This window comes from Vicia villosa, unplaced genomic scaffold (assembly GCF_029867415.1).
Source record: "Vicia villosa cultivar HV-30 ecotype Madison, WI unplaced genomic scaffold, Vvil1.0 ctg.000048F_1_1, whole genome shotgun sequence".
Lineage (NCBI taxonomy): Eukaryota > Viridiplantae > Streptophyta > Magnoliopsida > Fabales > Fabaceae > Vicia > Vicia villosa.
In genome coordinates this window covers 182,829-309,023 of record NW_026704980.1, presented here as the reverse complement: position 1 = coordinate 309,023, position 126,195 = coordinate 182,829, and the positions used below count along the sequence as shown (strand labels likewise).

General features: G+C 33.6%; 10 protein-coding genes across 16 annotated transcripts; 6 read left to right on the top strand and 4 right to left on the bottom strand.

Moving 5' to 3' along the window:
• The first annotated feature begins 24,847 nt into the window (after nucleotides 1-24,847).
• On the top strand, nucleotides 24,848-27,255 carry LOC131623024 (uncharacterized). The gene is made up of 4 exons (XM_058894024.1): nucleotides 24,848-25,006; nucleotides 25,092-25,564; nucleotides 26,537-26,781; nucleotides 26,910-27,255. Exons 2-4 carry the CDS (start codon nucleotides 25,116-25,118, stop codon nucleotides 27,146-27,148), a joined length of 933 nt encoding a protein of 310 aa, XP_058750007.1. The 5' UTR covers nucleotides 24,848-25,006; nucleotides 25,092-25,115; the 3' UTR covers nucleotides 27,149-27,255.
• A 69-nt stretch (nucleotides 27,256-27,324) lies between these two features.
• Nucleotides 27,325-30,245, bottom strand: LOC131623023 (uncharacterized). Its single transcript, XM_058894023.1, has 6 exons — nucleotides 29,951-30,245; nucleotides 29,633-29,859; nucleotides 29,344-29,454; nucleotides 29,103-29,258; nucleotides 28,727-28,968; nucleotides 27,325-27,745 (listed from the first exon to the last, which is right to left on the bottom strand). Exons 1-6 carry the CDS (start codon nucleotides 30,241-30,243, stop codon nucleotides 27,422-27,424), a joined length of 1,353 nt encoding a protein of 450 aa, XP_058750006.1. The 5' UTR covers nucleotides 30,244-30,245; the 3' UTR covers nucleotides 27,325-27,421.
• Nucleotides 30,246-35,273: 5,028 nt separating this feature from the next.
• Nucleotides 35,274-37,533, bottom strand: LOC131623022 (uncharacterized). Of its 6 annotated transcripts, XM_058894018.1 has the most exons (6): nucleotides 37,340-37,533; nucleotides 37,128-37,185; nucleotides 36,935-36,998; nucleotides 36,504-36,577; nucleotides 35,814-35,940; nucleotides 35,274-35,732 (listed from the first exon to the last, which is right to left on the bottom strand). In XM_058894018.1, the coding sequence occupies exons 3-6, from the start codon at nucleotides 36,935-36,937 to the stop codon at nucleotides 35,463-35,465; spliced, it is 474 nt and encodes a 157-aa protein (XP_058750001.1). In that variant the 5' UTR covers nucleotides 36,938-36,998; nucleotides 37,128-37,185; nucleotides 37,340-37,533; the 3' UTR covers nucleotides 35,274-35,462. The 6 variants fall into 6 exon arrangements, with proteins under 6 accessions (XP_058750001.1, XP_058750002.1, XP_058750000.1 ...); XM_058894019.1 differs by lacking the exon at nucleotides 37,128-37,185 and having other exon boundaries at nucleotides 36,454-36,577; XM_058894017.1 differs by lacking the exon at nucleotides 37,128-37,185.
• An 8,436-nt stretch (nucleotides 37,534-45,969) lies between these two features.
• LOC131623021 (probable receptor-like protein kinase At5g24010) lies at nucleotides 45,970-48,821 on the top strand. The gene has a single exon (XM_058894016.1). It carries the CDS (start codon nucleotides 46,119-46,121, stop codon nucleotides 48,642-48,644), a length of 2,526 nt encoding a protein of 841 aa, XP_058749999.1. The 5' UTR covers nucleotides 45,970-46,118; the 3' UTR covers nucleotides 48,645-48,821.
• An 8,430-nt stretch (nucleotides 48,822-57,251) lies between these two features.
• On the top strand, nucleotides 57,252-62,246 carry LOC131623019 (uncharacterized). The gene is made up of 4 exons (XM_058894015.1): nucleotides 57,252-57,751; nucleotides 58,850-59,111; nucleotides 60,685-60,752; nucleotides 61,720-62,246. The coding sequence occupies exons 1-4, from the start codon at nucleotides 57,617-57,619 to the stop codon at nucleotides 62,044-62,046; spliced, it is 792 nt and encodes a 263-aa protein (XP_058749998.1). The 5' UTR covers nucleotides 57,252-57,616; the 3' UTR covers nucleotides 62,047-62,246.
• A 3,555-nt stretch (nucleotides 62,247-65,801) lies between these two features.
• LOC131623018 (septum site-determining protein minD homolog, chloroplastic-like) lies at nucleotides 65,802-71,653 on the top strand. Of its 2 annotated transcripts, XR_009290071.1 has the most exons (3): nucleotides 65,802-66,990; nucleotides 67,202-67,325; nucleotides 69,626-71,653. XR_009290071.1 is itself a non-coding variant. In XM_058894014.1 (1 exon), the coding sequence occupies exon 1, from the start codon at nucleotides 65,868-65,870 to the stop codon at nucleotides 66,897-66,899; it is 1,032 nt and encodes a 343-aa protein (XP_058749997.1). In that variant the 5' UTR covers nucleotides 65,802-65,867; the 3' UTR covers nucleotides 66,900-67,180. The 2 variants fall into 2 exon arrangements, 1 of the variants encoding a protein (XP_058749997.1); XM_058894014.1 differs by lacking the exons at nucleotides 67,202-67,325; nucleotides 69,626-71,653 and having other exon boundaries at nucleotides 65,802-67,180.
• Nucleotides 71,654-77,415: 5,762 nt separating this feature from the next.
• Nucleotides 77,416-81,869, bottom strand: LOC131623017 (beta-carotene hydroxylase 2, chloroplastic-like). The gene is made up of 7 exons (XM_058894013.1): nucleotides 81,320-81,869; nucleotides 81,135-81,197; nucleotides 80,418-80,489; nucleotides 79,998-80,132; nucleotides 79,774-79,899; nucleotides 79,585-79,641; nucleotides 77,416-79,388 (listed from the first exon to the last, which is right to left on the bottom strand). Exons 1-7 carry the CDS (start codon nucleotides 81,689-81,691, stop codon nucleotides 79,311-79,313), a joined length of 903 nt encoding a protein of 300 aa, XP_058749996.1. The 5' UTR covers nucleotides 81,692-81,869; the 3' UTR covers nucleotides 77,416-79,310.
• An 8,710-nt stretch (nucleotides 81,870-90,579) lies between these two features.
• LOC131623070 (uncharacterized) lies at nucleotides 90,580-93,079 on the top strand. Its single transcript, XM_058894097.1, has 10 exons — nucleotides 90,580-90,720; nucleotides 90,861-91,066; nucleotides 91,173-91,474; nucleotides 91,561-91,687; nucleotides 91,787-91,925; nucleotides 92,025-92,140; nucleotides 92,227-92,347; nucleotides 92,435-92,605; nucleotides 92,707-92,769; nucleotides 92,864-93,079. Exons 1-10 carry the CDS (start codon nucleotides 90,580-90,582, stop codon nucleotides 93,077-93,079), a joined length of 1,602 nt encoding a protein of 533 aa, XP_058750080.1.
• Nucleotides 93,080-96,506: 3,427 nt separating this feature from the next.
• LOC131623069 (uncharacterized) lies at nucleotides 96,507-103,995 on the top strand. The gene is made up of 13 exons (XM_058894096.1): nucleotides 96,507-96,970; nucleotides 97,080-97,235; nucleotides 97,325-97,468; nucleotides 97,547-97,639; nucleotides 97,718-97,810; nucleotides 97,889-98,043; nucleotides 98,231-98,320; nucleotides 98,416-98,857; nucleotides 99,255-100,168; nucleotides 100,254-101,456; nucleotides 102,133-102,351; nucleotides 102,440-103,300; nucleotides 103,418-103,995. The coding sequence occupies exons 1-13, from the start codon at nucleotides 96,507-96,509 to the stop codon at nucleotides 103,993-103,995; spliced, it is 5,412 nt and encodes a 1,803-aa protein (XP_058750079.1).
• A 2,915-nt stretch (nucleotides 103,996-106,910) lies between these two features.
• Nucleotides 106,911-108,429, bottom strand: LOC131623068 (uncharacterized). Its single transcript, XM_058894095.1, has 2 exons — nucleotides 108,008-108,429; nucleotides 106,911-107,898 (listed from the first exon to the last, which is right to left on the bottom strand). Exons 1-2 carry the CDS (start codon nucleotides 108,427-108,429, stop codon nucleotides 106,911-106,913), a joined length of 1,410 nt encoding a protein of 469 aa, XP_058750078.1.
• Nucleotides 108,430-126,195: the final 17,766 nt, after the last annotated feature.

Below are 126,195 nucleotides of genomic sequence, written 5' to 3'. Positions count from 1 at the left end.
AAACGGAAACAAATGAAATTTATTTATATTGTTCAACACATTGTATCATATAATCAATATTATGATTGTAGAGATAAAATAATAAAGACTAGATAAAATAATAAAGACTATGATTCATGCCAAATGAGACATTTCACTATTATCATCTGTTCTCTTGTCCAAAAAGAATGAGTTCAGATTATTTCTTCACCTAAAATTTACTATGTCTTCTTCTCCATTCAACATATCACATTAGGAACTTTTTCTTAGAACAATCTCATAAAACACAACACGATCATCAATAAGCCTCAACTAGTTATCACCAAATCGTTCACTCAAGCATTGAATAATACATGTAATATACCAATGAGTCAACTTCCTCCATGTATTAAAGGGAATCAACTTCCTCCATGTCATTATAATATTTTTTGTTAGGTAACCCGAACAGGGACCGGGATTATGCACATACAATTAATGGACGACACAATGACAGTATCATAACCTAGGTGTTGCGTTATATTTTAGAAAAATAGTAAGACGAGGTCGATATCCGTTACGATGTTCAAAAATTATTTATTCGTTATGACCATCGTTAATGAATGTGACGATTACGTCTATTATGACCATGAATGGCTATTAAGCCTATTAAGTCGTGCCTATTCAGTATCCAGCGAAAGAGGAGGGGTTGTACTATAAATTGGGCCTTCAGCAACTTAAAATATTATCCTTTAATTATCTAAAAAAAAGTCAGATAAATAGAAAAAATACACAAAACACATGTAAAAACCTTGAACCACCAACATTGTTGGTCATTCATCCCTCCCAAAAATACATTAGATATCAAATTTCTTACGCTTTTATGATCCCTCCTGACCAGCTTCAAGAATAATGAGTATCTTACTAGTATTGAAGCCTTCAAGAACATGGACGTATTCTCTAGTCTAAAGGGGTTACTTTGCTTAAAATAAATGCTTTGCACGCTAACTTTTTGATTTTTTTGGAAGTCTTTTGGAAAACAGGGTGGTACTTCACTAGGCAAAGGTCTATTCAAGCACTGAGCTCTTTGAATCTAGCTTATGATACGCTTAAGCTGTTCACGTGGACTATAAATTTCAACCCCAACTTATAAAAACAATTAACCTCTTAAATTTGGATCAAAATTTTTGGGTAGGCCCAAGAATATTCGAGGCCTAAGATTTTATTGCAATTTCTAGTAGTATTGGTACATCTATTTCTATAGATGTTGTTGCAAATAGACCAAAATTTGATAGGGATTATGGCCATTTTGTCAAATTTTTGGTTGATGTAGATTTAAAGCATGTCTTTGTGTACAAGGTGCTTGTTGAAAGAACTGGATTTGCCTTCTTTGTTGATATAGATTATGAAAACTTACCAGCCTACTGTTGTTTTTGCAAATGCATTTGACACGATGTGGTATCTTGCAAGAGAATCAAGAACCAACAAGCACATGATGATGGGGGAAATAAGAAAGCGGCTAAGGTGGAGAAAAAATTGTCTTTTTAAAAAAAATCCCTATATTATAAAAGAAAAAATATTTACAAAAGTGGGGTAAACAAGACCCATGCAAAGGAAATGAAAAAAAATAACAAAAGAAAAAGAAAAAACAATTAAGATGAAAGTCTTCTTTCGGCCCTAAGAAGACTGAACAACTTCTTGTCTACATATTTGATGAAGAAAGAAACGTGGAACTTAGACAATGGCAAACTCCTCTCTCAAGCGAACCTCGAACGTCAATGATCTATGGTACCCTTCAAATGAGTGTTATATAGTTGAACCACATTTCTAGTATGTCTATTATGTCTTTTTTTTTTTGGATTTGGGCTAATGGGTGTTATATCTTTGTCATGTCTGCATAAACTTGTCTAATCATTATGGTACCATTTTTTAACGGTCTCCTTCAAATCATTATCCTTACGGTCATTATTTCCAACAGTTTTCAATATGTTATGCTCTACCTTCGGTACATTTTCTTGCATTAATGGAAACTCATTCAATGTATGCTCCAGTTAAGTAACAATTGATTCATTTTCCTCTGAGTCCGACTTAACATAAACTTTTGTTAGTGGATTTTATATTTCCATATTCATACTAGAGGTTTTCATTTGTGTCTGATATTTCATAAATCATTTGATTCTCACTCTCTATTTCACCATCTTCTAGCAAATAAGATTCAGTGTTCCTAAAGTTTGGTCTATTATCCATATCCATATATTTAAGAATTCTTACATTTAATTTCTTTATTGGAGAGATAATATTCTTAGAAGTAAAAATATCGGCATGCTCCAATAGATTTTGTCTAGTAATCATATTTTCTTTTCTCAAGGAATTGATAATATTCAACTTTTTTTCTTTCCCCCAACAATGTTCAGCCCATCCTATATTCCTTTTGAATGGACACAACTATCCAAAAAATACATAAATGTGTAAGATAAGGAAACAGAAAAAAAAAAACTCAGAAGAAATTGAATAATGATGGAGAAAATGCGGTAAACACCAACAAAATCAATGATAATCCCACTATAACTTTGAGCATATATACCAATTTTTTCCTCATTCTCTTGATTTTAGTTGACTTAGATGAGGATCAAATGTTTGGAGACCCTGAATTTGTAAAAGAAATACAATTGGAAGACTAAAAAACAATTGAATATGATGGTTTAGATATCACAAAAAATATTCAAACCTCAAAATTCCTCAAGAGGGATAGAGCTAATATGGCTGAACAAATTGGTCAATCCGAAGAAGAAACTATTGGATCTCACATAGACTCTGATGAATAACTATTTTAACATATAAAAAAAATAAAGAAATAATCCTTTTCTAAAAATAAATATCATGTCACTAAATCCAAGGTTGGAAAATCTAACATTTTCTCATGAAGAGCATATATTGGAATGTCACTGGTTTTGCTAACACTTTCACTAGGTTGACTAGTGATAATAAACATGATTTTAGCTTCATTTTAGAACCATGGATGTACCATAACGCTCTCCCTATGGCACGATTGAATAGAGTTAATATGAAGGTTTTTGCTGTTAACCTTAGGAATAACTTGATGCCTAACATTTGGTATCTTTGTATTAATTAATTAACTCATATATTAGTATTCATTGATGATTAACATATATTTTTTCTATTGATTCTGATGGATTTTTTTTTTTTGGAATCTCAATGGTTTATGCTTTAACTAATCACGTGTGCAGAAGATCCGTTAAGCTATATGTCTCCTCTATACACTCCTTGCATCCCATTCCTTAGGATATTATTGGAGACGTCAATGATATAATTAACACACATGAGCAAAGAGGATCTCATACACTTTTCAAGCTTCCAACATGTGTGTGGGTACTGGTTTGGGTTATGAGACACAACATTTTAAAAAAATAAAGGTACGCGTATGTCACTAGAAAATAAGAATTTCTCTGGAAAATGTATCTATAGAGAACTAAATTGTTTAATTTTTAACAAAACATCAAAGATAAAAGTTTAAAAACTAAAAAATTGTGTTATATTATCATAACAAAGAAACTAAAATACATAAATATATTGTATTAAAATGTGAGAAAAATCACAACTTTCCCTCGAAGCAAAAAATGATTAAAAAAATAAGTACCAGGAATAGGGTACGTGTACCCGGTACATGTTCATACCAAGTATATGTACCTTACTATTTTAGAAGTACTCGTACTTTAGAGATTATATTAAATTGAATATTGATTGAAGAGGTTGCATTGATGATCTGATTGACTAAGAAAAGAAAGCTAAGATTAATTTGAAGAGGACCATATGTATTAAAGAATACTTTTTGGAAAAGAAGGCTAGATCTACTTAACATTGTGACTGTGATGAGAATATTGCCTATTTTCATAGATTAGCAAAAATCAAACAAGCCACTAAGAAAATCTATGTACTCAAAATTAGTTAGACTATTATCACTGACCATGTTGTTATTGTTCAACATGATGTTAACCATTTTATTTCTCCCTTTTCATTTGTCAATTTTGTGCAAGACAACCATATCATTGAAAAAACTATCCATCACATCATCATTAACCATGTGAATGCTATTGCTATCCTCATTCTGATTACTTCACTTGAGGAGATTACCTCTATGGTATTTTCTATGAATAAGCATGATGCTTTAGGTTTTGATGGGAATAATGTTTACTTTTTCCAAACATACAAAGACATTATGTGTAAAGGTGTAAGAGATGTAGTTACTGAATTATTCATCCACAATTGGATCTTTCCCAATATTAATGCAAGCACATTGGTGTTAATTCCAAAAACTAAAAATGTTGATTCATTTACTCAGTACATACTTATTGCAATGGGAAATTTCAAATTCAAAATCATTTCTAATATCCTATCAGACATATTAGAAATTATCCACCCAAGCATTATTTCTAAAGAGCAAAGGGAGTTTCAGCAAAGGCTAACAAATCATAGACTGCATATGTCTAACTTCAAACATCACAAACTCGTTGCACAATAAATATTTTGGTGGTAGTGTTGCTATCAAGGTAGACATCTTCTAGGCCTTTGATACCATTGATTGGTCATTCCTTCTCAAAGTCCTAAATATCTTTGGTTTCCATAACATCATTTGAAATTGGAACTAGGTCATCTTGGAATCTTCCAAGCTTTTCATCTAAACCAACAGGAAGCTAGAGGGATTATTCTCTTGTACTAATGGAGTTAGACTTACTTTTCTACCTTACTGAAGAAGTTTTGAGTAGAGAAATAACAAACCTAGTTAATGTAGGTCATCTCAAGTTAATAAATGTTTTAAGAGATATTAATATGTCTTCTAATTGTTTATATGCATATGGTGTTATGTTCTTCGGAAAAAGATCATCCTCTAATATTTAGATGTTGAATACCCTATTTTACAGATATGCTAATATCTCTAGTTAACACATAAATCATTAAAAATATACTATTTATTATGCCTTCATTCCTTACTCTAGGGTTAGCTACATCTTTAACCATCTTGAATTCATAATTGACACACTTCCATTCAAATACCTTGGTGCACCCATTTTTAAAGGCAAACCTAGGTCTGTTTATCTGCAACCTATGGTAGATATGATCAAATAAAAGTTGGGAGCTTGGAAATCTTCTTTGCTATCTATTAAAGGTAGAATGCAATTGGTTAAAAATGTGTTACATTGTATGCTCATCTACACTATCATTATTTATTCATGGCCTATTTCTCTTCTCCAAGAGCTTTAAAAGCTTCTCAGAAACTTCTTATTGAGTGGTGATTAAGATATTATAAATATAGAGACATTTTTTTTGTTCAAAGTTTTCAACCTTATCAAAGACGGTGGGCTTGACATTAGATCCCCCATTGCCTTAAATTATGGATCTAGCTTGAAGTTATGCATGGATATGCTAACATCTAAAGACTAATACACCAACTTTCTTAGGCACATGGAAGTTAAAAAGGGGTGCACAGTAAATTATCACTTTCCTTAAAGCAATTTCTAAGTAATGGTAATCGTGTCAAGTTTTGGGATCATGTCTAGTGTGGCATAACCTTAAAGCACTTTCTAAATATAAACCCTATCAGACTTCATTCTATGCCACACATGGTTATGGATTTCATTGTGGACCATCAATGAGTCATTCCTTAAAATATCCAAATTTAATTCCCCATAGTGGCCCTTCTTGCAAACTATCATAATCCTTAACTCTTACAAAGATGATAATCTATAATGGAAGTTGTATACTAGGCCATCTCACTATGAAATGTGCATATCATTTCTATAGATTTGCTAATGAGCCTATGGAATGGTCTAATCTCGTTTGATATAATTTAGTCCCTCCATCGAAGTCCTTGATGGTTCAGAGGCTTCTCCATAATATACTACCCACTGATGAGAACCTCATGCTAAGAGGTTGTAACATTCTATCAATGTTTCACTTATGTTGCAAGAGTGATGATACATCAAACCATTTTTTCATGCAATGCCTTTTTTATTTATAACTTTGAAACTGCATATCAATATCAATTTAACCTCCTTCCCTAATGCTCTCTTAAAACTCACAATAGAGGATAGATCCCTCAATGTAATTTGTTTATCTCTCTGCTATCATAAACATCGTCAACATCATTTGGCCAAGCGGAAACAACCTTAAGTTCAATAATGTTAAACCTAATTGTAGTTCAATTGTTTCCTGGATTGTGGCTAGTGCTAATCTCTCTAGCAATCAAACACCTCACTCATATGACCCATTTATGGATGATTTCATGGTATTAAAAGCTTTAAAAGTTCAAATTCACCATCCAAAGGCTCCAAGAATTACCGAGGTCTTTTAGCATCCAAAGGCTCCAAAAATTCATGGTATTAGAAGCATGAATTTTCTTATCACTCATGTCTTTAGAGAAGGGAATCGATGTTCCAAAAATATTTCCAATCTACGCATTTCCATTCATAGTTTCAAGTATGGGTGTCAAAACGGGCACAACTCGTAGGGCATGCCCATTTTGCCTGCACTTTTTCACGGGGATGGCTAAGGTTTTATACCCTTACCCTCTAATATGTCCGCCCTCCTATCCTATATTTTTGCGGGCTTTTGCAGGTGTGGGCACTAATATAAGTTTTTACAATGTTAGGCTAAAATTGTATAGTGCCAGCGGGCTCGCTCTGTCCCGCCCTATTTTTTGCATGGAGAGTCAAAGTTATAAGTCCATACCCTAAGCAATATCCAACCCACTCTATTTTTTGCGGGCTTTTGTGGGGTCGGTCTAAACAATATGGGTATGCCCGTTTGCCACCCCTAGTTTCAAGTGGTGGAATGACATACCTTTAGTTGTTAGAGAGGTCTTCACTAGGGATATAATTAGGTTCCCTTGTTACCATTTTTCTTGAGTGAGGAATTTGGATTGACCCTCTTCGTTTATTTTGTTCCCTTTCTTTTTATATATGGCTCTTTTTGCTTAGAAAAAGATATATAAGTTTATGGATATGATTCACTTGTTTATTTCCATGCAAAATATATTAACAGTATGATGAAAATGGTCTCTTTTACTTCATCACAATATTTTTAGTTTGAATTCAGTTCTTGAAATGCAAATGAATCTGATTAAAAATTTGATTTCATTTCGTGAAACTTATTAGAATTAGAATTTGACCTAACTAATCCCTGTAGGAACCAACTTATAGGGTGAGAGGATTCACTTTATATAATTTCTATTTAAGCTCTATCGATAACCAAAGTGAGACTAGAGATTTTCCCAATATACCCCCTCACACTCCATGCCACTGGGCTTGGTGCATGGATATGAATAGTGGGTAGTACGTGGCCTGATCGATACACTTTGATACCATATTATAAACCATGTGACATTATATATACACCATTTATTTGTATTGTTGATGTATGGAACATAATTTTTTTAAAATACATTCCCAACACCCCATATTATAGGGCTTGGTGTGTGAATAAAAATAGTGAGTGGCTACTGGCCTGATTGATAGACTTTAATACCATATTATAAACCAGATGCCACTATATATAAACCATTTATCCGAATTAGCAATAGGAGGAAAATGAGTTTTTTTTCCCAATACGCTATTGGGCTTGGTGTATGGATATAACGTTGGGTGGATCATGACCCGCTTGATAGGCTACGAGACCATATTATAAACCATGATCCATTCTATATAAATTATTTATCCAAATTGAGGATATGTGGAACATGGGTTTTTTCCAAATACGCCATTTACGCCTCATGCTATAAGGCTTGGTATGTGGAAATAAATGGAGGGTGTCTCGTTGCCTAATAAATATGCTTTGATACCATATTATAAGCCTTGTGTCACTCCATTTAAACCATTTATCTGAATTTTCCATATGTGGAACATGATATTTTTTCTAATACACACCTTCATTCCTCACGCTATTGGGATTAGTCTGTGGATATAAATAGCAAATGACCCGTGGCCCATTCGATAGATTTGGTACCATATTATAAACCCTGTTCCACTATATATAAACCATTTATCTAAAATTTTGATATGTAGAACATGATTTTTTTTCAATTCACCCCTCACACCCCATGCTAATGGGATTGGTGCATAAATATAAACGTCGGGTGACCTATGGCCCGATCGATAAGGTCTGATACCATATTCTAAATCATGTGCCACTTTATATAAACCATTTTTCCAAATCATTAATATGTATAATATGGTTTTTTTTCAATACACCCTTCACGCCCAATACTATTGGGCTTGATGTGCATATATAAATGGTGGTGACTCGAAACAATGGTGCCCATATATAAATGGTGGGTAAGCCGAATTTATAAGTTTTGATACTTTATTAGAATTTGAGTTTAGCCTAAATCATCTCTGAAAAACTCACTTTGAAGGTAAGAGGTGTTACTCTATATAAACTCTATATAAGCTCTACCTGTAACTAATGTGGGACTAGGGATTCTCAATACAACTTATCCTTAATTTTTTAATGAGGGTACTAATGGAGCCCTACTAGGAGGCCACATGAGTTTGAGGGAATAACTGTCAGTTTCTAGATCAATATCTATTTTTTTTCGAGATGAGATTAATAGAAAGTCCATGGACTTTATTTTATGGTTCATGGACTTTGATTTGCGCACACCATTTTCAAATAGGGTATGTAATGCAGATCCTTTATGCTTACTTGTTATCTTTCAAAATCATCTCCTTTATTGAAAATCCTCATGCCCCGCTGAAGAACACCTTTCTATTGCCCATCATCCACTCACAAAAGCGATCATTTACAATCCTTCCGCTTTTTAAGGAGCTTAAAATATCTAAGTCTATTTTGTTTGGAGCCACCATCTTCTTCATGTTACTTATTGACTCAAAATCATATATAAGGTTCACTTTATAACTAAATTTCAAAGAACGGATACCATAGGATGCACTAGGCTATCACAAGAGTTTGGGGGACCAACTTTCACTTTATGGTTCAACATCTAATCCACCAGACTACCATAAGAGTTTGAGAGAACAACTCTCACTTTATGGTTCAGTGATTGCCATTTTGTTGTTGAGATGAGATCAAAAGTAAGTTCATTGAACTATATTCTAACGTTTAGATACTTAAATTTGAGCATTGTCAAATTTGAGTGAGAGTTTTAATACCTATTGAGATCCTCCCTAATATAAGGGTTCTGTAGTGCGAGGAGATGATATATGATTTATAAAAAATAATATAAAATGATGTTAAGCATATATTTTTAAATTTTAAAAAAGTGGTATCATAAGTTTCTTTTATAAGCAAGAAACTTGTATTGAACTCGGTACAAGGAATATTCAAACCGTAAACAAAGTCAGATTACATTCTATGAATACAAGCAAGGGGATAATTGAACGAATCATTGAAGGAATATTTATTCTCCTTCCCGCCTAAAAAATACACCCACAACCAAGTATGTTTGATGTTGTCAACGATTTGTGACGAATTTCCTGTCTTCCCATTAAAGAGAATAGTATTCCTCTCAAGCCATATATTTCAGCAAGTAAATAGTCAAAACACATGAGAGAATTATGGTATTTAAAGCCCCCGAAGATGATGTTGAATGTAGTAAAGTTTCGAACATCTTCATCCTCACAAGATTCTGGGAACCAATTCAACCAAGTAAAAATTGCATTCCAAACATTTTTGTCAAAGCGGCAAGAGAAGACTAAATTATCATGTGTTTCAAATTGATTGAAAGAAAACACACAACAAATTTGATGATTGCTTCTAATAATACCTCTATATCATTCAACCGAGTCGGAAGTCTATTCTACCATAAACGATTTATTTGACTACAATACAAGCATGCAAAACTTTACACTTTGTTAAATACAAATTAAACCCAAAAACAAAAACATTTTATTGATTTGATATTACCATTATTATTACGATTATTAATAATGTTTAGTTAATCATATATTCTTGAACCAATATAATCAAGATTATCGATAATGTAAAAACTCCTTATATAAATTAATTTCTTTATAACTAAAGTAGATATTTACAAGATTTGAATTTATCTTTGACTCATACAGAATTAGAACATAGAAACTATATTTAATATTAGTTTTGCAGCAGTAAGTGCGATTTGAATTTGACAAACACTTTGTGAGAGTCTCATTGGACCAAATGTATTAGCCCTCTAGTGATTCAAATGTCTTGGAAATAAACACTTTAGAATGTAAAAGCATAACTTATATTTTACATTAGTATAAACTAAAATTCACTTTCTGTTTTATGATTGATTGGTAAGAAATTCTAAAAGATGTGAAACAGATGCAAAATGTGAGTTACTATTTATGGGACATTGTTTATTGCATTTGAAGGTGAACTCAACATTGTCTCAACTTGTTTGTGTTCAGTGTTCTTCACGAGTCATGTTGGTTCTTCCTTTTGGCCGTATTATTAGGGAGCCAACACTTATATAACTTGTCATATTTTATTTTATTCAAAAAATTGCTGCAATCCTATGGAATGTAGTACATTCTTTTTTAAAAAAGTTTAATTTGTTTGCACAATTAAAAAACATATATATCCTATTAGATATCATAGTTTAAATATATTTTCTTTTGAATAGATATTTCACAAATATTTAAATATAAATTAAATTAGATTTTGATGTACGGTAGATAAACAGACAGTTAGACAAATAGATAAATTGATAAATTGATAGATAAATGAATAATCAGAATTACTATCAATTAAGTTAATAAATTGGCAGATTTCTATAAAGATATTAAAGTCAATAAATGAATTGATTTTTTTTTCTAGTGAAGTATACATAAAATATTAAAAGTTTATAAAGACAATTAAATTTTTCCACTTGTTCTTAGGGGTGTTCATTGGTTCGGGTAAATCCGAACCAAACTAGAATCCAAACCAAACCATAGTGTTCAGGTTGGATATTTTTTCAGTTCGGGCAAGAATCGAACCAAACCAATGAAATCCAATGACAATCGGTTCGGGCATCGGATTTTCAATTTTCTACCCGCAAGCCCAACCCAAACCAACCATAATTAATTATCATGAAACTTACTACCAAACATTCAACTTCAATAAGAAAAAAATAAAATGTTGTGTGTGGACAAGTTATGCTATTTTAATTTGTTATTAGAAAATTGATAGTGTAATATGATAAATAAACATAAAGTTATGAAACACATTGATTATTATATTAATTCAAGTGACTAGTTATAGATTCAAAAGTCTTAATCTTAGATTTTTTTGTTAGATGTTTTTGAATCTATTAGAGAAAAAATTTTAGTATAATATTTAAATTTGAACACTATTAATTATATATTTTTTATAATATTATGAAAAATAATTTTTGTAAATAAGTTATTTTTTAAAAATATTTTTGCATTTTTTATCTACCCGATCAATCCAACCCAAACCAATCCGTTGTTTCTCGGATCGGTTCGGTTTGGGCTTTATCGCAAAAATTTGTAAATCCAATCCAAACCAATCCATTTAATTTTAATCGGTTTGAGTATCGGATTCTCTCAAAACCGAACCAAACCGGCCCGCGAACACCCCTACTTGTTCTAAGTATTTAGTGTATGTATGTCATGATGCTAAGATATTTGAAGAAAATTAAAAGGTTTAATTGTTTTGTACTACTTTATACAATTTCTGTACTCTTATTTAATTGTGCAAATTGAGTCCCTCAAAGTCTACCTACTTTGTCTAATTTTTAATGTCATGTTTTATGTGGCCAATTTGAGCATTTAGTTGATTCTCATTTAAGTTATAACTTGACAAGTTTCTTTAGCTACATGAACTTGTCAAATTGGCATTAAGTCAGTGTCAACCAAGATTCACCTTTGTCATGTGATGCAAGCTATTGAAATTAACTATTAGAACTTAATTTACACGATTAAAACCTTTTATTTTAAAAAAAAAAACTTTTTCCTAAGGGACACAATAAAAAAACATTAAAAAATTATTAAGATGTAGTTAGAGTTAAAGATCAGTCATAAAATCGAACTAATTCAAACTATAATTAAATGTCACTCGAATCGAACTGCTTTAATTTAGTCAAAATCAAACCGAATCAAAATTATTTGGTTGCAATTCTAATTATGAATTTCAACTATATTAAACGGTTAGAAAATTGTTTTTTCCAAATCTAACTATTTATTAAGAATCAAATCGTTAAACTTAATTTTAGCATTTTAATTTTCATTTTCAATTCTATTTCGTTTCAATTTCGATTTTGATTCGATTTACTTACCCTTTTATCAATTTTAAAACCGTTTATGCAATACTGATTCAAAATTTAATTAATTAATAAAACATAATTTAATTATTTTAACTTCAATTTAATTTGTTTCGATAGTATTAAGTTTGATTAGCCTTTTTTTTTTTAAGAATCCTAAATATAGTAGATGGGATAGAATGTCACAAGCACATGTTAGTTGATAGTACCATTTAATGTTGACACATTAATTTTGTTGCCTTAGATTTCGTCTAGAGGTCATTTCAGGCAGTAAAGTTCCAAGTTGTAAAGTGTCTACAAATGATATGGATACCTTATTATTTATTTCTTTTCAATCTGCAAATAGATGATTTTTTTCACCCTTCCAAATGAAATAAATGTCAATATGATTCAATGATACTTCATCTTTTTATGGTCTGGCCCCCCTCTCCCTTGTTTCCCCTAGAATATACCTAGATAATGTTATAGGGATAAACAATGCCTACAAACAAAAATATATCTTGTACACGTTAAAAGTTTGTCCAAGATTCGGTTAATAGTTCTTATTGCATTTTTTTTACTTCAAACTTATATAGGTAAAATGTATGTCAAATTGGTTTATTGGTTGAGTAAAATAGAATGTACAAGTTCAGAGCTGAAACCATATTTGTCATGTACATGGTGTCCTATATTTTGTGCTCTATTCTAGTACCTCATCCATATATCATTATCTCTATGATCATGCTTCCTAGGTACAATTGAAGTTGGTAACTCTTAGCTACTATAGTTAACGAGATCTTTGTGAATGTATAGTTTTAGATTAGGTTTGTTTTGATTGATTTTAATTTAGAGTTGATTTAAAATTGATGTAACTTGCATTCCTTAATAATTCTCTCACGTCTAAATTTTAAAGTACAGTTTTTCAAACATTTTACATGCTTCAGGTGTGTGTGATCAGAATCATATTTATGTGTGATTCGAATCACTATTGTTGTTAAAACGATATTGGAATAACAAAGTTGATAATACAAAAATATATCGTGTATTAGGATTGATTTACATGAATTAATTTATCGTTTTTATTAATTATATTGCTTTACATTGTTATTTTTAGCATGTTTCAGGTAACTACACTCACATAAGCCTATGTGAGAGCATAGAAAAAAAAAGAAGAAAAATGGTTTGAAGAATACACTTCTGCTAAAGTAGCAGAAGTAGCAGAAAAATATATAAGACAGAAGACTGTGTCGTCTCGCAAAACAAAAGCAAAGTGTGTCCCTTGGCACACATCACACCCTGATCAACAAAGTTGTCTAATTCATTAAACCAGACGTGGTTTTCACATGTCCGAAAGAGCAACCCACTTCCCCTATATTTTCTAAAGACCAATTCTCAGCTACTGACGTTATGCTTCCTACATTCTAGGGAGAGTAGGTCATGGTCAGGCATTATATAAAAAAAGCAGTTATCAACATTGAAGCTCTCTCGTCAGAATTTCAAGTTTTAGTTTTTTCTGTAATTTATTTTCTCTACAACTTCCTTTTCTTTTCTGTTCTTAGTTCTAAGCAATTAAATTACTTTCAAAAGCAATAGTTTCCTTCATTGGGAATCTATTGCAACCATAGATTTAGGATTTTATTTTCGGTATTCAATTTGTAATCGGAAGAAGAATTTGTACGCTTCATTGAAGGATTATTTTGGCACTTGAAGAATTTCTTATTCCAGCTTTAATTAGTTCAATTTCAAGTTTCAATTTATATGCTTTTATCGTTTTTATGTTCAATTACCATGTTTACATTTATGTATGTATGTTGTTATTGTATGTTCATATTTGAAAGCATGTCTGGCTAAAATCCCAATACATGTATGTAAGGTCATAGAACCGAAGGGTTCGATAATAACTTGGCATAAAAATTAACTAAATGGTTTTCTGGTTCTGGTTTCCTAAATTAATATTGAATTGTTTTGTTACGAGAGTAAATTACATACTAAGGTTAAAATCAACACAACGAGAGTTTGAGGCTTTAACCGGATAGCGGTAACCAAACATTAACTCTAAATACAGTGAGAGCGCTTTAGGGTTAATTATATTCCATTTGTTTTTTAAAAAGTACTTTTAGTTTTTAAATGATACATCAAGAGAAAACTTTAGATCTGATAGTATAATCCAAACCAATAAACACGAGAGTGTGAGATAAAGGTTTTTTAATTCAAATAATTTATGCTGAAAAGTGTTTTTATACTTAAAATAATGCCAACGACTTATCGAATCCCTGAATTTTGACTACGACATACCGACATCTAATTCTCTGATTATTTAATTCAAACTCTGTTTAAATTCCCGTTTCCCCCTGAAACCAAAGAAATCATAGCATTAGCTAAACTTAGTAACATAGATTGTACTAGAACTGACCCTCAGTCCTTGTGGGTTTGATATCTTTTTAAAACTACTCGATTAGACTGCGCATTTGCAGTTAGTATCCCGATAGACTCATAAAGTCACGATCAAAAGTATAATCGATTTTTTATCGACAAGAAACCCACAAGGATAGAAAATAGAGAAGCAAGAAAAACACAATAAATTGATTATAAAATGTTATTCTTTACTTTATCTTTGAAACAAGATTATAAGTGTTAGAGAATAACAAACAACCTCTCTCACTCTAATAAAGATTTGCATTATGCAATGATGAGAGATTATTATACTGTTTATAATAAAACTAACACACTCAACTAATGGGCTTTTACACACAGACCCATTACACAAGCTAACCTAGAGAGCAAGCTAACTTAAACAATTAGGCATAACAAACAGACCCAATTCGATATGCTAACAATCCTAGCATACTTCGACTACAACATGAACAGACTTCGACGACATGCTATGAAGTTATCGAATTTTCGAACCAAGAAGCTACCATTCGATCAAATAGATAAGTAATTGAAATTTCATTTTTTTTTCAATAAATAAGTGAGATGTTGCAAATTTAAACCTAAATAAGTGAGATGTTGCAAATTTGACGCTACGCCATCATATTTGCATGTTGGAACTCTGTTATCAAATTAAATACTAAGTTGAAGGTTAATTTAAAATTTTGATAAAAATGAAGATTGTCTTAAAGCAAATGTTAGAGAACAGGATTGTATATTATTGAATTAATTTTATACTAAATTTTAAAAATGACTAAATAAGACACAAATTTTGTACAAAAATTACCAGGAATGGAGGGAAATATATATGTTTAATTGGGGGAGAAAATATTACGTTTTTTTTTCCTATTCATGAATAAGAATGATTGAAATCGGAATATAGTATTCCTTTTTCTTGTGTTGCCAATACTTGAATGGTAGTTTCTCTTAGTTTTAAAACCTTAAACTATTTATATTTATGCACATGAAAAGAAAAATATTTATTGATTTTTTAAATCCTTAATAGGAATCAAAAAAAAAAAACTTGGATGTATCTTTTTAAAGGATTTTCTATCTAGCATTATTGGTGTGGTTCTAAAGTTTAAACTTGAAAATTTAGAACATATATCTTTCTGACATGGGCCCTAACTCTTCAAACATAGTTACTAGAAGAATATCATTTTTCTTCTCCCATATGCTGGTCAGTTACTTTACTCGATTTATAGTAATAAAACAACAAGATTCCAATAGAATTTGGTAGTATGTTACTTTTCAAAGTTAATTTATTTATACTTTTTTTAATATTATTATTCTCAGAAGAACGTAGGATAACTTGTACTATAATAACTTAAACATCCACTGGCAGATTATTTTTTTGATCAGCACAGGACCACAAAGTTTTACATTGGTTAGTGACCAAAACAATGGCTAAAGGGTAAATTGGTAAATAGCCAGTCATGTTTCTCCATATTAATCATAAGTTTCTTTCTAAGAATAACCTTCAATTGATTTATATTATTTTGGAACAATTGATTAATATTAATTGTTAATACTATATATTATATAATATATTTTTCAACAAATTGATCAATGTCGTATTCAATCAAATCAATTGTAAATTTTGAGTTATTACAATTAATTTGATTGAATACCACATTGATCAATTTGTTGAAAAATATATCATATAATATAGTATTAATAATTAATATTAATCAATTATTCCAAATATAAAATGTTTAATATTAAGCAAATATATCATATAATATAGTATTAACGATTAATATTAAGTATTTGCTTCAGATATAAAATGTTTAATATTAAGTATTTTATATTTGAAACACACATTTATGTAGGGGTGTGCAAAATATCCGGTTGTGATGTCCAAATCCATAACCAAATCTAAACCACTTTTAAATATCCGGATATAATTGAATGGTTATTAACCGGTTTAGTTATTAATGGTTTGGTTATCCATTTATATAATTGAGATATAATTAAATGGTTATTAACCGGTTAAATTATTTTGGATTCGGTTATAATCCAGTTATTATCCAAATCCAAATATTTTAATTGTCAAAATAAAATTATTTTTAAAAAAAAATCGAAAAAAATAATTTTTAAAACTAGGTTTTTTTTAAAAAACCGGTTATATAATCATAACCAAATTTATAACCGGTTATATAACCAATTTTGATTAAAATGTGGTTATGGTTATAAATTCAAACCATTTAAATGGTTTTAAAATGGTTATGGTTTGGTTTTTTAAATTAACCAACCATGCACACCCCTACATTTATGAGAAACACCATATAGTCATCCAAATCTTAAAATGATAGGCGTGTGAGTTCTCTTACTTATAAAATGTTTAATCTTTCATTTTCTAATCAGAGACTTCTTTCTCACACATGATTCTTAACACTCTCCCTCAAGTGTGATATTCTCTTTAAGTGAAAGTTTTTCTTCTACATACAAACGTTAACACTCTTTAACGGGACATGTTATGTTTGAAAATGAAACAAACTGAATTATAATTTCTTTTGTAATCTTATTTTAAATCTTACTAATGTAGGAATTGGATTTTTGATTTTGTGTTTTTTATGTTTCAGCGTTGTTGTTTTCTTTCATTGAATTCTGGTTTGTATTCTTTATGTACTGTTTGTAAAAAACTGTGCAATCAAAGATAATTAGTGCTTCACAATCATAATCAATCTCTAATTTGGTGGTGTTCCGGATCATATGCAAAATAAGATGTGTTTAGTTATTTTCGATTTTGAGAGGATTTCAAAATGTTCTCAAAATTCAAGATTGCTTTGATTTGATGCAGTCAAACTGGTCCCCACAGACAAAGGTGGTTGTTATGTCGTGTGTAGCCTGTTTTATCAGGTGTGGAGATCTAGAAATATCAAAAGATGTGATGGCAAAAATGAACACAGGAAAACTTGCATTGCTAATATAATCGCTTGTGCAAAGCTGGTTGGTGACACCATGGTTTGTTGCTCCAACAACTCCATATCTAGCTTCTCCCTTTTGAAAGGCTTTAATATTAAAATTCATCCTAGAAGGCCTCTTTCAACGTTTGAGGTTTTGTGGTCTCCTCCTCCAAAGTGGTGGACTAAGGCTAACGTAGATGGGCTGGCTAGAGGTGATCCATCTTTGATGGCGTGTGGTGGAATCTACAGAAATGAAGGTGCTTGTCATTTGGGTAGTTTTTATGATTTCTTGGGTGAGGAGAATTATGAATTGGCAGAGTAATGGGTTGCAATGTTGGCTATTGAGAAAGCTATATCCTTAGGTTGGAAGAAGCTTTGGATCGAAACGGACTGTATGCTTGTGGTTAAAGCCTTCTCAGTCTCCGCTCTTGTTCCTTGGAGAAGTAGATCTCGTTGGCTTTGTTGTCATGCGTATACTCGTACTATTGATTTCACGATATCTTAGGTTTATAGGGAAGCCAATTTTTTGTGCTGATTTTCTGGTGAATATTGAATTATCTTGTACGTCCTATTCTTGGTTTTATTTTGTTCCTTCCGTGTTAGTTAAGGATTACCTTTTAGACAAGGAAGATACCCATAGGCTTAGGCTCCGCACTTAAGGGGTTTTGGTTTAGTCCCCTTATGTATTTTGTTCTTTTTTTTTTGTTTTAATGATATTTTCAGTTTTAAAAAAAATGTTCTCAGCTTTATGGAAAATAATGAAGATGTTAAAAATTCAGAATATATATTTTAGTGACCATTTTTTTCATAGTTAAATCAATTACAAAAGTAATAATATACTGACATTTTGGTGAAAATGACTAATGTGTTAGTTTTTGAAAATTTGAAAAACAAAAGAGTCTTTTTAAAAGTTAAAAGTTCAAATTTATATAAAAAAAATTAAAATATTTAATTAAACCTGACTAAAAAAAGGAATGAAAAATGATATTTAACTGGATATTTACCTGCATTAATTGAAATGGTTTTTATTTACATTTTACATATATATGGATCAATAATAACTCCTACTATATCACTATGTAATAGGTCATTTAGCCTTTCTCATATCAACTCACCTAACTCGCCAACTTGTACGTACTCTCACTTTGTTGAAATGAATAGAGAGCTCAAAAACAAAATAAATTTCGTTTAAAATAAAATAAAATTGTATTGAGTTTTCTTTGTTCACACACTTTTATAAAAAAATTATTATCTCAATATTTTTTTCTTGTGTTGCTGCAAGCAACAAAAATGCAACTTTGTTCTTTTTGTATAGGTAGAGGGAGAAGAAATAAGCGTGGAAGTGAGACTGATGTTGGATGGATATATGAAGTAGATATTGATCATAATGGTAGAAGAGTTCAATGTAGCTTTTGTCCAAAAATTATAGGCATATAGAAAATATTAAATTCAAATATTGCAAGGTCTAGTAATGATGTTTGGCTTTCTTCACAAGTGTTTAAAGATGTGATATTAAAAATAACGTATTTATAACTCAATTAAATTTTATGTATTTATGGTAATGTGGTAGCGTTTAGCGATTTGGAATTATGTATATCGTTTTATCAAGTTAGTTGATAATGTGTTTGAGAGTTCTTAGCAAGATACTGTGAATCATGAGAGAGTCAATTTTGAGGAGAATAATAAATAGAAAAATTGAGGTCTAATGTCAGGAAATGAAGGTTGAGACCATATGGAGTGACTCCCTATAATAGACATACAACTAAGATTTTTTAGGCTAAGCACTCCTATGGACCACCTCACTACATATCGACCACATTGTTCTTCGAAACTCCTTTAGCAATTAAAGTTGATATTATCTTCATGTGCATTAAATCATTTTTGAAAGGGACATCGTGTGGTAGAGATGGTTTTCTTGCATAACATATATTAGACGCATTGTGTGGAGAAGTTTTTGTTGTGGCAATATGATCTTTTATATGCAATCACTCTAGTTGTTAACTTATAGGTTGAAGGAAGATGATGAGTTTAGTAGAGTTTGTTTCCTCTGCATCCATGATGCCATTATTAAATTCAGGTGGTGGGATACGATCAATTGATATGGGTTATATTAGGAGTTAGTTGCTATCCAAGGTTACTATGAAAGATGTCAGTAAAAAGGTGGCAAGATATCTCCATGACTTCCAATTTGGGGTCGAGGTATTAGGTGGTGATGAAGCCATTTTGCACAGTGCCAACAGAGTGTTAAGAAAGTGGCATGGAGATGGTTCTTTGGCTATGCTCACGGTAGATTTCTTGAATGATTTTAACATGGTAGATCGATTAGCTTTTCTGCATGATGCGAGGGTCAGATGTCCATTTATTTCTTTGTGGGTTGATTTTCTTTAAGGTGAGGCAACAAGATTGTACCTTGGGGTTGACGTGTAGTATATCAGCCACTAGAGTGTAACAAGATGACTCGTTTCGGTCATTCTTTTTCTCTTGTGTTCATTTATTCATCGGATTAGAGAAATTTGTAAGTTTCTTATTTAAGCCTGGTATCTTGATGACTAGACCATCATAGGGTATTCATAGATGGTGGCTAGAGCCCTTGACATTATTTCAGAGACGAGATTAGGGTAAGGTATTGAATTGAATATTCGTAAGACTCAGATATTTTAGCCTTCATGTGATGGTAGTAAACTTCATGGAGGGTTGCTCCTTTTGGACATTGGGAGACTGATGTTGGGGATGAAGTTTCTTGGAGAGACTAGTAGTCGAGATGAAGACTTTATCGAGGGGTTATCCATGAAGAGGTTTGTTAGGGTTGTTGAATTAATACATCTTAGGACCCAACTAAGGGTTCCTCAGAGTGAGCTTCTTCTACTTCTCTCATGTATGGATATCGCCAAACTATTTTTTGGCCTAAGAACGTGGCAACCTAATCATATGGAGGAAAAACCTTGATAAAGATTTATGGAGGGCGGTTGAAGACAATGTGGTTAGTGGAGGTCCTTTCTTTGGGGACCTTTATTGGAGGATGACCTCTTTTCCCATTAGATTGAGGGGTTGAGTTAGTACTTAACGGTAGAGGCGGGCTCATACGCTTTTGTGGGTTCTAGGGTCAATCTTAGGTGTTACAAGATAATATATTGAGAGATAATGGAATATATGTTATGGATGGTCTTAGTGTTGTGATTCTAAATTTTGATCGTAGTAGTTTAAATAGCAAGGACATTGTTGCTCCTAAAGCAGAACATGTTTTGATGAGTGCCTTTTTAGTAAAAGTTTTAAGGACATGGATGTAAATTTGATATGACCACAAGACATAGAGAAGTTTTTGATTGTTTGCAAGCAACATATGCTCAAGATTTTTTCCATGTTATTCCTATTGATGAGTTAGGCCAACACATGTCATCGGTGAAGTATCGTACTATCCTTAGATATCTCCTTATGATTCTCTTATTTCCTATTGATGAGGTTTGACTTATTTTTTGCAAGACGCGCTTTAATACATTTAAAGAACATGTGATTCATTGTAAGGAGCTCCCAAGCTTCAAATACTGACATGAATTTGTTATGAATGTTCTATTTGACATATTTTGGTGGGCCGGAGTATCTGTGAAGAAAGGGGCTCGTGTGAATTTCTTGAATTACTCATGCATATATAGATTTCACTAGGGTTTCCCCATTGATGCCACCGAGGTCTGGAGGTTTTATTGTGAGACAGGAAGTTCTCAAAGCCACTTCAAGTAAAGTGGTCAAACATGAGAAAATTTGTTTAGACAAAGGACATGTTTTCATACTATTTGTTTTTGACACTTTTGGTTTTCTAGTATTGTAGGCAGTGGATCTTTTACTTAGAGTCGAAAGGCTCGTGCCTAACAATGTTGTGTCTCCTAGGTCAATGTATATAGTTTTTAAGAGAGATAATTTTTGCATTCAAAAAAAGATAGCATCGCAACTTGTTTCTCATTTGCATTCAATTTACGAATAATCTCTGCTATAGTAGTAAGTTGTAAAACTAATTTGGATATATGAGGTCAATTCATTCGAAATTATGTAGACAAAACAAGCCAAGGTGATAAATCAAGATTGACAACCTTATATGTTGGAATTTGCAATATATCTTACAATAATCATCGTAATCAGTGAGTCATTTATCCTAATTCATTTGTGTTTCTCCATAACAGTTTTTTTTAGACTTATCCGAAAGTACACTTGGAGACAAAGCCAATGGACAAATGCATGCGGAAAAAACATGTCAACATCTAAGGAAAAATTTATTGAAGATAGTCAATCTTATATTAGTATAAATAGGAGTTCTTGTGTTAGGATTCGGGGTGTCAAAATCATTACTAAAATTCACAAACTCAAAGTATCCAAGTGTCAAGCGAGAAACGAGCCCGTTGAGCGAAATGTATGATCTTGAACACCATGTTATTTACACTTTAAGTAATTTTCCTTTATTTTAACTTTCCTTTTTTGCATTTTATATTTACCTTTTCGCCTTACTTTTTACGAAGATTCCGGCCAAGTCAAAATTCTTCATTTTCAGCAAAACTTTTCAATCAAACTTAGTAGAAATCAGAATAGATTTTACTTCACACTAAACACTCAAACAAAGTCACACGTATTTATGAATATATGTCCTAGGATCAACTAGTCAATCTTGTAAGTAAGCCTTTTTGAAAGACTAACGCTTGTTTATTAAATTTCACGGTAAACAAATTGGCATACCCAGTAGGACATATTTGTGCATTAGATTAATAAATAGATTCTTTACAAAAAGTATGTCTTTGTTACAAAATATTGTCGGTTCTTAATTTGTGAAATGTTGTTGGTTGTATGCATTTAAGGAATGGTAAAAAAATTGTTAGAAATGGAACGTCCACCATCAAGAAATACCCCAACTCCCAAAAATGACCACCAAAACACATAAGGACAAGCGAACGTACCATCACATGATGTAGTGGGAACATCAAATGTTGGAGGAGAGAATCCCTCTAACACTATTCAGATAAATAATCCAACTTTCCCACAAGGGACAATAGTTATGCCACCACGAGTGTTGAGCGTTTTACTACTCCCAACTCCCCCCCCCCCCCCAAAGTGTGGTAGTAGACGAAAGGCCTTTCTTTCTAGTGAATTTTTAAATGCCCTTAAATAATCGAGAAAAGCCTTATGGTATGTCAACATTAGTAATGGTAAGCCTTCAACCTAGCGCGTTCACGTTTGCAAACAACGCAGTGGCATCTATATCCCTTAGGGATCCGTATTTAGCCCCAGGGACAGTAGTAACTTATCCTAGTTGAATGACGCAGCCAGTTGGTGGATCTAGTCACCCTCTTTCTAGAATGCCAACTATGACCAACCATACTTTCCAATTGTTTAGACAACAAGTCGACAAGAGTAACCATGAAATGGTTAATTTGCTTACATAATAAATGGGTACAGTGTTTAATCCATTGATTCAGAACACCACGCATAGTTACCAGCAATTGGCACAATATATGGGACAAATTGCTAATTTCTTTTGCGCTCTTGAAGTGTCGGCCTAACTGTTGCCATACGCACAACCTCAACAGCAAGTGGCAACGATCAAAACACTCGCACCTAGGGAAGTCTAAAGCACCATAACCCAAGAAGCAACGATATTTATCATGGTGCTACAAAACCAAGACACTGACTAGGTTCTGGGAAATGTTCGACGGAATAACCTGGTAGGGTATAATCACATAAATAATGTAGTAGAGCAAATATTAACCCAAAATGCTTTGAACATAGGCCTTCATAGGCCAAATTTTGTGTCGTCTTTCTTTGAATATCTATTGCAAACTCAATTACCCAGGGGTTGGAAAATCCCAAAGTTTACTAAATTTGCAAGGGACACGACAAATTCGACTATCGATCACATTTCTCAATATCAGTCAGAGGCTGGAGATCTAGCTAACAACGAGAATTTGATAATAAGATTCTTCCCTGAATCTTTAACAAAAAATGATTTTACTTGGTTCACTATCCTTAGCCCGCATTTAATCCATAGTTGGGGGGGATTGGAAAGAGTTTTCCATGAACAATTCTTCACAGGTCAATAAAAAAATAAGCATTAAAGAGTAATTAGTGTTAGGAGAAAGAGGGCTAAATCTATGGATGAGGGTCGTGAATTTAAGATGTTTTACGCAAGTACCTAAACACGAGTTGGTCGACCCAGCGGCTAGGGGTCTAGATTAATCGATTAGAAAGAAACGGGACACCTAATACTTGATAGACACGGCTCACTTGACAGACAGAGTTCAAAAAATTCGAACATTTAGGATCTGAAAAAATCAGGTTGAACAAATTCCACCAAAAAGAAAAGGTTTCTTACTTAGACGTAGATTAGGGAGACCAATAGTATGACATAAGGTACGAGGAAATCGAGGGAGATGATGTAAACGTGGCAGAATTAAAAAAGAAAATGTCTCTTACTTAGGGAAATTGGAAGTGAGTTTAAGAGTATAAGAGGGTTAGAGAGTTTGAGAGAGCAAGAGAGAAATGGGGAAGGAGAAAAGTCTGACGCTTTTTTTTATTAAAATCTCGTTTGAATGTGCATTTCCATATGTGATACGGAGATGAATTTCGTATTAATTTTTGACATAAAATTAGGGTATGACTCATTAAAAAATGAATTATGTGTGAAATAGGTATGTTTGCAAATATATTTACGTATCCAAAAGTAAGTTTTAATTTTTTCACTAGAGTGTGAAAAAAACTTAAAGTGAGAAAAGTAACCCCAAATTCTAGTTCGAAGCCTAAGTCAATCCATTTTTTCTAATGAAACCAACAAGGATTTAACCTGCCACCCCCACATATTACATGTTTTTATCGTTATACACTTGTCTAAAGTTGTTGATTTCATAAATATGAATAAATATCAGAAATTTTAATACTATATCGAAAATTTTGAAAAAATATCAGAAATTTCAAAATTTCAGGTAAAAAAACATAAATTTTATGAGTTTATACTGGAAATTTTGAAATTTCCGATAAAAACTCTTGTATTTTTACTAAAAAATTCAAAATCTATGAATTTTTTATCAGAAATGTCAAAATTTTCGATAAAATTCAATTTTAGCAATTTAAAAATTAACAGCAAAATATTAATCTATTATCAATTTTTTTTAATAAACTATCGAAAATTTCGTTTATACTTTTTAACTCAAATTTATCCTAGACACTATGAGAATTATGAAAAAATGGGAGGCTAAGTTTAATTGGGGGTTGGCATGTTAAATAGGAGAAACCAACCCACTTGCTTTTAAAGAAGCCCGCACGCATCATACAAAAACAAACACTTTTTGTTTTCAACAAAACCCTTAAACCGCAAAAACTCAGTAACTATATCAAATCTGCCGCTGCATCTTTGATCTCAACTAACCGTCCGCTAATCTCAGGCGAAGGTAACCGTCCGACGCAAGAGAAACCTAACCAGGTTCGACTCTTTTTTCGTTTACATTTTCTTTCCCTCTCCTATAACATGTTTCATGATTTTTTTTTCTTCTATTTTTGGATTGCAGATACTGATTTTGAAGACTTGTAAGATGCTGGCTATTGATGCTACACGAAAGATATCATTTAATCGATCGATTAATTACGGAGATTTGGTAATCGTCTACGAAAGACATGACAACATGAAGGCGATAACAGTAACTGAGAGATCAGTTTTGCAGAATAAGTTTGGTGTTTTTAAACATTCAGACTGGATAGGAAAGTCATTTGGGTCCAAAGTATTCAGCAACACGGGTGGTTTTGTTTACTTGTTAGCTCCTACGCCTGAATTATGGACTTTAGTTTTAAGTCACAGGACGCAGATTCTGTATATTGCGGATATTAGTTTTGTTGTAATGTATTTGGAGATTGTTCCCGGTTGCGTTGTTCTGGAGTCTGGTACTGGGAGTGGTTCTCTATCTACTTCACTTGCTAGGGCAGTTGCTCCTAAAGGACATGTTTATACATTTGATTTTCATGAACAGAGGGCTGTATCTGCTAGGTAATACTGCACCTGACTTTGGTACATGTGTGTTTATCTTTAGCCGATGCTTATGTGGTATTTTCATGGCTTTGTATTATGGTTATCAGTATCTTGTGATACATGTAAGTTTGTTTCGATTCGATAATAAACTGTACCTGCCTTTTCTCATGTTTCATATGTGTGTTTATATTTAGCCGGTGCTTTTTATGTTATTTTCCATGATGTACAATAGCAGCATTATAGCATAGCGGAAACTGCGTCGCTATCCTAGTTTTGCTATTAAGACAATAGTGGCTGCTATTCTAGTTTATGCTAGCTGATGTAGTGACATTAGCAGAAAAATGAGAACTGTAGGGCTTTTCTAAAGTACAAATCTGAAGAATCTGCATGTGTGCTGAGCATAACTTATTTTTATAATAGAAAAAATGAAGAGTTAGTGAGTTTCAGTGTTGTTGATGGTGGATAGCAGTCCATGGCAGAGAGCCCAAATCCCGCAATAATGGCCGTTTTGTGGTGCCGTTATAGAGTAAAACCCCACAATACCGGCAGATACTTACCATTGTGGCGAGTATATAAACTGCCACATATATCTGCTATAATGGCTATGACCGATATTTGATAACACCGGTGATATTACTTAAAAAATTTCAGTATATAAGCGCCATGCTCTGCCTCCATTCCTTTTTTTTTATCTGTATGTGGCTTGTCTTGTTATATATTTATTTAATTGACTTTCAAGTTTCAATTGCTATGCATCTTCCGTCACTTGCCTGCAACGCCTTCTATTATTTCACATAGTGGATTTTAGGTGTTCCTCAATATGCTATTGATGAAACTGTTATTTTCATGGCTTTGCATCATATTTTGTTGTTTGCTTGTTCTAGGAATATTAAGTAATATTTTTTTATAAACTAATATTTTGTGGCGAATAACTTGAGATGGTTAGTGACAAGGTAAATTACATGTGTATACTTGTTTTCCTCCTTGTAGGGCTGATTTTGAGAGGATTGGTATAAGCAGCTTAGTTACTGTGGGAGTGAGGGACATTCAAGGTGAGGGATTTCCTGAAGAATTTGTTGGCTTGGCTGATGCAGTTTTTTTGGATCTACCTCAGCCTTGGCTAGCTATTCCTTCAGCTGCAAAAATGTTAAGACCCGATGGAACACTGTGTTCTTTCTCCCCGTGTATCGAACAAGTTCAACGATCATGTGAAACACTTCAATCCAACTTCACTGGTACTTCCCAATTTTCTCCTTCAAGTCTTTATCAACATGTTCCTCTTTTAGTATTTATTTTTACGACTAATGATGATTAATTTAGCCACTGACAAAAGTCCTTTTGTAAATGTGTGCTCATGTTAAAGATATAAGGACTTTTGAGGTACTCCTACGCACGTACGAAGTTCGAGAAGTGAAAACAGAAAGCTCCGAGATTAATGGTAATGGCAGCTCAAATGTTTCGCTTCCTTGCAAGAGGAGACAGGGTTCAGATGGAGCTAATGTTGTTAGCTATACTAATTCTTCTGTTATGGCTAGACCTTGTGGTGAAGCTAGAGGTCACACAGGTTATTTGACATTTGCAAGACTTCAATGTCTGCCATGAAGATTGTTCTTGTAATTTTATGATCTATTCAATTGTAACCTTATACAACAGTTATTTTGTGCTTCATTTATAATTTAGAATCTTGGTTTGGCTTGAGGCTTTTAGAATTTTGGAGACATTTCATTCTTCATCTAACTCTTTCATTTATACAAATATAACTAAAATATGAAAAATATTGTTTCAAAAATTTTAAACAATCGAGCTTTAAAGTGTGTTACCAACATAACATTCAATTAATTGTAAGAATGAATCAAACATTAAAAATAACAATTTCTACAAGTGTTTTAGAACCATTACTCCAAAACCAATACCTAAAAAAGTTGCAATTGAAACACCAAAAATTCCTGTAAGAATTCCAGGAACAACTAAGGATTCCCAGCCTTTAGCCTTAGCCATTCCACAAGCTGTTGTAGGTCCTCCAATATTGGCATTTGATGCTATAAGTAATACCTTCAAATCAAGCTTAAACACCTTCCCTAATCCAAGAACAATAAGAAGATGGATAGTTACTTGAACTAGTGCAAACATGAATATACTTGGAGCAGTTTTGATCACATTCAGTATACTTCCACTAGCTCCAACCACCACAAAAAATACCTAAAAATACATCTCATGTTAGATATCATATAGGTCATACGAACTTTAAAATAAAACAATTTTTATAAGGTGTATCATATCAATTAGAAGGTGCAATAGCTTAGAAAGAATTTCAAATTTTGAGAGTTTTTATTTGACATTATGAAGACTTGCATAAAATGTCTTTCCTTGTCTCGTTAAACCAACTAAGTTGATAGTTGTGCAAGAACATCCGATCCGACTGCAGAGCACACATTCGAATCTATGACATCTCAATTATTCACCTTTAAGGGATGTAATTTCGGCCTTTAAACTACTAGACCAAAAAAGAGTATCTTTTGTTGTCTTGTTAAGTCAATTCAATTGGTAGTTATGCAGAGACATCCGACTGTAGGGACGCAAATTCAAATCCGTGACGTCCCATTTATTCACATTTAAGAAGTGTAATTCCAGCCATTAAACTACTATATCAAAAAAGAGTGTTCGTCAAGTCAATTCAGTTGATAGTTGTACAGAAACATTCGACTGCAGAAGTTCAGATTTGAACTCGTGACATTCCATTTATTTACCTTTAAGAGGTGAAATTTCAGCCATTACACTACTAGACGAAAAAGAGAGTCTTTGGTTGTCTCGTTAAACCAACTCAGTTGATAGCTGTGCAGGGATATGCGACTGCAGAAACGCATATTCGAATTCGCGACATCTCATTTATTCACCTTTAATAGGTAAAATTTCATTCATTAAACTACAAGACCAAAAAAAGAATCTTTAGTTGTCTCATTAAGCCAACTCAACTTAATAGTTGTACGGGAATATCTGGCTGCATGAACGCGGTTTCAAATCGGGGACATCTCATTTATTCACCTTTAAGAAAGCTATTAAACTACTAGATAGAAAAATGTCTTTTGTTTGACAATATGGTTCATAATATTACTAACGAAAGACACACTTCGGGACCAAAATGGAAACTTACACAACAGAAATAACAAAGTTTTGTGTTACCTGCATCAGAACTAAGGCAACAGTATGTCCCACAGGTACAAGAGGGCTAATGAACTTTGGTAAAAAAGTAGCTAAAATGACAATGATTGCAGTTACTCCTGGAAGAGTTCCTCCTTGGATACCATATAGTTTTGTCATGTATGTTGCAGCTCTACATATTAAAAATGATGCAGCAACTGCAGTAGCTGTCTGCAACACTGGCATGTCGCCCTGATTTTCGGACTTCATTTGCATTGCATTATCTGCCAACGTTACTCATAAATATTTTAGAATTCTCCGTAACTGTACCCGCATTTGCGCGCATCTTGGCGCAATATCAAAATTCGGAGCATAACAGAAAATGCGATTAATAATAGTGATAGAGTAAAAATTGTACCATCGGTTGGTGGTGCGGTTTCTGCAGGTATTTTAGAAGCCAGTGCAAACAAAACCATAAAATAAACAGCACAAATGACATTATCTGCTGCCACTCCTGCAGCTAAAACTGAAGGAGACAAACCAAGAGCCTCTGAAATCGCAACGTAATTAACAGCTACAACAATCAACATGGAAGAGTCAAAAGAAATTCATCCAAGTTTAATTTACAGTTGTAAAAATCAAGATGTTGAAGCACTTACATCCGCCAATATAGCTACCCATTAGAGCTGCTGCTATTTTCCAGTTGTCAGGACCAAGAGATCTCATAGGCACTAAAAGAAACGCCACTAGAGTGCCCATGACAGTGGCAACTGCAATCCTCAACTTCATAATCAGTTTCACAAGACAAACTAATAAGTTTCAAAAGTGCATTTACGAACTATGAAACACTCATACAGACACAAACACTGAAGAACACATACTCATTGATACCGTATTGGACACCAAACACCAGACACAATATATAGGTAGATAGATAGATCAATAAACCTGAGCCAAGTAAGAAAGCTACAAGAAGTGTCCCGGTTGAACGCACGACTTGACGCAAATTTGCTCCAAACAAAAGCAATGGAATAGTGAGCGGTAGAATAAACTCCATGACAATAGAATAAGCTGGTGCATCATGTGGAAGAATTCCAAGATTACTTGCTGCAAGTCCGACTAATGTGCTCACTAAAGCAGCACTCACCATGCTCCCAATTTTAGTCTTCTCCGACCTAGTATTTCACAATGTTGATATTGAGTCTGGTGTCAGTGTCCGTACTCGATAGAAATGGAGTTAGAAAAATTGAAGCAAATTATAATTACCATAGACCAAAGGCTCCAATGCTGAAGATAGTGGACCAAACACCCCAATGATCATCAGGGGATATGATAGGGTATCTCAGCTGTGACCTCACCACAACAACACTTCGACTTATACGAGGTAGTTCCTTCGACAGATACGAGGTAATTGGCGCGGTTGTAGTACTTTCTTGTAAAATGAGTTTGGGACATGAATTGAGGTTGTTGAAGATTCTACTGCGGAGTGATTTGTGGGGTGAATGTATTGGTTTTGACGGAGAGAGAACAAAGACAGGTGGTGGTTTGAGTGTAGCCATTCTAAAATGATTGGGAGGTCAATGACATCTCATCGTCTCTGTTTATATGACTGTGTTTTCTCAAGAGAACCAAGCACGTGATTCCCGTAAGAAAGGAAACTCTTTTGTTTTTTTATTTGGTTTTTTTTACTTCCCATTAAAGTTAGTTAAGTATCATTATTAAAATAAAATTTACTATAATATATTTGATGAATTAATTATTAACATTAAATGCTCTTGAATTAAATTAACGGTATAATAATAATATAAGCATTAATTAGTTTAAAATTGAATAAATTTTACTTATAATAATGACAAGTGTCCAAGATTTTAAGATCAATTTTTTGTTTGTACTAGTGACCGGAGAAAGTATTTGTTTATTTTGGTTTTATTACCATAGCCATCTCTTCACATTGTATACCTCATTGACTCTCCATTAAAAACCTCGTCTATGAGTGCAAAACATTGAGTTGGTCTCATTTGTAACGTGTAGGCCTAACTATAATATTTATAGTCTATAATTCAAAACATGAGGTTTGTAAGGGAGCAATGATTTAAGAGAGATAGAATAATCCAAAGTTTAATTTATTGATGGATATTTAAGTAGAGCAGAAGATCGATTTTTAACATATGAGCTAAATGATGGAGACTTATATTGCAAAGTGTGTTGTTAGATGAAGGTGACCAGAAGTTGGCGAAGATAATTTGAAGTCTATAGAGACCAAGTATTCTAAAGACTAGTTCACCCAAGAAAAGTGAGAGGAAGAGAAGAAGAAGAAGAAGAAGAAGAAGAAGAAGAAGAAGAAGAAGAAGAAGAAGAAGAAGAAGGACGTCATGATCAAATATCAAAGGGATCAAATAAAAAGATTATAGGAGGTGGCCAAATCATTTATCATTATCATAAACAACTTAAAGGATGAGTTGGAAGAAGCGAGAATGAAGGTTTCCCTTGCTATGGAGAAAGGGTTCGACAAGGTCAAAGCCCTAGTGGAATTTATGTACACTAAACTTGCATTAGATGATCTTGAGCTTTTCAAAGCAGTGGTTGATGCAAAGCTAGTGAAAGAAGTAACCTCGCCTGACGCGTGCGTCAAGAGCGACTGAGGGATCGCCTTATTTATCCTATATTTTTTATGGAATTTTCGCTTTCTTTGGTCATGTAAGGTTTTGTATATCGTTTGTAAAATGTGCCTCTTGTGGGGTAATATTGAATGAATTTACGTTTTACCCCCTTATTCCTGTCTTGTTTCCCTTTTAAGCATTTCTTTTAATAAATTGCGATAGTTAGTACTTGTACCCTTGTATTTTGTTAAGCACAAATAAGTTTGGTGAAGGGGAAATTTTCCTTATGTAATGTCAATGTATTTGTTGCTTGCTTTAAATGTTTGCGAATAATTTGTTGATGTATGCAAGAATAATGTTAGGTGTTACTTGAAAACGTGTGGTGTCACTACAAGTGTACATGTTCTTTTAAAGTAGCAAGTGATATAATAGTATGAATGTTGAACTCACAAGAAGAGGAAATAACTTAGATTGAGTTGTAAAACTATATTTTGTAAATGGATGAACAAAAATAATAATAGTTGACGGTTGTCACAGGTTTAGTTTGTAAAGTAAACAGTGACAAAAATATTTTGGTAAGAGTAAATGAGATCAATAATGGAGGATATGTTGGGCAGTGATTCGTTAATATAACTTGTCTATTGTGTGTACATGATGTGGTATGTCGTGCCAGATGAGGTCAGAATGTGATCTTGTGGTGTATTTCTACAACATCATAAACATATACAATAAAGCAAGGAGACAAATTTCTAAGCCTCACTTTTAAATTTAATATATGTCTGGTTTCATTCCAAATGTCTTCTATGATTATAGCTCTTTAATCCTAAAGTAGCTAATCTAGTGAATATTCCTATCATACTATTTCCAACCACATTTATCATGAGTTCCACTTGTTGCTGGATTCCATACCACAACAAGCTCTCATATTTTCCTTAGTTGATCAATTAAAGAATCAAATTTATAACATTATAATGCACGATAAAATAAAGTACTAACAACACATCAATTAACACAAAAGTCTATTTCATATTAACTTCACATTGCTCAACATAAAGGAGTTTAGCTCATGATAAGCTTAGTTCATACATCAACACTAGATTCTAAGCTAAAAAATCTAAAACACGTAATGGAAAAGAAATGAAAACCTGAGAGTAATTTCTTCATCTTCTTGCAATCTTCAATTAGTAAGATATGAGTTCTGTTATGCCAGATACTTGTAGCTTATACTTGAGATGAAGAGATAAGAAGCTTTCCGCTTTGATTCAGCTTACTTTCTCACCAACCTCTACCAATTATTTCTCTTTGATTCTTTGAGTTTTTGAACCCCTTTGCATTTTTTCCAAAATGTCCTTTTATAGTCCACTTCATCTAGAGTTTTTGCAGTGTCTTGGATCACTGATTTTTGAATATTCATTATTTAGCCTAAAAGAATTAGCAAGTTTTCCTTCAATTCTCCATAGAGAATGCTAGGTGCCGCCCCTTATTGTTATCATTGTTTTTTTTTTCTCTTAATGATTTAGAATTAGGGTTTAGTGGGTCTAAGTTTTCGACGTAATACATTTGAGTCTCAATTCTTTTAGTTGTTTTTTTATTTGCACACTATCTTTTCTTTCCTAGACTAATTAGGATATCTATTTTAAGTTAGATAATTATTTTTTAGTAATATTAAAAAATATATATATATATATATATCAAAATGCCAAAAATAATTAAAAAATCAGTAAAAAAAAGATACACTTTAATTTTATTAGGTTATTTTTTTAGCTTTAATTCACTTATTAAAAAAATAATACAAAAAATATAAATAATTATTTCTTGTAAATAATTAAATTAACTTGTACATTTAAGTTTTTCGACAAAGTTTCTCTCTTCATCAATTTATAAATACTTCAATTCACATGTACATAGCCAAGTAATCAAATCATTTTTCACAATCAAGTTTAACCTAACATTTTTTTAAAAAATAATTAGGACATGGTGGATGTAGATCCACACTTTCCTCGAATTAATTGATTGGTTGGTGCACGCCACATCGATCAGTTGTCTGATTCAAACGCACTGAAATTCATCCTAACACATTAAATCAATTTTTCTTGAGCACTAATTTAATTCAAGACAAACATTTTTCATAAAAGAAAATCAACAAACAAACTTTTAGCCGAAGTACAATGACTCTGACTTCTTCATCCCTTGATGGAGATTCGTAGGCACACAGTTGCGAAACCAAGGCGATTCCACTAATTTCTTTTTTCCAATTTTAAATCTTTGTAAATAAATAAAGCAAGAAATACTTCCCCAAGCAAACACACTTACCCTAGACTACAGGAGATTCTCGTTGAGTACAACGGAGGTGAGGGGTGCCTAACACCTTCCTCTCACTTAATCGAATCTCAAACCCATTATTCGGTTGTGATGATCGTATTATCCCTTTTTTTAGGGTTTATCGTTATTTCTCATGTTCCTTAGGATTGGAATTCTGATTATGGAATTAAAAAGCTTTAAATGAGTTATGACATCGACGAAGAAATTCCAGTTAACACTCCTGTCGAAGTGGAAGTTGAAGCAGTGGCTGACATTTCTGACAAAATCAAAGTCGAAGAGAGTATGGCTAGCACAAACTAAAGAACTAGAGTTCCTCTAACAAGGGTTCAAGACTATGAAGTGACTGGTGATTATAAAGTAATACCAGATTAAGAATTAGTTCATTTTTCTTTATTTGCAGGTGTTGAACCAATCAACTATAACGAGGATTTAAAGAATAGACAATTGAAGTCAACTATGGTCGATGAGTTACAAGCAATGGAAAGAAACAACATGAGTCAACCAAGGGTGTCACACATGAAGGCTGGAAGAGGAATCCTAAGATACTTAAAAGGATCAATAAAATGTGGAATTTTGTTTCCACGAAGTTATGAAGGCAACAAAGTTGTGATTAATTGTTATTCAGATGCTTATTGGTGTGGAGATAAGATCGAAGAAGGTCAACTGGTTATTTCTTTCAAGTATTAGGTGCCCCAATCTCACGGTGCTTGAGAAAGCAACCTGTGGTTGCATTATCATCATGTGAGGCCGAATATATAGCAGTATCATATGTTGCATGTTAAGCAATTTGGATCAGATATGTGCTAGAAGAGATGGAGGTCGAAGTAAAGAAAAACCTCAGGTGTTGCAGACCAACAACAAGTCAGCCATAAATCTTGCCAAGGATCCAATTCTACATGGAAGGAGTAAGCACATTGAGACCAGGACTGAAGATCGACACATTTCTAAATTTGAGAAAGAAATTAGAAATAATTCAGATCGACTATGATTAATTTGTTTTCGACAACTTGGATTATAAGGGCGTATGTTGTGATATAATTCAAGTTGTGTAGCCCAAATCCCGTGTTAGTTAGGAATAGAGTTTGTTACTTTATATGCAAGTTAGTTAGTTGTATATAAATAGACATGTTGTAATTCAGTTTTATAAATAGATATATTGTAATTCAGTTTTATAAGAACTTTTCAATATAATAGTTTCTCCTATTATTCTTCTCATTCTCTCTCTCTCTTTCTCTCCCTTGTCATTTTCTCCCTCTTTCTCTCCTCTTTCTCCTATTATTCTTCTCATTCTCTCTCTCTCTCTTTCTCTCCCTTGTCATTTTCTCCCTCTTTCTCTCCTCTTTCTCCTATTATTCTTCTCATTCTCTCTCTCTCTCTTTCTCTCCCTTGTCATTTTCTCCCTCTTTCTCTCCTCACAAAAATGTCTCACGCACTAACACTAACCCCACCCACCCATACAAAACATTAGTTGATAAATTGGTCTTTGAAACTAATTTGTTTATTAAAAATTAAACTTCTCCGAAAATAATTAGATTGTGTTTCATATTCATATCAATTTTTATTAGGATTAGTCAAAACTCAATCAATTTCTTACTTTTACCAGATCCAAAATAAAAACCATTACTCTGATTTCTAAGCTCAACTAAACACTTTCTACATGTGCACACTAAGAAAAACAACACTCCATTCCATTTAGAATTAAGATTCCAGTTTCCACCACAAATTACTACAATTTTGGCTTCATATCTAAATTGGAACAAAAAATTTAAATGAAAGATATTGTAATAGTGTTACAAACAACTGCATCATATTCAGTTTTCCTTTGACTCTACAGATTGTGATATAAAATTTTTTAATCAAGATATATTATCACTCTGCTTTTGTTTCTTGTTCCTAGAATTATCTTCCTCTAAAGACTTCAACTTGTTCTTTATTGCAGCAATTTTCGCATCACGGCTTGATTGTCCCATGCCGCCACCAGTGAGATGCAACTTGTGCCCTTCGCCTACTGGTTTTGTAGAGCTATCTGCTACTTCCATAGCATACCTCTCACTTGCTAGGCGGACCACTAATGGCCGGCCGCAAGCTAACCGTCCGTGCATTTTCTCCTTGGCCAATATTGCTTCCTGCATTCTCACTTTAATAATAGAAATCAGAAATTGCTCCGGGATGTGAAAGTAACAGAAGTATGCCATCATTCAACATACCTCTTTTGTGCTATATTGTAGAAAAGCGAAACCGCGTGGTTCCCCACGTTTTGGACCTCGAGTGTGCCACAAGAAGTCCTCCGACACAATCTTTCCGTAAGGAGAAAACATTTTGAGTAGAGCAGCTCTGGAAAATAATGGAAACGTAAAATAAAGATAACAATATGCACAAAAACAAATGGAAACGGGAGGAGGTTCCTGCCAAGTTTATAACAACGATCAGGGCCATACGATCAAGATTTTTCTATGTTTTCACAACCACGATTGAGGCGGAACCAGCCGCATTTTATTGCAATTCTTACAATAACAAGGATCGCGACGCAGCTGAATTGTTGCTGTGATTAAAAACTTGATCCTACAACCTATTACAAAGGCAATGGATAAAACATGTTTGGATTTCAATTCTTAGGAAATCAAGCCTATAACTCTTGGTTGATTGACTCAAACGTTATGTCTGAGCATTTGATCTCTTGCAGTTGAAATCCAAACACACTTGAAATAATCGAAGAGTCAAAAGTGTTCATTAAAAAAAGTGCAGTATTCAATACATTGGTAACTCAATAAAACCTATACTTTTCAATGCTTAATATTAATATATCCATCTTTTATCCCTTAATCAAGCCTTCATAAGAAACGTTACCATTTTCCAAAAAAACAATGAATCCACGTTGGAGGGTTAGCGAGTCTCACTCTGTAATTCTGAGATCAAGATTGCCAATGTAGAGTCTATTGTCACCGTTATCTTTAATTGAAGCTTTAGGATCCTGCATTCAGTATTAGATAAAAATAAGTTTCAGAATACAATGAGATGGGAAAGATCAAAATGCACCCGATCAATTTTGAAATTCCTACAACAACAACAACAACATCAAGAACCAAGTCTTATCCCACTAAGTGGGATCTGCTACATGGATCAATTTCCGCCATAATATTCTATCCATGACCATTCTTCTATTCAAATCGTTAATCTCGAGATCTTTTTTAATAACTTCTCTGATAATTTTTCTAATTCTTCCTCAACCTCTAGTTGTTTGACTCCTCTCCATTCCTGACCACAAATTCTACAAGTCTTCTTTCTATAAAACTAAAAAATTTACACCAAACATTGAACACAAACATACCATGGCAGCAAATAAGGCGATTAAAACTTCAATCAAAACACCCAAGCATCAAACGTGCACCGCCCTGCAAATGAAATATCAAGCATAAAAATCAAGTCTTTACATCTTATTCGAAACAGCATCTGCACAAAACTTATTCAATTTGAATAACTTCAGTGTACAATGATCACTTAGCCAACAAAAGAGGCATTACTCAATTTTGAATTACAAGCCCTCAAGATGCAAGAACTTGACAATAACTTCAGATTTTCCTACAACACAATACACCTCTGAAAAATTCCCATTTCATTTCAAACCTAATGCTTCGAATCAAAACGAACAGCAGTACAAAGAAATCTATCTAATCAATTTTCAAAATTGAGGTGCTAAGAGAGATGATTGTTAAAGCCGGGAAATTGAGGTTACCTTATTGAACAATTGAAGTGCTGATTGTAGGCAAACGATGCAAATCAAACTATTTAGGGTTTTGTTTTGGTTTCTTTCTCTCTCTTTTCTCTTCTGTGTGTGTATCTGGTGCAAAAGAAAGGAAGAAGAAACAAGTTTACATGGAATTGGGCTTCATGAAATGGTTAAGAAAAATATAACGGGAGAATTCTTCATCGCACCCCTAAGTTATACCACACCACCGCACAAACTTTCATATTATACCAGGCACCCCACAAATTGACAAATATTATAACATTATTTTACCATTAAGAATTTAACTTTCCAATAAAAATTTCTCTTTGTAAAAATCGGGTAGAATCAAAATATTCAGTAGTTCATTCAAAAATTCGGCAAAATATATTTTTTATTTGTTTTTATAGAACTTTTAAAATTTTGATACGTTGTTTTACCGGATTTTTTCGAAATATCTAGAAACTACTTTGTTTTTACCTGATTTTATTGAAATAACTAGTATTTCCTTGCAGTTAAAAATCACTTGAAAATTCATTGGATTTGTTTTAAAAGTCCAAAATATTTTGAAGTTTTACCAGTTTTTTATAAAAGTTTAGAAATACCTTTGTCTTAAGAGTAATTATTACCGGAGATTTTGAAATATCTGAAATATTGCTTAATATCGTATATTTTGAAAAATCTGGTAGTTCAAAATGCTTCAATTATGCGGTCCTGTTTCTGATCGTTCCGATGTTGACTTTACTTAGTTTTTTATCACTAATGCAGTATGTTTTATATAAATATTTACTTTGTACATAATTGTGCATTCCTTATTTATGATATCTCATACATTGATAAAAATTTGGGTATATGTTAGATATTCCCCTCTCGGACTGACATTTTGGCATGGGCGCAATTTGTTGGTAAGCAACATGGTATTGTTGTTACTATTCATTTTGATATCGCGAATAGGATGAGAGGGGGGAAGATAAATTGATTATAGGTTGTAAAAGAGGAGGAAATTATAAGAAGGTTGTGGGTGCATGTACATTTACTATGAAAGTGAAATGCTCATTTATGCAGAGATTTGTGTCAAGTGGAAGCACCTAGAAGGTCACAATCAGGTGTGGGTTTCACAATCATATGCTAGCTAAGGACTTAAATTCTTCTGAATGACATGACCAAATACAACTTGGATCATAGATACATAGTTGCTGCTTTGAAAGATAGAGATCCAGAAAATCTACCGAGCGTTACCCATGTCTACAAGGCTAGGTCTACATACAATGCGAGCAAGAGAAGTCTGTTGAGTGAAATACAACATCTGATGAGTTTAATCCGTGAAGATAAATACATGTATTGGACAAGAACCATATATTCTTCCGATGTTATTGCTGATATATTTTGGACGCACCCTGATCTAGTGAAGTTGTTAAACATGTTTCATCTTGTGTTGATTTTTGATTGCACATACAAAAAAAAACAGGTACTTATTATGCCAATTTTTTTATATAATTTATTTGTTTCAGAAGTTATTGAGGGATGTTGACAATTTAATGTACATACAAAACAAACAGGTACCGGTTACATCTACTTGAGATTGTTGGTGTTACATCCTCGAAATTGACATTTTTGGTTGGTTTTATATATTTGGAACAAGAAAGAGAGGAAAACTTCACGTGGGCACTTGAATAGCTAAAAGTGTTATTCGCTTCTGAGAAGCTTCTACCAAATGTTTTGGTTACTGAATGTGATCTGGCTTTGATAAATGTTGTGGAATTTGTGTTTCTAAACTCAACTCATTTGATGTGTTTGTTCCATATTTTAAAAATGTTAGTATGAGGTGTAAGGAGTATGTCGAATCACATAGGCATGAGCATGTTATGGATATGTGGAACAACATCATATATTCGAATACGGAGACTGATTTTGAGGTACACCTGAAACATTTCAATGTTGTATGTGTTGATATTCCCAAACTTGTTCAACATGTGCATGAAACTTAGTTATCACTCTATAAAGAAAGATTTGTTACTATTTGGACTAATAGTCCCTCACATAGGGAACATAATAACCAACATATATGTACATTGATGTTAATATGAATATATTTACATCAATAATTAGTTGTGGAGATTTATGTTCTGACATTCTATTTTGTTTATGTGTTTTAGGGTTGAGTCTGCTCATTGGAGACTAAAAATATGTTTTCAAGTAGCAGGGGAGATTTATGTAGAAGTTGGGATGCTGTTAACACAATGTTGAAGTTGTAATTAGGTTTTATTAGAGTGTCATTTCAGAAAAGTGTATACAACATTGAACATCAATATAACACTCCATTCTTCTCCAAATTACACAACTTCGTTTCAAGACAATGTATACAACATATTGGAAAAGAGCTGGAAAGGATAAAATTCTTTGGTTGTGACAAAGCAGCATGTGGTTTCTTCATTAGAACAACACATGAGTTACATTGTGCGTGTGAGCTTGTAGGTTATCAAATACAAGGAGATCCTATTCCGTTAGATTCGGTACATGTATTTTGGAAGAAATTATTCATCGAAGAGCATGAGGTCACTAAAGAATAAAGTGGGACATAGTTGGATTTAAAATGAGAGTATGAAGAGTTGAATAAGTATTTTGATACACTGGATATTGTAGGCTAAAGGGTGATGAAGAATTTTTTTTGAGAACTAACACAAACATTCACAACTTCCATGTGTCCATCACCAGTGAAGTACAAGTCAAACAAGGGAGTATTTTGAGGGTTCGTAAGGTAGTCAGAGTACGAAGAGATCATGTATAAAACCACCTGAGAATCAATTGCGTAACGTGTCTTCAAAATTAGAATATTTGTCTTAGTTTCCAAGTTTTTTACATCAGGACATTGATGACATTGTTGATGTTGGTGACAATTGCGGTTTTTGGGCTATTGCAGCTTTGCTTGGATGAGGAAGAGTCTTGGTCTTTGACTCAGACGTAGTTAGATACTAAAGTTTATCAGCACCATCAACTGTATTCCAGTTTGTTCTATGACACGGTACCAGAAGTTAGGAGTGTATTGCAGATTTATGGCTTTAGTGTGCAAGGTCGTGACTCGTGATAAGTGGATGACTATTCCCGGTATGGGTTACCATTTTGCTTTTAGATACAATGTTATATTAGTCTCGTTGTCCATGAACCTTAACATCACATTCTTCCCATTAGTGATAGCTTTATGCATATCATCAAATAGACACAAAATAATTGCAATTGGTTTTGTTAGATATGTTTTCTCTAATCAGGAGTTTATCTTGAAAAAACTACCAAAAGAAGACCAAGATCTTAGAATGAGCTAAACTAAATGAGATAAGGGGAAGGATTTGACTTTCCATCGGAAGAGGAGAAGAAGAAAAATAGTTCAAACTAACCATCCGAACAAGGTAAGTAGATGTCACTGAGAAATTACCATCTCTACCATGCTTCCAAATCTATTTATCTCTATCTGTGGAACTTAGTTCAAGAACAAGCCAGGGAACTTTTTTAGAGGTATGGACCCTAGCCAAGGATCCTTCCAAAAGGAAGTTTATGTACCTGGCCCTACTTTCCTAAATCCTAATGACACCATCAACAAACCAATATGAAATTTCATCTTCTTTAGACCTAAGAAGAAACACCCATTTCCACTAGGAAGAAGTATAACACAAACCCACAGTCCTACCTCCACAAAGAGGGGAAATCATGTGGGTTCCATATCAATCAACAAGAATGTCCTTCCATAGTATTATGTTCCATGTAAGCAGTTTTCATCGCCACTTTTCCATAAGGGCAAGATTAACCAACCATAAGCCCTTGACTCCCACCCCTCCCTCATTTTTCCTTTGGTTTATAAACATCTTTTCACTTAATCTAGGGAAATATTTGAAGCACTCTTCAACCCCTCCCCCCCAAAGGAACCTTCTTTGTAACTTGATAATCTTCTTCCAAATCTTTATAGGCATCTTTAAAAATGACAAGAAGAAGATGGAGATAACATTAAACACAAAATTAGGGAGAACCACTCTACCACCCAAATTGACACATTTATGCTTCCAATAATTGATTCTCTTTCCCAACGAGTTAACTAAAGGATCGCAAATGGTTTCAAGTTAAGGATTAGCCCCCATTAGCAACCCAAGATACTTAAAAGGAATAGAGTTAATTTCATAGTGAAGAAGTATCTGATAGAGGATAGAAAGGCAAGATCCACATTAATTCCTATAAGGCTACTATTGAAGAAATTCACTCGAAGCCCCGAAGCCCGCTAAAAATCTCTATGAATAGCCTTAATACTCCATGGATTCTCTAGAGTATGATCAACTACTAGAAGACTATCATCAACATACTCAAGATGAGGCACCGCCAACCCAGATATTTCCACCCTGAACCCAAAGTAAAGATCAATCTCCTTAGACTTTACGAGTAGATCACTATGAGGAAAGAGAAAGGGCTAGATGATCCCCTTGTTTCAAGCCTTTTTTGATGTTGATCTCTTGAGTATGACACCTATTAATAAACACCGCAAGATTACCAGCAAAAACACAAGCTCTTATTCAAGACCTCCACTTCTCACTAAACTAGGATTTGATACGCATATAATCCAGAAAGTTTCAACTAATTAAATCGTATGATTTTTCAAAATCAACCTTAAGAATGAGGTAAACTCTTTTAGATTTCTTGGACAAATCAACCAGCTCATTGACGACCACCATGTTGTCCACCAAGATTCTCCCCTTGAGAAATGTCGATTGATTAAGGAAAATGAGTTTACACATCACTGATCCAAGTCTAATGGCCAAAACTTTACCCATCAATTTATATACGAATCTCATTGAAGAGAGACCTAAACTCTAAAAAAAAAAAAGGGAGATTTAACCTTGAGAGTCAGAGTCACAAATAAAATACAAAATTACGAGTAGAGATGCAAACCAATAGAATTGATAAAACCTAACCTCATATATACTATAAACAACACTTCAAATTTTTTAGTTTAAAAAATACTCTTGTTTTTATATACATATATATTAATTTAAACATGATTTTAAAAATTTGATGTAATTGATTATTTTATATTTAGGTTTGGAATTTAAGGTTTAGTGAACAATTTGTTTGATAGCTAGAAATCTATATGCTATCTTATTATCAAATGTTTTGAAGTTAATGGATGAATGTTTGTTGTAGTATAAAAAATAAATATGTTTTTGGTTCAGTGCTTTAAAGGGCTTCATCAAAAACGTAAAAGCATCATTATTAAATATCAATAAAACAAAAACCTCTACTTCACCCCGTACACACAATTTTTTTTTTTAATAAGCTGAAAATATCAATAAAACAAAAAAAATTACAAAAACACAATAGTTTTGAATAGAAATAAGAAAATAAAAATACATTTAAGTTAAAACAAATTAAATGATTTATTTATAAAAATGATCAAATAGTAAAGGTGTATTGCATTTTGTTTTTGGAGTACAAAATTCAATGTAGTAATTCTTTTTTAAAGTCGGACATTCTAATTTCTAAAAAATTAACTTTTTTAACAATAAATTCAAATTTTAAAATTTATATTTTCAAGACATATATTATCGACATCCTTCATCTTTTAAGAGGTTGTTTATTCCCATTTTTATTATAAGATTGAGAAAAAGTATTCTTAAGAATAAAAGGTCTTTCAATTGAAATATAATTCTCATGGTTTTATTTTTAAGATTAGGTAAAAATATTTATATCCATAAAATATTTATAAATTTGAATTTGTGTTTGGAAGGTTCTTTTAGTGTGTAATACTCCCTCCGTTGTGTCTTTTTTTAATAATGATAAGTTAGTGAAACAATAAATATCAAATTGATATTTCAAATAGACAAATAATTTAAAACAAATAAAAAAAATGACACTTATTGTGAAACAAAAAATAATTGTTTTAATTGCGTATTTTTTGTTTTTCATTAGTGACAACTTCTCTACCCATCACAAAAAGTTGGGTAATGTACATTTAATCAATCATATAACACCATTTAATTTTATCATCTTGAATTATTTAATAAATGATACACTTTTTAGCTATTTTCATTGCATTTTACTCTAGAGGTAACTCTACCCAACTTTTTGTGTTGGGTAGATGAGAATTCACCTTTTTTTTTTTATTTAATGTATAATTCAGATTGAATATTCATTGTGTTCTTCTAATTCTCCTTTGCCTATAAAAGAAATTGGGCGAGTTAAATGCCACTAATAAGTGAAATTTCAACCACTTAAAGGAAATATGCCAACCAAACTAGATTCTTATGCGCCATTAATGATTGCTAAATAGACTCAAATGCAAATAAGCACCATTTCCACTTCCGGAATTGAATGGAAATTATGGTTGGAGTCTTTAGCAACCTTTGACAGTCATTGATGAACATTCTCTAGAAGATTTGGCATGTGTTTGAGTGCGTATTTAACAATCACAAGTTTTTAATATGATTATTACTTTTGTAATGTTGATTAGTATGGCTACAACTAAATCTATCATATTATTTTAATTTTAGAATAATTAATAAAATTGAAAAATGTTAGTCAAGTCAATCTTTCTTTTTAAATATGGTATGAATATATTAATCTTTAATAAGTAGTTACCTTCAAAGAACTATTATGTGTTATAGGTGGGGTGGAAATAATCCAGGCCAGTTTACAGGAGCCTATAGTCTAACCTACTTAAGGTCAGGCCAGACCTATTTGATAAAAAGGTCAGACTTGGACTTTTTTAAAAGCCTATTTAATAAAATAGGTCAGACCTAGGCTATTAAAAAAATCTATAAAACCTTGTAGGCCGGCCTATATATATATATATATATATATATATATATATATATATATATATATATATATATATATATATATATATATATATATATATATATATTAAAATTAGTCTATATAGATTGGCCTATATATGCATATATATTATTAGAAAAAGTGTTAAATAGATTGGTCTATATATGCATATATATTAGGAAAAAAATGCTAAATAGGTCTGTCTAAATGTTCATATATATGCAACCTATAAGGCTTCTTAAGTAATATAAATTAATTGAAAACATTAATAAGAATGAGGCTTTTAAATAGGCTTTCAGGCTAAGCCAGACTTATAAAAAGGCTAGGACAGGCTAAAAAAACGAGTCTATAGTAGGCCAGGCCCAAACCTTATAAAGCTTAACCTAGCCTATTGCCACCCCGAGATTATGATTAAATGATATATACATCACCACGTCTTACTTATGCAATTATGCATTAATAGTAACAAATAAAGCTAACTTGTATGACATCTCTACTCTATTATGAAGTGGAATGATGTTGTTTATCTTATATTTATTGTTACATAGCTTAATTAAGATCTCTTAACAAATTCTAAAAAATTTGTATAGTAAAACTTATAATAAATGTTACAAAGAGGTAAGGTACTTTTATCTAATTTTTAAATCGGTTAAGACTTGTTTTGTTTTTTTTAATAAATAATTTTGTAGTATTATATAATTTTATGTAAAAAAAATTGGAAAGAAATTTTTTTAAAAAAAAATTTAAATCAAAACTTAATTTGAATAGTTATTGTTAAAATACTATTTTAGATATTTTATCATTTTATTAAAAAAATAGATATTAATATTTTAAAAAATTACTTAATTTTAAAATTATTTTAAATAATTTTTCATAAAAATTATTTTTGAGAAGAGAATCATTTTAAATAGTCGAAATTATAATTTTTTTAAAAATTATATCTCAATCTTCTTAAATTTCTCCTAGCAGTATATCACATTCTTCTTCAAATACATCTTGGCTTTTCTTCTCTAATCTTCACTCTCTTATATTCTTTCTTTTTCACCTTCTCATTTTTATGCTATTATTCCCTCTTTCAATTTCGTTTTTATAGCACATGTTCTTCTCTAATCTCTCATCTCTTTTATTTTTTTTATTTTTCATTTTCACTAATCTCACATCTCTTTCTATTTTTTTATTTTATTTTCACTAATCTCACATCTCTTTTATTTTTTATTTCATTATAATGTTTTTAATATTGTTTTATGTTTATTATTTCACTTTTGTTTAATATAATTTTTACATATTAAATAGAAAGTTATGGTCCAAACATGATGAGTTTTATTGTTATTTGATAGTATATGAAGAATAATTAAATACAAAGTTATGTTGTCATCTATATTGCATGTATGGTTCAATAATTTTTTTTTAAAAAATCGAAGCAATCGAACCGAATCAAACTGCATTGGTGTAGTTTGAGTTGGTTCAATTTTATTTTTAAAAGTTAAACAAATCAAACTAAATCGCACATTTCTCTTGTCATTCGAATCATTTTTTTGTCAAAACCGCTCAAACCTCATCTCAAACATCCCTAATCAAAACAGTATTCAAAATACTTTTTCATTTTTTAATAAAAAATTACTAAACATTACTTTTAATTTCACATATTTTTATCTTTCCCAAAATAACTAAGTCCACCTAACTAACAGCAACATTAATACCAGCCAGAATCAACATACATAAAAACAAAAGACACGTTTCATGTCAACAATCAAAAGGGTAATTTTCAAACATTACAACTAAAAAAATCAAGTAATGTCAACAATCCCTTTGAATTTTAACACCATCAAACCAAATTCATGTTCTTGTACTGTTTCTTTTCATCTCTCTTTATTACTCTTCACTTCAAAAAAATCTTCAGTTTCCATCTTTTCACAACCAAAAAAGTAACTTCATCTGAGTTCTAAACTCTCCAAAAACCTCACCTTTTTCTTCCATGGACACTCAAAATCTGATCATACATTTCATTCTTGTGATGTTCATTCCCTTTTCATTCTCTTCTTTCATTCCTGTAGACAACTATCTTCTCAACTGTGGATCAAATTCCAATGCAACCCTTTTCAACAGGCTTTTCATAGGTGATGTTTTCACCAACAAAGGTTCAATTTTGATCTCTGTAGACAACTCAATTTCCTTAACCAACCAAAACCCTCCTCCAAATTTGTCTACTTTGTATCATACTGCAAGAGTTTTCACCAAAATGGGAAGTTACAGGTTCATCTTGAAGCAAAATGGTACCTTGTTTGTTCGTTTTCATTTCTCATCTTTTAAGGCTCAAGGTTTTGATCTAAAAGATGCAAACTTTAGTGTCTTGGTTGGTGGAAAATTGATTTTGAATAGTTTCAATCCTAAGGCTAGTAGTACTAATGATGCAATTGTTAAAGAGTTTATTTTGAAAGTGGAATTGAATTTGCTTGAAATTGTGTTTATGCCTGTTGGTGATTCTGGTTTTGGCTTTGTTAATGGTGTTGAAGTGTTTTCTGCTCCTGAAGATTTTGTTCTAGATTATGGAGCTAAATTTGTTGATTCTTTTGGTGTTAGGGAATACAAGAATCTTTCTTACGATGTTTTAGAAACGGTTCATAGGATTAATGTTGGAGGTGTGAAACTAACTCCTTTTAATGATACCCTTTGGAGGACATGGATTCCTGATAGTGATTTTCTGGTTTTTAAGGAAGCTGCTAAGGCTGTAGTGAGCACTCACACACCGAATTATCAGAAAGGAGGTGCGACTCGTGAGATCGCGCCTGATAATGTTTATATGACTGCTCAGGAAATGAATAGGGATAATCAATCCATTTTAGCTTCACAATTCAACATAACATGGAATTTTCAGGTGGCTTCTGTTGGTGTTCGACACTTGGTTCGGTTGCATTTTTGCGATATTGTTAGTCCTTCTCTTAATTTGCTATACTTTGATGTGTATATTAATAGTTATTCTGCGTATAAGGATGTTGATTTGTCATCGCTTACTTTCCATATGCTCGCGTCTCCGGTTTATGTGGATTTCGTTGTTGATTCTGATGATTCGGGCGTTATTCAAATAAGTGTTGGCCCTTCTGCTCTTAGTAGTTCAATGAGGACAAATGCGATACTTAATGGTGCCGAGATTATGAAGGTTGTGAGTGTTATGGATTCAAGTTCACATGTTGCTTCTAGGAAGAAAAGGTTGTTGGAGGTGTTGGTTGGTTTAATTGTTGGAGGAGTTATTGTTTTTCTTTTAGTTATAGCTGTTTTTCTAGTTTGCCGCAGACGCAGGAAGAAGAAACCGAAACTAAGGACAGTTGAAAGCGTTGGATGGACGCCTTTACGCATGTTTGGAGGGAGTTCACTTAGCAGAATGTCGGACGGGACAGCTTATCATTCGCCCGGTTCATATGGACATTTCGGCTTGAAAATTGCCTTTGCTGATATACAATTAGCAACTAACAATTTCGACGAAAGTCTAGTTATAGGATCGGGCGGATTTGGTATGGTTTACAAAGGTGTTCTAAGAGACAATTTGAAGGTTGCTGTCAAAAGAGGCATGCCTGGATCAAGACAAGGTCTACCTGAATTCCAAAGCGAAATAACGATTTTATCCAATATTCGACATCGCCATCTTGTTTCTCTGGTTGGATTCTGCGAAGAGAATTCGGAAATGATACTTGTCTATGAGTATGTCGAAAGAGGGCCACTCAAAGATCATCTATATGGTTCAGAAGGACTTCTTCAACCTTTGTCATGGAAGAAGCGTCTCGAGATATGCATCGGTGCGGCTCGAGGTCTACACTATCTTCACACCGGTTTCACACAAGGAATCATCCACCGTGACATTAAATCGACCAACATTTTACTCGACGAAAACTATGTTGCTAAGGTTGCTGATTTCGGTCTGTCAAGATCAGGACCTTGCATCGATGAAACACACGTGAGTACTAATGTGAAAGGTAGTTTCGGTTACCTTGATCCGGAGTATTTTCGAAGGCAACAACTTACGGATAAATCAGATGTTTATTCGTTCGGCGTTGTTCTCTTCGAGGTTCTTTGTGTTAGACCCGCTGTTGATCCACAACTTGACAGGGAACAAGTGAACTTAGCAGAATGGGCTCTTAAATGGCAGAAGAAGGGTATGTTGGAGCATATTATTGATCCTTATCTTGTTGGTAAGATCAAAGAAAGCTCGTTGAAGAAATTTTCTGAAACCGCGGAGAAATGTTTAGCCGAATACGGCGTTGATAGGCCGTCTATGGGCGATGTGTTATGGAATTTGGAATATGCACTTCAGCTTCAAGAAAGTGATCAAGAAGTGAATGTCACATATGCTAGCAGCATTGGTGATTCAGAAGTGAATGTTGCATCTTCTATAAGTCCTAGGAATCCTCCTAGCAGCATAAGATTAGAGGGAGATTATGATAACAATTATTCTGATGTAAGTACTACTAAAGTTTTTTCTCAACTAATGACTAGGGAAGCTAGATAAAAATAGAAACTCGTCGAGGTTATGTTTGGATATTTTAAAACTTGCAAAGTGAAATGGAATTGAGCGTGATGAAATAGAGTTATCATTCCATTGTTTGAGTATTTTATGATCGTAACCGAATGTACTTATGAAATGTATTGAATAGGCAAGGACATTGATATTTTCTTCTATAAATGTTTGGATAAGTTTATTTTTTTTTTGTTGTGACATTCAAGAGATATTCTATAACTACCATAGTGTAACTATTCTGTATGGACATAGAAATCAACTTTGAACTTTTTAAAAGAATTTTCTATTGTATAGTAAAGATACTTGAAAAAACTATTAAAAAGTAAATTCTCTTAAAGACAAACCAAAAATAAAAATCATCTAATAGCAAAAACTAAAACTGTTTGCAAAATAATTTTGTAACAGTTAAAAGGAATGATTTTTAATAGGGTAAAATATAATCTTCATAATTTTATAGAAACAAAAAACATATTTAGCGTATCTCTTTATTCATTCATGATCACAAGTTTATCGATATTTTGTGCATCTAAGACTCATTAAAGGTCATCAAAACCATTGTTTCTTTGATTGAGCGAGAGCAATTAATAGTTACTAAATGCATGGTTCCCTTGCCTGAATCCAATCCATAGTGTTTATTAATTTGTCTTGAATGCATTGTTTATGCATTAAGTCTCTTTATTTGGTTGTCTCGTTTATGTTGGTTTTGGGTCGGATGGGTTGACCTGATCTTCTAACTCGACTAACTGGCTTTATTATCTTAGGGAGGACCTTTGTTAGTCTTGGAGAGAGCTCTTGTTAATCTGGGTCAGGCTTTTCCAACAACCTGACCCACTCCTAAGGTGTGTGCTCTCCACCGTGCTATCAAGTTCATCTGCACCAAATAGTCCTAAAGGTACACAGTCCCCAAATAATGAGTCACGTAAGGGGGAAATGATTTTCTTAGATTGATTAAGAGGTCGGACATTTACATAGTCCCCTTATCATGAGTCGCGTAAGGGTCAAATGCTTTGGGAATGACATTCTTCTCTGGCGAATTTCTTCTAACTCTGTAGATTTGATGAACTATGGTCACAATTGGCCACCGCTAGTTGGTTACCTAAAGTTAATTTTTGACTTTTCCACTTATCGTAGCTATAATGATTACTTGATACTTTGGGAACTGTAGAATAATAATGGGATGCTCCCATTCTATGCATTCTTAGGAGAGTAGATTTTAATGATGTTGTTTTCTTGTCTGCCACTTCTACCTTTATGTAGGCTCACGATATCACTTCATTTCCCATTTCCTCGTTCTATCACATCAACTTTTACTTTGCTTTGAACCTCCTACATTTTCTATCATATCTTATCCTACAATTTTTTCTCCCGTTCGTAACATCATGTAACAGTCTGTTCCTTTTGTGATTTTCCTTTTTTTTACTTTGTGTCTCTTCTTTTTACTCGTGATTTTTTATTCGGGAGTGACCCATTTATGAGGGTCATAAAACCCCCAACAATTTTGAGAGATGTGTGTTGTAGACAAAATGTTACAGGAGCTCAAAACAAGGTACGAAGGAGGCATATTAGAAGTTTAGCGAGATGGAGATATTTATAGTTATGATGTTTATATAGGGATATTTTAGAGATCAGATCGCCTAGTGATAGCGACACTGACTTAGTGTCTTCTTCCCAAGGTTTGGCTAGGTCTGTCATGGCGCTCCCAACTTCCAATCGCGACTCTTTTTCCAGAGAGGTCAATAATATTAAATCCATATGTCTTGAAGATGACTGAGTGCTAGCCTATCAGGAAGGTTTGGAATTATCTCACACTAGAAACTAGCCGACTTGAATTGAAAAATGTTTAGTTGCGCCGACCTCTAGGGGTGGAGGATGAACATATTTATTTCTATATTGGGTGTTATTTTGACTTTAGGGTTGGCATTCCATTTACCATCTTTCAAGCTAGTATTTTAAGGATCATCAATATTTCTCCTTCCCAACTGCATCTGAACAGTTAGGCCTTTGTTTTAGGATTTGAAAGTCTCTATCGGAGCCTTAATATTATGCATGTGATAGGTATATTTTCCATATTGTTTGAGATGGAATGCATACAATGGGGTGGATGGGTTTCTGTGAGTTCCATCTATGGGCGAGCTCTTTTTTCTCCCTATAGTTCTAAATATAGGCATTGGAAAGATAAATTTGTCTGGGTTTTGGGTAGTGTTCACTACCCGGAGGTCGCGTATGAGAAGGACGATACATATAGGTTTCCTCTTTAAAAAATTGGATAGCCCATTTCTATCATTGGCTATGACTCAAATAAAGTTAGTGAGATAAACAATGAAACACCTTACCCCTTGGAGCAATTCTATATAATGGGGGTGAAAGATCTACTAAGAATGTGTTTTTGGCGCTGTCGCCCATATTAACATGCTCACTGGCAGGCGTGTCCCTCTATCTCTATCTATTTTTACTGACCAATTGATGAGCTTTGTATGGATATATGTGCTTGCTGGTAGTGAAAAAACAACATCTAGAGTTTTGATGATGACAACACATGACGTTAGTCTACTACAAGCACTAAATAAATCATCTTAGAAGGACTCAAGACCAAATTACTTTTACATTTAGACAATATTCAGCAAAAGCCTTGAAGCTTCCCTGATGCAAAGTTTGAAAGCTCGGCGAGTCATGTCAGTCAGAGTAAAATGAGTATTGTAAAGATAAAGGTAGTATCTTAAGAGTACTAAGACAACTCTATCTCCCTCTCTCACTCACACACACACACACCAAAAAACCTTTTTCATCAAAAGAAAACATTTAAAAAATGCCTTGAAATTATGCTAGATAACTTAGAAGCTGTGAAAATGGCTAGAGGGAAATTTTGTATTATCTAATCGATTAGAATTTTGATCTAATCCATTAGATCTTCTCAAACTTACTCCCCAAGTCATTCAAACAACGTCTTAAAGATATGTAACATCTCTATATCAAAAATTTCCTTTTTGGGCATCTCAATGGTCATATTTGGAGTATTTAACCGATTAGACTAATTGATTAGATAATTAATTCGACCCATGGATCTTTTCCTCTTTGGGTGATCACAACTACTATATAAAGGGGGGTCTCCCTTACTTAAAATCACGCCAATTTCCAATGATTTTCTATTTCTTTGGAATTTATTCTTTTTCTCTTCTAAGTCTTCTATTTCAGTGTTGGTTGCCTACGTGCTATCGAGCGAAGCTCTATCTGTGAGGAAAATATTCTTGTAACTGGTCATGGTGGTCGTTTATAGTCTTACGGGTGCGATACTTTTAAGATATTTGGTATTGGTTCTTGAGATCAACCATAAACTTTTGTTATTGGTTTATTAAGCTTTGCCGGGAAAAACTTTTCTTTAGTTAAAGAGATCAATCATAAATCTCTCGTTATCTCGATAAAATAAGTTGGGGTAAAATTTGTCTTTAGGTTGGAGATAAGCATGTTCAAAATCTCAAGATCGGATTGTATTAAGGTTCATGGCCATAACCTTTAAAAGCTCAAAAGTCTATAGTGAAAAATCTCAAGAAGACATCTTAGGGACAAGACTAGGCCAACGTTCGGCCAATCCTAAATTACTCTCTACTGGAATCTTTCTATCCTTATCCTCTTTATTTTCAGCAATTTACTTTCTTGTACTTTACTTCTGCAATGCTTACTCCCTCATAAACTTACTAACACGATCTTAATCGAGAAAGGTTAAAATTAATCACGTTTTTAAATACCACAATTCACCCCCTCTTATGCTTGAGGTCACCTGTTTAACAAGTGACATCAGAGCCTAACTCATAATAAGGACTAATCGTCTCAGGAGGAAGGATGACTTCAAGCAATTCACTAAATAAAACTCCATCCTTCAATGGAGAAGGGTATGCGCTATGGAAAGCGAAAATGAAAATTTTCATGGAGAGAATGGATCGTAGTATTTGGAATTTCGTGAAAGAAGGACCATTTGTTCCTACACACGATGTTGATGGTGTTGTAGTAAACAAACCTGAAAATGGTTGGTCCAAAGAGGATAATGAGAATGTGCAAAATGGTTTGAAAGCTAAGAATACTATCACCACCGCACTCGGTCTTGATGAATTCTTGCGAGTTTTACACTGCAAAACTGCAAAAGAAATGTGGGACATCCTCCAAATCACCCATAAAGGTACTACTAAGGTGGAGAGGGAAAGGTTGAGCACATTAACCCATGAGTATAGACTCTTTAGGATGAAACCTGAAGAGAACATAAATCAAATACAAACACAATTCACTCATAATGTGAGTCATATGAGAACTCTGGGAAAAACATTCTCCAATAAAAAATTAGTCATACAAATCCTTAGATGCTTAAACTGCAATTGGCAACCAAAAGTCAATACAATTTGTGAATCAAAAGATTTAGTGACTATGGACACACACACACACACACACACACACACACACACACACACACACACACACACTCTATTTGGTGAATTGCAGGAACATGAAATAGAGCTCAAAATATTAGCCATAGATGAAGAAGAAAACAAGAAAACTTAAAATCTAGCACTCAAGATAGGGAAATCCATCTCAGATGATGACGTGGCTCTCGTAGTAAAGAATTTCAAAAGATTTATGGAGAAAGAGAAAAAGGAAGCAAAAGAGCAAGAAAAATCATTTATTCCAACATGCTATAACTGCAGAAAGAAAGGACATATCAAACCAAACTGCTATTTACTCAAAAGGGAAAATCAGAAACCCAAAGGAAATCAAAAGAAGAAGAAAACATATGTCACATAGGGAGGTAATGATATGGAGTCCTCATACGATGAAGAAGAAAAAGCCAACATATGTCTAATGGCAAAATATCAGGATGATTAGGTAACCTCTAAATTTTCTTACGATAATTTATTTAAACTATATAAGGAATTATCTAAAGAAATAACCAAACTGAAAAAAATCATTTCAACATCAAATAATAGAATATCCCTTCTTGAAATTAAAAATAAAACCTTAGAAAAGGAATTAAAACGCCTTAGAGAAAAAGAAGAAAATATAAGGTAAAATCTTTCCACTTCAAAAAGCGACACATGTGATGATTGCAACATCTTAAAAGACAAAGTCTGCAACCTTCAGAAAAATCTCGTTAAGTTTACCAAGGGAAGAGAGAATTTAGAAGTAATGTTAGAAAATCAAAGAGCTTCCTACAATAAAGTAGGATTAGAGTATGAACCAACTAACAATAACAAAAATTTAGAGAATATATGTAAAATCATAACAACATCTCATTGCACAAGATTTATGTGCAACTATTGTAAGAAAAAAGGTCACCTAGAAAGATTATGTTTCTTAAAGAAATATCATGAAAGCAAAGAAGAGCATTCCCCCTCATATTTTTATAGGAGATGATCAAAAACCAACTCAAAATGACAATAATGATCAAGTCATAGTAGAAGACTCAAATCAAAAGCAAAACCTAGTCACCCCTCTAGAAATCCAAGAACCTCAAAAGGAATGGAGATTAACAAAAGATCATCCAATACATAATATCATTGGCGACATATCCAAAGGAGTCACCACTAGACGATCACTTAACAAGGTATGTAATTTTGTGGCATTTGTTTCACAAATTAAGCAAAGGAAACCGACAAGGCTATTGTCGAGGAACACTGGTCTCTTGCTATGCAAGAAGAGTTAAATCAATTTGAACGAAATATTTGGGAACTCGTTCCTAAAGATTCAACTAATCTAGTCATCGGAACCCGATGGATCTTTTGCAACAAGTGATAAGGAAGAATTTTTTATTATTTATTTATTTTTTATTTATTTTTTTAATCCACCTAAGCTCCATGTTTTAAGAGTAAAAAGATCAATTAGATTTTTTAAATGTTAAAAAACTAAAATGAATGCCAAGATAAAGATAAAAGACCCAAAATAATATTTTGCCTATATTTTAAAGAGTTTATAATATTTGATTTAATTAATAATTATTTTTAATTCAATGAATTGATTAATTTTATTTATCTTATACACTAAAGTATTACAAAAATAAAAATATAATAAATTTGACATCTAATATCAACGAATCATATTATGTATTTTTCATAATAAAATTGTAAAAATTATCTTACACACATTTTATTTGTTATATAAGTTTTCTCACAACAAAATCCTTTTGATTTTTTTATAATAATATTATAAAAAAACATACGTATTTCAGAAATTTTCTCAAAAAATTATTAATGTTCTATAAAATAAATTACTAATTACTAATTATAATAAAAAAATATTATGATAATTTGTGCTCTAAGAGCACATTAAGAAACTTAGAAATAATTTTTTTAAAAACAATAATATAAAAATAAAATTTAAGTATTTAATATAATCAATCAGATATAATTAATATGATAAAATAGGTGATGCACTGACAGTGTAAAAAAGTTTTAGACTGTCAACCAATCACGACCATGTATCTTACCAAGTCATAGTTATTTTTAAATTACTGAGATGACATGGCAGAATGATATATTTTCATTGGATGACAGTGTAAAACTTTTTTACACTGTCAGTGCATCACCATTAAACTCAATTAATATTATAATACAAAAATGTTCTATTTAACTACTCCCTCTGGTCCCATTTATAAGTAAAGATTCTTTTTTTTGATACATTGAATAAATAATGTATCTGGACAATATACTGTCTAAATACAATATTTATTCAATATATCTAAAAAGAAAATCTTTTCTTATAAACGGGACCGGAGATAGTATTATTCTATTAAATGTCACAAGTCAGAAGTATTGTTTCTATAATTAATTATTTTTGACAACTATATTTTTTCTCTTAGATATTTTATTTTATAGAAAAAATAATAAATTAATGATTGCATCCTTTGTCACAATCATTTTACGGCCCCTTCCTTAACGAACGGAAAAATATCCATCATTTAATCAAACAACCTCTCCTTTCCGACACAACCCTAAAATTTCGAAAATGGAGGTCACTTCCGTCATTTCGTTATTGCCAGTAGCTAGTTTGTGTGACCGTTAATAATGCCGTGCATGACTACGTGGGCCCCACATTTTTCTATACTCGTTGATAATCATCAACCAAACACGACCCACAAGTAGCTTCCAGCTGTAAAGTTAATGGCATACCCGTAATTTCATATACATAGTTGATACTATTTTAGTTAAAATTAACCTTTTATTTATATACCCGTAATTTCATACCCGTAATTTTCATTTTCAAAATTATGCTATTCGAAATAATATTAATATTAATTGAAAAAATGATAAACTAAAAATATTTATTAGAGGATATAATTGAAAGATTAAATATAAAATTGTATTAGTAATGTAAAGTTTTTTTTACAAATATGATAGTATTTATTTTGAGACCGAGAGAGTAGTATTTTTAGATTCTTATACTTTATTATTATTATTATTATTATTATTTTTAAATGTTTTATTTGGTTATTCCATATATTTTATTGAGTTTTTATTATAAATAGATTTTTTTTCAAGTAATTTAATAGATAAAATATCAAAGACAAGTGTAACGTCACAAGTTCAAATTTGTGTCCATACATCTAATATTATTGCACAATTATCAATTAAGTCAATTTAATAAAAAAAATCTTTAAATTTATTAAATAAATAATATATAGATTTTCATTATCCAATAAATTTATAAAATATATTTTTACATAGTTTTTAAGGTCAGAATCTAACTTAAGATTTATTTTAGATTTTTATTATGTAATTTTTAAAAAAAATTTAAATAGTCAATTTTATCTATTTTTAAATAAATATTATTTTTTATATGAGATTAATTATTATGTACTGTCAGTGTAAATTTTTTACATCATAAGTGTATTTCTATTAATTTTTTTTTATATATTATTTACCTCACTTTCTAATATATAATTTATTAGTCCAACCAGTAAAATTTTATAGATATTTTTAATATTATAATGTGATATATTTAATTTTATATAAATTTTAGAAAAATTTTAATTCGATCACATTTATTAATGAGCCAAATCAAATATAATTTAAATTGGTCAGTCTATAGATCTTTTCGATCTGATATATTCTCATTTATATCTATCAAGTTAGTTTAATTATTATTATAAAAAATAACATACGTGTGTGATCGAACTCACTTATATTTTATTTACTCACCTTTAAAATAAAATAAAATTATAACCTCTTAAAAAAATAATAGAGATTAATGATTATGTCTTTTCAATGTAAAATTCTTTATAAAATCAGTACATTACAATCATTAAGTATTATTTAATAAATAATTAAAATAAAAATTAAATATTAATAAATATTTAACGGTCACTATTTATTGACGAAGTAAAACTTTTATACATAGTACATACGAATTAAATTCAAAATAATATGCAACATTATTAATAATTAGTAATATAATATTAATTTGACAAGATTTTTATATAAAATTTGGTCTAATAGATTCTTAAGATTTTCCACACACAAGAAAATGTGTGAATTCGACCATTACAGTAATTGAAAAAGAAAAACATATAAAAATCTTGAATTTAATTTACTTTTCTTTGCATATTCTTCTCTTTTCTTATCTAAATATATTTTTGCTCAATCACAGGTAAACACCACTCTTTCTCTCTCTTGTTCCCTCCCTATACGAATATAAATTCCAAAGCGAAAGCGAAAAACTTCGAATTCAAGAGAGAAATTTCGGTTTTAGGGTTTTGTTTTTCAGAATCCCGAGGCTAAATCTCTCTTCAATTCATCACAAATTCCATATAAATACATCCAAATAACCAATCACAATACTTGCTTTTGATTGATTCTTGAAAAATCGAATCGCTTTTTGAGATTCCAGATAGGTAATTAGGGTTTATATAGAGAAAAAGTGAAGTGGGTTGAATCAAGTTAGATTTTTTCTTTGTGTGTGTGGTTGTGGTGGCTCTGGTTTGAAAGATGGCGGATGTGACACTGCATATATACGATGTGACGAATAGTGGATCGGAGAAAGCCAACAACACCATTCTTCAGATCAATAAGATCTTTAAGGATGGTATTGGTCTTGGTGGCATTTTTCATAGTGCTGTTCAGGTTTCACTCTCTTTCTCTTTGTAGAAATTAATGATTTTTATGTTGATTTTTTAGGATTTTGATTTGATTGGATCCGGTGGGTTGCTTTGAAAGCTTGTTTACGCGTGTTTGTTTAATTAAGAGCTTAAAGTTTAATTCTTTCTCCATTTTTGTAATTTTTTGCAATTCTTGGCATCTTTTTTTGGTTTGGATAGTCTTAAGTAGGTTAATTGAGAAACCTAAAAGTATTAAGTATGATTAAGTGCATGCGTGTGTGTTTGTTTTAGTGTCAACTCAGTCTTCCAATGTTGTGAAACGTGAAACTACTCAAACCTTGTGAAAGGTGTGTTGATGCCTAAATAAAAGCATGTTAATGGTCAAAACCAGGAGATATGTTACAAGAGTTGGAAAAAAAACATGCTAATAGACCTTGTCGGCGATGAAAATCATCCTTTAAGGGATAATCTTGTAAATTAAATCACGGTTTTAAAATGCGGTTGCGATTGTGGGGTGTTGCGATTGCGGTTTTAAATTGTGGCCACGGATGCGGTTGGGGTGTTGCGATTGCGGTTGTTGTGATTGCAGCCCTTGCGGCGTGAATTTTGATTGAGAAGAGTTTGAAATACACCGTTAGAAAATGCTTAATGTTTAAAGATTTTTCGGAAGTAAATTGAGTTTTTGGGTTCTAAATGGAAAAGTTGTCGGCAATGAAAATCATCTTTTGAGGGATAATCTTGTAAATTAAAGCATGATTTTAAATTGCGGTTGCGATTTGTGGGGTGTTGCGATTGCGGTTTTAAATTGCGGTCGAGGATGCAGTCGTGGGTGTTGCGATTGCGGTTGCTGTGATTGAGGCCCTTGTGGTGTGAATTTTAATTGAGAAGAGTTTAAAATACACTGTTAGAAAATGCTTAATGTTAAAGATTTTTCCGGAAGTAAATTGAGTTTTTGGGTTCTAATTGTGGAGACTACTACATCAGCAATATTGCGGCTGCAATTGCGGTTGCGGCCTGCAATTTAAAACCATGTATTAAATAATTCTTCTCATACTTTTTGTTATCTTTTATGATGAGGAAAATGATAAACAATCATTAAAGCATTCTTCTCATGCTTTAACAGGTTTATGGAGAGGATGAATGGTCATTTGGATACTGTGAGCAAGGTACTGGGGTTTTTAGCTGCCCTTCTGGACAGAACCCAATGTACACATATCGTGAATCCATTGTTCTAGGGAAAACAAACCTTTCCATTTTCAAGGTAAATCAAATATTGAGAGAGCTCAGTAGAGAGTGGCCTGGAAGTGCATATGATCTGTTGGCCAAAAACTGCAACCACTTCTGTGATGAATTCTGTGAAAGGCTTGATGTACCAAAACTTCCAGGTAAATATTGAGCTAATGTTGCTTTCCTGGTGTGCATTATCATTTTTTTAATGCTAAGAGACAACCCGTAATATTTGGGGTCCCCTAATATGCGCTCTCTAGAAAAGGGTTGAACTCTGAACTCTCTTGTTTTCAGCTTTTACAGAAGTTTGCCCCAATAATTTGAAAAGAGTGTTGGCATCGGACATTCTGTTTTTTGTTACTAAGAAATTCGGAAAAGGGTCCGGTGAATCGAGTTACCCATTCACAGGGTTTGTACTGTGTAAAGTTCCATAACTGAGTGTCCCTTTCAGATAATAAAAGATTTCCTTTTTGCTATAAAAGATTTCCCTATGATGATAATTTTAGTAATCTGAAGGGGGGAGCGTGTGTTCACCGTTTAAAATCAAAATCAGGACTCCCTTTTGTAGTGAACAAAAAGGTTGAGAAACCCATTTGATTTTTGTGCCATGCTCCCTCCCCAGTTGATACTTGGCATTCTGAGGGACCTTTCTCCAAGTTCGTATTCTCAATTTCCCCATTTCCCCTCAGCTAAATCTTTTGCTCGATTATCCGAGGGCTACGTTATAATATGCTCAATAAATTAAAAGAAATATTTGATAACTTCAGATTTTAATGCACTGAGTGCTTAAATATTCCATTGTAAATTGGATGTTGCGCTGCCACCCTCTACCTCCACTGTTGACAATTGCGACATGGTGTATGATTCTTGCATGGAGAGAGTGTTTCACCGAGCTCCACAAACACTTACTTTGTGGTTTGGAACCCTCCGAGTTTGCTGTCCATGTCTCAACCTATTACTTAGACAATTTATTCAGCTTAATTTGACAGCTCAACAACTATGTAAACACTTCCACTTGACCCTTTTTGTCGCGATTCTTCCCCATTTGACTCTCTTGCTTGTTTTGATTACAGTCAATTTGAAATCACTAGCAGTGATTTGGATTTTGATAGTCTTCCCACAAATGAAAAAAAAGTGTGCCCAGTTTTCTTTACTTACCTGAGTAAACTTTTAATTTTTCTTAACCTGTTGTAGCAGGTAAAACAAAGAGGTCCCTGCTTGGGCCAAGTGCATATTAGGGGGACCCATAATATTTATGGCTACATCATGTAAATTCCTTGGTATTACTGGATTTTACCTGTAAAGTTACTCTGTTTCATATATTGTATCTCACATTATAATCGACATACCCTTAAGCTGGGTTGTATATGGTAGAAATGTACTTGGCTATTATTATTTTGCTTTAATATGCATTTTTTCTTAAGATCACTAGTGCTGTTGGCTTGAATTACAAATCTTGCTGTATTGTGAATATAGAGTGAAGTTGGTAAATGATCAAGCGGAGTTAATTAGTGTTATAGGACAGAGTGAGAAATGCCCGAACATGGAGAGTGAAATTAGGTGGTAAATGGGTTGGGTTTTAGAGTAGATATTCTAATGTGCCAATACCCATTTCAAATTTATATGTCATGTGACTGATGTTTAAGCAGCATTGCGTTATATGAATTATTGCTTCTGGATTTTACTTTTTTGTTTCCATCATGTATTCATAAAGCTTTCTTTTCATGACAGGTTGGGTTAATAGGTTTGCTAATGCTGGTGATACTGCCATGGAAGTTGCAGAGAATACGGCATTACGGGTGAGTTATGAATTTCAAAATGCTCTTATGGTGCTGTGTTAAATTATTTCCTTGAATTGTCTTATTGGAATCCGGGTTGTGCTTTTTGTTTTGAATACTTTAAATTACACAGCTGTTAGTTTTGTGCTGTAAAGCTCTAGATACTCCCAAAATTGCTGCTGAAGTATTGGTGTTATATTCATACGGATCTGATGCCGATATGCCTATGATAGCCCTCAATGAGTGCTCAAGGAATGTCCTTTTAATTTTATGATGATATTTCAAAATAAAATTATTGACTAATATGTGTGTGAGGATACAACATCCATATTTTGATATACAACTCCCAACTCTTAAAAGTTTTAGTTCAACCTTATCATTCTTTAAGCAGAAAAGTGTGGTACATACTTTTTTGAGGATATAGAAAATACGAGATATAGTTGTGGGATGCTGGTGGCGATGTACCTGACCCATCAGTGTTGTTGATGGCCGAACTACAATGACCACTGATTTAATTGCTCAGGGTTGTCTCTTGGTGAATTATACTTGGAAGCTATGCTTTTTTGGATGATGAGATAATTTGATGGAGTCATGACATGACTCATGACTTATTTCAAATATGACTAATGGTATCTTTTATGCCACTTTCAAATTAGAGGAAGTAGATATATTTACGGATAAGTGAAAGATATGTGGATACTTTTTAGTTGTGTTCATAATAACCGGCATATATAGTTATTATGTATTAATAAAAATATCAATTTCTCTTTACAAATATTATACATTTATGTTAAATATTTATATCTTAAAAATTTATGTCGACGTATCTTGGTCATATACCATATCTCGGGTTTTAAAGAATTTTCAATATGCTTGTATCACATGTACCCGTGCTGTATCAAGAGAATGGGTTTCATAGGTTATTAGTATTGGCACTGACAAATTTTGAGATAACCTGTGCACTAATGATACTACATGGCTGTTGCAGTTCCGGCAAGCGAAAACAGAGATTGTATCAGCGAGCAAAGTAGCATACAGGTTCCTCCTAGGCGTTACAAATAACGTTACTAACAATGTTACAAACAACATTAAAACAGGTCCCGATTCCCCCAACAGTTCCAACAGTGGAGTGTCTTCCCCAAGATTTCAAGCTTCTTGGTTGAAAAATATAATTACCAATGGTGCAAAACCATCCACTAGTTCAGAAGCTGAGAATCACAATGGAGTTGCTCCATTACACCCAACGAGAGAGGATGACAAGGCTCTGCTACGTAATTCATCTTCTCGTAGTTCATCGTCTCGTATTGATAGTTGATGAGAAGGAATCTGTGTCAAAAATGCTTAGTTACTCTCTGATGTGTATTGTGTACTATTTTGATAAGTCACAAAAAGGAAACAGAATTTTTCATGGTATTCAATTGTGTATCAAATGTATAATTTTCATTTGTTGTATAACTTCAAAACCTTATTATTGGTGCCTGGTGAAACTATTGTTCAATGAAAGGTTATTGTTTAGATGTCTTTCCTTTTTGAATATGTGAATTGACAATTGAACAGTCAACATCAAATGTAGCATTACTGCCATTGATCCAATCATTTTAGATTGTGAAATGTTAATGGAAAACTTTGAATCTGTTTGTTTATCATATTAGTAAGAGCTTATAAATTAGTAGGTTTATCTAGGAGTATTGGCTCCAAAACTCGGTTGGATTACTCCCACATCAGCTTCAAGCAGATCTAATTCCTGTATCTTTTACCTTTTGTTAGAATGAAATGAGTTTACCGTAAAAAAAGAGAGGATATTAAGGGTCTCTGTATTCTGTAATTCATAATGTTCAACTTTTTCAATTACACTAACCCTGTGTTTGGAACAAGAGAAAGAGAGAAATATCAAAGGGAGAAGAGGTTGCAAAGAAATGGCCAAGAATATATAGGTGAGTCCAACCATATTTCCTAATAGGGTTCACCAACCTCACATTTAGGGCTGTCATCGGTCCAGTCCGGTCCGGATATTTGCTATCCCGAGAATCGGACTGAAATAATAATCGGGTAAATTCAGACCGGACTGAAACAGTGATGGACCATTTTTTTGGACCGAAACCGGACCGTTACTTCAGATATCCGACAAAAGTATCCAATAAATATTCAATATAGTATCCATTTTTGGTATCGGATAAAAAAATTATCCATTTCCCCGAGTAACATTTCGGCCGGTCCATTGGTCCGGTTCCAATGGACCGGTTCTCGGGTGATTTTCCGGTTCCATAGGTCCAATGACAGCCCTACTCACATTGAAGACGTGAATCAGACTATTATGCAAATCCACAATTCCAACATTATTCAAGTGCGTAAATCACAGACTAAACTAAGACTTTAAGCATGACAATCGACTATCCACAAGTCTCTGGACCCGTAACCACCAAACTAAAACTTCCTCTCAAGAAATATACACAACAACTTAAGAGAATATACAAGTAAAATAGATGCTGATACTCAATGGAAGAATGGTAGAAACATGAATAGTAAGAAATGATAACGAACTTGCCAAAAATCATTAAAACAACATTTGGTGAGGCTGAAGAATTGGAAGGGACATAAAACTATTCGACCAAAAAGGTCTGTATTAAGAGATCTTGATGGTGCCATTGCAAAAAAGAAAACATGGTATGGAAATGGACCAATCTCGACAATTTGTCTTCTCTATTCACCTGGAGATTAGAAGATGATCCTAAGTTGAGAACGTAGGTGTAGAAGTTGTTGACCATGTAGCTTTAAATACAAGAGATGGGGGAAATTATGTTGGTGAAAAACATTGTCCAATTATAAAAAACTGGTTTATTGAAAATCTTTAAGTTAATTTTGTTAGTTAAATTGAGATTAAGCAACGAAGTATAAGAAAAGAGAAGAAGAGATGAAAAGAAATAGATAAGGCGCAAAGAAAATAAACAGATTAAAAATAAAGAGATAACAAAGAAAGATCATGCACTAGAGATTTATATATGCAGCGTTTCTCCCGCAGTCTCTCTATTTCATTAAGGGTCATTGAATTCTTCTTATAACGCAAAACTTCAACATTTACCGGGGATCCTCTCATGTTCACTAACGTTTCTTTAAACCTTATGATTGAGATCCTAGGTCAAAATTGTTAAAAATCTCACAGAGATTCCTACACGCATCTACAGAGATCTAAAAAAAAATTTGTTCGCATGATCTCTACATGGAGTCCATGCATGGACCTCAGGAAAGAATCCACCTCCTCACAAAAACAGATTGGGGAACAGAAGCATCCCCCACTATGATACGATTTATAAACGGACATTTTACGAGAAAAAGAAAAACAAGTAAAAGATGATAAGAGGTTATTTTGGAAAACTTCGCTCGAGGAACAATTGAGCCGAAAGATGAGGGAGAAGGAGCGAAAGTTTGAAACGTTTGGAGTCTCTAAACTGAAGTTTAAGAGATTAATAAAGATGTTGAGCTAATACATATTTTCCATTAAAAAACCATCATTACTAAACACGTGTTGATAAGACAAACCCATCAATAGTCTTGAGAACACATTGACACACACCCACTCAACTTCGACTATCGAATGAACAAGGTTACTGGTTTGCCAGGACGGCCCAAAACTAACTTTTGGTGGACCAAACTATTCGTTTCTACGAAATTTTAGATTGGGGGGCTTGTACATATTTGAGATATTTGGGCCGGCCAGGCAAGTTGGCGCTTGAAGGATGAGATGGAAGCAAAACAACAATTGAGCCTAAAACCGAATGAACCATTAAGCCCGGCCCGACAAGGACAGATGAGTGGACCCTCAACTCGGATATGGATTCTCCACCTGGTTACAGACGGGCTCTGCAGGTCGGCGTGTAAGCGTTACAAGCAGACCCTTAACATTTCATCCAGGCCGGACGTAACCGCCGTCCGCACACATGGAGACCCCGTCGTTATGGAAGTTACAATTTCTTAAACTAAATGCCAGAAGATATGGAAGTTCACTCATTATGGGGGAATCCTAAGTTCCTCCATTAATGAAGGTGATTATGGCTCCAACATTTATAAATAGGGCTCCCAACCGAGGGGTAAGCAAGAAACATATTTTCTTGAGCTCGCATTAACTGTGCTGCTCAAATCCCTAAAGCTAAAATCACAAACTCCTGTGTGACCTCGTCGGAATCTTCTTCCGAAAGGTAATCAAAAGTGTTCTACATAAACAAGTTTCAAATTTTCACTTCCTCATATTGACGATATGGAGGAAATTTGTTCTAGATTTGTCCTAACATAATCCATCATATGAAAACTCACATATAATCCTCATCCTCAACGTTCGATGCAAAGTAGAGGTAGAAACAATAAATCCAACATTAGGTGATGATACATGGGCCATAAATTTTCATAATCTCTGTCATAACTTCAACCTTCTTAGATTGCATATATAAATGCTCTAAAATTAGAATAAAAGGCAGACAACTTTTATTTTAATATCTCAAACTTCTTCTTTACTTATTGAATGAATCATGGAAATGTTTTCGAATACCACTTGCTGCTGATAACTGTTTCAAGGTGTTCACCAATCTATTCACCACTTTCATAAGTCATTCACCTAGATCAAACTCATTAAAACAACTTATGCTGTGTTTGGATTGACTTTTTTCCATCGCCACCGCACGTTTACTGAGCAAATTACCGTGAAAATGAGAAGCTCCAAAAGGGAGCTTCTGGTAGACGTACGTTTGTATTGATTCCCACCGCAATTCTAAACAGACTATTAGTGTATTTTTACTTTTGCGATGAGTGATGACATGATAAAAATCACACATCTATCTTAAAGCTTTAAATTTGAACTTCTAAAAAGTCACGCAAAATCAAACTCAATATACATAAAATTACTGACAAGATACCTTTTTATTTTAAAATAATGATAGTAATCATATACCAAATCCAATCATTATTAATAACTTATAAGTAAATAAAACCAATTTTATATTGATTAAAAAATTAATCAACTACAATTATTTTTCAAGAATTTTTATAAAATACAAAATAAATTTATTAAAATATTATTATTTCACGTTCTACTCCTATGTGCTCACACTAGTTTCATCCCTCTCTCAAAAACCCTCCCACTTTCCGATGCTATCACTCCACCACCACCTCCCCGGAACCACCACAAATGCCAACCTCCAATTCCCTCCAACCACCTATCTCCGCCACTCATCCCCATTCCCCAAAACCCTAACCCTAATCCCCCCTAAACCCTACCTCCCTCCATTAACCCCCAAAGCCCTCCTTCAATGGAACCGCAAACCACAGCTCTCCGGCGAAACACCGCGTGTCGTCGTCGTCACATCCGGCAAAGGCGGCGTCGGTAAAACCACAACAACCGCAAACATCGGCCTTTCATTAGCCCGGCTGGGTTTCTCCGTTGTCGCAATCGACGCTGACGTCGGACTTCGTAACCTAGACCTTCTTTTAGGTCTCGAGAATCGAGTCAATTACACCGTTGTCGAAGTTCTCAATGGTGAATGTCGACTCGATCAGGCTTTGGTTAGAGATAAACGTTGGTCCAATTTTGAACTTCTTTGTATTTCCAAACCGAGATCTAAACTCCCTATTGGATTTGGTGGAAAAGCCCTAACTTGGTTAGTTGAAGCTTTAAAAGCCCGGGGAGACGGCACCAACGGAAACGGTTCCGCTGGTTCTCGTAGCCCGGACTTTATCCTCATTGATTGTCCGGCGGGAATCGATGCGGGGTTTATAACCGCTATCACGCCTGCGAACGAGGCGGTTTTAATAACTACACCTGATATAACTGCTCTTAGGGATGCTGATAGAGTAACCGGGTTATTGGAATGTGATGGGATTAGGGATATTAAGATGATAGTGAATAGGGTTAGGACTGATATGATTAAAGGTGAAGATATGATGTCGGTTTTGGATGTTCAAGAAATGTTGGGGTTGCCTTTACTTGGTGCTATACCGGAGGATAGTGAGGTTATAAGGAGTACTAATAGAGGGTACCCTCTTGTTTTGAATAAGCCTCCTACTTTGGCGGGTTTGGCTTTTGAACAAGCGGCTTGGAGACTTGTTGAGCAGGATAGTATGCAAGCTGTTATGGTTGAGGAAGAGCCGAAAAGAGGGTTTTTCTCATTTTTTGGTGGTTAATGATCAATTGGGTCATTTTTTGTTTTTTGTTTTTCATTAGGCGCAAGTTTGTAATGAATGGTTTTATGGTGTCTGAAGAATGTTTTTTGAGGTGAAGTTTGTTTTGATTTGTGTATAGTTCAAATTAGTATATCTTGTTTTCCTTATTTATTTTGTTCATTCATGTCACGATTGATTCGTTGTCTTTAGTATTTTTACTTTGGTAATGTAAGAATTAGTTGTATCTGTAGCACCTCAGGTGCTGATTTGTTGGTAATAGTACAATATTTGTAGATGGTTTACTCTGGTATTTTATATTGTAGTTGCAATTGTGTTGTAATTTGCAACCATGGCTTGATGTGGAAGCGGGATTCGTGGTTGCATAAAGTGATGCTGTCCATGGTTATCAGCATCTCATGATTCAAAGCAAATTTTGAAACCATTAAGGTAAATAATTGATTTGGGACAAATATTGCAACATGAATATTGATTTTGAAATGCCATATTTTTTATTTTATTGTCATGTACCTAGCATTCTTAATAAGATTTGATCAACAAACATGATGCATTTTGCAATTTGAAATCCAAGTTAAATCAAAGTTATTTTAGTGTGTGGTAACGGGCGTTCAAATGCTTGGTCAATAAGAAATTACACATTGGAGCTGTAGGTTTGATGTCATTTGAGTATATTCACTACTAAAAATTTGTGAACCGAGCTTGGTTTATGAATAATATCCGCAGTTAGTAATATTATGTTGTAGATGGTTCAACCTAGGATTTTAAATTTGGTCTGCAATTTAGCTGTTAGATGCAGTCCACAATCATAATTTGAAGTCATAGTTTAATCAGCAACAGAGTTTTGGTTTCTCCTAATTTGTGAATCCTGCCTTATTTTTCTAGAAGGGCTGACATGTCGAATATACCTTCTCGGGTTTCTGTTAGTTTGTAATGGTTTTGTAGTGTTTAAGGTTGTTCAAATGTACTAGTGTTTTTTGAATTGTGGTTTAATCTTTGTCTATATGGAAGCCGTGTACAACTGGGGTTTGTAGGCGCGTGGTTCTTCTTCATATTGTTTATTCAAAGATTTCTTTTCATTAATTGATTTGGGACATTTATTGTGTTGGTGTTAGGATGAGTGTTAAGAAGATCTCGAGATTAATGATTTGGATAGAAGTACGGTCCTTGATAGAACATTATGGCGAAAATTGATCCATGTAACCGAACCTATTTAGTGGGATAAGACTTAGTTGTTGTTGTTTAGTGTTAGGATGAGTGTGGGTAACACATGAGATTAATATTTGTTGCTATAATACTCCCTTATGGTCATATATTAGTAGAGCTTAAATGTACATATTAATTTCTGAGGCAGTAGACTCTTTAGCAATGACACTTATGATTGAAGCTGGATCCGGTGTCCAACACGCGTCCTTCTATATAACACAACAAAATTTTCTATTTACTACATTGTTGCCCTCTTCACAAGCACAACGGCTTTGTAGATCCGTCCCTTGTCGCCCCATTAGCCTCTATTTTCTGTCATAAGTTCTGTTTCTCTCTCAACCTTGGGTCGCAAGCTTCAATCTATCGCATAAGTAGGCATTACTACTAATATGTGGGATGGGTTTGCTTTGGATTGTTGTAAATTAAGATCTATTTAAAATAATCTCTTGATGGACTTGTTTATATTCTATCAAGTGGTATTCTTTGTGTCTAAAGGGTTGATTTGAGTTCCCTTACAACCTCAACAAAAGTAGTTATGTTTGCTTGCTGTTTAATTTGGCTGTGAGAATTATCTTAAGGTGCATTGAGTGATAGAGAGAACTTGCAAGAAAATATAGTCTTGGTGGGAGGTTGAGTACACGAAATGAAATTGTTATAATCTAATGTAATAATAAAATAAAATAAACGGTTGGACAAAACCAGTAGTCAAGTATAAGAATAAAAAAAAGGAGTCTGATGTGGTTACACATGTTTTTATAGGTGTGTTTTAGCGTCTGATGCAAGCATTCCTCAAAGTTTTTCCTCGTGTAATATATAAACACACAATATATGTATAACTAATATTAAATATATTAGCTTCTCACAGGTATTTATATAGTGGGATATGATTGGATGTAAGTGTAATATTTTTTTTCTTCATATTAACACAAATCTAAAACTAAACTCAAGTTTTATTCCTTTAATTGAACTAAATTAATAATTTATAAATTTTAAAAAATTAAGTTGAATTGTCTACTTTAATAAGTTTAAAATTTTAATACTAATATAATTATTAATAATATTTTCGTTTCAAAAATCACATATAAATATTGATAGTGGACTGACCTGAAATCCACAATTGATCCAACTCAGTTTAAAATGGGTCAGGCAGATACCACTCAATTTTGGTGGTTGCTTATTATACTCAAACTATTTCTCTTAAATTTTATAAATGCTAGAAAATGTCCATATTTAGAAGTTAATATTTGAGCGCAACTAAAATGAATAAAAGGGAGTGCCTGGAAGTCAAAATTTAGATACTATTATCTGCACACAAAAATAAAAAAGTCAAAATTTGGATACTACTAGTCTTATCTGCACACACAAAAAAAAAGAAAGAAAATGAGCATAGATATATTTGTAGGATGATACACTTTTGGTATTACTACAAAAACTTTTGGAGTAAAATTTACAGGAACTTTTGCATGAAATTTTGATGTCTTGAAATTAACTTTCTAACACCCTATTCTACTTTGAACATTTGACAGTGTTACCGTAAAACATTCCACAATTTCAAATGTGGCGAGGGAGATTTTTTAAAATTTATTAGGATTATCAAAAAAATATATAAGGTGTATTGATGATCCCCTTCAATTTTATCGAGGACTCAGGTAAATATGGCCAATTAATTTTGGGCTTATTTTTTTTTATTGAAGTGCTCATGAAAAAATGAGGGCATTAAACCAACCCTAAAATTTAGAAGTTAAACTCTGGATGCACCTAAAATGCTATCATGGTTAAGTCTCTGACTCAAGCCAAAGATCGGCCTATATATAGGTAATCCGATGTCTCTTTTCTTAATCCTATCTCAAATATTCTCTTTTTCTCTTGAATTTTTTTGTTTCTCTGTTCTTGTGTATTCTTTGGTATTTTTGGTGTGCTACTCAAGTATTTTTATCATCATCACTAATGGCACCAAAAAGAGATCGAACCTTCGATAATACCTCTACTCTAGTGTTCTTCTTCAGGGAATTCTACTCACAGGAACATGTAAATAGGTTCTACAAAGATTACACTCCTATGAATCTCACTCCAGCTCATTATATGGATGAAAGTATGTTTAGAGACCGTCAATTCTTTGATGTCTTTGTCCAAGTAAATTTTAAAGATTGCATATGCAGCACTCTCGAAGAGATGTTTCCTACTTTGATGGAATTTTTTTATTCCAACCTCAATTACAAAAATAGAATCATCACTTTTAAGGTTCGGAAGCAAGAAATATTCTTATTCCTTGAAGAGTTTGATAAGATACCGACCCAGTGTACAAGCTTGATGATATAGAGGAGAGTGAAGAGTTCAATTTTGATGTTGTTTCAAAATCCTTCCTATCAAATCCAAATTTGGATCCGCCTTTTCCTCTCACGCGTCTAGATAATTGTCTTATTCGTTATACGACAACTTATATTCTCATATAGAAAAAATTCAACCTTGAGAAGATCTCCAACATCAATGTTATTTTAATTCGGTTACTAGATAATAGAGTTGAAACATATTGGAAAAGTGGGGTGATATGCCATATGATGGAAAACAAAAGAAGGGGGAATATGTGTTTACCATATGATGACCTAATAACAAAAATTATAGAACATTATGGATTTAATCTTGAGGAGGAAGAGTCAGAAGAAAACTCTACAAGAATAGGGAGGCACACTGAGACAAATGCAAAATATCATCGACAAAGGAGTTGTGGTTCATCAACCTCCTAAAGTAAGGGGAAATACTCAACAAGGTCAAGCTCAACAGCAAGCGCCACATTAGGCAGGCTTGTCATGGCTGGTGGATTTCAATTACGAAATTCCTCTTAATGAAGCTTTCTTCAACATATTCATCTAGAACGATCAGGTTCAAGCTGAAGCTCAAAGTGGACATATGCCAAGATTGATTACATGGCTCACGAGCTAGCTAAAATTGGAAATGCCTTTAAAGCTTGGGATGTTTAGTGATGATGGTGAGGGCACTGAGTAGTTTGTGTCTGCTACGCTTGCTTTGATTATTTTTGTGTTTTTGTTTTTATGATATTTTTTCTTTTAGTACTTTCCTTTTGTATCTCTTTGTTTTGATTGAAAAAAGAAAAAAATGTTTTCAGTAATTGAATCTATTAAGTTCTTGTTATCTTTGAAATAATTATTTGTGATTATGTGTTTGTGCTATTATCCATCCTTTTACTTTTCTCGCTTTTTTGATAATGTTAAATAGGGAGAAGTATACTATCAGGGGGAGCATAGTATACTCTCTTTATTTATTAGGGGGAGTCTTACCACACTAATCTTTAATCTATCTTTTTTTCTTTCTATTTTACCACTTTTTTGAGGGATGCGTTGTCATCATTTAAAAGGGGAGAATGTGGATTTATGTGCTTGCAGGTACAACTGTCGACTTCCATCGTAGAATCATGATTATTTCCTTTTTGACCCAATTATTTTCCTATAAATAGATGGCTACTCGTCATTCTATTTAATACCATATTTTCGAAATTAAATAACTTTTATATCATCATATACTCTTTTATTCTCCATTTTCTATTTTTTCACCAAGTTTTTCTTAATGTTTAGAGAGAAAAATACGTGTGAGATCTTTGTGCTAGTGTTGTGTTACGGTTTTATTTTATTAAATAGGGTGTTTCTCTTGAGTTATATCTTTAAAGAAGTCTTTGTTTGTTTCATGAGCTTAGCTAGTTAAAAGCCCTTGTTTAGTATTTGAGATTAGCTTGTGAAAAATCTTTGTTTGATTCTTGAGATTAGCCTGATAAAATCTCTGTTTAGTTATCGATTTTAGCTTGTGAAAAACTCTATTTGGTTCTTGAGCTCAACTAGTGAAAAATATGTTTGGTTTGGAGATTAGCCCGTATAAAATCTCTGATTAGGTTTGAGGATTAGCTAGTGTAAAACCTCTTGTTTGTTTTAAGAAGGTTTGTGGGCATAACTTATGAAAAAATCTCATCTCTTTTAATGGAACTCAAAAGAGGAAACCTGTATAAATCGTTGTATAAATCGCTGGTGCATGTTCTCTTTCCTTTATATTTTTATTTTCCATCGCTTTATTTTCTTAGTTATATTTTCTTCTCTCCATCTCTTCTTCATTATCTCTTTTATCAATTCCACTGCTTTTTCTTTGATTATTTTATAAAAATAACTCAAATGTTTTTATAAATCAAAATTTTAATAATTGAACTTTGATTTTCAACCAATAAAATTCATTTTTCATTTTGTATTTGGAGTCACTTAGTCAATAGAATTCAATGAGTTTATGCTTGGTGCTTTCTTAGGAGTCTTAACTAAATGCACGAACAGTCCGCTGAATTCCTACTTAGTATTTTCTTAGGAGTCTTAAATATATGCAAAGAGAACCCAACATGTTTCTGCATAATGTCCCCTTAGGAGTTTTAAGTAAGTTCAAGGAGAGTTCAACGGATTCTTGTCTAGTGTTAACACTTGTCAGCGGATGCATTGAACAAGAAATAAAATTGAATGAAGAAAAAATGAACATTATTTTTCATTGATTTTCTCAAGTTACATTGTGGACTATATATGTGTATTACAATTGGGCTTTGCCCACACAGGAGAGGAAAACTGGGCTTACTAGACTAATGGGCCAGTAACTCATGTTTTAACACCCCCCCTAAAACTGGAATGTATATTTAACATTTCAAGTTTTGAAAACAGACTGTAAAAAGGTCCCGAGTGAAGTGGTTTGGTAAATAAGTCGGCAATTTGATTTTCCGAGTTGATAGGCATGAGATGGATGATTTTGGATTGGAGTTTGTCGCGTACAAGGTGGCAGTCCATTTCAATGTGTTTCGTCCTTTCGTGAAATACCAGATTGTTGGCTATGTGGATAGCGCTTTGGTTGTCGCAGTAAATATTAACTGGTGTATTGTGGCTGATGTTGAAGTCGTGCAGGATGAAGAGAAGCCACTGAGCTTCGCAGGATGTGTTTGCCAATGCACGATATTCTGCTTCGGAAGATGAGCGTGAGACAACGAGTTGTTTCTTTGATTTCCAGTTGATGATGTTGTCGCCAAGGTAAAAAGTAAATCCTGTTGTTGATCTCCGAGTTAGGGGGCATGCTCCCCAATCAGAGTCTGTGAATTTCGTGAGTACCAAGGAGGAATTTGAGCGAAAGAAAAGTCCAAGTGATGGTTCATTTTTGAGGTAGCGCAGGATTCGGTATGTTGCCTGGAGATGAGTTTGAGTTGGAGCAGCCATATGTTGGCTTAACCTGCAAACAGAATATACGATGTCAGGTCGTGAGTGAGTAAGGTAAAGAAGTTTACCTATCAGAGTTCTGTATTGTGTGGGATCTGTGAGGGGTGGTTCTGTTGTGTTGTGGAGTTTGTGGGACGGATCCATGGGCGTTGATGCCGGTTTGGCAGCAAGCAAGCCTGTTGATTCTAATAAGTCCAAGCAGTATTTTCTTTGACATAGTGTGATGCCTTTTGAGGATCTGGCAATTTTGAAGCCAAGGAAATAGCGCAGAAATCCCATGTCCTTCATGCTGAATTTTGTGTTAGGGCTTTCTTAATTTTGTTGATGCTGGATATATCAGTGCCTGCAATAATTAAATCGTCGACATATACTAAAACAACAGTGAAGTCAGTAGTAGATTTAAGAGTAAATAAAGAATAATCAGACTTAGACTAAGCCAAGTTGTAATAAAGATTTGGTTAATTTATGGTTCCATTGGCGACTAGCCTGCTTAAGTCCGTAAATGGACTTGTTTAGTTTGCAGACCATATTTTTGGCAGTGATTAACCCAGGGGGGCATTTCATGTAGACCTCCTCTTCAAGGTCACCATGTAAAAATGCCGTATTGACGTCGAGTTGGTGAACATGCCAGTTAAGGGATGAAGCAATAGATAAGAATAATCGAATCGTTGTCATCTTAACCACAGGGCTAAATGTTTCTAGGTAATCAAGGCCTTGAGTTTGGTTGTAGCCCTTAGCGACGAGGCGGGCTTTGTATCTATCTATTGTGTCATTGGGATTGAATTTGTGTTTAAATATCCACTTACAGCCTATGGCTGTTTTGTTGGGGGGAAGGGTGGTTATAGTCCAAGTGTTTGTGTCATGTAAGGAATTGAGTTCATTGAGAATGGCTTGTTGCCAATTGGGATCACGCACGACAACAGTATAACTAATAGGTTCAGTGACAGTAGAAATATTTAAGTTAAAGAGTCTATGGGAAGAAGATAAGTTATTGTAATTTAGGAAATTATATATAGGGTAATGAGTGTTACCTGGTTGTTGATGATTTGTTGATGTACCTGAGATAAGTGAGCAGTGGTAGTCTGTTAGGTATGAAGGGGGTTTTGGAGTTCTGGAAGAATGTCTTGTGGGGGGGGGGAATTGGGGTATTTATGGCAGTAGTTAAGGGAGATTGGGAGAGATCAGTTGAGTTGGAAGTTTGTGGTAGTGGGGTAGGAGAAGGCTGTATACAAATTTAAGTGGTGGGAGTATTATTGATAGGGGATGTTTGCAGAGCTGTTTCTGAATTAGGTAAGGTAGGCATTCTCATGGTGGTGTATTCATTTGTGTCATCCACATGGGGATGATAGATGGGTTGGGGTGATGGGAAAGGTTCATGGTTGTTTGTGGCAAAGGGAAATATATGCTCAAATTGGACAACGTCACGAGATATGAAAACATTTTTATTACAAATGTCATAAAGAATGCAGCCTTTAACACCTGAGTGAAATCCTAGAAAAACACATTTCCTAGATCTAGAGTCCAATTTACTTTTGGAAACGGGTTTGCTCTAAGCAAAAGCAAGAGAACCAAAAATTCTAATGTTCTCATAATCAGGAAGTTTGTTGTAAAGAAGATTATATGGACTGTCAAAATTTAAAATTTTTGAGGGAAGCCTGTTTATGATATGAACAACATATTTAATAGCATATGACCAAAAATGTTTAGGTGTGTGAGATTGGAAAAGAAGGGCTCGGGTAACCCCAAGAAGATGTTGATGCTTGCGTTCAACAACTCCGTTTTGTTGGGGTGTGTAGATACAAGAGGTATGATGATGAATACCCTGAGAGTGATAAAAGGTTTTCAAAAAAAAAACTCGGGTCCATTATCAGATCTAATTGTCTTAATGGTGCAATTAAATTGAGTTTGGATAAACTTCACAAAGCAAGGAATTAGTTGGGATGTTTCAGATTTGTTTTTCATAAGAAATATCCAGCAGAATCTACTGTAATCATCAACAATGGTTAAGAAGTATCTATGACCTAGTAAAGAAACAGTGGAGATAGGTCCCCAAATGTCTATGTGCACAAGTTCAAAGCAATTGTTACTTTTAGTATAGCTGTTAGGAAAGGGAATATGTTTTTGTTTAGCATGAAAGCAAGCATCACAAGGTAAATTGGATTTAGATAAGTGAGTCAATCGGAAAACTTTATTAATGTGTTGCAATGTATCATAAGATGTGTGGCCAAATCTATTGTGTCAAAGTGAAACATTATGTAAAGCATGAGTATGGGGAGTGGGAACATTATTATGGGAAGTATAATTGTGCTCAGTTTGCAAAATCAGATAGTAAAGCCCTTGGTGTATCCTAGCTGCATCAATCTTCATCAGGGTATGGGTCCACTGTATGAGGCATTGAGTGGAAGTAAATTGAAGAGTGCAATTTAAAGAAGCACATAATTTTGAAACAGATATAATGTTGGTAAAAAAAGTTGGTATATAAAGCACATCATGAATATGCAACGAATCAGAAAAATAAACAGATCCAGATTGGTTAGTAGTGATTATAGCTCCATTAGGGAGTTTAATGTTTATAGGAGATATGTTCAGTAACGATTTAAACATGGACTTGGAGTGGCACACATGATCTGTGGCACCCGTGTCCAAGAGCCAGTCATGAAAACCTATGCTAGTGTTGGTGAGTATAGTAGGGAACATACCAGAGTTAGAGGTTTGAAGGTGTTGAACTGTGTTGGTGTTAGTGGAATCATGCTGCTGAAGTAGAGCAAGTAGGACACGTTGTTGGTCAGCTGCTAGCACAGATTGAGTGGTGCACTGATCGGAATCATCTTGTCTGTCGGTGTTGGCTTCTTCGGCTGAAACTTGAGCTATTTGTGGTTTCTTCAAGTATGGAGGGACTCCATGTTTCTTGAAGCAGACTTCGGTGGTGTGTCCCGGATTGTTACAATAGGAGCATATCTTGATGCCTTTAGGTTTGTTGTAAGAGGGAGTTTTGGACGTATTTTCAGGTGAGCGTCCTTTCTGGTACGGTTTGTTGATGTAAGCAAGAATTTTGTCATCAGCAAGAGGTTGAAAGGTTTGTCGTTCTTGCTGAATTAGGAGGGAAAACACTCTGTTGACTGAAGGTAAAGGGGCCATTAGCATTATCTGAGCACGCACTGGTGCATAACAATCATTAAGCCCTTTGAGAAACCGAATGACGTAGTCGTTATCGCGGTAGGTCTTGATTGTAGAGGATAATTCACAGTGACAGATAGGCTTGCAAACACAGTTGGGAATTGGGCGAAAATTACCAAATTCTTGCCATAGTTTCTTCAGGGTGGTGAAGTATTGAGTAATTATTTGTTCAACTTGTTTTTGTGCATAGATTTCTTCTTGAAGGTCGGATATGCGAAAGATGTCGCCGTGATGATAGCGCTCGTGTAATTCGTCCCATATTTCTTTGGCTGAATCCATCCATAAAACACTCTCTGAAATCTCTTTATCGATTGAATTGGTGAGCCACGCCATCACCATGTTGTTGCAGCGACCCCAAGTAAGATATTTGGAGTCCGATGGATTTGGGCGAATTAGGGTTCCATCGATGAACCCTAATTTGTTCTTTGATCGGAGAGCTAGCTTTACCGCGCGAGACCATGAGTGGAAATTGTTGTTGTTGAGAGGTGGGGAGACGATGGAGAGACCGGGGTTGTCACTGGGGTGCATAAAGAAGGGATCGAGCATATCAGTTTGATACGTTCGAGTTGGGACGACGACGGTGTTCTTTGGTGAGTTTTTTCGGGGTAGAGGTATCTTCTTCAGAAGCCATTGAACAAGGAAGACGAAAATCAAGAATGTACCCGAGAAAGCTTGTGAAGAAGTTGGATGAGGGAGAGGAATCAGAAAGAAAAAAATTGAAGAAAGGGGAAGGAAAGAGATCACACGGGATGAATCAAATAGAAAAGGAAAGAATGAGAGGATAAGATTGAAAGATGACCACACGTGGTGGTTGGAAAGAAGGAATATCAGAGTAATCTTACTCTTCTGATACCATGTTAACACTTGTCAGCGGATGCATTGAACAAGAAATAAAATTGAATGAAGAAAAACAGAAAATTATTTTTCATTGATTTTCTCAAGTTACATTGTGGACTATATATGTGTATTACAATTGGGCTTTGCCCATACAAGAGAGGAAAACTGGGCTTACTAGACTAATGGGCCAGTAACTCATGTTTTAACATCTAGTGCTCCCTTAGGAGTCTTAAATTTTGACCGAGCGTTGTAACTAATTGAAGACATACAATTTATTCAAAACATCAAAGGCGCTTCATTAAAACTCGATGCCTTTGCATGGAAAAGAGTGCTACGTCAAGATGCTATTTTTATTTCAACTATAAAAATGTCTCAGATCAAATTTATGACACTTCATGTTCTTAAAATCTCAAGTTTGTATACTCCATGTTCTTGCAAAGTTTTCAAGCTGGTATACTCCAAGTTTTTTAAACCTTCTCGTCCTCTGAATATTTCAAAATATCAAATTTGCCTCTCAAGTTTTGAAATTTCTCACTTTAAACCACTTTTTTTAAAATTAATTTATATATCTTAAATTTAAAATTTAAAATCCAAAGAGTTTCAAAAATGAAAAATTTTAATTACTCTACTTAAGCATATTTTTTTAAAAATGAAACATGCTATTGAAACGTTTGAATGGTCTAATAATAATTTATCTAATTTTTAATTTATCTTAGATATTCATTTTCCTACTCAAACGTACAAACATTTGCATTGTTATTGAAGTTGAAATCCAAGGTAATCATTCCCTATCATTTGGGGGGTTTGTAGTACTAATGCATTGATGGTGTCACTATGACCTTTCCCTTCTTTAAGTGGCATACATAGCTTAAAGCCCCACAGAAGGTTGCAACAAACTTTTGAGCAAATGTGATGTAGCTGAATGGCCCCATCCCACTTGGGTTTAGGGTAGTACAAAATAGCTCGTGACTTCCTTTTGTCAAAGTTTAAAAGACAAAGATGAAGGCACCAATTATTTGTCACACTTCTATGAAAAAAATTATTGGTTACACCACTTATGTTTATTAATTTCTTTTCACATTTCTGAAATAGCGTTTTATTTGCACCAACACAGTGGAGAGATTAGGTAACATATTTCTCAAATAACATATTTCTAATAAAATATTGAAGTAAATTGATGTTCAATGTTTAAAGTGTTCATTTGAAAAACAGTTTAATCTCATATTAAAATTATAATATAAATAAATATGGTATGTCATTTAAAATGTTAAATTGTTTGGTATATTAGATGTAAAGTAGACCACGGATCCTCTCCTTCCCTTATTTCCTCTCCTTCATCAAAAACAAATATATTAAAATTAGTAAAATTAAAAAAATTAAGAAGAGAGAGAAAATATTAGAGAGTGATAGAGATAAAAGTGTGAAGTAGATAGATGGTTGGAGAGAACAAATTGAAGGAGAGAATTCTACTCCACATAAAGTATAACTTTAACATTAGACTTAAAAAATAAATGTTCAACATTTAATAAATAAAATGACACATAAATCTAATACTTTAAAAATTTTGGCTTAAAATATAGTGGTTATTTTATCTCTAGACCCTTCCTAACCTAACAAATTGTAACTAGATTAATCTTCCAAAATTAACTTTTAAGATAAATACCATCTTCACCTATATATTCATACTCATACTTTATCGCACGCATGACTCTTAACCGATCCAATTAGATGATTAATTTCATAACAAACTCTATAGACGTAAAGCGTGAAAATATATTGTAGTATTTACTAAATATCAAAACCCTAATATTTTTTTTTAATTTTCAAGCTTCCATAATTATTAAATAATTTATGTAAAGATGGGAGCAAAACTTTTTTTGATTATTTAATTTAATATTTCTTTACATTGATATTTTTTTTAGAAACATATCTAAATTAATGTTTGCTTAATAAGTCATGAACTATTGTATGATTTTGTCCTCCTACTTATCTCTTTCTCTAGCTCTTCTAGCCCTCCCACCTCTTCAAGTTCCTGCACAATAATATTTGTCTATCACCCATTACTTATCATAACACACAAGACATGAAATGGTACATATAACTTAAATTCTTAAAATTAAATAAATATATATTTTAACTTTTTAAGGTAAAAAAGAAAGAAATATATATTCAAGTGATTTTGTTTTAAACATAAAATTAAAAGAAAGATACAAGAATACAGCTATTACCTTTGGTCCCAAAAACAACCCATATGGGACACCATTGAATTTGTCTGAATGGTGAAGCTGTAACAAAAAACAACATAATCATGGGTATCAAACCTTATACCTCAAACCAAAACAAATATTTTTATAAATAATAATAATAATAATAATAATAATAATAATAATGTTATGATAAGGAATAAAGATAATTACTTTGTGGGCTGCAGCTACCCTTCTGAAATAGGGTACATTGGCAATGGGTCCCACTGCAAATCTCTTATGAACTAAACCGTCATGTACAAACATGTAGGCCATTCCAAAAACCGTAATACCAAGACCCTGCTCATAAATAAGGGGGTGTCATTAGTAAATTGTTTGGAGTATAAGAAAAAAATTTCTTTTTACCATAAGAGTAGCTAAGTAAGAGATATACTTACCGCACCGAAGCAAAGACCAGGGATTAATCCTTTGTGAAAGAAACCATAGTTAAGGAGAGCGATAGCAGGAACAGCGTTGATTATTGCGAAAACATCGTTCAACTCGAAAGCTCCTTCTCTTGCTCTATGATGGGACTGCAAATTCAACCAACCAACCAACCCAAATTTCATTTTTTGTTTCTTTCTTTTTTCTTCCTTCCACGTATCAAATACTACTTCATACCAATTGCTTATTATTATTCAAAATATTCAAAAAGTGCCAAATATCATAATCACATACATTTTTGAACCGTGTGGTCATAAACTTAGGTAGAAAAAACCAAATTAAAATTAAACATCACCAAAAAAATTTATGCCTATTTGTTCTTCTTGAATTGTTTAGAACATGTAATGGGAAAAAATAATTGGAAGCATAAGTACCTCATGCATGTGCCACAAGGAAGCATGCCAAAGGGCCTTGTGAGCCCATCTAGCCCAAAACTCCATTCCAACCTAAAAATTATAAATATCTAATTTAATTAATTATCACCGGAAATTAACAATACACACCAAAGAAAAATAATAGACTTTTAATTTGTTAATTTAAAAGAAAAAAATCTATTTAATTGAGCAGAGTTTCTGGTTCGAACACAACACTGTTAAATCTTTTTCAGAGAAAATTGATCATTTATTATGATTCTTCTCAGCTCTAAATAATTAGAATTAGTCTATACAGTTATTTGAAAAGTTCTAAGTGCGGTACATAGCTGATTTCAACGGAAAAGAATAAAAAACAAAGTTTGATTGGTGAGCTCTGTCACTATGATACGCCAATCAAACCGCTTAAATAAATACATGCACCCAATCATTTTTACTGTCCTAATTTTAAATATAAGAAAAAAATCATATGTATTTAAATCAAATTTTGACCAAATACATTGAACTTTTTATATATATTTTAATATTTAACACGTGAAGATGATTTGTAATTAAAATATTTCTATAATATTTGTGGTAATCCAATGCATGTATAAATCCAATTAAGCTCTAAAAAAAATACTAATTTAATATTAAAAAAATTAAAATCATTTGAGGCATAAAAAAATTACAAATTAATAACCAAAATACTAAAAGAAAATTGAAAAGATTGGAACTTACAGCAGCACCAACTGATAGAGCAAATGTACCAAACATTTCAGACCAAGGAATTTCTCCACTACCCTAAACAAAAAAAACAAAAACCAAATTTCAGATTCAGATTCAGAATCTTAATTTCATCAAAAAAACAATGTACTCCTACTACATAAACAAAAACAAATTTAAGGAACCATCATAGCACTTACCTCCATTTGCCACGAAAACCTTAAATAAACCGACAAAACACCCAAAGATGTTATCCCAAGACTTGACATAACAGCTGCAATAAGATACGTCAATCTCTCTGATTTTTTCCTTGCCAATTTCTCTTCCATTTTTTGTGATAAAACTACAAGGGGTTGTTTTTCTTCTTCAATTTCCAATTGGGTTTCATGTTTTGGATCTTCCATGAGAACACAAAGGGTAAAGTTTTTCAACCTTTGTGTTTTTGGGGTTGTTCGGAATCTTAAAGGGGAAAAGATAAGTGTTGGATTTGGTTTTTGGAGATGAGGAAATATAGGTTTGTAGTGACGGTTTAAGGGTTTGAAGGTTATAGTGGCGGTTAGTCCTGTCGCCATAGGTGGAGTATGGTTTTTTTAGATGTTGAAAAAAAAATTGATGCTTGGTTTTGTAATTGTTGAGGTTGGTTTAGAGAGAGAAAGAGATGTAGAGAGAGATTGTGAAGATGGAATTGGTGTTGAGTGAAGGTTTAAAAAGGAGGAAGAAGAGAGACCATATGTTTTGTGATGTGTTAGAAGTGTGTGGGACATTTATTAAGGTGAAGGTGTTTTTTTGTATGTTGGAGGGTTGTGGGGCCCATATACCTCGTGGAACATTACTATCCTTTTATGGCGGCATGTTTACATTTGACAATGGTTATATTATATTGGAGTTTATTAATTTCAAAATAACTCAATCAAACCAAGAAGATTAGTTATTTGAAGTGTGAAGTGATACTACTTTTGAAATAATTTAAGTGGTTTGATTTGATTGTTGTTTTGTTTTGATTTATTCAAGTGGATTCTTGTGAGATAGCCAAGGACATAGTTGAGCCTTCTAGGGATTGGGTTGTGGAAGTTCCTTATTTCTCTAATGAAATTATATTTCCATCTCTATTTTCCTATGTAGTTTTAAAAAGATAGGGATTTTTTCTTTTGTTCTTTAAATTTGTGGCAGATCTCAAGTCTCAGAGAACATTTATAGAGATATTTACAGATTATTCATTAAAGAGTTTCTCATATCAGTTATATGATTTGATTCCACTATCTTTTTATATGTGAGTCAACTCTTTACTAATTTATCGTCGCGACACGAAAAATGCCGGAGCGTAATGAACACCCAAAATATAATAGAGTCGTCACTGAAGTTTATTTATTCTAAAAGAAAAGAAAAAATATCGATAAAATCCAAGAAAGTAAAAGAAGAAGGTCATCGCAACCAAATTAGAATTCGGGAGTCGATTGTGCAAGAGGAAGGTATTAGCACCCCTCACATCTATTATACTCAACGAAAACCGTTTAATTAACTCTGCGAATATGAATGTTAGCTTTATTTGATTTCTTCTAAACTATCACGAGTTATTTACAAGAGAAAGAAAGGGAGAATTTTTAGGTTTTTTTTATTATTGTGTATGACGAGACGTTGGATCTCGCTCCTACGTATCCTCTGGTACATTGAGGAACTCAAGACTATGTAATTCTCAGTAGAAAAGAATTATATGTTGGTTGATTTTAGGAAACAATGCTAATATCTCATTTTAGCCGTTAAACATTGCTTAAGCGTTTGTTTGTATTGTGGTAGAATGGATAAAACATGTTCATTCTGAAAATTGTTTTCAGTCTCACGTAGGCGGAAAAAAGAGATTCGATTGGTTAAGATTGATTTTAGAGTGGAAGACGAGTAATTGGTGCGAGCGAAGTGTACACTAAATCTCCAATTCTTGAGAAACAAACAAATAAAGCGGTACACAAACACGCGATAACTGATAGGAAGAAAATTAACACGCATACACAATACTTACAACCAACACATATATGAAGCAGTCATCGTAATCGAATTAAGAATGCAAACAAATCCCAATGCACATATCAAGTTAATGTACGAAATAACGTCACACACGAATCATCACGTAAGGACGCGTATTGAGTTAACATAACACGAGGACGCGGATTGAGTTCACGTAGCACGAGGACGCAAACACAAAGCCGTTAATTCAAAATTTATAATGATTTAAATGTAATGAAATTGAGATGTTTCTCTGACACAAATCAAATGACAAATTGCTAACATAAACAAATCGAAATATGAACAACATAAAAATACAATGTATCACATTGTAACAAAAAGGCATTACGCAACGACAACGATTTGCAAAATGTTGCAGGTAAATGCATAACAACCACAACCAAATGTTAACATAAAAAATTCTATGCTTGAAACAAAACTGACATAATGTACGTGTTCAGTATGTGTTCGGAAGCAACACAAACTTCAGACGTCCGAAATCATAACACGACGGGTAGTTTTATATGAATTAAAGAGATGTGGCATCTCGTAGAAGAAGGAATCCTGACACTAGCAAATGGAACAACATCAACAAGTAAAACACATAGGAAGAGTGTGGAAGAGACCAAGCTTAAAGATATAAAGGTCAAGAATTTTCTATTTCAAGTTATTGATTGAGAGTTCTAGAAAAAATTCTTCATAAGGGAACTCCGAAGTCAATATGGAGGTCCATGCAATGAAGGTATCCATGGTCCACAAAGGTGAAAAGAGCAAAACTTCATGCATTGAGAAGAGGGTTCGAGCTACTGACTATGAAAGAGAATTTTGGCCTAAAGAGGTTAGATAGTGCGTACACAGACATAATAGAAATCCAACTTCACCAGTAGATCATGGAACCCAAAAAGAAGAATGGAATGGTGTAAGGCTAAGAGTTGACTATTTTATGATCTTTGGATGCCTAGCTCATGATCATATACCTGACCAAAAGAGAAACAAGCTAGATGACAAAAGAAAAATGTGTGTATTTTTGGGAGTTAGTGGTGAGTCTAAAGCTTATAAATTATTTGATCATATTGCAAAGAAAGTTATTGTGAACAGAGATGTAGTTTTTTAAGAAGACAGTAGCTGGAATTGGGGAAGAACTGAAGAAGAATGAAAGTTGGTGTTCTAGATTGGGAAGAAGAAGAAAATGGTGAAGATAAAATACCTGCACAAATTTAAGAATAAAATAGTGGTGATATCAATCAAGGTGCATCCTCAAGCAGTTTAAACGATATCGAGTCACCAACAAATGAAACAAATGATATTAAGCAAGATTTGTTAGGAGGGAAACAAGGAATATAAGAAAACCAATTTGGATGGTAGATTATGAAGATGGAACAAATCTTTCTAAGGAAGAAGAAAGCTTAATGGTGATAATGATGGCTAAAAATTGAAGTGATCCTTACCTCTTCGAAGAAATGTTCAAGAGAATTAATTTGACATAAGCAGTGAACATGGAGATGATGGAAGCCGAAAAAAATAAGACTTGGGAACTAACTGATGTGCCAAAAGGTGTTAAGCCTATTGGAGTAAAATGACTTTTCAAAACCAAGCTCAATGAAAGTGGGAAAGTTGAAAAGTTTAAGACAAGATATGTGGCAAAAGGATATATATATATATATATATATATATATATATATATATATATATATATATATATATATATATATATATATATATATATATATATATATATATACGGAGAGGCTTATAAGGAATTATTTGCACTAGTGGAAAGAGTTGACACCGTGCAAGCACTGTTAGCTTTGGAAGCTCAACATGGATGGAAATTATTTCAACTTAACGTGAAAAACACTTTTCTTCACGATGTGCAGAGGAAGTATTTGTACAACAACTTGAAGGATTTGTCAAGAAAATAGAAGAAGACAAAGTCTACAAATTGAATAAAGTACTATATGGATTTAAACAAGCACCGAGAGCTTGGTACAATAAAATTGAGGCATACTTTGCAAAAGAAAAATTTGAAAAGTGTGCCAGTGAACACACTTTGTTTACCAAGAAAAATGAATGTAACATTTTGATAGTTAGCCTTTATGTCAATGATTTGTTCTTGGAATACAATGTGAGGTTGAGATTTTTATTTGTCAAAGAAGATATGCTTGAGAAGCTCTAACAAGGTTCAACATGGGAAACAACAATCCAATAAGGAAACAATGAGGATGGTGCTAAAGTAGATACTACGTTTTTCAAACAAACAATTGGGAGCCTCATGTATCTAATGGTAACTCGATCATATTTGATGTTCGGAGTGAGTTTAATTAGCAGGTTGATGGAGAATCCAAAAGAATTATATTTGGCTGCAACAAAAACACTCTTAAGATATCTAAAAAGAACCACAAAGCACGATATATTCTACAATAATGAAGGAAGAAAAATGGGTCTAATAGCTTATTATGACAACACTTATGGTTTAGTATTTATGGTGGGGGCTGGAGTTGTTTCTTGGGATTCGAAAAAGTAATTTGTTGTGAGCTTATCCGCCATAGAATATATTGTTGCGACTTGCGACAATTTGTGCTTGTCATTGTATTTGACTTAGAAGAATCTTGGAGCAACTCGGAGATAAGGAAAAGAAAGAAACCGTGAATTTATGTGACAAGAGTTTCACTATTCAATTATCCAAGAATCAATCTATAATATAAGAAAATTAATGATTGTGGAAAAGTCCAAAATACCCTTATTTGATTTTTTGCCACTACATTAAAATTGTGGTTTTTTTGTCTTTGTACCATAAAGTTCCTAATTTTATTATTAAAATAATACAACTCTTATATTTTATCAAATCTCTCTCTATTCTCTATTTTTTTCTCTTTCATCACTTCTTTCTTTCAAAAAAAACTATCAATCTATAATATAAAAAAATTAATGATTGTGGAAAAGTCCAAAATACCCTTATTTGATTTTTTTGCCACCACATTAAAATTGTAGTTTTTTGATCTTTGTACCATAAAGTTCTTAATTTTATTATTAAAATAATACAACTCTTATATTTTATCAAACTTATAAAATCTCTCTCTACTCTCTATTTTTTTTCTCTTTCATCACTTTCTCACTTCTTTCTTCCAAAAAAAAACTATCATCTATCATCTATCTATAGTATAAAAATTAATGGTTGTGGAAAAGTCCAAAATACCCTTATTTGATTTTTTGCCATCACATTAAAATTGTGGTTTTTTTGGTATTTGTACCATAAAACTCTTAATTTTATTATTAAAATAATACATCTCTTATATTTTATCAAACTTATCAAATCTCTTTCTATTATCTATTTTTTTTCTCTTTCATCACTTTCTCACTTCTTTCTTCCAAAAAAAAAATTGATCAATTTATAATATAAGAAAATTAATGGTTGTGGAAAAGTCCAAAATATCCTTATTTGATTTTTTGCCACCACATTAAAATTGTGGTTTTTTGGTCTTTGTACCATAAAGTTCTTAATTTTATTATTAAAATAATACAACTCTTATATTTTATCAAACTTAACAAATCTCTCTCTATTCTCTATTTTTTTCTCTTTCATCACTTTCTCACCTTTTTCTTTTAAAAAAAAAACTATTATTCTATAATATAAGAAAATTAATGGTCGTGGAAAAGTCCAAAATACCCTTATTTGAAAAATTCAGTAGTTTATTCTTGATAAAAAGAAATTCTTTTACAGCACCAAAAATTTCAAATTTTTTAGTAATATATTTTTTTTTGAAAAAATTTATACCAGAATTTTATAAATAAATTATCGAAAATTTGATATGTTATCAAAAATTTCATTTTTGACACCTTCTAAATTTATTGATGGAAAATTTAAGTATTAAGAAAAATTGAAAGGTGGCGGGTATAATTGCTGTGGCATCTTAAATCCTAAAAAAAAAAAGAAAAGAATATAGATTTCACTTTTGTTTTTTTTTTTTTAAAGCAAAAGAAAATTGATTACTTCAGGGCACAAGCCATGCCAAAGCTTACAACAGGAGCCAAACCAACAACATTAACTACACCAATACAGGAATAATAAAAAAACCAGACACCTCCTTATCTAACTTGGATCAAAACCAAGACATCAACATTTGCTACACCAGTGCATGGATAAGAACAAACCAGCCACATCCTTTTCTAGATTGAATCAATCCTACACTCCTAATTTGCCAATTACACTGCCACTGAGAGGGCATTACATCATCCCTAAAACCTAACTGGTTAAGAGACCTCCATACAAACGCAGACACCTATTCAAATGTAAAAGACGAGAGCTCGCCGCTGTCAAAATACAGGGCCTAAATCAATCTCTGCAAGAAGCACCGGAAAACAGCTAACTGAAACTAAAAACTACCAAAGCTGCCAAACGAGAACCGGTACAACAGCCGAAAACAAATGCCACGCCAGAAACAACACAGCTCCATATCAACAGTTAGATCATTGATTGCTGAGATATGAAACATTTCAAAACTTGTAAAAACAGACATCATTTCTGGCAGCCAGCAGCGACATCTCCCCACGAGCTCAAACATATATCAATTATTTCTCCATCCCAGACATTCTTTTGGTTTTGTCACCGATTGATGAATGCCTTAAGAAAATCCGTTTAGGTTTGCTTTTAGCCACTGCCACGATATAACTTGTATATCTTCACTTTATATATATCTTCAATCAGATAAAATACCTATATTTAATTTTTTGCCAACACATTAAAATTGTGGTTATTTGGTCTTTACACAATAAAATTTTTAATTTTATTATTATAATAATACAACTGCCATATTTTATCAAACTTATCAAATATCTTTCCATTCTCTATTTTTTCTCTTTCTCACTTCTTTTTTCCACAGAAAAACTATTATTGATATATATATATATATATATATATATATATATATATATATATATATATATATATTTTATATACGAAAAATGGTATTTATGATCGAAATATTTTTTAGTTAAAAATGATATACGGGAAAAATTTATTCAAAAAATCTATTATTGATCTAAATATTTTTATATACGAAAATTTAATATTGATCCATTTTTTTTTTGTAAATGATACATAAATAAAAATAATATTTGTATACGAAAAAATCTATTATTTACGAAAAATGGTATTTATTATCCAAATATTTTTTATTCAAAAATGGTATACGAGAACAAATCTACTATTGATCTAAATATTTTTATATACGAAATTTACTATTGATGCAAATATTTTTGTAAATGATACCTAAACAAAAAGGAAGTTTGTAATCTATTATTGATTTAAATATTTTTACATACGAAAAATGTTATTTATGATCCAAATATTTTTTATTCAAAATGGCATTGGCCAAAAAATCTTTTACTGATCTAAATATTTTTATATACGAAATTTACTATTGATCCAAATATTTTTGTAAATGATACCTAAACAAAAATGAAGTCTGTATACAGGAAAAATCTATTATTGAGCTAAATATTTTTATATACGAGAAATGCTATTTATGATTAAATATTTTTTATCCAAAAATGGTATACGGGAAAAAATCTATTATTGTTATAAATATTTTTATATACGAAAATTTAATATTGATCCAAATAATTTTGTAAATAAAGCCTTAATAAAAATAATATTTGTATACATAAAAAAATCTATTATTTATGAAAAATGGTATTTATGATCAAAATATTTGTTATCCAAAAATGGTATACGGAAAAAAATCTACAGTTGATCTAAATATTTTTATATATGAAATTTATTATTGATCCAAATATTTTTGTAAATGATACCTAAACAAAAATGAAGTCTGTATGCGAAAATTTTTTTTTTAGTGATCTAAATATTTTTATATACAAAAAATTGTTATTTATGATCGAAATATTTATTATTAAAAAATGGCATAGGCCAAAAAATGTATTATTGATCTAAATATTTTTATATGTAAAAATTTAATATGGGTCGAAATATTTTTGTAAATAATACCTAACAAAAATAATATTTATACACAGAAAAAAAATCTATTATTTACGATAAATGATATTTATGATCCAAACATTTTTATTCAAAAATGGTATACGGAAATTTTTTTTACCATTGATCTAAATATTTTTATATACGAAATTTATTATTGATCCAAATATTTTTGTAAATGATACCTAAACAAAAATGAAGTCTGTATACGGGAAAAATTCTATTATTGATTTAAATATTTTTATATACGGAAAATTGTATTTATGATCAAATATTTTTTATCCAAAATGGTATACGGGAAAAAATATATTATTGATCTAAATATTTTTATATAAGAAATAATTAATTATTTATCTAAATATTTTTTCTTTAACATTTTATTTAAAATAAATGATGTATCCAAATATGCGTAATCGAACAGAATCCGTACATATGCACGAGTTTGTTGCTCGTTACAGTGAAGTTTCATTTTCTTAGAGACGACTTGGTAAAAAATGAAATTATGAGACTGAGTTGTTGTTGCTTTGAAAAACAAGTTGCAAATATAATGACTAAACTATTAAAGCTTGAACAGTTTGAGAAGCTTCGAAACATGCTTGGAGTAACTAGTCCACATTTGTTAATAAATTCTAGTCCTAAAGAAAGTTCTATTTCTTAGGAGCAAGTCTTATTTTTTAGATCAACTTCTTTTATTTTTATGTTGTACTGTCATATAGTATTAGCTCTTTGACTCATTCCTACTGTATATAAACTTAATTTAAGAATAACAAAATAAGCTGTTCTCAACATTTTTTTTATTCCTGGTTCTAATATTAACTTCGGAAAACAAGATTACCATGTGAAGAAACATTGTAAGGGAAAAAAAAAAAAAAGGAGAGAAGAAGTTTTCCCTTCTACCATACTCCTATAAACCAACATCTACTATCTACCCAATATTATCAAATTGAGCATACTACCCAAATTACCCTTCTTGCAAAAAAACATTACCCTGGCTAAAGGTTGTAAACGTAATTAACAAATTCAATTTTAAGGATTCGCCATGTGTGTTTCTCTGATTCGTCCATTCACATAAAATTGTACTTTCCCTCCAACCCTACTTTACCGAGTCTGCAGCTTCTCACTCTTTCCCTTTCTTTCTCAGTATTCAATTTTGTTTCCTCTCAGAACTCCTCCTTTCTAATCCGTTTTCACTCATAACTCCTCCCTCTCTAACGGCGCCGGTGAAGGTATGCGTTTCTTTCGTTTTTTGGTTTCAAACCATGAGTTGTTAGTTGTTTATCTGCCGCTTCATGCCCTTTTATGCTTCATTACCGTCGACACTGAGCAAAATGTTTCATTGAAAATGTTTCGTGCCCTTTTATCCTTCATTACCGTCGACACTGACCCGTTTCATGCCCGTTCCTGTTCAGTTTCATTCAAAATGTTTTTTCTTTGGACTGACAAGTTAGCTTGCATTCTTCTACAGGAACAATGTCAAGGGCTCCCATACTCATAAACGATCTGGTCAAGGGGAACCAAGTCTGGAAAATGCTGATTAGGGTTGTTGATCTTTGGGTTGTTAATGAGAAAAATGGCAATCAACACCTTGAGATGGTCATTCAAGATGTAAAGGTATCATTTTTCCTAGGATTCAGAAGTTTTTTTTTTGTGCTTTTATAGTTTTCCACAGTTTTCTTTCTGTCATAAGATATAATCTTTATGTTATTCTCTGTATCTGGCAAATGACCATTATTAAACGATGCTCTTCGCAGGATGATAAGATTCATGTGACAAGTTGGAACCGAGATTTCAAAGATTGGTTTGAACAAGTGAAGGAGCATGAGACTTATATTATGTATAACGGAGAGCCCGTGGACAACGAAGGTCCTTTAAAAGTCTGTTCTCATCCACTCAAGCTCGTCCTGAACGGAGGGACTACGATGATGAAGGCGGCGTTGCCCGACATACCAACCCACAAGTTCATTTTTCATCCTATTGATAGCTTTTTGAAAGGGAACTACAAACATGACCTGTTATATGGTGAAATATCACTTTTTAATTTTGTTATCTGCTTTCCTTATTAGCTACATACTTTTGATTCTGTTAGGTCACATGTCCATGAATGAAATTGTTTCTAATGTTGGTTTACTTGCTTCATACTTTTTAGATGTGATAGGGGTGTTGCAAGATGTTGTTAAGACTCAAATGGGCGGTGGTAATAGGAAATCTTGTGTCAATATTACCTTGCGTGATGTCGAAGGGAATGTTATCGAGGTGGCATTATGGGAAGCTTACGGCAAGCAATTCATGAACTACACTACCCCGAACAACACTTCTGGACCTACAGTTATCGTTTTGACCCATGCCTGGTGCAAGCCAAATTCTGGTATCAATGAAATAGCACTGATTCTTATTTGAATTTCAGATTTATCTACTATCATGTTTACATCACTATTCCATGTTTCCTATTAGACTCTCTTCCTTACAAATCTTTGTCTTGCATTATAGTTTCCGGTCTTCCGTCTCTTTCGAATGCATGGAATGGCTCTAGACTTCTCATTAACTTCGACCATCCACAAGTGGCAGATTTCAAAGCTAGGTAATGTATCCGCTTGTCGTCAAAAATCCTTCAATTAATGTGTTTCAATTTGATAACAAAATTTATGAAAGTCATGTTGTTTTTTCTCATGTGTTTCAGTTTTGGAACTACTGATTTAACTGGTATACCTGACCTTTCCCAATCATTAACCTGCGATTCTTCCATTCAATCTGCAAACAAGTTCTGGACTAACTTGAGTGAGGTCAGGAGTATCCATGCAATCGCTGCGCCAGGAAAGGTTTCACTGAATGTCTTTACTTTCTGTTCTGAAAATATTCTTATTTTTTGAATGCCATGTGTGTTTTAATTCTGTTTTCCATTATCTTCAATGCAAAAGGATTCTTACGCAACGACTATTGGCACTACCGTCGGTTTCAAAGCTTCCAAGAATGGATGGTATTTTGAGTCTTGTGCTGGGTCATCTGGAAATACAGATGCTGAACCTGTCATAAAGTGAGCACTTATTCCTGCCCTTCTACCCAATTTCATATCTTACTAAAATATCTATCAATGACCTTAAACCCACCTATTCATGGTAGGTTCAAAGTTGAGGTTGAAGTTGTCTATGGTGACCACAATGGAACATTTGTTTTTTGGGATAAGGATTGTATTCCTTATACAAAAATGACTGCTAGGGAATTGAGAGAGGTTATGAAAGAGGTGAGATTTGTCATTAACATTTCGCTTTTATTGCATTATGTCGGTTAGCTTCTTATTAATCCTAAGGTAATTTTGTTTTTTTCCTAGGCAGGAGAAGACAATCCTAAAATTTGGCCTGCTCATCTAGATGCTTTGTTGAATAAAGAATTTGTGTTCCGTGTCAAGTATCAACAACAATACCGACAATTTTCTATCGTTAAAATACTTAACGAGGAGGGCCTTTACGCCAAATTTGACAAATACCTCACTCCAGATGAGGTGATTCATATGTTTCATGATTCTTTTTGAACTTCCATATTAATTTATACTACTCCAACTTTTGATTTACATTAATATCAAATTGTTGTTTTCTTTTACAGACCATGCCACAACAGAACACTCTTGAAACATCCACCACTGCTCCTATACTTATTCCTAACCAAGTTAGTTCATGGATCTTTACTTTTATCTATTGTAAAAAGCAGTTTAATGTTAACTCCATCAAATGATTAACTGATTTCTATGTCTCATTTGTAGCTCACACAGACTTCAGAGCAATCAATCTGTGCTGAGCCTTACTCGGCTGCTAACCCGAATTCGAGCCCAGAGGCAAGCTCCAACAGTACTCCAGCCAAGAGGGGATCAGAGTCAACCTCGGTTAATGATACGATCCAGGCTGAAGAGATCACTCCCAAACAATCCGCCACTAAGGCCAAGACTGGAAGGAAGCTTAAGCATTTGAAGAAAGAGTAATTTGGTGGGTTTATTTCAAAATCTAATCTCTTTTTTGTTGCTGAATCTGGCATTTTGGAAGTGTAACAGTATATTCGACTAACTGACATAACTTCTGATCTACTCTCATTAGTAGTTATCTCTGCCATGACTATGTAGTATTATAACTCCTTAATGGGATATTCACCATGTTTTGTAATCATTCAGTTTTTATAACTATCTAATTTGTGATCAATTTGTGTTATGAGCTTATGAATGCAATCTTATATAACATTCAAAAGGCTGACTTGCAAATGAGGCAAACATCCTGCAACAATAACAAATATGTTAAATGATCCCCATTCACATTTCCCTAATTGCCTACACTATTATACATGGTCACTACTAGGATTTGTTCCCTAATTGGCCTGGCTGCTCATCCTTTGTGGATTAACCCTTTGAACACCCTTTTCATTGTTATAAGGGTTAGTGAATCAAGGATGCAGTTTGTCCAATAAAACATGCCCTGCCATTACTAATCTGCACTTCTGTAATTCAGAGGGTTAAATTGCTGTTGTACTTTTCAAAGGGCAGAACTACACACTATTTTAAAATATTTCATATAAACTGTCTTATTCATACTCTTTGCAACCAATGCAATTTGATATTCATGTTTCCATGACATAACTTAGGTGCGGTCTGACTAATAATAGATGAAACATTCATTCACTCGATGTTAACACCATGGGAAGCTTTCACAATTTATAGAAAACAACACTCATTCAAATGCTCAAAATTCTTTGTTATGCAACACCTTGAATTGTGAATGTGTTGATTAGTATGAGAGGTTTATTTGTAATAAAGTGGGCAGGGTAAATTTTTATTCGGTTTTTTGCTCATCTTCTGTTGAAGTTATGTCTGAATTTGTTTTAGCATTTAATCTTACTAATGAGTTGTTGTTCAGAAATTGAGAATTCTATTATGTTTTGCTAATTTGTTTTAGCCAACACCTTGATTTAAATCTCACATCATATGTGAAGGTCATAGAAATGGTTGTAAATTTGTTGACTTTGTTGAGGTACCTAATTAACTAATTATTTGTATTCTAATATTCTTTCTATTCTACCTGTAATTGAAAATATTTTAATAACCAAGAATGTTGTTTGCAAAATTTCATGTGCATATTTACAAAGATGTTAAATAAAGCATATTATTTCAATCAAATAATATGTATGTGCTAACATTCCAGATAGGTTGTGAGATACACTGTTGAATGTCTAAACTAATTATCAACAATAAGCATTTGTGTTAGTAGACATCACACAACTCTTTAAATTTGAAAAATGCAGGTCTGGTATATGAGTGAAAAGGTAACAGCAGTGGGCACCATATTGTAAACACTTTGAATTTTAGTCACAATACATGTTCTTATGATGATGCATGGTATACTTAATGATGGCCAATTGGATGCAAGTCTTATATATATATTGGAAACGTTTCATGACTGTGTGCTTCAAATATATGGATCTGCTAAAGACCTTTGACCTGTTGTAGACATAATTTCTGCCTTTTTTCAAAATAGACCTTTAACTTTTGCAGTTATCCATTGTACAATGCACAGCTCCTTTTTTCAGCATTGCACACTGGGCCACGCTAATTACTCACTAAATCTGTCCTTGTCTGCGCAGGTACAGCAGGTGGATTGGTACACAGTCCTGCATTTTGGGAATTACTAGACAAAAGAGTCACTTCTACCTTAAATGCTTTGTACTTCTTTACAAGGTAAGTCAAACATCTTGCATAGGTTCTGTTTTTTTTTATGACAACCCTTGCATAAAAATGATAATTTCTGATGTGCCCCTTCAAAAGTAATTTAGGTAGTAGTTGTATTTGTTTTGAAACTTTAAACTCCTTGCCAAGCAATGCTGCACACTTGCAGCATGTGATGATTTCCTATATCTAGCTAGGGCTGCATATATTAGGCTTTGGTAACCGAGTAGTTTTCCCATAAGGGTTGTTTTGTTCAATTTTCATATTAGTTATCCTAACTACATTTTAGACTTCCCAATTTTTTAACTATGTCCTTATGAGGTAGAAATTTACCACCACTTTTTCACTGCAACCCAAGATAAGGTGAAAGTTATCTTTGGTATTTTGGAAGGATTGTCACAAATTGTTTTACAATTGGACATCTACTTTTCCTCTTAATAAATTAAGTTTAATAGAATCTAATATTATATTCATTGGACAAACAATTCTTCTGACCTTGACAAACATTTTGGAACTTAGGCCTTTCGTGTGAGTTTTCCTTGGCACAACAGTCTTGCAACCTCATTGTTCCTGTTAAACAAGGTCAATACATGTGATTGGAATAACTTCATCAGGTGCAAATCTAAGCCTGATTAACCTATTAATGTATGTATGCTTCCGTAATAATGTGCCATGAATTTTCATGAAATCTACTAAAATTACCTGTGTCTGTCATCTTTTTGCCTTCCTGCGTATTTTGGTTTGCCAGCCAATGCCTGAATACAGTCAACATATCTTTTTAGGGATGAAACTAAATATAATGGTGTTATATCAACTATACTACCATGACAGAATATGGCTTAATCATATATATCAATGCTAAAAATGGACTAGATGGGTTAACAATTTCAAGTTAGGCATGTATAGATATTCAGAATATTGCTTCACTCAACAGTGAATGCCATCTACTAGAAAAAACCTCATTGCTACTGTGTTAAATATACAGCAAGAATAAATAAGTGAGACATCTAACATTTGTTGAATTCAATGAAGTTTATGCAGTACTTCTACAATTTAGGTACTGCTCATCATATTTGTAGAACAGCTTCTCTTATTTATCACTATGATGTTCATACAAGAACAAACATGTATGCAAAAGTATTAGAAAAGATATGTTGCTACCTTCCATTGATTATCACAGTGCTTCCCTTATTTATCATGTGATGCAGCATTAGGCTCAAATTGATCAGTGATCACTTATTTATTCTGATTGTAAGGAGCCAAATTTTGTTGAGGATGGCTCTCCTAGGCTTCTCTCTGTATAATGTGTGACATCGTTTAATTCTTTTACATAGCTAACATTGATTTCTCTTTATACAAATTGATGTTTGTTGACGCATTTAATATATGGCACATCTACCTCATTAAGAGCATTAACTCATATGAAAACAGTTTTAAAATTTTTCAAACTCATATAGATGTTTCGTTTTTTCTCTACCTTTTGGTATTTAATGCCAACTGTTATTTACTTTGACTGAGGACCAGTTAATATTTTGTTCAACCAAGGATACAACAATATTAATGGTTCTGACTTTAGTATAATATAGAATGTTGGTATTTAAGTGTATTTGAGAATCCTTTGCTTTAGGACTGTCATCATTATACGATTACCAATTGTAACGTGATTGCCACTTTTGTAGATATTTCTCTGTAAACACTTATGGAGCATAATCACGATGCTAAGGGAAAAATGGCTAGAGCTAGAAGAATGTTGATTTTGAAAGAATATCGGTGTAAACGTCAAAAATTAAGTCCTCAACTTAATGATGACAGGCAGACTATGAATAATACTCCTACCTTCCATACTCCGAGACAACCTTTGTCCGACCTTACTCATGCATTCCAAAATATTGTTACAAGAACACCAGTTGATCAACATTCTATTAGTCCAAATATAAGCGACGCAGGGACAGAACCTAGCCTATCAATACACGGTTTTAAAAATCTGAGAAGCTCCCACATTGGCTCATTAGGAACAAATCTTTACTCAAAGTTTGCGTCAAGTTCTACACTTAAGGAAAATGATACTTTTGGTGTTCCAATCATAACTAATCAGCACCCCCTTCCGCTTCATGGAAAAAACTTCGTTCGAGCTGGGATTTCTTCTAATAGAGCCACGTTATTGTAATTCTTTTTCTTTCATACATATTGTTTCAACCATTGTTTATATCTAATAAGTAAAATTGCTATAGGTAAAAAAGAATAATGTATTCCCTGTTTATTTTGTCAACAGGTCCCCACCGGATTCTAAGACAGCTCGGGGACGGCCTAAAAATCAATATGGAGTTCCAAATATGGCGCTTAACTTGTGCAGCAAGTTTCCTATACCAACGATCACGCAAGAAACTGCCATGCAAACACAGACCTCAAGCGCAAACACACAACCTGGGTAGATTATTTGATCAGATCATTAAATTACCCTTCAAAATACCTATATATTTCTAAGTTTCATCTTACTAATCTTTGAAAACTGAATAGGTGTTCAACATTACATAAACCTGGCAGGGGGAGGCCTAGGAAAAAATCCACTGCTCCTATCCTCCCTATGAATCAGAATACAGACATCTCCAACCAAACAATTAACTTCCAACAGTCTATTCCAACTGAAGTATGCAGATCAAGGTACCAAACATGAAATTGTAACCATTTCTTTGTCATTTTATTTAAATGCAACTATCTAATATGCTAATTGGCAAATAGGGGCAGTCTTGGTGCTGACGAGTATACGCCGGTATCAACACCCACACATGCTCCCAAAAATCGAATGACGCCAACTGAAGATAGGATATCAAGGTAACAAACATGACATTGTAACCATTCCCCTGACTGTTTTTTCCACTGCAACTGTCTAACATGCAAAGTGAAATACAGGGCCAGTCTACGTGCTCAACAGTTTACGCCGGACTCAGCACCGACACATGCTCCCAATAATCTGGTGATGCCGACTGAAGTATGCAGAACAAGGTACCAAACATTACATTGAATCCATTCACTTGACTACTTATTTCAATACAACTATCTTATATGCGACTTGGAAATTAGGGGCAGTATTGGTGCTGACAAGTATACGCCGGTCTCAACACCGAGACATGCTCCCAAAAATCGAGACCCGCCATCATGTCCAGTTTTTACACCTACAGCCAATTTGGATTTTAATAGCGACTCCGACAATGACTCCGACTATGACCCTTTTGCAAGTAAGTTTAATAAATCGATATCGTACACCGGATGTGTGGTTGAAGCCCATAACTATCTCAAAAATCCCTATTGGAAGTACACGATATTATTGGTTGAAGTTCATAACTCTCTCTACAAACCATTTTTTCACATTGTGTTTCACCTGTACCAAGACATGTGATTTTTTTCTTTATCATTAAATTACAGCATATCTATCCGATGATGAGTTATTCTCGGAAGACGACAATTATGATGCACCTTTCACAATTCATGATAGTGCTGCCGGCCACTCTGAAGGTATAACTTCTTAAACACATCCAGCTTACAATACTTCAGTTGTGTTTAAATATTCCATTTATTCTATAATATTGAGATATTCCATGCTTTTGTAGAATATTACGATATCGGATCCCCTCTTATTGAATGTCGATATTGTAAAGCTATGATGTGGTATCAAGAGAGAATGCATAAAAGTTCTCATTCCGCCAACCCGAAGTTTATGATGTGCTGTGGGAACGGGAAAGTTGAACTCCCACTTCTTAAAGAGCCTCCTGAAACCCTTGCAAAACTTTTGTTTGATCACGATAGTTTGGTTAGCCGCAAGTTCCAACAACAGATCCGAGTTTACAACATGATGTTTGCATTCACATCACCTGGGGCAAAGGTTGACAATCGATTTAACAATGGACGTGGGCCTCCAATACTAAGGATACAAGGTCAAACGTGTCACCGAATAGGAAGTTTGTTGCCTCCGCAAGGTCAAAAACCTAAGTTTGCTCAGTTATATATTTATGACACCGAAAACGAAGTTGAAAATCGAATGCATGGACTAAGGTTATTTCTTGAAACCCGTATATCTACCTCCTTTGTATGCATTGCTACTGTTTTAATATACTCCTCCTGTGAATGTGACATATATATATATATCATAGTGCTGATTTATCCATGTTTTCATAGTGCATTATGCACGTGCTCTCTATTGGGATTTTCAATTAATGAGTTGTATGGATGGCTATCTTTTCATCTGTATCTATGTTTTGCTAAGCGACATGATAAAAACAGTCTTAAACTGTAAAATCTGAAGTACTGCATTATGTTCTTATGGATAAATCATGGATATATATATATATATATATATATATATATATATATATATTTTTGTTGTCCACTGTAAATATTGTCGCTGTCTTAATATCTTTTGAATTAATATTCATTTTTTCTCCATATCAAGGAACAAGGAAGATTTTGATCCGGAAGTTGTTAGTCGATTGGCAAGCATGTTGTATGAATTCAATCCTCATGCTAAAGGTTTTCAAATGGCAAAACAATGGTTAAATAATGGGGAAGCTCCAAATCTAAAGTTGCGGCTCATTTCAAACCGATCCACCGATGGCAGGGTCTATAATCAACCAACTGTGTCTGAAGTGGCTGCTTTGGTTGTTGGTGATATTGACACGGCGGAAATGAGGGATATCATAATGCATACAAAGGGAGGAAGACTTCAAAGAATCAACGAGCTGCATGCCGCTTACATGGCTTACCAGTATCCTTTGATATTTCCTTATGGTGAGGACGGTTATAGACCTGATGTTGCACATAGAGACTTGCCCGGCAACGAAAACAACATAAGAAATAGGCTCACAATACGCGAATGGCTTGCTTTCCGCATTCAGACAAGGTCTTCTGAAGCTAAGACTCTGTTATCTTCTAGAAGGTTGTTCCAACAATTCCTGGTCGATGGTTACACAATGTTAGAATCAGAAAAACTAGAGTGGCTACGTAAAAATCAACCAAAGCTTCGAGTGTCCAAGTACAACTCTTTAGAGAAAGAGGGCGATCAAAGTCAAGCTCCAGGAATAAGCATAGGTAAACGAGTTGTTTTGCCTTCTTCCTTTGTTGGCGGCCGTAGGTTTATGGATCAATTGTACTATGATGGGATGGCTATATGCAGTAAAGTTGGATTTCCCGATTTGTTTATTACTTTTACATGTAACCCAAATTGGCCGGAGATTCAAAGAGTTCTCGGACCTCTACATTTGAAGCCCCAAGATCGCCCGGATGTCGTTTCAAGAGTTTTCAAAATCAAATTCGATCAACTCCTTTCAGATTTAACCAAAAAAGGCGTTCTTGGAAAAGTGCTTGCTTGTGAGTTACCTCTTCGCATTTACTTAAACGTTTCAGTACCATTGCTTTCATGATTTATAATTTTGTTTTATTGTTCCCATGCTAGATATGTACACCATTGAGTTCCAAAAGAGAGGGTTACCTCATGCCCATATATTGCTGTTTTTGCATCCTTCAAACAAATATCCAACGCCCGATGACATTGACAAGATCATTAGTGCGGAAGTCCCCGATCCCAGAAGACACCCTCGGTTATACAATTTGGTAAAATCTCACATGGTCCATGGTCCTTGTGGTTTGGCAAATCTCAACTCACCTTGCATGAAGGATAACAAGTGCACAAAGTTTTATCCTAAGAAATGGCAGCCTACGACCGTGGTGGATCACGAGGGCTATCCGGTTTATAGGAGAAGAAACAACGGACACACAATTGAAAAGAACGGCATCATCTTTCATAGTGGTCATGTTGTGCCTCACAATCCAAGTTTGCTATTGAAATACGAAGCCCACATCAACATGGAATGGTGCAACCAAAGTACTTCCATCAAATACCTTTTCAAATACATTAACAAAGGATCGGATCGTATTTCTGCAATCATACAAGGTCAGGACAAAAACAACGTTGACGAGATCAAGCAATATTTGGATTGTCGATACATCTCCCCAAGTGAAGCATGTTGGAGGATCTTTTCTTATTCCATACATGGAAGGAAGCCGGCTGTAGAGAGACTGTTTTTTCATATGGAAGGTGAAAACTCCGTGTACTACAAAGACTACGAGCAAGTTGGTGATGTTTTACTCAAACCAAGTGTAACCGAGTCAATGTTTACTTCTTGGTTTGAGGCAAACAAAACTTACGAGGAAGCAAGATTGCTAACTTATGGTGACTTTGTTTCAAAATTTGTTTATCATAAAAGAAGTCGGACTTGGAAGCCAAGGAAAAGAGGATATACCATTGGTCGACTAATTTGGGTTCCTCAAAGCACTGGTGAATTGTTTTATTTAAGAATGATGCTCACTGTCACAAAGGGTCCTTTATGCTATAAAGACATTAAGAAAGTTGATGGAAAACAACTTAAAACTTTTAGGGACGCATGCTTTGCGATGGGATTTCTACAAGATGATCGAGAATTTGTCGAGGCGATCAAAGAGGCACATCTTTGGGGTTCCGGTCCTTTTTTACGCAAGTTATTTGTAACAATGTTGTTATCTTCTTCCATGAACAGACCGGAACATGTGTGGAGAAAGACTTGGATGTATTTATCAGATGGCATTCTTTATGAGCAACGCTTATTCGCAAGAGATCAAGGTATTTTCTTTTTACTCTAACTGTCGTATTTGGTTAGAAATATTGCCCCCTTCATGCATTTAAATGTCTTGCTGCATAATACTGTTTTAGTTTTACATATAACATGCTTGCATATAAAATATTTGAACCAGGAGAACCAAGTTATTGCATTAACATAGAGTAAACCGTGGGGATAAACCATCATATAATAGTTAAAATACGTTGCAAAGCATGATTTATAAATGTCATAATAGTTTTAGTATTTACATCCTATAATCTACATGCTGGGAACTCACAGTCCTTTTAAATTACAATGTGACAATTTTATTCATTTTTGTATGAGAAGCTTCCTAAGTATAAAGAGAACAATGAGTGGTATGCAAAATGGAGTATATAATATACAATAAATGGCGCCAGCTTACATGTGCAGTATATTTTCACGTTAGAAATGGTAATGGTAATTATATGGTCACGTTAGAAATTAAAACACTCCCAGCTTACATGTGCAGTATAAGAAACATAGAATGCTGCTGTTTGAAACTATGCCTCATTAAGTTTTTTTAGATCTTCATTTCCAAAACTGATAACCTGCCTCTCATCCATACGTAACCATCATTATTATAAATGTCTAACTAACATTTAGTTGTTATTTCTATCATGCATCACATTATATTTAATATTGTCAATTATGTCGTAGGTCTTACAATGAGCGATGCCGAGCTAAAAGAAAGGACACTTATGGCCATTGAAACACTTTTACAAAATAATAATCGAACTCTGAAAGACTTCAAGACAATGCCATATCCAAAAGATTTTGTGGTCTCCTTTACTGGAAATAGGCTACTTTATGATGAACTTCAATATGAGGTTGTTGCTCAAAAACAAATTTTTGATACTTTGTATGCTTCTCTTACAGGTAAGTATACTCTATTGAATAAACATATGAAAGTACACCCATTCTTATTTTTATTAACACACTTTTTTGAATTAACTATTATAAATAGATGAGCAACGAAGCATTTTTGAGGAAATCATGGATGCTGTAGAAAAACAACAAGGTGGGGTGTTTTTTTTATATGGCTATGGTGGGACTGGTAAGACCTTTATGTGGAACACTTTATCAGCAGCACTTAGGTCCAAAAAGAAAATTGTCTTGCCGGTTGCTTCAAGTGGAATTGCAAGTTTGTTGTTACCAGGAGGAAGAACAGCTCATTCTAGATTTAAGATTCCCGTTCCTACTTTAGAAACTTCTATTTGCAACATTGAAAAAAAAGATGATATTGCTGAGCTTCTTAAGTTTACGGATTTAATCATCTGGGATGAGGCTCCTATGGCTAACAAGTTTTGCTTCGAATCTTTGGACAAATCCTTAAAAGATATCATGAGTGGCCCCACACATGCATCTAAAAAAATATTTGGAGGAAAGGTTGTTGTTTTTGGTGGTGACTTCAGACAGATTCTCCCTGTTATACCAAGAGGTACTAGATCTGATATTATCCATGCAACAATTAATGCTTCTTATATTTGGGATCATTGTAAAGTATTGAGACTTACAAAAAACATGAGATTGCAAAGTGGTCCACCTACTGCTACAGCTGATGAGATTAGGAGCTTTTCTGAGTGGATTTTAAATATTGGAGATGGGACCATGTGTGAACCTAATGATGGTTATGCTGATATCTGTATTCCAGATGAGTTCATAATTTCAAACTTTGCAGATCCTATTCAGGTCATTGTTGAAGATACCTACCCTGATCTCATTCATAATTATCTTGATTCCAATTATCTTCAAAGTCGTGCGATTTTAGCTTCAACAATCGAAGTAGTTGATGATATCAACCAATATATCACTAACCTTCTTCCAGGTATTCATATGCCACTTAGTTCATTTCCAAATTGTTAGTCATAAATATCTTTGGTTCTATGATATAACCTGTTTTCTATTAAAATTATTAACCAATTCTTGGTTTTTCATGATGTAGGAGAAGAGAGAGAATACTTTAGTAGTGATTCCATTGATAGATCAGATGTAACTAACTTTGATGCATATGAGCATGTGACCCCCGAGTTTTTGAATGCACTTAAAACCTCGGGATTGCCTAACCATTCAATCAAGTTGAAAGTCGGGGCCACTATTATGTTAATGCGCAACCTAGATCAGTCAGAGGGCTTGTGCAACGGCACACGACTAACTGTAACTAGGCTTGCTGCCCATGTCATTGAAGCCAAGATCATTTCTGGAAAAAATATTGGTAACATCTTTTATATTCCAAGAATGTCTTTATCCCCCTCACAGTCTCCATGGCCATTTAAATTGGTGAGGCGCCAATTTCCAATTATTGTTTCCTTTGCCATGACTATTAACAAGTCACAGGGCCAGTCACTTGACAATGTGGGATTGTATTTGCCAAAGGAAGTTTTTAGTCATGGGCAACTCTATGTCGCTATCTCAAGGGTCAAATCCAAAAAGGGTTTGAGGATTCTTATTCATGACAAAGAGAAACAACCTATGCTCTCTACCACCAATGTTGTTTTCAAGGAAGTCTTTCATAACATTTAAAAGGTTCGAGGTTACATATTATTTAGTACCAAACATGTATCGAGGCTATTTACCACTTTGAATAGTTATTCATTTGCAAAAAAACTGAAATTGTGTTTTTTTCATATCTTTCAGGTTATATTCATCACTTCATTTTGGAATGTCATGTTGCAGCTCCACTTCTTTTTTACAAGCTTTTGTAACACATTTTGTATTTCTCTGCTTATTCATAGAAGCATATTGTTTGGTCAGTATTAGGCTTATAACATTTGGAATTTTACTAGAGCCAACAATATTCATATGGAGGATAATACTTCTTCATTTTCATGACATTAACAAGACTATCAATATATTTTTTTGGCAGATTATATCTTTTCGTTATAGTCATATTCCATTTGTAAATTTATCCGAAACAACACAACATCACTACAAAATAACCCGTGCGGCAGCACGGGTCTGTTACTAGTAAATTACTATAATCGTTACTACTTACTAACAAACAAAAATAAGAGGATTTTTTTTTTTTAATGTTACGTAAACTACAGTACACAATTTACTTTAAAATTGTATATCAGTTCTCGATATGATATTTTAGTTAAAATACACATAACTAGTTATCAATTTTAATACAATACCTTGCTTATAAAAAAAAACTAGTGGGTATTAAAAAATGTAAGATATTTCAGTACTGTTGTAGATACAAGTTTTATGCATTTCATATGAATCTAAATTTCTTCACGGAATCTTGTCACAATATCTAACTTATTCCATAATCTATGCCCAGATTTCAGGAGAGTTTTATTCCCATGAAGCTATCACACAAATTAACCTGCCTCAGAAAAAGCAAAAAAAAAAAAAAATCCAATTAGTTGATACATTAACTCAATAAACACAAGATTTTTGTAGTGGCACTATCTACCATAGAGTTTTTCATTTTGGATGTTTAAGTGGATAATACACATAATTTATTTTATAATTTTTTAATATAAATATTTGATAATCACTGAATTTCTTTGACCCAGCATCACATAAAAAAATTATTAAATGGATCATATGAATAATTATTTTTCATTTTAGCAAAACTCAATTATTTATATATGGTTATTTAAATGGAGTCTAGAAAAAAGTGGAGTGAGAATATGTTTAATAAAAAATATTTGACAAAATGCCTTTTTTTTTCTTTCTCTCTAATTGTTCTAAAAGGTCCACTTTAGTCCTTTCCGTCCAATTGGCACATATTGATCTTCAAAGTCTTTAAAATTCTGAAAAAACATTCGAATTTTTTTGATTAAGTCTGAAATCGAATCCATGCCACCTTACTTACAAGTTATATCAACTTACCACCACTCCACTTTACAATTGATGTTAACTATTTCATTCACATTTATTATCAAGTTTATTATTTCTGAAAAAACATTAAAAAAACAACCATCTTCATCAGAACAACATCTGGTCTGCACCCATCCAACCATACCTCACATTGAAAACTCTTTGATTCATTTTTCTTTTGCCACATCCTCTCATACTCTCGTTATCTCTACACTCATCCTTCACTAGTTCTCCCAACTTCCAAAATGGATCTAGCTTAATCATGTAATGAATAGATCTACAGAGACGGTGTAATTGATCTAGCTGATAAAAATATGTCGTAGCTGAAGTCCTTCTACAGAGACGGTGAATAGATCTTGAGTTTGTTACGATTTACGTTTTACGATCGTATAGCATGGTATAGTGATCTTTTGTGAATTTAAAGGGAAGAATTAAATTGGGGAAATGGAAAAACGATTTTGGACAAAGAGTTATGAAAGGGTTATGATTTTGTTACGATTCTGGAAAGGTTATGAACGGGTAACGATTTTGTTACGATTTCTTGAAGGGTAGCGATTTTGTTACGTTATCAAATGAATGATTTTGTTGGATTTGGGAAGAAAGGGTTATGAAAATTTTGGGCAAATCTATCTTGATGAAAGACACAATTTTATTTTACTCATTGTGTAAGACATATAATCAAGTGGAAGTGGTGTAGTGGTTTGATATATATTCAAGCAACCAAGTGTGCATGTGCTCGAATCCTGGTTGCAACAAAATTTTTTAGAAATTTTCTGGGTATTTAATGACCTCAAATTCCACGCGTATGACTAAGTGCCACGTCAGATGCCACCCAAGCAAAAGTTGACGCCGTTTCAAAAAATTGGACGGGAAGGACTAACATGGACCTTTTAAAACAATTAAGGGACCACTTTGACACTTTTTAAAGATAAGGAACCAGAATGTACCTTGAGGTATAGTTAAGGGACCAAAAAGGGTATTTTGCCAAAATATTTCAAAAAATTCTAAAATTTTTACTTCGCAATGGACGTGTCTTTTATCTTGGTTGTTCTGGCGACCACAAAGTGCATGAAAAAACAAAAGGAAATAATATGATGTAGTCAAAATCGTCACAAACTACATCTCAAATTAACAACTTTTTAAAGTTTAACGGTTTAAACGGTAAAAAAATAAAACAATTATTAAAAATATATTTGAAATGCAATATACACTAATACGTATGGATGAAATTTACACTCACTCGAAAAAGACTCTGATTTAATGATGATGGTTTGATGAAGGATGATAAATCACATATATCCATCATGAATGAATGGAAAGTGACCCAAGAGAGATTTATGAAATATGATGACAACATGAATTTGCATATCAAAGAGAAGGCGAAGAAGATTGCCTATTTAGAAACCATGAATTTAAAACCACCATCGAAATTGTGTAAAACAAAGGGTGCTCCTAAAAAGGTCAAACTGACACAGAGTGACAATTCTATAAAGCGGTCTCCTTCTTACTTTTTTGTGTGGAAATAAGATATAATATATATATCCAAAAAACAGTTAAGTACAAAGCGACCCCGAGGGTCCAGCAAAACAAAACCAACAGTAAGAAACCTATATCAACAAAGGAGCAACATGCTCTCGCAACTTAGGATTTCTCCAACATCTATGAACTATTCTGTCTATAACATCGTTTTCTATACCACTAATGTCATTACTACGCGCCCCTGTATTTTTATACACACTAGTATTCCTGTAAAGCCAGCACATATACACAGTTTCAGTGAAAGCTGTTTTCAAAACAGTGGATCTCCAACCCTTCTTGTTGCAGCTCGTTAACAACCAAGTCATTTCCTTATCCCATCCTTGAGGAGAGTGCAAAATATTCATCCATTCCAACACTGCCGTCCAAATCGTCTTCATGGTAGTACACTCGAAAAACAGGTGCTGTAAGCTTTCTTTCGCTGGGCAAAATTCACAGTTTTCTTCACTAATCATACCAAACTTGCTTAATCTATCTTTGGTACCAATCCTCTTGTTACAAGACATCCACAGGGTGAACAAAGCTCTTGGAGAAGCTTCATTCTCATACATTAACTTCCTCCAAGGAACTTTCGATTTCGCTTCAACAAGACTATAATAGAACTTTTTAGTCTTGAATACATCATTCTTAACCACTTGTTGCCACTGGTTCAGCCCTTCAACTTCCTGTATAGTTTTCAAAATTTCTTTCAGAATCCAAGAACACGAATTCTTAATAGGAACAACCATCACTCGCTCATCTTTCATATAATTGGTATGAACCCACCTTACCCACAAACTATCAGCTTTCCTGCACAGATTCCAGAGAAGTTTAATCAAACATACCTTATTCCATCTAGCCAAATCCACCACATTCAAACCACCTTGGCTCTTAGGCTCACACACTTTACTCCAAGCAATCAGGGCTTTCCTAGACATGATGCCCTTTCCAGTCCACAAAAAGGTCCTGCATAAGGCTTCAATTCTTCTAATAACATCTTTAGGTAAAGGAATACACTGAAGCCAAAAATTGGTAGTGCTGAAAATCACACTATTAATGAGCCGAATCCTACCTGCATAGCTAAGAAGGCGAGTACCTCAATGGTTGATTCTAGCACGAATTCTCTCCACAAGAGCTAGACACTGGCAGCTGGTAAGTTTTTTTACTGGATAGGGGAATACCTAAGTACCTGAAAGGAAGCACACCAGAAGTTAAACCTGTTATGTTAGTAATCTGTTGCACAGTACCATCATCGATATTGCCACAGTACAATTTACACTTATTAGGGTTCACTACCAAACCAGTAGCCTCAAAAAACGATTTAAACCTATCCATCACAAGCTGAACAGAGATCACATCCCCTCTTGTGAACAACAAGCGGTCATCATCAAAACTCATATCCACAAGTTTCAACTTTTCACATTTGCTATGAAAGTTGAAATTTGGAATCCTACTAAGATCTTTTAGCTTCCTATGTAAGTATTCCATAACGAGCACAAACAGCATCAGGGAAATAGGATCCCCTTGTCTCATACCTCTTTTAGCATTCATACCCTTAGTATAAGCACCATTCACAATAGATTTATAAGAAATAGTAGTAACAACTTGCATAACCCAAAACGCAAATCTCCTAGGTGTCGCACGCTCGCGAAAAATGAACAGAGTCGCCACCAATATATTTATCCCATAAGGGAAAGGAATATCAGAAAACCTAACAAAGGAAGGAACAGGGTCTTGCGACCAGAGAATCAAGGTACGGGAGTCGGTTACGCAAGGGGAAGGTATTAGCACCCCTCGCGCCCATCGTACTCGATGGTATCCACCTATGTTTGTTTCTATCTAAAGGGTGTGTACTATGTCTAAACCTAAATGCGAATGAATGCAAAAGAAATACGGGGAAAAGAAGGAATTATTTACAAGTGTGCTCGTTCAAGCCCCGCGACTTGATGCCTACGTATCCTTTTCAGGAATCAGAGCGCCGTAGTTCGGCTCCATAGTTTTTGTTTGTTTTTATGTTTTTTAGTTGGGCGGAGTTAACGCTCGCGCTCTTGCATAAGGGACAGCCTAGGATGCAATGGAGCGGAGATAACAATGCCCTTAAGAAAAGAGAGAAGAGAGAGAGTTTGAGTGTTTCGAGGAAATCCCTAAAGCAAGGGAGACTCGAGTTACTCTTTGGTTTGTGTTTTTTAGAAGTTGGGAACTTACGCCTGAATGGGACCCTAAAGCAAGGGAGATCCAAGCACTCGAACGTTCCCTAAAGCAAGGGGCGTTCAAGCTTCCATTCCCTTTTTAAGAATTTTCACTTTGATTATTAGTGTTTTAAGTATTTTCTTTGTATTTTTTAAAGGGATTTTATTCAAGTATTTTTAGATGTTTTAGTGTTGTAAAGAAAAAGAAACTAGCCTAAGTATGAAGGGAATTTCTACCTAATGTTATCATGGTTTCTACCTAAGGTTAGGAATAAAAGACACGTGGACAATAAAGCAAAAAGTGGAGTATATGAGAATAGCATAAGAGCATGAAGTAGAACAAGTCAAAATATAGCACAAAAGTGAATTAAAAGTACTATTATTTTTATGGTTTTTTATGAAAGAAATGAGTTCAAAAGATTAATGTCAAAATTAACCTAAAATCTACTTATTTTTATGAGTTTTTTAATATCATTTTTTATGAGTTATCAACCAATTAGAAATCAAGAAAAAAAACTACCAATTAAAAATCTAATAAAATGAGTAGAAAAATGTTTTTGTCATTTTTTTATTTAAGAAAATGCGAATTAATATGCCAAAAAGAATTAGAGAAAATCAATTTTTATTATTTGAGAAGAAACTATTAACAGAGGGGGTGTCAATTGAACTTAAGGTGTGAAAAGTAATTGGGGCGCAGGCCCATGCAGATGGAGGCCCAGGGGGCGGTTTTGTTCAGATTGTTTGGCAGAAAAACGAATTGCCATGGGCCAGGGAGTGTATCAGCAGTTCAGTGAAGGCCCAAGTTGATTTTGTGTACATAATCCAATTTTGTTTTCAGAATTTTTTTATTATTCAATTTCCAGTTATTAGATTTATTAAAACAATTAAAAATGGAAATAAAAAAAAAGAAAAGAAAAAGAGGGATTTTAGGGTTACTTGTATTGTGACTGTTCACCTTCTGAATGTCCGTTTTTCCCCTTTTCACGAACCAACGGCGCCAGAAGACACTCCTTCTCCGGTGAGCCTCGCGACCTTCTTCTCCGATGAAGCTATCAGACTGCTCCTCTCTCCGCCGTCGCGCGCAATCGCGCCTCTCGCTCACACTCCCTCCCGTCTTCGCTCATAATCTCTCTTGGTTCGTTAGGATCCTCTCTCAACCGACTCGGCTTTGCTCCCTCTCGATCTCTCTATGCTCACCTCTCCGTCTCTTTGCCTCAAATTAGTTTCACCGAATAACTAGTGTAAAGCTCCCGTTATTGAATCCCTAATTCTGGATTCGCCGGAGAAGAACCTCAAAGAATTCCAGCGGGCTTCCGGTCGGAATTGACGCGAGATGGAGATCGGAATCTTCACCGAGTTGACGCAAGGTAGAGTTTTTCTTCGTTCCTCTGATCCCTCAATTCTTTCTCCTTCTACGTCAACCTTCTTTCTTCTTCTTTTTCAATTCTGATTAGCGTGACATGAATCTTGTTTCTGTTATATCAAAGCTTACGCTTGACATCATCATTGTGCTTGTGTTGCAGAGATGAAGAAGTGTGGATTGACGGATGAAACTTGAAGGTGAATTGAAGATGTATCGAGGAAGAGTTTGAAGATTGAAGATGATGGAGATTGAATATGATTAAGAGGTGAAAGAGAGAGAGAAGGTGATGAAGATGAATGAAGGTGATGGAGATGAATGAAGGTGACGGTGGAGTGAGAGTGTGAAGAGAAGATGAATGAGAAAGGTGTGGGAAGAAATTGTGGAGGAAGAGAGGGAAGGTGGGAGAAGAATGGAGAGAGATCATGAATGAAGTGAAGTTCAAGTTATATAGAGGTCCAGGTTTCAATTCTCTTTTCATTTTCTGTTATGAACTAGTTGCTAGTAGTTATGAAAGTTAGTTAGAGGTTTAGAATTGGTTAGAACTGACTTAGTTAGTTATGACTGTTGACTCAGTTAGTTAGACTGAGTTGGAACTGAGTTAGTGATTCTGTTAGGCTGGTTAAAACTGTTAGGAATGTTAGTTGGTGGTTAAAACTGTTGGGAGTTAGCTTAGGGTTATGGAATTCTTCTAATTCTTTTCTTCTGATGTGTGTTTCCAGTTTGGTTTTTATTCAAATGCAAGCTGTGGTTTTGGTTGTTGCTCAATAGTGAAATAGCTCAATGGATGTAGGTATTTTGTTGTTTTTTTTTTTTGCAAGAATTTTGGTGTATGTTATTGGATGATGTAAATGGTCTATGAACCTGTGTATGGTTGAATGTATTGTAGGTTAGTAGAGTAGTGTGAACTGATATGAATCAAATGCGGTTTCAAATGAACAACTGTCTTGAATCGGTTCTGAAGTTAGTTATCGTTATTTTTCTGTTATGAAGTTAGTTAGTGAGCTGGCAAGTTAGTTACAGGGGTTTGTTAGGAAGGTTATTTCAGTTGGAGTTCTATTTTTGGTAAGGACTAGGTACTGTTTCAGTTTTGGTTTATTGATATGTATATGGTTTTTTGGTGCTATATATGTGTATGCTGTGACTGGATTTTGGTTTATGTTAGTATCCGTTTCGAACTATGCAGCAAGTTGGATTTGAAGGTTAGAAATTCTGTTGGAGTTTTCTAATATTCTGTTATGAGGTTGTTAGGGCAGTTAGGGAATTTTCTATTTTTGGTTATGTTAGTTATTTGTGTTGGTTGAATCTGTTTTGCTGTAGAATAATGTGAATATGTATGTGTATTGTGATTTTGATATTGATGGTGGGATGTGAAGAAAGAGTTTAGTATATGTGTTTGTTGTTTTTGAACTGCTGCAGGGTGTTAGATATGTTTGTAATGGTATGGATGTAGGTAATTTGAGGTGAGATTGGATTGGCTTATGGTTGGTTACCAAACTGTTGTGAAACTGTTAGTAAGGCTTGAAATAGGATAGTTAGAGAGACTGTTAGTGTGGTTTTTTGTATTGGTATGTGCTGTTTTTTGTTGTTAGTATGTTAGTTATAGATGCTGGAAGTTCTTTCTCATGGCCATATGCATAACGACTATAAGGTGGTTAATTTGGTTTTGTTTTGAATGTTGCATGGCTTATAAACATGTGCACTGGTTTATGATGGTTTTTATTCATGATGATGCAGGTTTGGAATAATGGCAGCATGGGACAAGTGGGAACAAAGTCTCAAAGATGAAGAGAACTTGAAGATTAACATGGGGAGTGGGTTTTAGGATGAGTTTACGATTTTGTAATTTTGTAATGGAGTTTGAATGATAAATGATGTAATTGTATATGGATTTTGTGATGGGAATCGGGCTTTGAATTGAAATGTGAATTTGTATTGGATTTATGGATGGATTTTGTATGGATGTGATATTTGTAATGAATAGAGACTCTTGAACCTCTTTGTAATCTTGTATGAGTTTGAATGGACTTTTGAATGAGTCTCGGATAGTTGTTGAGTGAAAGATGAAAATTTTGAACATGAACACACCTGAATAACATTTGAACCGTGGATGCTCGAATAGTCCTTGGATTATGAATTGGTTTTCAATTAGAACTTCAATCTCTTTTGCAAACCAATGACTCATGAAATGGATAGATCTTGAATTAATGGTAAATAATTGCAATAATGTTATGAAGGACTTGAATCTTGTAACTTTCATCAATAATCCCATGCAACTACTAAAGAACCTTATCCACTCCACACATCAGTGATCAATTCCAATAAACCTGATCTTTAATGAGCCCTTTAATTCCATGCTAACCGATTCAAACCAAACTTGCGTATCAAGCAACAAATGTTAGCACGAACGGCTCCCTGAGTACCATGCAATCTTCAAGTTCATCCTTTTGCACCATGGTTTATCAATGGTCCCAAAACCTAATTCGACAATCCTTAGTTGGAAGCTTCCTCAAGCCCAAACACAACAGGTGAAAACATTACCTTTGGTCAACCATAGGGAAATAAACCCTGATCCCCCACTTCACCGCTGGAAACATCAGAAGAATAAGACTTTAGTTTCCATGAACGCCTCAAACTTAATATGAAGCCTTAGGCTTTCGAAATCCTTGATCCTAGTGCCATGTTATTTGGTTAATGATGCATGATCTATGTTAATGCCCTAATGATGATATGCACAGGAATGCGGAGTATAAGCCAGTTAACATTAGAAGGGTAGGACAAATTTGGGGTATGACACTAGGAAACCCCAATTCCTCCAAAATAGTTTTCAAAGCATGCCACTCAACATAGTCATAAGCCTTCTGGATGTCCATCTGTAACATACACCTTGGCATACCACCCTTTCTACTATACCCTTTTATCAGTTCATAAGCAAGAAGAACATGATCATGAATCTTCTGCCCCGGGACAAAAGAAGCTTGGTTCCTACTGACAATGCTTCCTAACACTTTACCCATCCTGTTTGCCATGATTTTGGAAATAATTTTGTAGACAGTAGTACAACAAGAAATGGGTCTATAATCTCTAATGGTTTTGGCATTCTCCTTCTTTGGGATGGGAGTTACTAAGGATCTATTGAATCTTTTATCCAGCTTTCCTTCATTGAAAAATTCCATTACCATATGAATTACATCTAACTTCACAATGTGCCAAGCATGTTTAAAAAGTTTGGATCCAAATCCATCAACCCTCGGAGCTGCCAAGTCACCAATGCTCTTGAGAGCACTTTAAATTTCCCCGACAGCCACAGTACTCACTAATATCTCTCTTTGATTCATATTCAGTTGGCTTCCTCTCCTAAGGACAGTGATATCCACACCTTCAACAGTATTCTTTGCAGTCCCCATGAGGCTCCCATAAAAACTCATCACCTCTTTCACAATATCTTCATGACAACTAGCTATACTTCCATCATCCATGTGTAATCTGCTAATATAATTCTGTTTCTGCCTACACTTTAGAGCAGCATGGAAAAAAGAGTTATTTCCATCACCAATCCTAATCCAAGAAACCTTGGATCTCTGCCTCATCATTTTCTCATCAATATCATTCAAGGAGATTAGCTTCTCATAACATTTCTTCTTTTGCAGAATAACATTAGTCTTCATATTGTCATGGGACAGTTTCCTTTGTGCATCTTGCAATTCCTGTCTAGCATTTTCAATTTGATACTTAATTCCCATCAGTGGTTTACTCAATTTCCTGATCACAGGAGTCAGCCGCATTAATTTTCTCCATAGGCCAATATCACCTCTAAACCCAGTCCAAACCTTGGCAATGGTTTTACTATATCCCTCCATATCAATGTCAGTATTGATGAACCTGAATCTACTCTTTTTTATGCTGTTGCAGACATCACTTCTAATACATAGCAGTGCATGGTCTGATATGCTATGATCCATCACGTGGAGACTCTTATTACTGTTCTGTTGGAGCCATTCAATGTTGGCAATGACTCTATCAATTCTAGATTAAATGTCACCATTGACATGTTTATTAAACCAAGTATACCTATCCCCTTTACTGTCAACCTCAAACAGTCTAGTATCTACCATCATTCTCTTCAGATCAACATATTCCACTTATCTGATAGGTTTACCACCTATTCTGTCTCCAGTGCTTAGTACATTGTTGAAATCGCCCATGATACTCCAGGACCCTTGTTGACCCTGTCCAATATTGCTGATGTCAATCCACAACTTTTTCCTCTCCTCAAGTCTGTTAGAGGCATACACAGCAGTGAGCCAACTGATGAAACATCCATCTACATTGTACATGCCACAATGAATGAATTGAGCAGTACTATGAATCATCCTAAGGTTAACAAGATTATTATTCCAAAGGATCCAAATTCTTCCATTTTCATGATCCTTATAATTGTCAATAAAAGACCATTTGTTACCAAACATATTCCTATTTTTCTCAGCATTCTTTTTTTTAACACGAGTTTCAACTAAAATAGCAATAATTGGGTTTAGCCTCGAGAGATGGGAGCTGATCTCTCTACTTCTGGCCACCTTATTTAACTTCCTGATGTTCCAGGAAACAATCATGTCACTCCCTGAGGAGTAATCTCAGGGCCAGTCCCAAACCCTAAGCTACCAAAGCCATTTGAGCAGAACAGAGGTTTGTTCACATTACCTGGTTCGATTTTCTTTCCACTCTTCCTTCCAACCTCTGTCCATTTTCCTTCATCAATCGGGGTACTCATCACATCATGTGCTTTTGTACTCGTGTCCACAATCTTTGCAGTCTCTACTTAGGTTTCCTCTATTCCTTCCAGTTTGGGTAGCCATCTCTTTTTTGTGACCTTCTTACCTTTGTGACACTCATGCCCAATTTTCTAACATCTTTCACAGAATTGAGGTCTCCATTCGTATTCTACTTTCTGTTGCTTCAAACTACCTTCATGGTCTCTGATAGTGATCTTTTCACATAACTTCTGAGTCACATCGACCTCTACAAGTATACGAGAATACGTGATTCTTAACTTCCCTGATGTGCATTCATCAGTGAACAACGAATTACCAATCACACTCCCAATTTTCCCCAAACTTTTCTTCCCCCAAAGATACAGAGGGAGCTGTGGGAATTTGATCCAAATTGGAATTTTTCTCAGCATATCTCTCTCCATCGATATATCCTGCCTCCATTCTAGAATAACCATAGGCGAGTTGTGAATGGTGTATGGACCCCTCATCAGTACTTCATCACGATCCTTATCTGTTTTGAATCTCAAGATTAAGTAACCTTCATCATTGTAGAACATTTCAGGCATCGCAACAAAACTCCATGTCTTGATCATGTAATTTTTTACCGCAGTCATACTCAGATTTACTTTGAACATGTTAACTCGCATTTTCCAAATTCTCCAATTTCTAAATTTCAAAATATTGTTTTCAATGGTGCTTGCATTAGTAAACCATATTTCTCACCACTGTTACCAAAAATCATCCACATTGAAGATATGTCACTTTTTATGAAAAAATACATTGAGCGGATTTTAGATGTTAAAGGTGACGGTAAATGCGGTTATCAATCTAAAGGCACATAGGATGTATACACATTGTTATACGGGGAAAACAACATTAAGATGCAATTTACACTGCTCTTATTCCTCGTGTTAGCAGTCCAACACCGGTGGAAAAATATCTATGCATCTCTAAAAATGTATACGAGATATGGTTTCTTGGAAACATATTTTTCCACTCTAGAGTAGCCCACCTCAAAATTCATTTAGACGCATCATGGATATTGGGTGACTTTCAAAATCACTATATTTTCTTCAAGTTTATTTGAAATTGTGGTTTCCTATACCAAAGACATCACAAGATTGGACGACAACTTCCATAAGAGAGGCTGATACTTGGTCTGATCCCTTTCTGGAAAGGATGGAAGAGTTCACCAAATTGAGTGAGATTGAAAGAGAATCAAATATGGAAAAGTTAAAGGTTACACTACCCATAGAACTAAATTTAGATGGTGACACATGTTTTGATGCTTTTTAGTTTTTATTTAACTATGTATTTAGGCGGTAACTCATTTTTTGTTTGTATTGTTGACACCAATGTACTATGAATACAATTCGATACATATGTAATGTATATTCAACACTAATTGTATAATAATTGGGGGTTAGTTTTAGAAAAAAAATTTGGTTTCAAACTATTAACAACTTTGTCCCTGCATTCCAGATTAGTCCCATTTTAATTACAAAAGCTACCAAACAGGGGATAATTTGAAAAAGCATCTTCGTATAAACCCTTATTTTGGAAAAAATAGGGTGAGTCGAGAAATACATATCTAGAGTATCCCTTGAGACATTATAGAATTTCTAAGGTCCATACTGGTCTAAACTTTGTATAAATATGGGATCTCTCATCTCATGTTGCTTACAAAAATACACCATACCAAAATGAATACATATAGCCATATTGCATTTGTGTATTTCAATGGCGCAAATCCCCCACTTAAATTTAGTGTCGTCGAGGACACGCCTCTCGTCAATCTAAAATCCAAATTGAATAATCTCATGTAATATCTAGATAATCGGAGAGTTGTCAAGCTTGAGTATCGTTCACCCTTGATTGACGACGAAGGAAAGACACAATTCTGCCAGTTTGAGTTGAACAAGGATGATGATTTGAGGGTTATGTGCAGTACATTTCACTGTTACGAAACAAAGGGTCCAATTGAAGTGGATGTGACGATTGCAAGATCGAACAAAGATATTTTAAAAATGTTAAAACCTCCTGAACCGTTTATTCATAATGAAATGTAATATTAAATTTATGTTAACGATTATCTTTGTAATATTAATTATTTTGATGTTAATTTATGTTGTTCTTTCAAAATTCTGCAATTATTTCTAAGATGTGTGTATTATGGAGTGACTCACTGATGAAGTACTGAGATGTGTGTATTATTAGTGCGGATGCATATATGAAATTCAAGAACGTTTATGATTTAGTGAGAGCTAGAACCCCATAAGTTGTACAAAGAAGCCCCCTAAAAACATGGTTAAAAGAAAAGGTGCAAAATGGTTCAAATTGTTACATAGACCCAATTTTAATCTAATCCTAGAAGCCAACAAATATGTTGAATATGTGCTTTTATTCACTGATATAAATTTTTCTTTTTCGATAATGTTAAAGGAGGATAATTATATGTATCTAAAAATTCACGGATAGTATTTTTTGTTTGTGTGATAGTAAATGATAAAGGGAAGTAAAAACTCCCTTATTTATTCTTATTTTTTTCTCTAAGTAGTATTTTGAGCACCATTATTCTAGTTTATTATTATAAAAAAGAGGGATAATGTTAATATGTAATTGAAAAATGTAATTACAATGATAGAAAAATAAACTTATTTATTATAATCATCAACAAAGTAAACAAAATACAAAAAGCAATTAAAGTGATCGAGCACTTTAACGATTGTTTATAGGACGTTTATTCCCTTTGATTAGGATCATTTGTAAACAGTAGGAAATTTCTCAAATAGTATAATAGACACAAAAATGTTTTCCAAAAATATTTTTAATACCATTTGAAACGGTAATTTTTTAGTGAAAAAGAAAATTAAGTTCGTCGATAAAAAACATTACTTTTGCACAGAGGAAAGCGAGGGGCACCATCACACCTCATTACTCTCACAAACATGTCCTTCTAATACATGTAATATTTAAAGTGAGACTTGAATAATGTCCTCCTAAACAGGGTGCACGGAGTCACCCAACCTCCTTTTGATTAGGTCTTAGTACCAAAATGGAAAAGAATATCCTTATGGCAGGGTTGACATCTAGTACAACACATGGTTTGAAGGTGTTAATGAACCCCAACTGTTCAGCGATATATGGGAAGGAGCATTGTTGTTAGTCACCAAAACTTATGCTTCAAACAAGGTAAAGGAAACCAGAACCTCCAAATCTTGGATGACGGAAGGTGTTGAATATAATAAGGATTGAACGATTCATGGAGAGCGACCACGTTGATCCGTTCCTCCTCAAAACATGCTTCTAGAATAACTTTGTCCTTGTTGCCAGAGTCTGAGAGACCGATATATCTCTGTAAGAAGGCTATCCTTTCCTCACAAGTATAATGGGTCTCGATGCCCGTGTACTTAGGATTGTTAGTCGCCATTAGTTATTTGGGATTTCCTAGGAAAGAACGAGAAAAAATAGAGTTAATGTCAAAACTACTAGAGTACTAGTGCTCTCAATCCCAAATAAGCCTATTTCTAAAAACGTGTTGTCGATTGAGTCGTCAGCCCGCTCAACATTCTACATGCCACACAAATACATTTATGCCCAATCTCTACTTTCCGAGGGCTCTATCACCTTACCCCTCCCATCAAAATCCGAAATGATTGCCATTATAATAGAAAAAAGGAGATAAGGAGTAAAAGCTTATACATGCAAAGGACGAAAGTGAGGTTGAGATTGGTGAGGTTCAAAGGCGAGTTTGCTTTGAGCTTGGTGAAAATTCAAGTGTGATTTGAAGAATGAGGGATCTAAAACTTAAAAGAGTGGAGGATGAACCCCTCCTTAGAATGATATAAAAAATAAGCCTAATAGGTAATGAGTAACCTCTCTCTAGGCATGCCAAAAGTTACTAGATGATTCCCTACGTCTCTGACATGTGCAGGAAATCCAAACTGATTTGGCTTTCCAATACAAGTCCTTCATTATTTGCATTTAGTGCTCCATGTGTGCTTGTTTGTGACGCTTTAGGGACTCGCCCCAAGCTCTGCTCGAGGATATCGCTCCAGGGATGTTCAGAAAAGCTCTTTGGGATCAAGGCCAAATATGAAGATTGGAAACAATCGAACTAAATCACTTCAGCCTTTTCAAGCACTCGTGCTTGAGGGACTTTGTATTGGGACAATTTCTCTGGATCCTAATAAGCAAGGCCTAGAAATGCAAGATACAAGCCCATGGCCTCAACTATGGGAGAGCACCTAACACGATGAAGGAAGATCACTTGATACGCCATGAGGCCATCCAGATCTAGTTGGCATACTGCCCATTTGGACTTGGGCCGCCAAAGTCATCTCCAATCAAGGAAGGATATTTGCCTCCTTATATTCTAAGGAGATTGAATCCCTTCTAAGCCACGTTTCTCTATCATGGAGCTAGGGCAGTCCATGCTTAAACTGAGACCCAAAGAACCTATATAAATACTTCAGCTTGAAGGTTGAAGAGGAATCTCAATAAGCCCAGACAAGTACAATCAGTGTTACCCTCATCATACTTTTTAATAAGTACAATTTAAAATATTCAAATTATTTAAGACGACTTAGAATTTGTTAAAAAGATGACAAATATAGAAGAAAGCAAGATACACGGAATAATTGACATATCATTAAGAAGTTTAATTTACTATAATTTTAAGGAAAATGCTAACTAGTGCCCTCAGGGCAATGATTAAGTATTCTTAAATAGTAACTTTATCTCGGTAATCTGCATATTTAATGTCTTGAAAATTGAAATATTAAAACTTCTATAAAATATATATTTTTTTTTTTAGGAATACTTAACAATTGCCCTGAAGACACTAGTTAACAAAACCCTAATTTTAAACAAGTATTTAAAATCAATATTTTGGTTAACTACAAATACACTCAATTCTATGAAAAAAATTATTCTCTTTCTTATTTTAAATAAAGCATTCCATAGTTTTTGTTAATTTTGCAAAATAAATAATTAGTGTACAAGTAGAAACAATAGTTTAAAAATGAAAAATCCTTGTAGTCTTGCGAGTTTCAGGCACATGGTAACATGAGTCACATGCTGTTTAAAAATCAGATTCATGTGTATGGTCTTGAATTATTCATCAATACACATCGCACCATTGATTGAATTAACTAGTACCATGAAAAATCTCGTATGTAGCTAACAAATGCAAATTGCTTTGGCTTTTTCATAAATAGCCTGATATTTTAAAAAGTGTAAATGACTATATAGTGGGGTCATACATATAGGACTGAGAATATTTTGTATTGGATCCATCACAATTAATGCAAATAAGATATGGTCTTGGTGTAACCGCGTCTCAGTTTTTAATCCTTTAGTTCACAATCTTAATTCACTTTTTCATGAATGAATGACCAGAAAAAAAATAAAAAAAATGCCAAACTCTAGATACCAAATCGTTTTCTTTTGGATTTCTTACACTTTTTTGAGCTTCATCATGTGTTGGACAAGGTTTGGCCATATGACTACATGAAATGTAAGTGGAAGATAATTGATAAAAAAATGTAAGTGGTAGATTCCATCAAGATTCAATTATGTGGACAAACATAATTAATAGAGAAATTAATACATGATTATTGGTGTCTTCCAAAAATAACAAGAAAATTTATAAGTGAGTAAATGAGCATTCAATGATGAGAAATAGTCTCACATAAAATTTAACTCACTTTAATGTTTTTTTTACAAGAATAAAATTAACTCATATCATTAACCAAATGAATATCAATACAAGGAAGAACAACATTAACGAAAATACGTCTAGACTAAAAATTGACCGCTTTAACTAACGAATCGACAACCATATTCGCTTGACGCTTAATAAACTTAACCTCAAAGTTTGTAACATGACTCAAAAAATCTTTGAATAGCAGTAATAATAATATTAAACTCCGAATTCCCTGTAACCACAGAATTAATTGCATGAACCACCACTTGAGAGTCGCTTTCGAAGATCACATTATTCAAATTCATGGTGATAACAATATGAATGACCTCTTTCAGAGCCAAAACTTCAGCTTCTATGGGCGATGTAATACCTTTATCCCAAGCTACACCTACAACGATAAATCTATCTAAATTATCACGAAGGCACCAAGCCCTGTTCGTAGTTTGGTAATGATTATTAAAACCGACATCAACGTTACACTTCACTCACCCTTCAACAGGGGGATCCAAACCAAAGGGAGCTGAGTAGCAATATTCAAGACATGAACATCCCGGGCTTCAAACCAATCAAACCAATTATAATAAGCTTGAATACCAATTCTAGCAAGATCCTCCCTATTATTATTCCAGACAATATTATTACGGTTCTTCCAGAGACTCTCTAAAACCATAGCAAATCTCCTACCATCTTTCTTATCCTCCCTTCTACAAATATCAAGGATAATATAGACTTAGCATCACTAAAAATTTGTAAACGATGATCAACAATAGTAGACAAATGTCACATGGATAATTATAATGATCCTAAATCTTATGTCACTTGTCATCTTCAAACTCCTCTACCTCCGACATTGAAACCATGGGTGTAAAGGCGTTAGTGGCATCTTTTGGCGGCACACCTGGTTGTGGTCATTGATCCAATTTATTATTTTTTGAATTTAGAAAATAGCAACACATAGTGTGAGGTGTTGCAATACTTGGTGAAAGATGACAAGTTACACCACTTAGAATGAAGTGTTGTTATATTTGGTGAAAATGTGTATTTTATCAAGGATCGTAACCTTGTGAAACAACACCACTTAGCCTATAAATAAGTCATTCCGGATCGAGAAAATACACAATAAATTATACTCCATCTTCAGTGTAAATTTCAGATTTCTCTCTTTTCTATATTTGAGTTTTCATCTGTCTTATGCCAACTTGAATACCCGATGAATTATCTTGGGTATTTCTTCCCGTAGACTCTAAGATATCTCTAGAGTTCTTGAAATCCTATTAGGAAAGTACTCATATGTGTGATGATAGCCTTCATCCATTTAACCTACAATCATTATCTAACTAGCTAATAGTATATTAAATAACGGCTATCGAGACTTACGTCTCAAGTATGAAAGTGATTAACTATGACCTTATTATGTTAGATCGTTTTGATGGAACAAACTCCACTCGTTAGTAAGGCATGATGATCTTCCTCCTGACTTTCTTGAAGCTTTTATATGTCTTGGATCCTCATTCGGTACCACAAGAAAATGATTTCAAGGAACTCAAGAAGGAACACAAGAAAATAAAGGACGATGAACTCACTACTACGGAAAACACCTTCGGTAACACAATATTACCACAACCATTTATCCAACATAGTCATTTCTCATTTTTTTATGTGTTTTTTATTATATTATTCAGAAACATTTCATCACGGTTCTTTTAAAGAACCGTTGTCATATAATTTAAGTGACAAGCTTTAAATCTCAGAGAACATTTTCCATTTTTCACTAGAAATAAGCGGGAGGTCCTTAACTTTTATTTTTATTTGAAAATTGAAATTATAACAACTATAATTAAATCTGAAAACCGTTACATTAAGCCGTGGTTATATGTTCCATATTTCACTAGGTTGAATCTGACAACCGGATTGAAATTGTTTCTCACAAAATTAAAATATAACAAGTACTTTATTCCTTTCACAACACATACAGTGTGCCCTAGCGAATGAGACAACAGTAATAGAAAAATCTTCACCATTATCTTCGAAGAATCATTTTTGGAAGCAAAATATTCACCATCATCTTCGAAGAATAATTTCTGGAAGCGAAATATTCACCATCCTCTTCGAAGAATCATTTCTGGAAGCGTAATTCTCACCATCCTCTTCGAAGAATCATTTATAGAAGCGAAATCTATACCATCTTCTTCGAATATCTGGTACATAGTCATTCTTTAACGCTTCTGAATTTTTTCGATGAATCAATGGTTACTTGTTTCTTACATGAATCAATGGTGTTTGTTTATTGAATATGCTTTAGATTCGTGTGCTTTCTGGTTTTATTCAGATTTACTACATATGCATTAGGTTTTGTATGTGTAGCATTAGTGTGTCGTTGACAATAGTTCTTTTATATAAATTTTAGAATTTGTTATGGATCATAGTTGGATGAAAGCTGATAGATTAGGCCCGGTGTATGAGAAAAGAGTTCTTGAATTCCTTGAATTTTTTGAAAAAATGTTCCTGACAATAATGGTATCTTTTATTGTCCTTGTGTTGTTTGTGGGAATATTGAGAAGTAGTCGGAAAAAAAATTCAATCACCTATGTTGCGATGGAATATGTCAAAATTATACGACATGGTCGTGGCATAGATAAGTGGATAATAATTGAAATGAGCCTTCACAAATGGTTGAAGATGATGAATATATGGATGATCGACTAGAAGATATGATCCTTGATATGGGAGAATCTTCTTATATAAAAGCCCATATTTATGATAATTTATACAATGCCAAAGATGTGCCTTTATATAAAGGGTGCACCGACATTACACGGTTGTTTGCGTTGTTAAAATATTTTAATGTGAAGGCTAAAGGTGGGTGGTCGGATAAAAGTTTCATAGAATTGCTTGATTTGTCAAAACAAATGTTACAAGAAGATAATAATTTGTCGTATCGTTGTTATGGCGCCAAGAAGATATTGTGTCCAATAGGTTTGGAGTATGTCAAAATACATGCATGCCCTAATGATTTCATATTATACAGGAAATAGTCTGAAAATTTGGATTAATTTCTAGAATATGGTGAGTCGCGCTACAAGTTGAAGAACAACAATGGTGATGACAATGACAATGACAATGACAATGTTAGTAAGGAGCGTCCTCCTGCTAAAGTGTTAGGTACTTGCCAATAATTTTAAGGTTCAATAGACTTTTTGCTAATGCAACTGACACAAAGAACATGAGATGGCATGTAGACGAAAGAAAATGTGATGGAAATATTCAGCATATAGCCGATTCTTTGCAATGAAAGAAAACTGATTCATTGTTTCCTGATTTTGTCCTTGAGCCAAAAAAAATCCTAGACTCAGGCTTGCCACAAATGGAATGAACCCCTTTGATAATATGAGTACTAACCACTCTTCGTGGCCTGTTTTTATCACGATTTACAATCTATCTCCTTGGTTGAGCATGAAACGCAAGTATATGAAGTTAAGTATGATGATTTCTGGACCAAGACAACCTGTAAATGAAATATATGTTTATCTAAGTCCATTAATATATAATTTAAAGTTTTTATGGGATAAAGGTGTTGACGTTGATGATGCACATTCCGGTGAAAAGTTTAAGATGCGTGCAATGTTATTTTGCAAAATCAACGACTTTCCTACATATGGAATTTTGGCTGGATACGGTGTCAAAGGACATAAAGCGTGTCCTATATGTGAATCTCATACCTATTTTCACCAAATTTAGTTTGGAAAAAAGATAGGTTACCTTGGGCATCAAAAATTTCTAAAATTCAATCATCTTTATCGTAGATTGCAGAAGGCTTTTACTAGAGAGCAAGAGTACATACGTGCTCCTAAACCTTTAATTGGAGATGAAGTTTATCAACGACAAGAACACCTTAATGTTATCTTTGGAAAGAATAAATATGGCCCCATTGAGATAAATATTTGGAAAAAAAGATCAATTTTCTTTGAGCTTCTATACTAGTTTAGTCTTGATGTAAGACATTGCCTTGATGTGATACATGTGGAGAAAAATGAGTGTGATATTTGGATAGGAACATTTCTAAACATTATGGGCAAGACTAAATATAGTAGGAGTTTCCATTAAGATATGGTGATGTTGGGTATTAGACAACAATTGGCTCTAGAAGATAGAGGAAAAATATCTTATTTGCTTTCAACATGTCACACTCTATCTAAAAAGGAAAAGAAAAGTTTTTGCGAGTATTTGTAAGGTATCAAAGTTCTCTAAGGTTACTCTTCGAACGTTAAGAAACTTGTATCAATGAAAGATCCCAATTTAATTGGCTTAAAATCTCATTATTTTCATGTCTTGATACAACAACTTCTACCATATTGTGCTTATTCTTCAATGTTATATGTAATAAAGTTCTTGATTTCAAAAAATTAGATGAAATAGAAAAAGAGTCTACAATAATATTGTGACAATTGGAGATGTATTTCCTTCATCATTTTTTAGACATTATGGTTCACTTACTTGTTCATCTAGTCAGAGAAATCAAGTTTTGTGGTCTAGTTTATTTAAGGTGGATGTATCTAATAGAGAGATACATGACGATATTTAAAGGTTATACGAGGAATCATCACTGACCGGAAGCTTCAATAATTCAAAGGTACATCACAAAAGAAGTTGTTGAGTTTTGTTCAAACTATTTGTCAAAAACAAAGTCTATTAGAATTCCAAAGTCTCGTCATGCTGATAGATTTGATGCTACAAGTACTCAAGATTTAAATGTTAAGACAATGCGTCAAGATGTAGTTCTTGAAGCACATTTATGTATATTGAATAATCTTAATGTTATTGAATCTTACATAGAATAGCACTAAACAATTATAAAGAATAAATATCCCTAAATGCATGACAAGTGGTTATTGACACAACATAATAAGAAATTTACAAGTTGGTTTAATAAGTGGATTTCTATTGATGGTGGTGCATCCGAGACACTTAAATGGTTGAGGCCGAATCCATATATTTCTCTAGTTCGAAAGATAAGAATCATATTTTGGCAATCACCGTGTTCTATGACGTCATTGATGAGATTTTTGAGATTGATTATGTTACTTTCAAAGTACCTTTATTTAAATGCAAGTGGATATCCAATAACAATGGTGTAGAAACTGATGAGTTGGGATTCACATGGGTTGACCTTGGCAATGAAGGATAGAAAAACACTTAGAAAGGGGGGGTTTGAATAAGTGTAGCTTTAAAAACTTGACAGATAAAAATAAATTGCACAGTTATTTTTATCCTGGTTCGTTGTTAACTAAACTACTCCAGTCCACCCCCGCAGAGATGATTTACCTCAACTGAGGATTTAATCCACTAATC

Coding starts and splice junctions, on each gene's coding strand:
- LOC131623024 (XM_058894024.1), top strand. CDS start 25,116: ATGCTGGCTATTGATGCTACACGAAAGATATCATTTAATCGATCGATT. Junction 25,565..26,536: donor CAGAGGGCTGTATCTGCTAG/GTAATACTGCAC, acceptor TCCTCCTTGTAG/GGCTGATTTTGAGAGGATTG. Junction 26,782..26,909: donor ACTTCAATCCAACTTCACTG/GTACTTCCCAAT, acceptor CTCATGTTAAAG/ATATAAGGACTTTTGAGGTA.
- LOC131623023 (XM_058894023.1), bottom strand. CDS start 30,243: ATGGCTACACTCAAACCACCACCTGTCTTTGTTCTCTCTCCGTCAAAA. Junction 29,860..29,950: donor ATTGGAGCCTTTGGTCTATG/GTAATTATAATT, acceptor GTGAAATACTAG/GTCGGAGAAGACTAAAATTG. Junction 28,969..29,102: donor AACCGCACCACCAACCGATG/GTACAATTTTTA, acceptor TAACGTTGGCAG/ATAATGCAATGCAAATGAAG.
- LOC131623022 (XM_058894018.1), bottom strand. Junction 35,941..36,503: donor CTTGATCTCAGAATTACAGA/GTGAGACTCGCT, acceptor ATTATTTTCCAG/AGCTGCTCTACTCAAAATGT. Junction 35,733..35,813: donor TACAATATAGCACAAAAGAG/GTATGTTGAATG, acceptor GTGAGAATGCAG/GAAGCAATATTGGCCAAGGA.
- LOC131623021 (XM_058894016.1), top strand. CDS start 46,119: ATGGACACTCAAAATCTGATCATACATTTCATTCTTGTGATGTTCATT.
- LOC131623019 (XM_058894015.1), top strand. CDS start 57,617: ATGGCGGATGTGACACTGCATATATACGATGTGACGAATAGTGGATCG. Junction 57,752..58,849: donor TTTTTCATAGTGCTGTTCAG/GTTTCACTCTCT, acceptor ATGCTTTAACAG/GTTTATGGAGAGGATGAATG. Junction 60,753..61,719: donor CAGAGAATACGGCATTACGG/GTGAGTTATGAA, acceptor TGGCTGTTGCAG/TTCCGGCAAGCGAAAACAGA.
- LOC131623018 (XM_058894014.1), top strand. CDS start 65,868: ATGCTATCACTCCACCACCACCTCCCCGGAACCACCACAAATGCCAAC.
- LOC131623017 (XM_058894013.1), bottom strand. CDS start 81,691: ATGGCGACAGGACTAACCGCCACTATAACCTTCAAACCCTTAAACCGT. Junction 80,133..80,417: donor CCTTGTGGCACATGCATGAG/GTACTTATGCTT, acceptor TTGAATTTGCAG/TCCCATCATAGAGCAAGAGA. Junction 79,642..79,773: donor GGGTAGCTGCAGCCCACAAA/GTAATTATCTTT, acceptor TTTTTGTTACAG/CTTCACCATTCAGACAAATT.
- LOC131623070 (XM_058894097.1), top strand. CDS start 90,580: ATGTCAAGGGCTCCCATACTCATAAACGATCTGGTCAAGGGGAACCAA. Junction 92,606..92,706: donor AATACCTCACTCCAGATGAG/GTGATTCATATG, acceptor TTTCTTTTACAG/ACCATGCCACAACAGAACAC. Junction 92,770..92,863: donor CTATACTTATTCCTAACCAA/GTTAGTTCATGG, acceptor TCTCATTTGTAG/CTCACACAGACTTCAGAGCA.
- LOC131623069 (XM_058894096.1), top strand. CDS start 96,507: ATGGAGCATAATCACGATGCTAAGGGAAAAATGGCTAGAGCTAGAAGA. Junction 97,640..97,717: donor ACTGAAGATAGGATATCAAG/GTAACAAACATG, acceptor AGTGAAATACAG/GGCCAGTCTACGTGCTCAAC. Junction 101,457..102,132: donor CTTATTCGCAAGAGATCAAG/GTATTTTCTTTT, acceptor ATTATGTCGTAG/GTCTTACAATGAGCGATGCC.
- LOC131623068 (XM_058894095.1), bottom strand. CDS start 108,429: ATGCAAGTTGTTACTACTATTTCTTATAAATCTATTGTGAATGGTGCT. Junction 107,899..108,007: donor TCTGGTGTGCTTCCTTTCAG/GTACTTAGGTAT, acceptor TCGCCTTCTTAG/CTATGCAGGTAGGATTCGGC.